Source organism: Abramis brama (genome assembly GCF_963993115.1).
Source record: "Abramis brama genome assembly, chromosome: 21".
Lineage (NCBI taxonomy): Eukaryota > Metazoa > Chordata > Actinopteri > Cypriniformes > Leuciscidae > Abramis > Abramis brama.
This window is the reverse complement of record NC_139983.1, coordinates 25,376,181-25,520,359: the sequence shown is the minus strand read 5'-3', so window position 1 is coordinate 25,520,359 and position 144,179 is coordinate 25,376,181. Positions and strand designations below refer to the sequence as shown.

The 144,179-nt window shown below is 36.8% G+C and overlaps 9 protein-coding genes and 1 long non-coding RNA gene across 13 annotated transcripts in view; 3 read left to right on the top strand and 7 right to left on the bottom strand.

Annotated features, from left to right (window-relative positions):
- Positions 1-39,783: 39,783 nt before the first annotated feature.
- LOC311072627 lies at positions 39,784-62,295 on the bottom strand. The gene is made up of 3 exons (XR_014604029.1): positions 62,100-62,295; positions 51,089-51,194; positions 39,784-39,813 (listed from the first exon to the last, which is right to left on the bottom strand). It is a non-coding gene; the product is annotated as an uncharacterized lncRNA (long non-coding RNA).
- Positions 42,644-73,399, top strand: tmem121aa (transmembrane protein 121Aa). Its single transcript, XM_084097767.1, has 2 exons — positions 42,644-42,880; positions 70,959-73,399. Exon 2 carries the CDS (start codon positions 71,426-71,428, stop codon positions 72,374-72,376), a length of 951 nt encoding a protein of 316 aa, XP_083953893.1. The 5' UTR covers positions 42,644-42,880; positions 70,959-71,425; the 3' UTR covers positions 72,377-73,399.
- A 1,899-nt stretch (positions 73,400-75,298) lies between these two features.
- Positions 75,299-77,313, bottom strand: pth2 (parathyroid hormone 2). The gene is made up of 3 exons (XM_084097554.1): positions 77,063-77,313; positions 76,349-76,458; positions 75,299-75,803 (listed from the first exon to the last, which is right to left on the bottom strand). Exons 1-3 carry the CDS (start codon positions 77,183-77,185, stop codon positions 75,437-75,439), a joined length of 600 nt encoding a protein of 199 aa, XP_083953680.1. The 5' UTR covers positions 77,186-77,313; the 3' UTR covers positions 75,299-75,436.
- A 4,066-nt stretch (positions 77,314-81,379) lies between these two features.
- On the bottom strand, positions 81,380-96,599 carry rin3 (Ras and Rab interactor 3). Its single transcript, XM_084097553.1, has 10 exons — positions 96,301-96,599; positions 93,141-93,798; positions 92,393-92,507; positions 91,501-91,573; positions 91,300-91,391; positions 88,214-89,644; positions 86,964-87,272; positions 83,471-83,602; positions 82,668-82,831; positions 81,380-82,583 (listed from the first exon to the last, which is right to left on the bottom strand). Exons 2-10 carry the CDS (start codon positions 93,735-93,737, stop codon positions 82,257-82,259), a joined length of 3,240 nt encoding a protein of 1,079 aa, XP_083953679.1. The 5' UTR covers positions 93,738-93,798; positions 96,301-96,599; the 3' UTR covers positions 81,380-82,256.
- A 5,179-nt stretch (positions 96,600-101,778) lies between these two features.
- Positions 101,779-106,324, bottom strand: LOC311072621 (synaptosomal-associated protein 23-like). Its single transcript, XM_084097771.1, has 8 exons — positions 106,312-106,324; positions 105,613-105,686; positions 105,228-105,269; positions 105,014-105,062; positions 103,967-104,084; positions 102,524-102,676; positions 102,258-102,402; positions 101,779-101,950 (listed from the first exon to the last, which is right to left on the bottom strand). Exons 2-8 carry the CDS (start codon positions 105,667-105,669, stop codon positions 101,879-101,881), a joined length of 636 nt encoding a protein of 211 aa, XP_083953897.1. The 5' UTR covers positions 105,670-105,686; positions 106,312-106,324; the 3' UTR covers positions 101,779-101,878.
- A 2,462-nt stretch (positions 106,325-108,786) lies between these two features.
- On the bottom strand, positions 108,787-119,023 carry snap23.1 (synaptosome associated protein 23.1). 3 transcript variants are annotated; one of them, XM_084097769.1, is made up of 8 exons: positions 118,854-119,023; positions 115,964-116,078; positions 113,408-113,449; positions 113,226-113,274; positions 112,998-113,115; positions 112,706-112,879; positions 109,789-109,933; positions 108,787-109,540 (listed from the first exon to the last, which is right to left on the bottom strand). In XM_084097769.1, exons 2-8 carry the CDS (start codon positions 116,018-116,020, stop codon positions 109,481-109,483), a joined length of 645 nt encoding a protein of 214 aa, XP_083953895.1. In that variant the 5' UTR covers positions 116,021-116,078; positions 118,854-119,023; the 3' UTR covers positions 108,787-109,480. The 3 variants fall into 3 exon arrangements, with proteins under 3 accessions (XP_083953895.1, XP_083953896.1, XP_083953894.1); XM_084097770.1 differs by having other exon boundaries at positions 118,580-118,985; XM_084097768.1 differs by having other exon boundaries at positions 118,663-118,977.
- A 453-nt stretch (positions 119,024-119,476) lies between these two features.
- Positions 119,477-124,035, top strand: ccdc28a (coiled-coil domain containing 28A). Of its 2 annotated transcripts, none has more exons than XM_084097773.1 (6): positions 119,477-119,633; positions 120,242-120,404; positions 120,512-120,675; positions 120,756-120,910; positions 122,761-122,783; positions 123,341-124,035. In XM_084097773.1, the coding sequence occupies exons 2-6, from the start codon at positions 120,259-120,261 to the stop codon at positions 123,393-123,395; spliced, it is 543 nt and encodes a 180-aa protein (XP_083953899.1). In that variant the 5' UTR covers positions 119,477-119,633; positions 120,242-120,258; the 3' UTR covers positions 123,396-124,035. The 2 variants fall into 2 exon arrangements, with proteins under 2 accessions (XP_083953899.1, XP_083953900.1); XM_084097774.1 differs by having other exon boundaries at positions 119,507-119,700.
- A 128-nt stretch (positions 124,036-124,163) lies between these two features.
- Positions 124,164-133,244, top strand: ect2l (epithelial cell transforming 2 like). Its single transcript, XM_084097776.1, has 21 exons — positions 124,164-124,583; positions 124,879-124,991; positions 125,088-125,250; positions 125,430-125,682; positions 125,846-125,949; positions 126,229-126,347; positions 126,479-126,563; positions 126,639-126,807; positions 127,445-127,573; positions 127,701-127,793; positions 128,596-128,772; positions 128,860-128,963; positions 129,065-129,163; positions 129,235-129,440; positions 129,850-129,997; positions 130,922-130,995; positions 131,081-131,237; positions 132,219-132,284; positions 132,472-132,560; positions 132,782-132,954; positions 133,106-133,244. The coding sequence occupies exons 1-21, from the start codon at positions 124,413-124,415 to the stop codon at positions 133,234-133,236; spliced, it is 2,823 nt and encodes a 940-aa protein (XP_083953902.1). The 5' UTR covers positions 124,164-124,412; the 3' UTR covers positions 133,237-133,244.
- A 1,959-nt stretch (positions 133,245-135,203) lies between these two features.
- Positions 135,204-140,622, bottom strand: LOC311072618 (Golgi resident protein GCP60; the record flags this gene model as incomplete). The annotated part of the gene is made up of 8 exons (XM_084097766.1): positions 140,251-140,622; positions 139,817-139,958; positions 139,369-139,509; positions 139,112-139,270; positions 138,631-138,793; positions 138,365-138,530; positions 135,500-135,772; positions 135,204-135,418 (listed from the first exon to the last, which is right to left on the bottom strand). The coding sequence occupies exons 1-8, from the start codon at positions 140,462-140,464 to the stop codon at positions 135,204-135,206; spliced, it is 1,473 nt and encodes a 490-aa protein (XP_083953892.1). The 5' UTR covers positions 140,465-140,622.
- Positions 140,623-141,853: 1,231 nt separating this feature from the next.
- The window catches only part of xdh (xanthine dehydrogenase), a 20,221-nt gene continuing 17,895 nt past the window's right edge, over positions 141,854-144,179 (bottom strand). The window contains exons 35-36 of the mRNA XM_084097733.1: positions 143,994-144,161; positions 141,854-143,288 (exon numbers count right to left, since the gene is read on the bottom strand). Of these exons, the coding sequence (XP_083953859.1) occupies positions 143,238-143,288; positions 143,994-144,161 (219 nt within the window). The 3' untranslated portion in view covers positions 141,854-143,237. The remainder of the gene's footprint in view (positions 143,289-143,993; positions 144,162-144,179) is intronic.

Below are 144,179 nucleotides of genomic sequence, written 5' to 3'. Positions count from 1 at the left end.
TCAAAGTCTATCTTTCTGAAACTGGCTCCTGCTCAGATTTTCTGTTATTGACATTTTTGGTTACACTTTACTCTGATAGTCCCATTTAGACATTCTGTTGACTATAAGTAAAGTTGCATTTACATGTCAACTAACTATTAGTTAGTATCAGTTGAGTATTAGTAGAGAGGTATTGTTAAGGTTAACAGAAAAATGGGTTATGATTAGTAAAATAAGTTGGCATGTACTTCCAAAGCTAATTATAGTCAACAGAATGTCTAGAAGGGACCATCAAAATAAAGTGTTAATAATTTTTTTAAAGGTGCACTACAGAACAAGAACCTCTTTCTAGTCTGTGGTTAAAATGGTTAATTCCAGTCGAGTTTGGTGTTAACATGTAGTGAAGCTAAAAACAACTTACTTTAATAAGCATAGCACACAAATATTGTGTGGAAAAGGTCTATTTTTAATCAGGTTAAACTATTTTTAGAGCTTATTTTGTGAAATCTCCTTTCCCCTTGATTCCCCTGATACTTGTGAACGGGGATCGTTTTGACAACGTTGTTGTCTATACATGAAACATGCAAAGGAAAAACTTAATATAAGTTTTAATAAAAAAAACTTAATTAAACTTAAACTCAATTAAATATACTCAATCTTACGGTGAAATTACAGACTTCAAAGAACTGACTGGCAAAGTTACTACAGTTTCAAGAAACAGTCATGACTAGCTATTTAATTTCTCCAGCGATGCATCATACTTTAGTAGTTAAGCAGCGAGTTACGTCATTGTACGGGAAATGCAACTTTGATTGTGGCAAACTACCAATGCTTTCACCTATAATGCCTTAAAATGCTATCTACGATATGTAGGCATCACACAAGTTTTTTTGGAACAGAGTAAAATGTGAAAGCCAGCATACTTTGTTAATTCCAGATGATTTTACATGCACACGTCCCTGTTCATTACGCAGGACTGGGATATGATCCAAATCAACTCTCAGCTGATGTTTTGTGCTTGGAGAGTATTATTCCAGTAAAACAGTATGGCAGCCTCAACTACGGCATTTTCCAGCAGATTTTGCACGAATGCATTAACAATATACTTAAGAAAGAAACTGAACTGAAAAATGCAAAACACACACACACACACAAAAAAAGGTTTTTTTTAACCCCCCTAAAAAAAAAAAACAGCAGGAAAACAATGTCCCAAAAACAATGCTCGAGAGGAGCATGCTAAACACCTCACCTCACGTTTCTAGATGAATGAAATCTTTGCACATATTACAGCAAAGACAAGGCAAGAATTCCTGGCTAATATGATCTCAGCCCTGAGCTTCTTTATTAGCAGAGTGGAAATCTCAATGGAGCAGGTCATGAAGGTCTTGGAAGCTACACCCGAGAGACCACATATTCTGATAACATCTGTGCCTCACTCCTCAGTGTTTTTTGAGAGGTTGATCCAGTCCTCCAAATGCTTATAGACACATGGAAGGCAAACACTTAAACCCCAATCCCCAAGAAGCAGTGCCTAAAGGTCCAGATGAACCATGACTCTGATCTCCAGTATGTTAACCGTTTCAAATACAGAAGAGTTTGGCCTTCTTCTGCAGGCATTTTTAGAAGAAGAAAAAGGACACAATAATAAAAAAGAGAAAACAGAGACAATTATATCTCAAAAACTGTAAAAAGGAATTAATGGACGAGTGTAGCAGAGTGTGTTTCCACAACCCATTACCACCTGCTTCTGTCATCACACTTCAATGCAAGTGCAAATTCTGTCACTTCTAATTAAGGCTGTTAAATTAACATGTTAATTAAAAAAAAATAATAATTAAGAAATGAATGCATTTAATCATGGCCCCTGAATGTTTCTACCATCAGAGCAATTCAAGCTTGTACCAGTCTTGACATGTGATTTTTGTTTCTTCTGCAATTCATTCAGTTTAATTAAACTGCTTGTTAATTACATTAATCGCATGAATAAATAATCATGTAATAAATATGATTGCGTTTTAAAGTTGATTGACATCTACATTTAATGTAATTGTTGTCATGAGTTATTACATGATTAAACTTTGAAATGTGTAATTTCTTCTCTTTAAGTCTGACTGAATCTGTCTTGAAGTTTGGCAAAATCTGGGGAATTCTGTGTAGTGGAATGGTAAAATATAGTAAGGTAGTAAAATATATATATTTTTAAAACATACAAAGTATTATGCATCACATGTAGGTTGTGTAGTAACTAACAAAGGAACATCAATATAAATGTATTTAATGACACACTCACACGATCAGCGGTAAGTCCAACATACACAACAAAACATTAATAAGAAAGGACAGCAAAATGAAGGAGAACACAGGGTATAAATACACAGGGACTAATGAGTTAACTAATGAACTAACAGGTGAACTAAATGACTAATCAATCAGACACACCGGGAAACTGGGTTACACGGAAAAAAACAATGAAACAACATAACTTTGAAATTATATAGAACTTTGTAAATGACAAACAATTCTGCAGAAATATGATTTGGGCTTGTAATGTTTCTTCTTCTGAGTTTCTAGATAAAATTATGTCATAAATATAAATAATTCATTTTTATATACAATCAAAAGCAAGTGTTATTTTGGTATAGCTAAAAACATTCCTTATTCTTCCTAAATGTATCGGCATCTAACCTCTTTTTTTTTTCTAGGAAAAATATCTGAATTTGCCCTCCACCATGTATTTGCTCCAAAAACAAATACAACTCCAGAGCCTGCAATCTGCCAAAAAAGAGGACATGTTGAGACCCTGGGGGAAAGAAGTGTATTTTTTATTCAGAAATGGGGTAAATATTTACAGTTTAATAGGCTATCCACACTTCCCTCCCATCAGCCAAACTCTTTCATAAGTGCTGACGTCCTGCATATTTATCAGAGCAGGAATCTACCATGCAACTCATTGGGAACTCTGCTGATATTCAGCATTTTTCTGCCTCCTCTTTAACAGAGTAGAGGTTCCAGCTCTATTCATTTGTTTTTTTGTGTGTTTTTTTTAATACTTATGACGAGTGCTCAGTGACATGATATTTTCCTCCTGAAAAAGTCCAGTGTGATGGTGGTTGGACACTAATCAAATGGTAGGTGGCCTTTTCTGTAGGCCATCTATTGTATTCCTGTAATGCTGAAAGAGAGAGGGCTCAGCTCTTGGGATCATAGAGGTCACTAGTGGACAACTATTCAAAAAGCCATTTTCTTGCTTATAGGTTTACTCATCCTATGCACTGCCAACATGGCAAGCCGTTGTGTGTGGAATTTTATTTTCTGCCAAGCTGATCCGGAATATCCATCAATTCCTTCTGTCCTAGGAGACTCTTGCAGCTCAAAAAAAAAAATTGTATTGATTTTAGATTAGAGGAAATTCTGATTAATCATCTTTCTGCTAAATTGGACATTATGCATCACTAGCTATATTTTGGCAAAAGTTCATACTATTACTGTGAATTTTGCTCTTCAGCTGCAGTAACTTTTTGGATGAAAATAAATGTATTTTTGTTATTAGAATGTAATTTGTGGTTACGTCAAGAAGTTATCTAATTACATAATTTATTTACATCAAAAAGTTATCTAATATCTGTGTGTTACTTGTAATGTGTTACTTTACTCGTTACATATTTTTTTTTATCTGATTACATAATGCGTGCGTTACTTGTAATGCAGGAATCATGTCCTGATATCAAAGACATGCGAAGTGCAACTTATATGAAGTTATTTTCCGTCTGCTGGTCGAAAGGGAACAAACTTAATTGCGTTTACAATAATTAAAGCTGTATTATATTTTTGTATATATTTGATAGTTTTCACATGATTTTATATCATTTCATTCATTGGTTTGTTAAATACATGCAGTATTACTGTTTTATTACTACATTATGTTTAATTGTGCATCTCCTCAAAAACTCGTACAAATATCTTGTTCAAATCTTGTATTTCATGCCCTAAGAGCAATAAAATCACATAGGAAAAAAAGCCTGACTGAGGTTGTCATAATTCATGCATGAAAGGGTTTATTAAAGGAGCTCACAAACAGCCTATTTGGACCATTCATTTCTATCCTTGATCCAAGTCACTGAGAATAAGAGGAACCTAAAAATTTGGTCAAATACTACAACCAGGAGTGAAAATCACACCATACTATAATCCTGTGGAAATATAGTTTACTAAAAAAGTAAGCAAGGCTTTTTGCTATGCCAGGTTAGTTCAGCCAAAAGCATCACCAGGCAAATCTTCTTAAACATATACATCAGCTCAGAGGCTCTAAACGTGCTAAATAAAACGGATAGCATTGTTTTTTTCTTCAGCACATGACTTCAGCAGAAAATCACAAGGGAAAGATAGCTCTGTGCTTCCAGTGTTTTTTATGTTGTTGTTTTTTTGCGCGTACCTTCACTTAACATATGCGCCGTGACAGATGATGTCAGTTAATGAAGCATTGTGGAATCAAAGAGCTCGATTCAATTGATTTCACTGCAGGAAGCTCTAAAGAAAACACAACACCTTACCCATGAAAAATGACACCAGTTGCTGTGCCTGATTGAAATGAGGAATGCAAATTGAAACTTCATGCATGCAAGATGTGTGTAATTAGCATAACTAAATACACAGAAATTGCTGGAAGAAGCCTGATTTTGAACAGAAATAAGTTTCTCTTCAAATCAAAAAAAAAAAAAAAAAAAAAAAAAAAAACTTTGCAAATGCTAACTGGATTTTTCTCAGAACGTCCTGTGTTCAGCCCTTTTTAGCCCATATAGCATCTGCTGAAAGAAATATGTATTCTAGATACGAAAAGTTTAAAGGTGCACTCACAATATAAATAATCCAGTCATATCAGTAGCCTAAAGGGGGGTCACACGGTTTAATGATGTGCAGCATAATAGATTAGAATAGAAAATTGAATAGTTAATTACAATAGTAATTTTTTTGCTAGAAATGACATCAAAAGTGGAAAACATTGGTCAAAAATTTACGTTTACACACAAACTGACCACCAACCGCAACTTTCAACAATCTTTATTTTTTAGCACAACTGTCACAGAATGGAACGCACAGGATTGTGGGATATCAAAGGCAGCGAAGGATACATCTATGCTGCCTTCAAAGATCGGATCATCAGATGACGGTATCTTAGGAGACAGGAAGTCAAGCTAATTTTGGATTCGGACCTGCCTTGATGCCTTCCTTCCTTGGAATGCGTCTCATTGGTCGCCCTTTTGCGACCAGTCGAATATTATTTGTGTTTGCAATCCATTATATTTCCATTATGTGATGTATTTTTTGCAACAGAATATTCAACGAGAAAAAATGAAGGAAGGGAATTTATCTATTGAATTGGATTTGATTGGATCATGAAAGTGGGTGTGGCATAATTGAGTAATTTGATTCCTAAAACTAGCTATTTGGCTATTGGTTAACATTTTCCAACAGCCAAAATGGCCTATTTTGTATTCTTCTCTTCTTCTCTCTTTTTTTTTTTTTTTTCACCAATGAATGAATCATTCACAGTAAGACCAGGAACGTGCTTTAGGAAAGTAAATAGGATCAATTCTGGTTTCATGTTGACATTGATGTCAAAGGTCTATATAAAAGTGAGCCAAAAAAAGTGAGCCTCCCCCTCCCCCTCATATAATATTTAAACCTGTATCATGAGGTTTGCTGGCCAGTGGATGTGTGGTGGTTGGGGGTGACAGAAATGTTAAGCACACACTTAAGATGCAGAGTCATGTTGCGAGAGCTTTCGGAGTTCAGGTGTGAAGTGAAGTAAAAAAAATAGGGCTTTCTGACTGACGGGTCCCTGGTGATCCCAGCTCTGTCGCAGCGTAGGTGAAATCGCCGCGAGTGTGACGGAAAGATCAAGGGTGATGATGATTAAAAACAAATGATTCTGCTGCGGCACTGCACATCACTAAACCAATGGTATGATTCACCAAAGCAATGTCAATGTAATTTCACCTCCACGACCGCAATTGAACTGAGAAACTTTGAGCCTTATGTGAAAAAAGTTCCCATTCTGGATTTAACAACATGGTTACAGAATTGATGGCCACACATCATAAAGCGTTTCTAGACGTATGAAAGACAAGTGTGGCTAATTGGAAAGCTGCCAGGTGCAATTTAGCAGACGTCTTTAAAGACTTTAAAGTGACGGTGATGTCATGTGCATGTGTATTACGTGTTCAGTCTAAAGACGCGTAGTGTTAAGTGTAAAGTGAGGCGTGTAAAGCGACATCGCCAACTACTGGCCTGGCATGCATAATACTGTGTTTTTAATAGTTTTTGCAGATCCGCGTTTTGACAACGTTGTCGTCTGTGTGTGAAAAATGCTGAGGAAAAACATTTCCGTTTTTAGTACATTGTTGTCATGTAAATGTACCCTGAGGTGTTAAAACTAGAGCTTAATTTAATCAAATGAATTGAATGATAAGCTGAGTAATTAATGTTATTAAATGGCTATCTAGATTGCTTTACTCTGCTAAAATATTTCTAAATAATCTGGGTAATTCTGTGTAACTGACCCTTCGTCACACACACACACACACACACACACACACACACACACACACATATATATATATATATATATATATATGAATTTTTGCTGAGAAAATCTCCTAAATTACAATAATTTAAGAGATGCTGTTAGTGTGCAGATGTCACGATTCCCTGTGTTTAGTGTTCTTGGACTTTTATTTTAAGTCTTGCTGTGCTTGTGTTCAGTTCCTATGGTCTAGTTTCTGTTTACCTTAAGTTTCTATAGCTACCCTTGTTAGTCACCATGACAACTTATCACCTTCATCTGTTCCTTGTTAGCCTCCTGTTACCCAATGTATTTATACCCCCGTTTCAGTCCTAGTTTGTCTGATGTTGTCTTTACACCTGTTGTAAAGCTGTCATGTTTCCTGTGTTCCCTTTGTCATCATGTTTGGATTACTGACATCGGCTCCTGGTTTGAATTATCTTTGATGTGTTCTTGGAATAAAGACCGTTTGGTAAAGATCCTCACCTCTCTTCATCCCTCCTACACCCATGAAAGCAATGAAAATTAAATAGCGGCTTTAGAAGATACTTTATAGATTATTTTATGTCCATATCATATTGCTGAATTTGAATTGAGGTGACGAACAGGATCCAGAATTGCCATTTGAATTTGAATATAAGGTAGTAGAATTCAATTCTGTCATAATTTACTCACTCTCATGTTGTTCCAAACCTGTATGATTTTCTTTCATCTGTTAAACACAAAAGAAAAAAAATTAAATATAAATATATATACACTACCAAAATACACTACCAAAATTGCTTCCAGAACAACCAAAAGATCGAAGAGGACACTCAAAGAAGATTCCAAGACTCTGACTATCAGAGAGTAGTGACATTGGGCAGCGCTGTCGAGATCTAAGCACTTCTCTGTCAGCCCAAAGGTGACTTTTGTAGGTCTCTTGAACGTGGCCTGGCACGAAACCCAAAGCCCGCCTAGCCTCGGGCAGCCCCTGAACAGTGCGATGGGACATGTGCTGAATACATCATGAAGGTCCTAATGACTGTAGAGAAGACTCCATTACCTGGGAGTCTGTGGGGGATAATTACCAGACACACTAGCTCCCATCATTACCCTTGCTGCTTTAATACTTCACACGTCTGTTCTTCCCCATATTAGAATTCTCTTTGGCTCCACTAGCCCTGACCATATGCATTTACCCTCTAAGGCAATGTCCGAGCCATCAGCGGCGCTCATTTAGAGTGTTAGATGACGCTTCATGCTGCTACTATGAGAATAGTTTTAATGACTCGGGTGTAGGAAGTCGTTCCCTCTTTTACCAAGCAAAAGCCCCACCTTCATTCTTAGCCTGCAGTTCTGCCCCCCCTGGATAGTGGACTAATTGATGTTTGTTTTTCCGTCTTTGGAACTGTGACAGAAGGACAAATGATCTTATTATTATGTAAATTGCCCTGCTATCTCATCCCAGTAAAAGCAATGGCCTAAGCTTGAAGCAAAGAGAGTGCCTGCAGTCGTTGCTCGATCAAGCTGCTCCGACTCAGCCAAGTCACGCATGTCGAGAAACCCTCGCCGAGAGCTCACTGCGGGAGTCCGCCAGGCTCAGCAAACACGGTATGTACGCACACACAGTCTCGCAATCCATCTAATTCACGAGCAGCAGAGTGGAGTGAGTCAGAAAGCGTACGTGAAGTAAACACGGGCATCTACCGGCATTTGTACCATGACGGAAATGAACGAGCTACTTTGACACTCCAATTAGGCGCGGGATGGTGCACGGGTAAGTCTGACTAGATGAGTAACAGGGGAAGTGTGACCGTAATCAATTCCCTTATTGAAGATAATGTGAATAATTAACTGCTTAGAAAGCACCCAGAGCTCCCAGAGGATCCAAACATTGGAGCCTGGCTTCAACTGAGATGAAAACGAATATGTGACTGGAAAAGCCGCGCTAATAAAACTTACAGGCAGATTTCAAAGGCTAGTAACTTGCATGCATCGTCTCGGCTGCCGCTCTTCCATTCGTAAAAGGTTCCCTCTGAAGCTTCTTTTGTCTTGCTGTGTTGTCTACAAGTGGGCCATGAGACATAAAATAATTCCTGTGCATTCGTTGGTGTGTTGCACGTGTCCAATTAGAGCTAGTGCTGACCGGCTCCCCGTTTGATTGCGACACTCAATAAATTGGTCCCTAATTCATATGGCAAATACAGCAGAAACAGACAAACTAAGGAATGTTTAGCTGCAGTAGTTCTCTTTTTGAATGTCAGCTTTTTCTGCTAAATTACTTTACAATACTTTTGCATTTCACAACACTTTTGAAGTGAAATATTTTTAGTGTGTGGTGCTAGAAGTATTCAGAAACATATGAACAAGAATCTGGCAATTTTTTAAGTTGGCTGTACATATTGTGGAAGTTCAGAATCGTCCGGTGAGTAGCACTAATAGGTCAGTGCTCTATTGCGTTTGAAAATAATATGCCACCTACAATAAATCCTATACTCTAAACCTGTCCAATAGTCTGAACACATGCAAACCTGAGACAAAAACACATTTGTGACTTGTTTTTCACAGGATCGATAGCCGAACAAATGCAATGCTGTACCAAGTGAGGCGAGCTATACAAAGCAAGAGTGAGGCAAACATTATAATGTATTATATAAATCATGCACTATGGTAAAAGTTTTTGTGGTAATAAACATTGTAGCCTATTGTGTAATCTGCCCCCGTAGTCACATTTTCTGTGAAATGTTGTTGGTGTTTTACTGCCACTACTGTTCATTTCAGCTGGAAACTGCAGTTACATGATCTGTTTTTGATATTAGTTGATTTTAGTTGACTGCATGATTTGTATTATCTTAGAACTGTACATTTTTGACATATGGACATTACTTTGACACAGTGACCTCTCATAACAGATTACTCTAAATTGTGAAACATGCATTTTTTTTCTGTAAAGCTGCTCTGAAGCGATATGTATTGTGAAAAGAGCCATACAATTAAATGTAAATTGAATTGAATATTGAATATTGATTAGTTTTGCAAACATTTAGGTAGAGGCACGTATTTCCAATGAGCCTGGGTTGCATATAGCCTATATTAAATAATAGCCAAAGGGAAAACTAATCACAACAGACTATTATCCTATAGTGCAGCAAGAACTGGTTATCTTTGTTTTTTGTACAGTATTTGGTTCTGACAGAAAGTAACCTAGTATTTTATTGTAAGAAATTACAGTAAAATCCTGCCAGTTGTTAGTGTGCCTGCAGTTGCATTTCTGATTCTGCCTTGCTTGTGTGAATGTGAATATTTTACTGTTAACACGTGTATATTTTGTGTGTGCGTGCTGTGAAATAGGCCACAGATAAGTAGTCTTAACCCACTTAAAAATGAACTCAAAATACTGTAATTAAAGAGGCTAACTAGTACACAGTGCTCCAGGATACTTCAGACTGGTTCATTACAGCTAGATCCCTTTCAAATTACTGTTATGCTTTCGCTGGGTTTAGAAAAAAACAATGGAAATCTCACTGAATACATAAATAGAACACAAAACATACTGCACATATTTTTTAGAACACTCTGGCTTTATGTATTTTTTATTTATTTACCTTCTGTGAAACACAAAACTATTAAAAAACTGCTGTTTACTATCTTCTAAAGCGAGCTTTGAGTAAATAACAGATCAGACTGTTGAACAGACCATAGCTCTTCTGGAGAAATATGCCTGTTCCATGAATGAATTGTCTTTTTGAGTCGAATCTTCTCAATTAATCTTTTGATCCAGTTCATTAAACTGGTCTGAGTGATTGTAGTTCTCAAGTTCAACTCACTGACTGGCTGCAAGCCCACTAGAGGGGAAGACTGACTTAAATTAGACTATTTCTTACCCAAATCTATCGTTTGACTTCAGAAGACTTGAAATAAAGCGCACAAGTTGTATGGATTCTTTATAATAGCTTCATGGTACTTTTGCTTTCTTTTTGAAGCGTAAAACCTTCAGTAACCATTAACTGTGAATTGTTTGAAAAGTGCCACTAAATCTCCTTTTGTTTTGCAGAAGAAAGAAAGTCATACAACTTTGGAATGACACGAGGCTGAGTAAATGATTAAATAATTTTTATATTGGGTTGAACCGTCCCTTTAAATGGGAACATGTCCCCTTTTTTTTCTTTTTACATTTGCAGCAGAACAAATGCCTACTGTTGCATGCAGTTTCTCAAGGGATGATGGGCCTGGAAGCCATAATTACTTATTTATTCGCAAATGTAAACCACCAAGGAGTTTGTCAGTCATTACTGCGGTTTTCATCATTGTGTCCGAGGGTAATCTCATATTACACCACAATTCCTCAGAAGGACACAATCTTTCTATGAGTTTAATTGCTAATTAAAAACTACCATCTGAAGTGAATTGCTCCATTACCAAGAAATTGTATTTTTTTCCGATAAAAGGGGCAGTAAGTCTTCAGACAAGAAAAAAGGCTGGATAGTTGTAGATTTTAAATGTTTCTTAAAACCAATTTTAAAGTTGTATTGCAGGACATGCATCGCCGTAATGAAGAAGATTTATGTAATTTATTAAAATATATATAAATATATAAAAACTTGGGTTAAAAGAAGACTTTATTGGTCAATTTCCACATCAAAACTATAAAATTAGTTATGCATCCCAAACCGAGCACTTTGAGAGAGTCTTTTGGGAGATAAATAACATACATTCATCTGAAGCTGCGGTATCATATCTCAACAGCTCAGAGCTAACTTTCATGAGAATACTGGTCCTTGTCTCTATTAATGAAGGGCTAACTTTGCATATATTCCTCTTACAAGATGAAACATCGCATGAATATTCAGTTGCTCTATTTTACAGTGTACTATAAAATGTACGGGGAGAGATGTAGGTTTGGTGAACTTAAAGTAAACACTGTGCCAAAATCCAGCTGGCATATGAGCATGTAGATGTATAGACTATCATTACTAATGCATACTTGTGTTCCAAGTAAAACACTTGGATAAAATGAGATTTCAGTATGCTATGTTAAATATTTCAGAAGCCCCCTTTTCTGTCCAGAAATCAATTTAAGGGACAATCTAATGCATGGCAACAGCTTCATCATATTATTATTATTTTTTTTATGTTTATGATTTTGTCATGGAACTGGAGATGCATCACCTGTTTTGAGGCCTGGGAATAAATTTAAAATAAATATATTGTGTATAAATGTTTAGACCCTTTTATTCTCATGCTTCAACCCCCATGTTAATCTGAAACCTTTTTACTTTTCAATATTTTCTTCTATTTTGCACCATCCATATTTCATTCCCTTTTAACAAGACGCTGATGAAAAGCATCCCTTTAGCATGATGCTATATGTCACTGATAAATATCACTAAATTCATTTTAACTCAATTCAGCAAAACATTAATGTGGGATGTATATTTCAGTAAAATGAGTTTAGTTCAGGGTCTGAATCCTCTTGCAAAGCACTGTATAAATCAGAGGCATTTGAAGAGCTCATTTAGAACAGGCACACTAACGAGAAGTCACAAATACAAATATTTATTTCACTATAACATACAAGTCGTTTCTTTAGTGCAATTACATGACATGTTTGTGCGCAGGGGTTGGACAGAGCTATCAGACTCCAGTAAATGAGGCTCATTTAATACCCTTTGGCATCTCCTCTGCATCCATATTAAATGGAATGTAAGTAGTCAGGCGAACAGCGTGCGTTCTGTGTGGCAGGCCGGGTTTACAAAAATCAATAGAGCTCATCTAGCATTAGCTGGACTATAAAAGGTCAGTTTTAAAGAGCATGGATGAAAGTGGGTTAACAGCATGAGCAGCACTCATGAGGCTCTGGGCGTGGCTAACAAAGGGGAGGAGCCACTTGAGGGAATAAATTATGATTGAGTTGAGGAGATATGAGACTTAGTTCAGAAAGCAAGGAACAGCACACCAGCACACTACTTTTTATGTAGTATAGTATGCATACATTGTACAATATGCAAATGTGTGCATGGAAAATCCGGATGACCTACTGCATTTGCTAAAATAGAAATAATGTCAATTATTTAAAAAAGAAAAAAAAAAGAGAGAGAGAAGAATATTGTAACCCATAATGCAATGTGCTTGAATTGACCTTCCTTTTCCTATGGGATGACAAATTAACCTGAAACCATTACAAACATGATTTTCTGTGTCAATTTATTAATTTAATAAGTAGTTGATCAGACTGCCAAATGTTAAAGGGTTAGTTCACCCAAAAATGAACATTCTTTCATTAATTACGTAAGACTTTTGTTCATCTTTGGAACACAAATGAAGATCTTTTTGATGAAATCTGAGAGCTTTCTGTCCCTCCATTGACAGCTACGCAACTGATACTTTGACGTTTCAAAAAGTTCATAAAGTGATCGTAAAACTAATCCATATGAATTAAGCGGTTTAGTCCAAATTATAAAGACTCTATCGCTTTATATGATTGTAACAATTGAGAAATTACAAAATGCCGGACAGTCTGGTTGAAGAGCGACCAGACCCTGAGAGGACAAAGGACCTCTCTGGAAATTACCATTTGAACTAGCCCTCGTGCACTATCGAGACTCACCTCCGAGTCATCCTAATCTACATTTCATTCCCCCTTCTCTCACCCCCTCTCTCTCATGCTCAGATCACCTGAATTCACCCAAGAAAATGTATAGTTTAATGTGAATGATTATCACAGAGTATTTTTCATGTTTGGTATCATTTAAAATGTCTCAGTGCGACTGGTACAAATGTCTCATTTCCAAATAAGTCAAACAAAAGGTAATAAGGTTTTTAAGAGTTTAGGGATAACTGGCACACAAAGGAAGGTGGTCTCTTGACAAATGGTCTCCTACCCCCCTAAAAGGTGTAACTTCTGAATGCAAATTTCCATTGTTAAAAGATGTTTCCAAGTGAAAGAGGTCCTGACTATATAATGAAATGCAGCAGGGGATTCGAGGCCTTTCTGTACCTCAGATTAGCCATGTATTTCTTAATGTTGGGTTGCATCTCTTCTCTTTATTCCAGAGCATTTGATGTTTTGTATCGATTATCTTTGAATGTATTAAATTGGCATGATACATTTACCTGACATAATAAATTGTTACATTTGATTATTCTAACTGATAACTATTTTCATTAAAGAGTTAAAAGGAATAGTCAAACATTCGCTCACAATCAATGATCCACAGATATCATTAAAACCTTTTCATTTATGGAGTCAGATGAAATAACGAGAGAATACATATTCAAATGTATTGCATTTAATCAAAAAATACTTTGCCTTGAGAAAAGACAGTAACACGTTAAGACCTTCCGCGCTGGTTGGATGCCTCCATTGGGCCGATCGAGCATTCATCATCTGTTGTGGTGAACAGAAGCTCAAGTATGTTCGCTTGACGTGCGAGAACCAATGAGGTTCATTCTCGTGTTACGCAGCACGTTTAGAGTCCGCAAGAGGTTTGTTTTCACACGTCAAGCAGGTTTGTTTCAGCTTCTGTTTATGTTCACTGGTCATTGTTCATATGTGAATACAAGACTAAATTCAATCTGTTCATCATATAAGAGTCTTCAGAAAATTTGGAATAAACCGCTCAATTCATTAGTTTTGAGATCTCTTTTTGAAGCATCAAAGTTTCGGTTGCATATCTGTCAGGGAGGGGTTTGTTTGTTTGGGTTGATTTACAATATCAACAGTGTTTCTCAGAAATTGCGTACTACACCTTTAAGACAGTATCTTAAACTTAAGCCTAGTCCAAGACTAAAATGCATATTTGAGCTGTCTTAACTGATCGCAACTTGCACTGACATATCTTAAAATATGAAAAAAGAAAAAGTAAGGCCTAATCCTGGCATAATCTCTAAAGCCTGTCTGTGAATTGACTAGAACGTTACTACAACTGTTTTCAACAATGATAATACTAAGAAATGTTTCTTGAGCATCAAATCAGTATATTAGAATGATTTCTGAAGAATCATGCATTACACTGAAGACTGGAGAAATGGCTGCTGTAAATTCAGTTTTGCCATCACAGGAATAAATTACATTTTAAAAGATATTAAAATAGAAAACACTTGTTTTAAATTATAATAGTATTTAACAATGTACATTTTTTAGAATATTTTTGATCAAATAAATGCACCCTTGGTGAGCATAAGAGACTTTGTACAGACCCCATACTTTTCAACAGTATTTAATTAAAATATGTAAATAATATAATAATCTCTTTTAAAACTCATGTAATGTGAAGAGATAATGTGGCAACACTGTAGCATACAAAAGTTGTTTGAAATGTTTATTGTTGCATAATCTGTTTATCTTTCTATTAAAAATAAATAAAAATAATAACCTGTATACTATATATTCAGTAAACTTAACCCATGAGCCCATATGATGGATCATTAAAGAATTGCCAAGCAACAGTCTCACTTTATTTTATAACCTACCTAAGGAACCCCATGATAACCTGTAATTGACCCAATATGATAATAAAATGCTTTTTTTTTTCAATATATCAACACATTGAAAAATAAGCCATGCGAGCGTGGTAACACCACTAATGAACATCAATTAAAGTATGGCTGAATAAATTGAATGCAAGTTGGAGCCAAAACCATCTGCTATAGATACAGTAATACTGTATCCAGAATGCCAAGAAAAACCCCAAGGGATCTGTTCAGTGGCAATGACTTACATTAGCATGATCCATTTCTGTACTTAGGTGTCCTCTGCAGTGCAATGACCACCAGCAGATGCAATCATATGTGCATAATGCATTGGTTTGATATTTTATTTGAGTCTTCAAGAGCTACAGATTCTCAAAGCAATCTGAAGACGCTTCTGGGTCATTCCGAGAAGTACTGTACTGTATATTTGAATTTCCCCAAACAGGGCTTATTTTACAACCATTATTTCCGGCCTTCTAATTTCAGTGTTAATTTACTCTTGCTCATGTGATTTTACTCATGTGATTTTAAAGATTGAATAAAATATCAAACTCTGATTTTAATCATTAATCATTTAAGTCACAGTAGATTTATTTGTATCACAATATCACAGTTTAATGAAATGGTTGAAGAATATGTTCACATGTTTGCCCAAAGCCATTTTTAGATTGAAAACGTTTTTACAAAATATTCAACATATTTCTTAAGGTTTAGATTTACATGTATGCATTTGGCAGGCGCTTTTATAACCTTCGTTGCATTCAAGGTATCTTTTTTACCAGTTCTACAAACACACACACACACACACACACACACCTGTCCCACACATTTTTTAAAACAAAGTTACGCCACTGACGGAAACAAGCTTAACTAACCAGTAAGTAATATCAAATTTAGGACTAAGATAGTTCCTGGTAGCCTAATCAATAGTTACGGAATGAGATTATCCTCATTATCAACTATGACAAAATTATAAATAATTACCAATTAATTTCTAATCACAACATTATTGTGTGTCTGAGACGTAATCAGTCATCTTTTTTACTCTGAATATAGTCATAAAATTGTTGCATAAAAAGTTGCATAGTCACTGTGCAGGAAATACTATTTATCTGGACCATTATTTTGAAGAAACATATTTTTCACTTAAAAAGAATGGTCCAGGTCACTAGTAGTGACTTGAATATTGTCTTTTTTACTCAGAACATAGTCATAAAATGCATCATAATTACTCAGGTGTAACTCAGTCACTCTGCAGGAACTCCTAGTCATCTAGACCATTATTTTTAAGTGAAAAATATTTTTTTAGTTTAAAATAATGGTCCAGATCATTAGTAGTTCTTGAAGAAACACTTGAGTAATTAGTGATGTATTTTATGACCACATTGAGAGAGAAAAAAGAAATTGCTCTCATCTCAGACAGGTTAATGTTGTAATTAGTAAATAATGAAAACGAAAGCATAATCCTTAATTACATCATCCCACAGGAAGTGACATCATCATGGTGGGAGAACAACAGCACAAATGTTAACTATTATTCATAAAAATGGATTTGATTCATTCTGTGATGTTTTTGTGGTATTAGTTGCCTTGCCTGACTCTGAAACTTTAAATCCAGTTTGGTAAAATTACAGACGCATTTCCAAATATGGCTTAAAATAATTAAAAGCTGGCACTCTCTTTTATTTCCATCTTGTTAGCTTCCATTCTCTCAGGCATTCTTTAATTTCCTTTTCTACTGTGTAAATAACAACTCATAATTAAAGTATTATGTACCTGAACTCAACCAGAGCATATTTCTGAATGTCTCCCATTCCCCTTTATAAATACATTCACTTTTAAACGTTACAGAGTTGAAATGGTTCTGCTATCACTCACTGCAACCAACAAGTCGATCACTGGAGCAAAAAAGCAGGACGGAGAGAGACGCTTTTGCATTTAAACCACGGCAGCTTCAAGCACTGATTAAAAATTGTTCAAACCGTGCATAATGAGTGTCTGGAGAAGACAAAGAGAAAGACAGCTAAAACAGTGCGAGCGACAGACAGAGATAGAGAGAGAGAGGCGGAGAGAACAAGACAAAACGGCAACAAGCGACACTTCACGAGAACCCTAACCATCAGTCATGTTTCATGATGTCACAGAACAGAGTACATAATGTGCATAATTATAATCAGGTCTGACAGGCCCACACACGAGCGAGTTTCAGGGGAGTTTTATTTAGCAGCCTCCGGTTCTTCAGCTGCTCTCTGATCTATCATTATTCATCTCCCAGGATTTACTGAACTGATATAAATCTCGTCAGCTTTTATGAGTACGTTCACAATATCCCAACAAAGTGCTTACTTAACTGTGTGGTTTATCTCAAATTAGCTGTGGTGAGCAGATTGAATAGACTGAGAGTACTTGAATTAGAGCAATTTGAAGACTGCATAATTCATTTATAATTGATTGCAGATTGATGGAAATTCCACAATACAGAAGAAATTTAATCAGCTCTTCAGTTTGGAGTGGATAGGGTTATTACTGCTATAGTATCTGCTAATATTAGTAAGCCAACTTTTCTGTACTTTTTGAGGTAAATAGAGAAACCCATGGTTTGGCTTCCTCATTAAAGGTATACGTAGTTCCCAAAAATGACATAATTTACTTCCCCTCATGTCGTTCCAAACTGACTGACTTCTGTAGAACACAAAAGAAGATTAATTGTTGTTTTAGTTCCCATTGACTTTCACTGTGGGCAAAAACAGTTGAAACATTATACAGAATTTTCGTTTTTGGGTGAACTATCACTTTACATGCTGGACGTCATGTTCCTTTTTACTTCAAAGACCAATTTTTATGCATTATATATGACATTCATTTCAGATCAGTTAAAGGAGATGATCTTTAGAAAAGAAATCTACCGTCTTGTTGGAACAGGAATTCTTATAACAATTTGACAGGTATGCAGGACATGAAAGATATTTGGAAAAAACATAAAAGAACAATGAACTCGAACTGAATGGCTAGTGCACTTAATGTCTCACAAGAATGAGTGGAAAAGAAAACTTAATTTGTCCATGGTACGTTAGATATTAATGCATGAATGAATGAATGAATGTGTCTCAAAATTCCCCATTGTATGTTGCAATCACAGCACAATGACTGCCTCACTTATCTGTGCAGGCCATTCACATATTTAAGGTCTAATTTATTAGAATATGTAGATGTGTTTATACTGCCTGTGTCTGATAGTTATAAGCATTAACCACAGCTGTGCTAAATGCTCTGCCCTGTGGTTTCTTTTCGTATTATCTCCTGCTTTGCAGGAGAGAAATGACAGCAAGCCCAACTTTGACTTTGGATAAGTGTGGACTGAATGCAGATTTGTTAAGAAGACTAAAGTGATTTTTTTATAATGCAAAATGCTGTGTATTTGATACTAACACAATTATGATATCAGCATCAAACTTACAATTCTAAACTAAATTTAGCTATACAAACAATTGAAGACTATTCAGCTAAATATGTATCATTTTAAAGTACACTCAAAAAAATAACTCTTTGAATGAACATAAAAAAATCATGGAAATGATTTCCACATGATTAACTTGCTTTATTTCAGCATTATGCAATTCTGTTATTCCAATTTAATGTACTTACGTTGGGTCAACTTAATTTATTAAGGTTGATTCAACTTATTTACTATGGTTGGACACAGCTTAATTTAATAGTGTCAGTCCAACTAATTTACTTAATTTGCATTCAACTTGTTATTGTTATTTTCATTCACCCATTCATATTTTATTTATTTTAGTGACACATAATTAAATGAATAGACTATAGCTAGCTATTTGCTAGCAGTAGCACATATTAGCATCTTAAATGCTAAGATTTACATGCTCTTTCAACCAAAGCAGTTAAAAATAACCAAATCAGTCCACAGCCAAACAAAATGCTCCACACTTCTCCACAATGGTAACCCACTGTATTTTAAATGGTTCTAATAATTCCAACGTAATTGAACATTAAACACAATTACACACTATCAAGTCTTCCCCTTTTCTCATTTTCTCAAAAAAACATAAAATAACACTTAATTTTAACATTTATTCTCTCTTAATTCAACCATATGCAAAGCATGCTGGGAACTAACAAGCACTGCCCAGTTTCAGTTAATGCAACACAAATCATTCATGTAATCCAACACAAACGGATTAAGTAAACTTAAATTTTACATATTAAGCAGATTGAACACAATCAAATTAAGTTCGGGCAAAATGGCAGTTGGCGTCGCACTATACTGCCACCCTCTGGATGTAAGAATTTTTTTACTTAACATAAATGGTTTGTGTTTAGACAACACGTTAGGATTTTGTACTGTTAAGTTGAGACATAATTACGTGGACCTTAATAGAAAAAAAACAAACACAATTATTATAAGTAAACTAAATATAAATATATTATGTAAAGTGTACAACCTTCCTAGTTCATTTTTTTGAGTGTATTCTTTGCAAGACTTTTGAGTCTAACAATCTGTTTTATGGTTAATTTTATCAATGGAACAAATCATCTGAATAAAGCGATTTACAAAAATGACTCAAACTTTCCAACAATTCTTATATTCTATGGAAAGTGTGCTTCAGATTGTGTCTCAGAGTAATTCAATTGGTTGACTATATAGCTTCAGAAAAAGTTAACACTAATAGATTTGATATCTTTTGGCTATTGTTGTTTTTGTTGGTTGATATGTTTTGTATGATGCCACCATTAGTGTTTTCTGTGAAGAAACTTGGACCCTTGAATTCATGTAATTTCATGCAAGTGTGGATATTTAACAAAAGTTTTGAGGAGAATCAATTGCATCAATGGCTGAGACTGATTATTTCCCTTATGCCATAATATATTTGGTAATACTTTATTCAGTATCAATAGACATTCTACTGACAACAGACATTCTACTGACTATAAGAAACTTTGCAACAACATGTCAACTTGTTCTACTAACCAGAACCCTAACCTAACAGTCCACTACAGTCTACTAATACTTTAATGAGAGTTAGTTGATATGTAGTTGCAGTTAGGCTAGAGGCTAGAATGTCTAAAGTGGACCATCAAAATAAAGTGTAATCATATATTTTTATTTATACATTTGGCAAATCTTTATCTAAAGCAGTGAACATTGCTCATTAATCCCATGGCCTTAGTGTTGCTCGCGGCATACATAGCGGAACAACCAGTGATCCACTAAATGCATGAATGTTAATGTATAGTATTTAAGATGATTTTTTCTAAATAACTTTGAGCTAATTCTAATTAAATAAGAATTTAATCTCATATCTGAAATCACTTGCATATACTTCACTTTAATGTTTAGACTCAGTAATTAAAAAGACCACATTAGTTGAATGCTAAGTGTTAAATGAGCGCAGCTAAGACATGCAATTCCTAATCCACATTACTACAGCCAAATAAGGATGTTTACTTTTTATTTTTAACCCTTAAATGCATTAATGAGTCACCAATCATGATTGCATATTCGGGTCTTAGCAACCTGGATATCTAACACGGATGGATCTCTACCTGACTCGATAATATAAAAATTATTTTGTTTTTCTTGTATATTTTTTATAATGAATTGATTGAGGAAAACTAAGAAGGTTGATGTCTAACTTTAAAAAATGAATGAGGAGGAGGGTAGTGAATGAAATGAAGGTATGCAATTAAGGGTTAAGGCAGATTTACTTGAATCAACCCATTAGTTTTCACATTGAATGTTCAGTGAGGTCCAGGCCAAAAGAGCAACATGAGGAGCATAACAATTACTTAGAAAGAAAGAAAATATAGTGAGGGTATGTAAGAGGTAAAGGCTTGTCTAGTGTGTGCGTGCGTGTGTGTGTGTGTGTGTGTGTGTGTGTGTGTGTGTGTGTGTATCTACATGTCATGCACACTCTACCCCTCAGGATATATGACTGCTGCAGAGTCATGTGATGAGAAATATACTCCTGCACAAAAGGCTGCAAACGCTCACCTGGGAGCAAACAATAAATAACCTCTAACAGATATGGACAACATGCCAGAGAATTTACTGCGTTTATAGTCTCATTTGTCGAGGCCGGACTCTCGGCAGGCGACATTAACAAGATTTTGGTAACAGTTAGGGCCTGGACCTCTGCACTTCCCTTGGGGGGAGAGTTTAGTGTCCACATTTATTTAACAGCTCTGAGTCTGACTTCTCTCTGCACTACTCAACCTCAGACGAGGATATATACAGTATACTGTGTGTGTGCCTGTGTAGATGTGATCTGGTAAACACATGCCTGTGCAATGTATAGCTACTGTCTTGTTCTGTCGGCAGAATTTAGATAACAAGTCTGGATTGGTTGCAAGCTGTGAAACAATGTCACCATGGCAAATTGCACAGTGAGTGCAAGGACCTTCACGCTGTGCTTTTGAAATTACACAGATGTTTTCCCTGTCAAAAAAAGATTATGATTCATCGCATGAAAGCTGATTAACTAACCAGTGCTGCCTATGCTATTTTAATCTTACCTACTTCCCATTTGTAGGCAGGAGAATTAATAGAGAATTACAGTTATTGACAATCAGCACGTACAGCTGAGTGTTGTAGAAGCGGCAAAGATAAGGGACAGTAGCATCTGGCTATGTTTACACTGACAGTCGTTCATTTAAGTACATATACTACTTTAAGTACATACAGGGAAATGTATATAAAAAAAGAAATAAAATAAAAAAGACTTGAGAGCCATGGTTGACTCCTAACATAGAACATTTAGAGGCCAAATAATTGTTTTCTTTGACTAAGAATCATACACAAATCATTTGATATAGATGGTTGTTCAGTTATGGGGTTTAGTTAATGTAATGTGAGTGTAGTGATCATATCTGTATTTGTGCTATATAAAGAACATTATTTTGTGTATGAATATTTCGGGCTGTTTGAAAAATCAAAAGTGAAATAATGCGTGATTATGGTTCATACATGTTTCCTACATGTCACTTGTCTGTTTTACTCCCAAAGTCCTTATTACAATCAATTCACCATTACAACTGGACTTCAATATGCTAATAATAATAATATTTTTGGTGAAATATTCAATTGATTTTAAATACCGTTTATTACAAATTTAATGTAACTCTAATTTCAAGGATTCTAGTTCTGAAGATGATCCGTGGTTCAGTGAAGGAGTCAGTTATTATGAGCAATCAATCACTAACTGAGAGAGTCTAATACAAATGGCTAATTTAAGAGAGAATGTGAATCTGTTTTATGAATCGTTTCACGTTTGTTTTACGCACACGTTTTCATATCTGACAAAATGGTGAATTGACCTGCCCAAAGTTCTGATTTCAACACTCCGGTCCATTAGGGGGCAGTAATGCACCTATAGGCTGGTTTGCTGACCACCAATAAACCCAAGAAGACCTACCCAATGTTGCCCCAACTACATTTTAAATTATTGTCCCATGCATTATATATGTATACATGTTTGTATTGTACATTCATTATTTTGTATGAAAGCTTATTTCCGCCACTGAATAAAAACTAGAAAAGGTAATTGTGACTTTTTATCACGCAATTCTGGCTTTTTTTCCTCTGAAATGTGTGATATAAAGTTGCAATTGCGAGAAATAAAGTCAGAATTGAGAGATATAAACTCGCATTTCTGAGAAAAGATGTCAGAATTGTGAGATATAAATTCTCACCGTTTTTTTCGCACAATAAATTCACACAATTGCACCTTTTTTCTTGCAATTCCGACTTTTTTCTCAGAATTGCTTGATATAAACTCGCAATTGCGTTTTATAAAGTCAAAATTGCGATATATGAACTGGCAATTCTAAGATTTCCAAATCTGAATATCAAGTTCTGAGAAAAAAGTCAGAATTGCCAGATGTAAACTCGCAGAATTCGCAGTTACCTTTTTATTTTAAATTCAGTGGCGGAAACAAGCTTCCACAATTTTGCCCGGTTCTGGAGCCATGACAGAAAGTATGTATGAAGTAGAGATTCAGAAAGTTGGTAGGTAAAGCAATGAAAACTTTTTTTTTTTTTTTTGTGAAATTAGGGTGCCGACTGACATCTGTCTTTTGTGGTGTAAATCCCTTATTTAAATATATGTGGCCTACTAAATTTCTTTGCTTAATAGCTGTGGTGTCTCCCAGCTGCTCCCCTCTGATAATGGCTTTTAAATGATAAATGGCAGTCCATTTGAGTAGGTGGGCTGGGTTTCTTTCTTTCATTGTTGATGGTTGGTGACAGAATGATTGAATAATAAATGCCCATTCTTCACCACCCATCAATGTGGGAATGACAATCATGTTTTATGTTGCTCACAGAAAAACCACATCTTCCACATATTTCACATGTGATTTTAACATGTTTTTGCACATTAAATTTCCCATGTGCAAAATCACATGTACTGTAAATGTAGTCAAAATGTGAAATTTATGTGGGGTTTTTTTCGGGACCACACCAATGGTTCTGAATCTCTTAAAGGCCTTTATATTGGTAAAATGTTCAAAGCAAAGTCAGTTTTTTTCACTGTATAATCCTTCATTGTTCTACTGTATACTAGGTTCCTCAGAGATACAGTATAATGAGGAGAGCAAGCCGTCCTGATTCAGAAGAATAACTGGGACAGGTGTCTGGGCCTTGTCCCAAATGGCACACTTGATGTGGACTTTATTTGCACATGTGTGTGTAGACTACAAATTGGTACAGTGTTTTGTTTTGCCTGCATCAGTCAATAGTTGCAGATGAGAGTGAAAAGAGTATTTACTTGGAAAAACAAGGTTATCGCTGAAATATAGATAGACACAACCAGCGGTGCCAGATGGTTCTAATAGAGTTTGAGAGCTCAGAGGATGTTGTTTTGTTTTGCTTTGTTTTCCAAACCTTTGGGGTTGATAGGAAATCAGCATTGAGGTGATAAGTGAGGTTACGGGAGTGTTTTGTTTGAATCAAGTTGTGTTGTACCAGGAAAAAAGCTATTTCACTCGACCACCGTAGCCAAAGTAAGTTAATCAAGTCTGATGGTTCAAGTGAACCAGATCAAAATGTAAAATCAGGTTTTGTTTCTTTAGAATCTCTATGACTGGAAAAACTAAAAGAAAGTAAAACTGAAAATATTTAAATGGCCCTGCCTAACAGTTTAAGATGTTTTTATCTCAAGCTCTTCACTGACACTATTGTTTCCTTGGTAAACAAGTACACTTACTTTTTAAATTATTGTTGTATAAATTTTTTTACACCATTTGTTGTAGGACTGTCATTTGTGAAAAATAAATAAATAAAATGAAATCACAAAAATACAATTTTCAACACCTGAAACACCTTTTTCCCTATTTATTTAGATGATCATAGTTTTAAACAATCCTATTTTTACAATGGATTTTCATATTGTAAGATTGAAAGTCTAGGTCAGGGAAAAGGGTAAAACCACAAAGCATAAGGCATTTGAAAAGTGGCACAAATAAATGTAAAAAATGGTAAAAAGTTTCCAATACAATTTTACCATGACCTTTAGATGTCAAAAAGAATTCTAGTTTTTAGACAAGGGCCTTTAAGCCAATAGTGTGCGTAGGTATGAATGCCCTCTTAAATTAAGAACTCACCTCCATCCATAATGGAATTTTAATAGAAATATCAGGCAAGGTTGTCTGATTCACAGCTCAGTTAATAGTATAGTAGGGCTGCCATGCATCACATTCAGCCCCAGTGTCCCCCAGCACAGCTGCTGATCATGTGACCACAGTGTGGCAAGTGATGGGCAGCACACACAGTCTATTTGTTTGTTTGCCGTGAATTCCAATTTCCTGCATGAAATCACACCCAGGTTGCCCTTTAGTACTACAGCAGCTAATCGATCACATGAAATGCAGACAAGGGCCCACCCTTAGAGCACATTTCACTTACACTGACACACACACACTTGCTCATACCGGTACGCTTGCATATGGCCGCTCCAACATTCACCTTTTGTGGTGCTGAGGCAAGCCAGACACACTGGAGGCTCATTACGTTAATTACCCAGCATGCCTCGTTAATCCAATGCACCAGTTCAAGACTTTCTGCAAGGGATTTCACGTACCATACGCTTGCACTAAAAGAGAGGGCAAAAGACATACAGACAGATGCTGGTCATGATGTCTTTTTACAGATTGTGTCAACTAGCGTCTTTGGTAACACTTTACAATAAGATTAATTAACATTAGTTAATGTATTAACTGACATGAACTAACAATGAGCTATACAATTACAGTATTTTTTTAATCTTTGTTCATGTTAGTTAATTAAAATACAGCCGTTCATTGTTTGTTCATGTTAGTTCACAGTGCATTAACTAATGTTAACAAATACAACCTTTAATTTTAATAACATATTAACTAAGATTAATAAATGCTGAAGAAGTATTGTTTATTCTTAGTTCATGTTAACTAAGGTAGTTAACTAATGAACCTTATTGTAACGTGTTACTGTGTCTTTTTATCAAAGGTCTCTCTGATAAATTAATAAATCCTTGGCAGATCTCATATCTATTTTAGCAACACACGTTTAAAATAATAATTTGCTATAGCTACCATATGGATTTAGAAGATTTGTAATAGTACACAAGTCTTATGGACTATATGCATGCACTATAGTCCATAGAATTGTTGTGAATAAGATGTTTTCAGTCTGTTATAATTCATTATAATGTTTTGGGAGATTATTATTTTTTGCTTGGTCACATTGCAAGGACAAAACAATGTAACTGGTTGCATTAAATGACAATGTTTTAGGTATACGTAACTTTTGTCCCTTCAGCAGTTAAAAAACAAAACTGCATGCATTTTGCAGAAGAACATTGTTTTGGTTGTGCTTCAGCTCTGTGTGACTGTGTGGATGAATATAGTTATTTCTCAACAAAAAAAGAAAAAAAAAGAAAGAGAGATTATCTGCTCACAAAACACTCACTATAGGATTAAGAGATATAGCCGGTTTAAATTGTAGACATTACTGTAGCTTTACCCATTAATAGACACAATACTTCCTTGAAAATAAATTCCAGCACAACCCTCTTTTTGCAAGCAGACTCTCGTTTTTTTTTCAACGGGTGATTTCTCCGAGGTTCAAGATTAAGCTGCTCCATGTCAACCTTTCTCGCTCGTTGTGACAACTAACCTATGCCACTCCCAAACCATGTATGCATCAAAGTAACCGGAGCAACTTTTCTCTGTTTATGGATATGATGAGTCAGGCGAGTGAGGTATGTATGCATTTTCCCACGAAAACCATCCCGTCAGGTAAAATATAAACACTTATAATAGGCTTACCATAGTAAATCAGGGTTATACTGTACCAATTTTATAAATTTTGAACAAAAAAAGTTACATAGTGTACCTTTAGACAAAGCTGAAGCCTCTGCCATGTTATATGCACTCCTGAGATGGTCTTTTTTGAGTGTTCGTATTCAATAAAAAATTCTTGTAAACCGCCCTGAAAATAACCAAGTGTCACCCAGAGGCTGACAGGAACTATAAGCGAGTGGTACATATTTGATGCAGCAGCACCCACATCATTTCAGCTGCACTCATACACTCTCCGTTCACACACCGCTGGATTTGACAGAAACAGCAAAGACCGCTGATGCTGCATGGCGTTTTGTCATTTACATAAAGTTAACACTGACCTGCTGACTAGTCTGCAACTTTTATGGATGACTAATCGACTAGTAAAAATGTGTGGTTGTGCAAGCTCTAGTGGATTTCTTTTATTGTGCACAGTGAAAATCATTTTCTTAAGTATTTTTCTTGATTTTAAGTAAACAAACTTAAAATTCCAGTTATAAAAAAATGATAAAGTCAATTTATTTTAAGGATGTTTTAACATTTTTCATAGAAAACAATAGTAATGATTTTATTCTATTTCACATTTAATTTAATTTATTTATTTAGCCTATTTATTTATTTATTGTTGCAGATTGTCATTGTCTCCATTTGCTTTCATTATTTGAAAAAGATCAGTCAGGACAATCTGCAAAATGAATTTAAATACTTCAATGTGAAAATCGTTTATGGACTGAAATGAGGGTGAGTAAATGATGACAAATTTAAATGCTATCCCTTTAAATGTTTTGTAATTGTGTAATAAAAACCAACGTGAAAGAGAAAAATTGCTTTACGATATTATTATTGATACACTTGATGAAATGTGTCTAATGTTGTGCACCTCTTTCTTACAGAGGCAATTCACTGAATTGTGCCATGAAAAATGCTGTTTTGTAAGTGTTTTGGCAGCTGGTCCCTTCATGGTGGTTGTGATCAGCCTGAGCAAATGACCTAACCCTCCATGGGACCAGAGCGATGACAGAGCAGTTTGTAGGGCAACCAGTGACAGCTGGATGCGCCCCAGCAAGGCAAACACACCTCTGAGCGCATACATCTTTCTCAGGGCCAGAGCGCTGACGGGAACAGCATTGCAGTACAAGCTCAGCTGCTTCACCTGCCATTTCCAGCACACAGCGGGACACGACAATGGGGTGTCACAGTACTGCAGGAGAGAGGAAGTGATGTTAGACATGACATCAATGAAAGCACTGTTTAAAGCTGCAGTCCGTAACTTTTTTGGGTTAAAAATGGTCCAAAATAAATTTTTGAGCACGTACATAACCAGCCAGTGCTCAAAACTATCTGCTTGCCTTAGCTCGATTCAAAACGGTAAGCTTGTAATAATGTTTTTAATTCCAGCGGTACTGGTGAAACAGGATCTCCTGTTATAAAAGTTTTATTGAAAAACAAACCAAAAATATTTATTGAGAAATCAGTTTGTGTGATTATTTGCATTTTGTTTTAAATATCAGTAGCCCTGTCTCCATTTACTTTAATTAAATACAGGTTTAGAATTATCAGAGTGAGTAATGTATCAGCATTTGCATCATTACCTGATTTGCATAGTTCATTTATTTAACTGGGGAAAAAATATAATATAATAAAAAATATTGCAGAAAGCATGTGCAACTTGATGAATTACCATCTTTAGTTTCAGTTTAATGCAGGAATATGAGTATCACAAACAAAAATGCAGCAAGGGAGAGTTACTGAAAATTCATACCATGGACACAGAATTAAGTAAATTTAGGAAAACAAATGTTTATTTTCTAAAATGATTCTAGTGAAGCAACTAAATTTACCCTCTCATATATCCATAATTGCGCCAGTGGTAATACATAGTGTAGGTAATACAAGATAATACATAGTGCTTGAAATTGATTTATCCCATCCACCTGTAAAAAAATAATAAAAGAGCATCATAATCAGGTATGGTTTCCATGGAGAAGCAGTGTTCTCTTTGTTAACGGTAGCTTTTGCTCTCAAGATGAATAAGACATGACCCTGCTTACTTGCAGCCTTGCTGTAATTGGATATCAGCTGTCTAATTGGTGAATGCTTAGGCTTCACTCTCACTAATTACAAATACTAATAGGCTCTCCAGCACTGCCCAATCCTCTTGTCCATGTCACTGACAAACCGCACACCAAACAGAAAAATATGTTTGCATCATCTCACCACAGTGTCTCTTCTTTACCACAGCTGCCTCTTTCAGGCTCATGATGGATTCTGTTTTCCGCAAGAAATGGCACTGAAATACATTTTGGTGCAGAGGAAGAAACATGGTAGCAGTTTAGACAAAAAAAAATGCTGGTTTTATTCAGCCACTCAAAGAATCCAGCAAAGATGCACCTGGAGAAATTGTTCTGGGTGGTTTTATTACTTTATGGCCGTTTATGATATTCTGGTTCCTATAGATATGTCTCAGGTCACTCTTTGGAATTTCTATGCTTGTTTGTGGTCCGCATGGTGAAAATGTATCACTTAGAAAAGTTATAGTCTCCTAGAAAAGTCTCCTCAACAAGCTACACGATTTGAGTTATCAAACATACAAGTGTAATATTTGAGGAATGAGGATAGGCATTGATTCAAATCCCTAACCTCAATGAGCAATAGTAAAAGTGATGGTTGCCTTAGCAAATACCGCTAAAAAGTGATGCAACTAAATGCTGATATCCCTTCGATATGAATATGAAAAAGGACTGCAATTTCAGTCTGAGCTGAGCTGAAGCCTTTCAGGGGAAAATACAGTAGCAAGTACTCAATAATTCAGTCCGGTCGGTATAGTAAGTATCCATATGTTGCTGCAACTCTCCAAGGGCAGGCTCATGATTTCTGCACTTAAACCGTGTCTTATGTGTGGGAAAATGGCGACGTAATTGGAGCTACAGAGATCCCTGTTTAACGTGGCTGAGATGATGCCACTACAATTAATAAGCCGCACAGGTTCCAGTTCAGCCTACGGGAAGAAGATAAGAGCTGATAATAACAACCCATCTGTTCTCTAATAGCCAGCACATTGTGAAGATTTCAGATCGGTGGCGTACTTTAAGAGACTTTCTGACACACACACACACACACACACACACAAGCTCTATCCAGAGGGAAGACTATAGATGCTGGCTACATCTGCATCCAGTGGCTCCATGTTATAAGGAGTTGCCATGGTAACTTATGATCCTTTTCCTCAGAATCGTATATGAAAGGGACATTTATGACTCCAAACCACATGTGTTTGTGCTGACTCTCTCGGAAAAAAAACCCTTCTGAGACAAGTAAAACAAACCACATTACACCAGCACCCAATACCTTCAAATGAGTGAGTGGTGTAAACCACGGAAGGCAAAATGCCATCAGCTCAAACTCCTCTCGCACGCAATCCATCACCTCTCAGAAAAGCCAGGGAGCAACCTTTTCCTCCCAAATGAAAATGTCAGAAAGGCTATGTGCAGAATGGAATACTAGCTCACTATTTCTCAGTACTGCACAGTATGCAAGCACTGTAAACTGCCTCTTTAAAAACAGTAGGTGTTATTCCATTCTTAACATTTGTTGAAGTTGAAATATACTATTGTTCATGTCTTCAGCGTGCTTTTAAACCTTTAACAATTCAATATTACCTCGTTATTTTGCTGGGAAAAAATAGAATTAATAAATAATATTGATAATTAATAATATTTAGAAATAGTATCTAATATTTGTAATATATTTTGTAATATTTTGTTTGTGATATTTTGTAATGTTTTATTTATTTATTGTGTGTGTGTGTGTGTGTCTACTTAACTATATTTTGGGTACAAATCTGTACCCAGAAGTGACCAAAACCTGACAAAATCTCCAAAAAACTCCCTTTAGGGACGTCATCAGATTTGTAAATCTGGTATAAATATTAAGTAAATAAAGGTTTTTTGAAAATGTAAAAATGCAGAAAGTTTTGTGTGATGGGTAGGCTTAGGGGTAGGGTTAGTGTAGGGGGATAGAATATACAGTACAGTTTGTACACTATAAAAACCATTACTTCTATGGAATGTCCCCCAAAAAACGTAGTAGGCAATTCAAAGGTATTTTCTAGAAAAAATGTATACACACTGTACTGCAATAGTATGCTACTACGCTATTCAATATGTTTAGGCAGCGGCTTACACTAAGTGAAAATAGCAGTATTTTCCTCTTGTAAATAGTAGTTAGATGCTATTTATACTTAGTTGCATCTAATGGTTGTTAGATGCTATTTATACTTAGTGCAAATAGTGGCAGATGCTTGTATTGTAGTATATAATAAAACAGTATGCAATAATAACAACATATTAAGTGTATATGATTTATTTATTAAAATCATAAATTGATTCTGGTTTATTGGGACATTACTTGTACTTGACATTACCTCCCCTACACATATACTCCTAACCCTACCCGTTAAACACTTTATTCCCACTATTAAATACTGTACCTGTTAGACACTTTATTTCCACTTTTCTAATATTTGATTCATTTTTATTTAAAATAAAAGGTACTCCTAGGCTAGCTGATATGCGAGAAGAATGAGTTTGGTAGAAGGCGGATTCGAACCCAGGTAAGTCACGTCAAAAACTATGACCACCCGCCTTACCCTCCATACCCTCCATACCCTCCATACCCTCCATACCCTCCATACCACTGATTCTGTTGTCAACAGTAGTACTTTTGTCATTTTGAATGGCTCAGTCAGATAATGGTGAGCAGAGTTAGTGTAAACAGCCTCTGCCAACAAGGTGGGCTATTTGCACTTGGTGTAAATAGACACTCCAATATGGGGCAATGTTTATGGTTAAAGCATAACTGTCGCCAAAATGCAACCTAGGGTCTTTTTGTGAATCTACCCGAGGCAAATTTTCGTCCAAAAGCATAATTAGAATGGAAATGCCACTTTTAAGTTTGACCGTATTTTCATTTTCGGTCAAATTGCCTTTTGAATGGGAGTGCTTGGGGCACTACTATGATAGCATCAAAAAGCGCTATTTTTAAAACACTAAGAAGGCTCGACACAACATGAAACTTTGCTCGAAGTATCACCAGGGGCTCTACACATGAACTCCAGCATTGAGAACATTGTTTGTGTACACAGAGTTTACTGAAAAAGAAATATTTTGAGCAACTCACTGTAGCTGTGTCCGCCGGCATTTTGTCAGTCAAAAATAACCGATCTCCGAATGCAACGTAACAGGGAGGAGAGTAAAGATGGAAAGCTCCTAAAGCTTAGTTTCATATAAATTCACGGATAATTTGTTGTTTTGTCATTAGTGAAAATCAATATTGACCTTGTATTTGAAAAAGGATCCTCATATAAGAAGCAAAACTAAAATTCATTTCATTCTGAAGAGTCAGTTCATTCGCATTCGGAGATCGACTACTTTTGACTGTCAAAATGCCGGCAGACACAGCTACAGTGAGTTGTTCAAAAGCTTTCTTTTTAGTAAACTCTGTGTAACTTACACAAACAATGTTCTCAATGCTGGAATTCATGTGTAGAGCCCCTGATGATACTTCGAGCAAAGTTTCATGTTGTGTCGAGCCTTCTTAGTGTTTTAAAAATAGTTATTTTTGATGCTATCATAGTAGTGCCCCTAGCACTCACATTCAAAAGGCAATTTGACCGAAAATGAAAATACGGTCAAACTTAAAATTGGTGTTTCCATTCTAATTATGCTTTTAAACAAAAGTTTGCCTCAGGTAGATTAACAAAAAGACCCTAGGTTGCATTTTGGTGACAGTTATCCTTTAATGTGAAGAAAACTCAGTTGGATGCCATTCAAACCACACTGTTCTGCTATTGTAGTCGTTTTGCGCAGATCCTGTGCCAAGAAGCCATTGTCTCCTGCCAGGTCATTAGCACATTTAATTAACAGAGAGAGCAGAGGAGAAAAAGAGCTGGAACTGTGGACAAAGATAATTCCTCAACATCTATTTGCTTTATTCCATATGCTGCACATGGTAATAAGATTAAAGGGGGCTGGGTTCCAAAAATATGGCCTAATTTAATGAGCCTATAGCTAGAACAGCGGCAGATTGAACGCTCAGAGTATCTCTTCGTTTTCCTCATTAATCAACTTTACCAGGAGCGTAGCGACCATAATAACTTATTACTACATTTCGCTTCCCTTTTCTGGGTGATAATCCTTATATTTTGAGTTTTGTTTTACATGTCTGTGGCACACAGAAAAAATTACGTCGACTTTTTTTTTTTAAGTTGCCATGCCAAGTTAAAAGTCATTTTAACAACCCTTATTATGGCTAGCACCTACTTACATGTTTTTCAGCAAATCATTTAAGACTACTTGGTGCATGTTACATAACAAAATTATTATTCAGAAAGAAAATTATCATTCATAAAAAAGGTTTATGATGTGTCATAACCCGCACACACACTTTTCCTATGAATTTTAGTATTGCATTTGAGAACCTGCCATTCACCTCTTCTCCTCATCATTTCGATTGGTTAGATCTAAGAACATTTTCATTGCTTTGTTCTGAACATTCTCTCATCATTCAGTCACCCTTATGTTGCTCCAAACCTGTATGACTCACTTTATTCTGTGGAACACAAAAGGAGAAATACTGTGGAAAATATGATGGGCTTCTCCATACAATTATAATGCATTATAATGAACATCTTTCAACTTTTAAAAAAATGGCACAAATGCACCATAAGGAGCTAGGATATGTTTTTGCGAGACGCATGGCAGTGGAATGAAAAAGCTGGTGGAATGAAAAAACGCACAGTCTCGAGAGACAGTTAACAGAAGTTGAACTTTTGTTAACTTGTGCGCTGCAGTTTGTGAACACTGTGTCATGTGCACGACACTGTAAAAGATGCTAGCGCAATGGTCAAAGACATTCGTCTTACATAGAAAAACAACAGGAAAGCACTGCAGTGGGATTGCAAAAATGTGTTCTGTGAGAGTTGAACTAGATCAGCCCTACCTTTAATGTTCCACAGAATAAAGAACGGCATAAGGGTGAGTAAATGATGACAGGATTTCATTTCATGGGTAAGCTGTTTCTTTAAGACAAAATGTCTGATCCTAAATGAGCACCAATGGAAATATTTTTCTTGGGATAATACTTGGTGGGCCCACCAATCTGCTTACAGATGAACGATATACATTCACATTAATTTGTACTGCACGCATCTGTCAACTCAAGGGGCTTGGTTACAATCAAAGCGGGAGGAAGCTTGCAGAGATGCTGAGTGTTAAATGCAGAGGCAGCAGCTGCGTGATATCTGAAGTGTGAGCCGGACAAACCCTGAAGAGGCGTAAGCCGCCGCTCGGCGTCTGCAAGATTGGTTCCTTCCCTCATTACAGTTGGGAGTGACAGGTCCTCAAGAGGAAGCATGCCTCAGCATTTCTGTCCAATTATATCAGCCTCCCTTTAATATGACCCATTCACCATTACATCCATCAGATGTTCTCATTTATCAATTAGCTCTCTTTAGGGGCACATCGTTGACTATGACTGCAGGGGTAATCAGCCTGACTGATTCTCAGTGAAGGAGCCTGTCCAGATCGGGCAGATAGTGTTTTGCAGTGTGTGCATATCGCTTCAGAAACATCTGTCCGGTCTGTCAGGGACTTGCCGATGCTGTCTTCCTTGTGCACTGCATTTCTGCATCGCCATCCTACTGTCTTTGCTTTAATCTCCCCCATCTCAAATTATATCTGTGTTTCAGGCAAAGACAGTGAGAGCGTAATGAGTGACAGCACAAAGGCAACGCTCTCGCTGCTTCTGCAAGCCAGGCGCCCTGGAAAACTGATCCCCAAACCTCACATTTTGTGAGAACACACATATAGCTGAATAACAACGAGCATCAGTGATGGAGTGATGACCTCAAGCCAGCAGTAGAGATAAACAAACAAACTCTCAGCAGATGCTGAAAACTCCCACCATCCACCTCCTGCATACTTCCAAATAACGGTGCGGTATTTACCTTCAAAATACATTTATATGTAGATTTTGATGCACGGTACAGTAATGACTTGACCTGATCGTGCTACGAGGGTCACGACAGTGCAGTGCGGCCGTGATGGCGGTGACTCTGTGTGGCCGGCCGTGCAAAACTGTATGGTCAGCACTTTTGCAGGTCCATAAATCTGTCGTGCTCTTCCCTTCCTCAGGGCTGGGGAAGCTCCTCCAGCAAGAGGTGTTCTCCAGAGCAGACGCCATCTAACTAGTGCCGAGATCCCATTTATCACCCGGAGCCCTCGTCCCATCCCCCTACTAGTGAGGAAGAGCACAGAGGGAAGGACTGTAATGTCTTTTACTATGTGCACCATCTTTGTTCGAGGTATCCTAGAGCGTCTTTGTGTATGACAGCATTTGTATGTTCACAAACTGAGACATTAGCGCTTCTGTGATAGCGATTATTCTTCACCAGCCTCAGTTTGACCTTTATACCACCCACTTACTCGCACCTACGCACAAAGGCAAAGCAGAACCATCGCTCTGATTGCATTGTGGAACGCTGATATTTTTGTACCTAAATCTGTTGTTTTAAAAACAAATTATTCAGTCGACCAGAGATATTTTAGCACTTTAAAGGGATAGTAGAAGTTGGATGTACTTCCCATGGAACAGAAAAACAAGTTATTTAGAATGTTTATAAGTTAAATTTAAGTTATAATGTCCAAGTTGCTCTTCTGCATACAACAAATGATATTGAGGTGAAAAAAAGCCATCCAGAACAGAACCAACATAAGGTGTTGCAGATATCATCAATGTTCCTAACAACAATTATTTATTGTAACAGCATAATAAAAAATAATAAAACATTTATCTGATTTGATGAGGAACATCAGAAGGCCAGGTCCTGACTGGACGACAAGAGGAGCTGGGGATGGAGGAGGGTAATTTACTTCTGAGCAACGCAATAAAGCTGCTGATAATACTGAATGGACCTTATAGGGATGCTGTGATAGGCATCATATCCCTATAGGTAGACGTGGATCAGCTGAGAGTCAGCTGATGCGAACTTGACCTGCCAGAACTAACGCTGCGCTTGATTTCTCTTCTCACAGTCTCTCCAAAGTTTGACTTAAAGGACGTCCTTTTCAAAAAAGACTGCCTCTGTCTTGTGTTTACAGCTTGAGCTGATGAATCACTATGATAGCTGCTGTCAATACCAGTAAAATCTGCATCAGTCTTAAGGCCACTATCAACAGCACATCTTGATTTTTCTGAAAATGTGTCTTATCAGAGGACTACAGTCCTGTACAGACTATAGTGATTAAAGTGATGTGTAATTTTTCAATGTTTAAGTACTCTCTTCTATCCCAGTTTAACATGCAAAAACAATTTAAGTAGTTTCTAAGTTTTCTTCCCTTAAAAAGTGCAAACACTATGCTGCTATCAAAACATAGCAAGTTTGTTTGAGTATCCCAATAGAATATCATTCTCACCGGAACGCTACAGGGGAGCGGCAACCCTTTTGGGCTCCGACCCTGAGGAGCGCGTACGCCAACAGCGAGCTGGCTTCCTGTAGCTGAGGGAAAAGATTCTGAGGCAATGGCACTTAGCGTCGCCCTATAGTGCGGGGGAGCCCGCCTCTATTTCGGGCGCTTGAATGCCATTGACTCGCCCGCAAGATTTTATAAGGCTTCAGTAGATTCGTAGAAGGAGGGATAACCCCCCGCAGCGCCACCTAACGGTGACGTAGTGTCGAGAGACCGACTCGAAAGGGAACCTGTTTGAAATCAGTAATTTGTTGCAGTCGAAGTAGACATATTCTGTTGTGTATATTTCTGTAATTATGTCTTTTTTTTTAGGTGACTCCTGCACTGGACTGTATCTGCAGCCTCTTTGCAAACATCCTTAACCATCCAGGTACCTCAACATCAGATGAGTAGGCTGTGTGTGGATGTTTTTATCCTCCCTTTCATCACTAACAAGCCTATCACTTCCACATTTAAATGTGTGTGTTTGTTTTTGCTTCTGCCATAAGAGTGAGACAGTGAGAGAGATGGAATTTGAACACTCATAGATTATTTATTATTTGCTTTAAGTGATAATGACAGTATTTTGAGGGAGTGAAATTTGCGTTGTATGAACTATCTGTATTAATTCGGCTACATATATTTTGTGTTGATCTGAAAACCAACAGCATTATACTGTATCTACAGACACTAATGGACTCTTTTTGGAAGAAGGATACTGCTGAGTGGCCTCTTCAAATCAGAATTGCAAAACAGCCCTCTGTACACAGAATACAGGCCGACGAGAGAGACAATTACTGCATTCCAGCAGAGTGGCTGAGTGAAACCAGAACTTATCACACAATGATGGCAGAACCAATATCAGGAGTGATGTGTGCATCCATGAGAAAAGAGAAAGGCAATTAGATCATTTAAAAGGACAATGTTTTTTTCTGCTACTGTTTCTCCTCTCACAGTCGAAGAATAGGCCCCATTTACACTGCATGGTTCAAGTGACCCAATTCCGATTTTTTTCCTCTCATGTGTCACAGATCGGATATGACCGGCGAACGTGTAAGCAGGAAAAAAACACATGGATTCCGATATTCTCAGATCGGTTTCGGGCCTAACTCATATGTGGAAATAAATCTGATATGAATCAGATACATGCATTTGCGTCTGCCATGTAAGCAGACAAATCAGATATTCCCCAGTAAATGTGAGTCGTACCACGTCATTAAAAAAGGGACGTCAACTCAGGAGGACACCAAATGAAAAATAGTGCGGAAAGCAAAACATAATCATTTTGTCTGCATCTGCATCCATTGCATATCGCGCTGTTTACTTCCTTTTCTGGGTCAGAACGTCTACATTGGGGCTGCGTTCCAGTCCAAAATTGTCATGCCCTTCACTCGTTAACTTCCCTCCGTCTCGTTCACTCGGATGTACGTCATTGCTTAAGTTGCACGAGTGCCCACTACTGGCGGAAACTGCGGCGGGCTGAATTGGAACGTCCTAAGCCCTTGATCACTTGGAATCAGCTATGGAGTTTATTTATTATTTACATTTTTTCCCCTTTAAGAATTTGTTTAATGCAGCATCCAAATGTATATAGGTGTGTTTGGGTTGTTTTAAATGAAAAAATATATAATTAATATATCATAGAGTTGCTTGTTGTGGTGGTGATAAGACGAGATATGTGGTGACGTCACAATCGTACTGCATTGTGGGACATATAGGTGCCTGAAGTGTACATATGAAGTAGTCAAAATCGAAGGAACGAGGGTCTGTCCCCTCGTCCACTTCACGAAGTGGAATGCACTTCAAAATGGCGGCAGGGATTCCCCCGAGGGGAAGTGCTTAGGGAAGTTCGCAAGTGCTTGTCTAAAAGTGGACTGGAACGCAGCCTGGGTTGTTTCGGCAGTGTATAAGTGTAAATGCAAATATTGGATATGGGTCACTTTTAAAAGATGATGTAAGCGGGTCATCAAAAAAAAGGATATAGTCAGCAAATTGGAATTGGGCATCAGTGTAAATGCAGCCTAAGGGTCCCTAATGTGAAATACCACTTTAGCCTGGACATCAGTTTTGAGGGAATGGTGAAAATATTTATATTTCACAGTGAAATTCTTTGGAGAGAACCACGTGAAGTGTGTTGTGAGTCATGAGTGTGTCAATTTATGCACATAAAATGCTCCACGCAATTGTAAATTCAGTCATTCGGGCAGTGTTCATAATGTAAAAGTCACTTTCGTGACATTCAGAGATTCTGTCAAACCTCGGAAAGCTTTGAATGTGATTGAATGATGCAAAATGACCGCAACAAAATGTATCAACTTATGTTTCGGTTTGTTGTTCCTGTTTTGTGTTCAGAGCAATACAAACAATGTCTTATCTTCTTATGTTATAAAATATTTACAGTAAGCAATATCACACAAGCAACACTGCTGTTGTTCTGGATATCAGTGCTAGTTTCAGATCAACAGTACCTTTGCAAGTATGATATTGCCATTAAACAAGAAGTAAATAACTAATATTAAAGGGATAGTTCACCCAAAAATGAAAATTCTGTCATCATTTACTCACCCTCAAATTGTTCCAACCCTGTATAAATGTCTTTGTTCTGCTGAAGACAAAGGAAGATATTTTAAAGAATGTTGGAAACCAAACAGATCTTGGGCCCCATTGACTACCATAGTAGGGGGGGGGGGGGGCAGCAGAACAAAGACATTTATACAGGGTTGGAACCATTTGAGAGGGAGTAAACAATGACAGAATTTTCATTTTTGGGTGAACTATCCCTTTAAGTAAAATATTAGACACAAAATTTGCACTTTGCTCTAGATCTCAACAAAAACAGATCTAAACGAAGCCAAAGTGGATTCAATGATCTACCAGCAACACACAGTAGTGTTTATTTTTCTAACAGAATCACAGTGTTGAATGAATCAGTTGTGTGAATGATCCAATGTCTCACTAATAATAACAGTTAAATAATTTGGAACCACATAATAGATATGATACACACAAAAAGATATGGTACAAATAAGAATCTTACGCTAATATGTGATTCTGAATTCAGTCAGTCAATTGTTTTGTACCTAAATAAATCAGTGTTGTTTGAATTAATAATTCAGTCAGCTGTATTGATATAACCTCCCCTCCATTGGACAGACTAAACATTTTATGGTGCTTTTGTCAATTTTGAAAAGAAAAAAAACAGAACAGAAAATAGAGATATTCATTTAATTTTAACACCTTTCTCTATGCATAGAAAGCAAACAAATAAACATTTTACAGTGAAGCCAAAAATTATACAATCCTATTGTCTATTTGTGAACCTAGTCTGAGATGCAGAGAGGGCCTGAGCTAGTCTTTGATATGGTAAAGAGTGTTGCGTGTCCCTCAGCTCCATGCATGAAAGAGAAGCATCAGAAGGGACCTGAAAGGTGTAGAAATCATTTACTGTTGTGCTTTTTTAATTTGCTGGACATATGCACACAGGCCAGCACAAGCATTCCAACTCATACTTCCTTCATTAACAATCTCCTTGTCATATATTTTGATCCACACACACACAGACAGAACAAATAAAGCAGAAAACATCAAAAGCCATCAGCGATTTGATCTATGTGTGAATTCACAGCCTTTACACAAAGCCTTTTAGCATTCTGTTAGTGAGGGAGAAAGAATTGCTCACAGGACAGCAGCTTAAGGGCCATTACTTGTTCATTAGACAAAGAATAAACCAGAACTCCGCTATCTATATTTTAAAATGAAAGATGTGTAGGAAGTAAATCTGCATTTAGAAGTAAATCTCTATTCTATCTCCAAGCAGGTTTTCAGAAAGGACTGTTTTCCTTCATTGCTTTTCAATGCCTTTCGGCCTCGAGTTTCTATACGCAAGGCAAAAGAATATATCACTCTTCACAGCAAGAATGCACGAGAGGGAATACAAGTTTACACACCTTTGAAATGAATCACTCAGATGCTGAGCTGAAAAAAAAAAACAGATTGAGAATGTGACAGAGTGAATTGAAATGATTTATTCTTGAACTTAAGTGCGATACACACTGATTGTTCATATGTGACCCTGGATCACAAAACCAGTCACAAGTCGCACGGGTATATTTGTGGCAATGGCCAACAATGCATTGTATGGGTCAAAATTATCGATTTTTCTTTTATGCCAAAAATCATTAGGATATTAAGTAAAGATCATGTTCCATGAAGATATTTAGTAAATTTCCTACCGTAAATAGATAAAACATTTATTTTTGTGAGTGAATGCAGCACAATCACGAACATAAATGGACAACTTTAAAGGCGATTTTCTCAATGTTTCGATTTTTGCATCCTCAGATTCCAGATTTTCAAATAGTTGTATCTCGGCCAAATATTGACCCATTTGACTGGTTTTGTGGTCCAGGGTCACATATGTACAATTTGATATATTCTAAGCAACAGTGAGCCATTTAAATTCCTATATTAATAGAGCCATTGTTTCACCCTGCAGCAGCCAGAACTATCAAGGCCACCGATTTTAGTAGCAAATGAAGATGTTAACGCCCACGTGAACTTCTCAACACACTGCTAATTAGTTTGGCCGAGCTGTAGAGGGCTAATGAGAGGTGGTGCGCGAGCCACACGGTGTCAGACTGCTACAGGGATAGCGAGCGAAGGGGAAGCCGAGCGTGTGAAATCGGAGTGATGTTTAATTAAAACTACATGTCCTAAATGCTGCCAGCCCAACAACAGTCCAACAGTCTCCCAATAAACGCCTGTCCATCAGAATGGCGCCTAATGAGGTTAGGTGGTTCGATATTGAATTAAACTTGGGGTAGAAAGACAACTCTTTTTCTTTTGTTCTTGATTTCTCTTTCTCTTCTGTCTTTTTCTTAGTTGTTAAAAGCTTTATGCACTCTTCTCTTCAGCAGAATCTCAAAACGAATGCATTTTTTTCCTATTATATGAGGAGGCCTTCAAGTCACTGTATTGTGTATTCTCGCATTTATGGATGCTTCTATATGCATGCCCTGCATGCATCACGTTTACATTCATGTAGTTGGTGTGAAGGTTCATTACAGCGGGTTTTGTTGCAAATGTGCTAGTGTCATGATTCTTCTCTATATCTTGTGGAGATTCTCTAGGAAAACCTTAGAGTGGAATTTCTTTGTCTCTTGGGTTACTTCCTTTCCAAGCCTTTCTTTCTGTCCATGTGTGCCAAAACATGATGCATTATTCATTTATTTCTTAACACAGATCCAATTAGTTGTGTTTGAAAAATTCATAAGGCAAAGAAAATTGTGTGCAATGATACTCCAAGAAAGGAACTTTCTGAGTATTGTATCTTTCTATCGAATGTCTTGGGGGAAATGTTATATTTCAGATGCAGGCAGAACCTGAGCATTGAGCAAAGTTGCCAGGTAACTGTATTATCATGGCTGACTCACACATGATGTATGTATATGAAATAATAATCTCGCAAGATGTTTAAAGGCATAAAATCATCTTTTGGTGTAATTGATGCCCTGCAGCTATGCCTAATTTCCAGAGAAACTGAGCCAAAATAAGCAAACTAATGATCTTGAAATAGTTATGTTTAAGGCACACACTGTAAAATAAAAATTATGCAGTACTTCTGAAAATCTCTTGAATATTTCATAACTATTTAACAGTTTTTTTGTTATTAAATGTTTTTGACTATTTTAGTTAATTTAAAAATGATAAAAATCTGCTCCTTTTGTTGTGAAGAGTATAATCATTCTGATTAATTATTGAGTAAATCCAACATGAATGAGCTGTTATTAATAAAGCATTTCTGTTATGTCTAATCATGCATTTTGCTTTCAAACTAAGATCAAGGTTATTAGTCCCATTTGCCTTCTTCCCAGCATGCTCTGGGTCATTTGTAATTGCAGTTGCATTGTTTGACCATTTGCCGTTTACTTTATACTGTTGGTGTTATTGTTGTTGATTGTGTTGTCACATTTAGTAGTTTGTTGTTTTGTAATCTCAGAATGCATTTGTTCTTCTTAAAATTATCAATTATTAGATTGTTTGTTGTGTGTCTAGTGTCTTGTGGCATGTTAAGGTATTTCATGAGTGTATATTGCCTCATATGATGAGTGTTCATGTGATGTTGTCGGTAGTTAAATACAAAGTTCTGTCATGAAACTCTAGATGGTGCAGGCTGATTGCAATCACATCATTATTTGTAGGGCACAGCTGATTGGTTCATGCCATATCAGTAGCCAATTAGCTTGCTACTCAACCTTCAAATACTTGGTCAGCATTTGCTGTGGCTGTTGCAGTGCGCTTTCAGAAACCCTCCACCTTCCCTAGCTCCACCTGTATAGATCTGCTATGGGCAGTGCTCGAAGTGGGCCAGTACACACTGATATCTGTATTTTAATCTGTAGCGTCTTGCATACTTCTCACATGTAAGCTTAACTAATGCCTAGATAAATAATAATTACAGATAAAAGATAATTACAATAATCACATTACTCCCCATGACAATTCCAATTAATTCAGATATAAATGTTATATATGATCTGTTCGGTTTTTGAAAATAACTAATTCGAAGTTCCGTTCAAAACGTTGCATTTTATTAATTTTGAGTAGATATACTGTATGATTTTTAAAGTGCACACAATATTGGTGGGGGTTTCATTTAGCTGTTGCATTGTCCAATAAAGGGTGAAGGCATTAGACTGACGGTCTCCCAACATAAGCAAATTGCCAATAAATTATGTTCTCTGCTGGGAGGGTGAGGGAAGAGACTGAATCACTGATTCAAGAGAGGGAGAGGGAGCGAGCAAGAGAGAGTGAGAGAGTACCGTGGATCGGACTGACGAGCACCGGCCCGCACGCGCGTGTCTATTTCCTCCCTCAGTGGTGTGGTGCACACGCGTTTCACTAGTTTTGACAAGGGGTTGCATTCTTTTGGAGGCGACATCTCTTGTTTTCCATCAGCGCGCGCTTGATGCGGATTAAATCACTCTAGAAACATCAATCTCGTCTCAGAGTGGATCAGGACCTTGGACAGCGGATGCCAGAGGTACAGTCTTCTGAACGGTCTGTTCGGATGAGGGAGGGTTTCCTGTCAAAATCATGAATTACCCGTTGTGCAATGAGCTGTGGCGAGCACATAAGGCGCGTTGTGCTTCCTAAATTAATATCAACTTAATTGAACTGACTGCATGAAGGACAATTAGTTAATGGCTGGCTGAGTACATGTGTGGATAAAAAAGTATTGTGATTTATGTCGGTGCTTCTAATAGGTTCGAGTTTTAGAGCAGTTTCTGTGGCTAAAGTATCCGTTCAAGAATTATTGAGACAGCTAGCACTTTTAGCTAACTAATGGGATTGTGAGATTGCAAAACTATCGGCTAATGATTGTTAAATGAAAGAAGAAAGCAAAATTCGAGGCTTTGACAGATGATAGTCACTGTTGTCTAATAACGTAGAAGGTTTTTATTTTTATTTTTATTGTAGATTGAGTAGTTTGGGGTGTGAATCTCGTTAATAGTCAAGTCACATTTATTTATATAGGCTTTATATAATGCAGATTGTTTCACAATCATTACAGATTGTAGGAGAAACGATTCAAACTGTTTTTCCTCTCATTTTGAATCCAATTCACCTAAAGGATTTGTTCATTGACTCTTTTTGGAGGTTAAGTCGTTATGCTAAGTGAGCATTAGGCTACTGTGAAATAATTGAATGTTCACTCGAATCGTTTAACAACTCAGAATTGCCTTTTAGCCTATTAAGTTTTATTTTACGTTATTACAATAATCAACAAATTTACACTGTAAAATGTGGTAACCTGCAATTGTTACGTTAAAGAGCTATCTTACCCATAAATTGAGTTTTGTTGGTGTAACTTAATATATTTATGTTGATTCAGTAATGTTAATTTTTTTATTTTATTTGAATAAAACCGATTAATTTAGATGTACATGAAGCACATTTTTAGGTTACCATTTTTTTCAGTGTATACTGTAAGACTTTAAAAAGAGTTTAAACACACTGTATACCAACAAATGACAAAATATTTTTTTCGTCCTTTTATACCTGCTGGGCATGATTTTAATCAATCTATAACAGAGTCTATAAAATTAAGTAGCCTACTATTATGCCATTTTTAATATGCTCATCAGTCATTTTTAGACTAACTCTTCATCGTTCTTATAACTGACTCATGTCGAACCGAACATGTTCCTCGTTCAGTAGATCCTTGTTCACAAATGCGATGCCTCGTTCATTACGTTCGGTCACGAACGAGACACCACTATAAATGCCGTTTCGAGTCAGTTTTTGGAAGAAGAAAAAAAAAAACGATAACGAGAACGATTCGTTAAAAAAATCATTCATAAACGTTCCATGAGGAAACCCATGCACTGGCTCGAAATACCATTCTCGACTCTCCACACTACATATATTTCTCTAAGTCTTTCAAACTATGGTCTTGAGGTTTGCTTCTGTTTTCATTGACTGAATATCATTCTAGCACCTCGAAGGGTTTAAAGGGGTTTTACAAACGACTCCTCTACCCGTTTCCACTTACAATGCTGTCTCGAACGAAGCCCGCGGGCATTTTCACGCGCTCTGCAGTGTGTTCTGTGGGAAGCCGAGAGGCGCCTCACGTGACACATAAACAACCTGAGGGATCCTCAAACCCTTTCACCTCTTGACCATGCATGCACTTTTATCGGCAGCCTTGCTTACAAGGTGTTTTTTTCAAAGTCAGTTTATTTATAGGCACATATCTTAGTTATAACTTAGGCTGTGCTAAAACGCTATTGAACATAGCCTATTGGCCAGGAAACACACAGGTAGCATAGGCTACAATCAAACCGTTGTTTTGGCCAACAAATATTTATAAATGTTTTGAACTACACATTGAAATAAACATACATTACAAAAGCATTAACATTTGTGTAACTGGAATTTTGATTCAAAACCTATTACTGCAATATTGTGACTACTCCCCCATCCCATAACTGCTCCTATAATTCCCTTATGAATGTTTGCATTTTGAGGTCTCCTTTTCCTTCTTCTCGCCTGGTTGGTCGAGGTTTGTTGATTATACATCATTTCCTTCTGACCACAGTTTCATTATTCAGTGTTGAAATCTTTGAGAGTAAGAAATATGTCATCTGAGTAATATTTTGAGTGCTTGAGTATCTGTGTTAGTTTATATTGATACTTTGCACGTGACGTCAGTTGTACTGGCTGGCGGGCAAGAACGTCATTCTCTAGCAACGAAAACCAGTTAACTAATCAAGGATCTTGCCAGGACGTTGCCAGTTTTAATATACAAAAGTTGGTGTTTTGAGGTGTACACGACATGTCAGATAGTTGTTGTGCGATTGGATGCACTAACCGCGTTTGTTGCCCGCCAGATATCACGTGACTGCAAAGTATCTATAGTCAGTAAGCCCAAACAAATTAGTTGCTTGAGTGATTTAGAGACATTTATGTGGGAAAGAAATAACTTTTATAAAAAAGTCAAAATCAAAACGATGACATTATTTCTAGCACAGTTCATGTAAAATTGCATTCACAGCCCATTTTATTTCTGTAATATTTTGGAGATTTAGCTGGAAATTCAACAAGAAAAAACAGTATTGTGGGATGGGATGTTTTTTTTTTTCCCCATCAGAAATTGATTGGATTTTGAAAATTGCCTGTTATATAGCCTACCTGATCAGAGCCAGGTGATTGAACGAGCAAGGCTGGAAAGTTATTACATTTTGAAAAAAGATTAAAGGTAAACATAATATTTCTTTGAAATAATGTGCAAATATGAATTGCTCTCAATTAGACCAGAAAAGACAGAGTACACAGGGTCATTTTCATGATGACTTTAATTTACCTCTCCCATTGATCTGATTATGGCACACAAAATTGCCAAGGCTTTGCTGCAGGCAAATCAGTACTTTATCTCACTTCCTGTGCATAAAAACTGAATTGGGTTTTCAGAGTGTCACACCCCCCTCAACTATACTGTCTGTCCATTATCAGGACATAAGTATGACCAGTACATTCTCACCCCGGCTACGGAAGTTCCACCTGCAGGTTTCCAATCTCTCTCGGGGTTTCATAAGTGTGACATGACCGCCTCCATTTGCAGGCAGACAGGCATAGCTGCCTCCCTGCCATTCCAAACCCCCCACTGGCTAATTACTGATACAATGTCAGCATGGACAGCTGGCAAGGCCATTTTGTGAAGTGAAGCATTTGACTGGGGTTAGCTGGATGGAGTCCTTTCCACCGAGTTTTGCATCAGTGGGAGTCCTGGATGCCCACATCAAACACTGCAGCAGTGCCCATGAGATAACATGCTGCATGCACATACACAGCCCTTCAGCACTGTGGAATGATGGTTAAGATGGACTGGTTGTGCTCATTAGAGATAGTTGGATTACTCTAGTGTGTGTGTGGTGTAATATGGTGGGAGGACTTTTAAGGGGTAGCTTTCATTCTAGATTGTTCATATGTGATCACATTTGCCTCCAGTGCACTGTTAGCTATATCAGAATCAGAATTGAGTTCATCTGCCATGTAAACAACTTCTTAGAAAGAAGGCGACTTGGTGAGTTGCTCCCTAGGTAACAGTAAACCTACATAATTCCAATGAACTCTGTTTAAATATGCAGTGCTGAAGTACAGGAGAGGAATGTTTAATATTCTGCAGTTATGTTCAGAATTCATTGGTGAAGTGCATACCGTTTAAGTTAGATAAGCACAAATTTGCGCGATTTCAAAGAGAAGGCTTTAGCCTAGTCTCAGACTTAAATGCATGTTAGAGGTGTTTTAACTGAAAGTAACTTGCACTGACATATCTTAAAATATGTCATTGCCCTTGTTTCGTTTCAAGATGCACACCAGTAATGTTTTTGTGCTAAGGCACGTTTAAAATGTAACTACGGCTTAATCCTGGCTTAATCTAAGCCCTGTCTGTGAAACTGGGACATACAGTCTAAATAACATACATTGGCAAATGTAAAAGTAAAAGTATGTGGAACTTTATATATCATCATCATAGTATATTTGTTACTTTGTGATGTGAGGGATGTTGCAATACCCAGTCAGTCATTTAAATCAAGCATTGTTAAAGGGGTGGTATAATGCCCCTTTTTACTAAATGTAAAGTAAGTCTCTGATGTCCCCAGAGTGTGTATGTGAAGTTTTACCTCAAAATACCCCATAGATATTTTTTATAGCATGTTAAAAAATTGTCCCTTTTTTAAGGGTGAGCAAAAACGCGTCGTTTTGTGTGTGTCCCTTTAAATGCAAATGAGCTGCTGCTCCCGGCACAGAGGGTGGAGCTTCAACTGCTCGTGTCCTTAGCAGCTCCGATGACCTCACCAGACACTAAAATGTCAGAAACTGTTCTTTCTTTTATGTTTAAACCGAAGTTGGACAAAGATGGAGAGACCCAAGAAGAAGTGACAACGTAGAATGCAATAGGACATTTCTGAATGGTTAGTTGATGAAGTTATGTAGCTGATGTGGAGTTAACTATATTCAATTCATTGAAATCGCTAGTGTGGGAACTGTTGTAACATGCCTACAGAGTGAGATGCTATTGCATTTGTTTTACGTACTGTATTGCAATAAACGTGAAAAGACGGATGTGACAGCTTGAGCCGTCTCCCAAATGTGCTCTACTACAACAACTCTTCCTCTTCTCATGGACTCACCCAGTGTTACCAGATTGGGACGGTGATTTCCAGTCCAAAAGCTCACCAAAACCCGCCCACTCCAAGACAGCCAAAAAACAGCCAAAAAACAGCCAAAATTTTACAGCCAAAATAATGTGATATACTTTTATTGCCATGTCATTCAAGGTTGATTAGCACAATTTTTATCTCCTTAAAACAAAATAACGATGATAAAATAAAAAAAATAAATACATTTCCCAGGAAAACAGATCAAAACAGGGCAATAATTAAGGAGAATTAGAAAATATGACTAAAATGTCCAGGTGGACACTGTCAAAACGGCAATCAAGAAATTAACCGATGACTTTAACCCTCGGATATACACATTGCAGAACATAACGCAGAATTTAGCAGTTAAAACTGATTCATCATTGATTCAAACCTTTTTCAGCAGCTGTCAGGGACGAGTAGAGTGCAGTCTGGACGGTGTAAAACAGGGTTCACCAATCTCGGTCCTGGAGGGCCGCTGTCCTGCAGAGTTTAGCTCCAACCCCAATTAAACACACCTGAACCAGCTAATCAAGGTCTCACTAGGCATACTAGAAACTTTCAAACAGGTGTGTTGGAGCTGGTTGGAGCTAAACTCTGCAGAACAGCGGCCCTCCAGGACCGAGATTGGTGAACCCTGGTGTAAAAGTTGCAGATGTCTGGTTAGGCCAGTGTGCAGGGGCGTCGGACTGGGGATAAAACCAGTACTGATTACCAGGGCCCCAAAGGGAGAGAGGGCCCTTGAAAAGTCTGGAATATATTTTATGTTACCTAGATATTTTCATTTCCTAATTAAATTTCATAATGAATGTCAGATGAAATGTAAAATTAGTGTATTGGCTGAATAACTTTGTTGATTGACTGACTGGTCCCACCCCTTGCTAATGCGCCAAATGGTTTAGTCCATCTGCACGCATTTTGTTTATGTTAGTTAGTTCAGCATCTGGAGGAGCGCAAACTTCTGCTGTAGAAATGTCTTTCTCAAAGCAAGGCAAATCAGGCCTCCCAAAATGAAAGGAACGACATTAGAAGGAAAGAAAACAAAATGAGGGGAAACAATTGGTAACTGACTTATTTTCAAAGAAAGGTGAGCACAATCTAGAACACGAAATCTGTAGTGCTAAACTGCTTGAATATCTCCACGATCGTTAGTGCTAAAAATCAACTGAGACAACCCACTGAAAGAGCAGAACATACACTTTCAGATGATAATTTGGTTATACATGTAATCTGAGGTAAAGGCTAAATAAATAAACTGTACACTAACAATGCTGTTTGCACAACACACCATTATAATAGCTTAAATTGAAACCTGTTTAATTTTAAATTAATAGGCTATAATATCTAAAATTAGCAATAATTAGCAATTATATAGCCTACGTTGAGTGTTATATACAAAAAAAATTGTAATATCATTTAGCTTAAACTTAGTAACCACAGTAAAGTAGGCTAGAGAATGTTGAAAGGAGGTTTGAAATGTGTGTGCACACATGACAAATTATCAGGCTACTCTAAGCATTTACAGTTAATAGTTATTACGCTATAAATATCTAGGTCTACAGATTCATGTGTGCAGAGGCCATATTATTATTATTATTTATTTTTTTGAGGAACATGGGGGCCCATCAGGACTGCCTATGCATAGGGCCCGGGATCTTGTGTTACGCCCCTGCCAGTGTGCACATGACCATGGACAGGAGTCGTCCCATATTCTATTTCAATTCAAGTCATTCAACTGTGCTCTCCTCTCAGAGTTATATTCACCATCGAGTCATCTCCCACCACATGTGTAATCCACGTTTTTAGAGTTACTCTTTACTGTAGATACAACTTACTGTATATTTATGCCACTTTGGCGATCACTTGAATATACAGCTACAAGTTATCGCGCTAAATCGCGTCTGCCTGCTGATCACTGATTGGCTAAAAGTGCGTGCTCGTTGGCGACGTCAACACCAACACCAGCTGACTCTGCATGGGCGTGTGTGTTTAGTAATGTCATGATGACTGATTTTATGGACTACATACACACTTTAGTTTTGTTTTTTTAACCAATTAGATTTTAAAATGTAGATGTTTGAAAACCACCGAACGGACCCAAACCATGTTTTACTCGCACAATCAAATTCGAAACCGCCCAATCTGGCAACACTTGACTCACCCCCTTTGTTGTGTGTTCCTGGGGGGCGGGGTTTATGTAAATTTTAGGGTTTGTGATGTCACAAACTCGTGAAGCTTATTGTAGTCCCTATCAGTCATTTGTTGTAGTCCTTAAAAAGCGATTTCTGTAAAAGAAAATATCTCCCTTTACTTTGAACTTTGAGCGTTGTAACTTTGCAGATGTTGTATACATAAAATGCTAGTAATAATATAAACCTAAAAGGGATAGTAAAATTAATTTAGGGATAACCCTCACGTTTTTCCAAGCCTTTAGGATTTGGTTAATCTTCTAAACAAATTAAAATATTTCTTATGAAACTTGAGAGGTTTCTGTCCCTCAATTGAAAGTCCAGGTAACCCAAACTTAAAGGGATAGTTCACCCAAAAATGAAAATTCTGTCATTATTTAATCACCCTTATGTTGTCCCAAACCTGTATGAGTTTCTTTCTTCTGTTGAACACAAAAGATGATATTATGAAGAATGTTGGTTATCATTCCCCAGTTATTGTAATAACTATAATAAGTGCATAGTATGTACATGGGGAACAGGACAGTAAAATAAAGTGCTACCGAAATAACTTTTAGATAAAAGACAAAATGTGTGAGAGTTTGAAAAGTATGTTTTAAGTGAGTCTACTTTCTAAAAGTCCTCACGGCCAAAAGTGCCCATAGTTGGGGGAAAGAAATGTCTATGTAAAGTGGTTTGGGCTGAATTAACTGCAGATATGAAATACTTAGGGTTAGGGATTTAGAAAAATCCCACAACAAAATGTCTAAGAATATCAATACTGTGCTGCTTTACAAGCGCCGTAATCAATAGCATTAGTCTGAACCCAAAAAAATCTACTGTGCCCAATTTTAGCAGAGTAATTCATTGTCCCAACTGAACATTAGTTCCCATGACAACCTAGTCATCTATTAGTTCTCTGGCATCATGACAATGGTACAGTAGCCAACATACTTTCACATGACAAATGTTCCAAAGCAAATGGAGTTCTTTTCAGTGTGTGAGATGTCATTTTAGAGCTGAAAAGCTCATAGCGACTCGGCTTGCATCTGCCTTTGTGTGTCGTGTGCTGTGTGTGATGAACGTATTCTGCTGCGACGGATATATTAGTCAGGTTTGGTCCCCTTCCCTGATGCTGGATGACAGTTCGTAACACATTCTACCTTAGAAATATCTCACAATGAAACCAACTTGGGAATCCACGTGGCTTGAAAGACTCCTTCCAGACTGACTTTTTTCTACTATAAAAATTCACCATGACACCATGTCTTGCCTTACTACGCACTATGGGTCTGCCTTTCAGAGTCACCTAAAATATAGCTATTATAGTTTTACACTTGAATGGAGTGTGACTGTGTGGTGTTTCTGTTGATGTACCTGGACAGGAGAGTGCAGCCCTTCTATAACAGCAGCATAAAGGCAGAGACCGTGGAGCCTCAGAGCAGCAACCGCTTAAGAGCGCGTGGGGCCTGAATTGAATCACCTTTCAGAGAGGGAAAGATAAAGTGAGTCAGAGAGAGACAGAGAGAGGCTGCAAAGATAACATCTATGTGCCACAATGTGTGATTGCACTGGTTACTGCCTCTTTTGTAGCAGATTTGGAGCTTTGTCGTTCCATTTGTTGTCTCTCAGTGTAGCAAGCATGAAAATGGTAAAACTTGTGTGGTCGTGAGCCTGTTTCTAAGCTTGCTGAGATGCATTTAATTCTTTGCAAATGGTTTGCAATTTTTGCGCGCTAAAATTATGATTCTAATATATTTATATACTCTATTATTTTGTGTATCGGGGACCAACATATCAACATAGGAGGAGAACAAATGCAATATAAAATATATAAATATAAAAAATATATAAATTATAATTATTTACTAACCCTTTTTTTCTGTGGACCACAATCAGAGAGTTTACATAGCTGCCAACTTTTGATTTGACTTTTGCCAAGATTTCAAGGGGGGGGGGGGTTGTGTAAAAAATGTATTGCATCACAATAAGTGTATTGTGATTGTCAAAACATTTTAGTAACTAAACTGAATTTTATTAGGTTTAGTGACAACATGTTACAATGTTTACATGGTTCAATTTCTGGTAAGCTACGCTTTTTTATTATTTCAATTCAATTCAGTTATTGTGATTTGATTTAATATTGACTCATTTGGATAAATATTAGGTAGGCTACACAAGATAGGCATTCATTTTTCTCAAGAAAAAAACAACTCACCTAATGCTGTAAACATACAGAGAGCCCTATCAGCTGGCAGTATTATTTAAGGTTAAAAAATAACACAAATTAAATATAATGCGTTTTTTTTTATTATAATAACAACTTTATTTAATGATATAAGTAAAAATATAATAAATATGCAATATAGTACACATATTTAGCCAAATACTCTCTATAGCTCTTTTTTTCTAGCCAACTAACGTGCTATAGCCTATATTATGGTCATTAAATGGCTTTCCTGAGGTAAATGTTATGTGACATGATTGTTCTCCAGCTGTTTTATTGACCCCTTTGTTTGATTGATTGGTCGATATTATGTATGAGGAATATACATTACGGTAAGTTGTACTGTATCTTTCAACAGTGTTCATTCGTGTTTAACGTTATTTACTATCAGCTAGAGATGATCGGTTCACGTGCCGCCAGGGATCTGTCGCGTCACATTTACAAGCGCCAAAACGGTATTTATGGTCTGAATTTCGTAATAAAAGTGACAGAATCTGAGAGCTGAGATTTTTTTTATATCACAAGTAACCTGCTCTGTCTAGTCTGTCGGTCTCCGTGTCCTATTTGCTTCGCGATTTTTCTGTGCGTGAGAAAATGGATGTGTGGCGTGAGAGCGTGTGAAGAGTGTCAATTGCGTGTGTCTCACGGTGAATGCGTGAGAGTTGGCAGCTATGAGTTTATATTAAGATATTCCATACAGTTAAATTAAATGGTGACCACAGCAGTCAAGCAAGCATTTTAGTGAATAATAATTTCAATTTCATTCTGTTTCTCACACAAAGCTATCATATTGCTTCAGAAGACTTGGATTACTTTTATGATGCTTTTTCGTCTTTTTTTTTTTTGGAGCTTGACAAACCCTGGTCCTCTTACATTTCCATTGGAAAAGAGCAGCATGAACATTTTTCCAAACATCTCCTTTTGTGGTCTATATACTGAAAAAAGAAAGTCATACAATTATAGATTGACTTGAGGTTGAGAAAATTATGAAAAAACTTTCTATTTTTGGGTGAACTACCCTTTAAATATTTGCTTAGATTCATCAGGCTTCTGATAATTAATCTGTATTGCAGTATAATTCCATACACATAACTTCCCCCAATGTGGTTTAATAAAATATGATGCACCTAAAACATTAATTCTGTATCCTTAGCCACCTGCTTAGGTAAATATCATGAACATAATTAAAACACTTTTTATTAGACCCTTCGGCAAGAAATGTAAATGTGACCCATAATGCAGTAGAAACCTAAGTTTTGTGCTTGAGGTGAAGTAAATGACAGATTGATTTTGGATTTTAAAGGTACACTATGTAACTTTTGGCGCTGTAGTGGTTAAAAAACAAATCTGCATGCATTTTGCAGAAGAACATTGTTTTGGTTGTGTTTCGGCTCTGCATGACTGTTCGGATAAATATGGTTATACTACTGATCATAAAACATTTACTACTAGGTTAAGAGAAATAACCAGTTTAGATGGAAACCTTACTGTAGCTTTACCCATTAATAGACACAATACTTCCTTGATAATAAATTCCCTAAAACAACCATAATGAAATGACTCTTCAAAATAGAGAATGCTTCACAATGAACTCTGTTAGAGAGCTATATGGCAATTTATCTGTTCAATAAAATACCTTACTCACCTGTTGAGTAATAAAAATGCTGTCTCCGCATCGCTTTTACAATATTTCGAATCCCTCAGTTCTCGCAATCTCCGAAAAGCTCAGCCAACGTTGATTCTAATCTTATTACGAGCTCTATCGCGTTCTCTTTTTGCAAGCAGGTGATTCCCTGGAGTTTCAAGATTTAGCGTGTTCTTTGTCAACCTTTCTCGCTCGTTGCGACAACTATAGCACTCCCATATCCGTCAAAGTAGCTGTAGCAATTTTTCTCTATTTACGGATATAACGAGACGCAATTTTAGTCTAAAATATAAACACTTATAATGTGCATACCATAGTGAATTAGGGTAAGATGAAAACACGTTTGGTTTAGTTAAATTTGAACAAAAAAAAAGTAACAGTGCACATTTAATAGCGGTACTAAAAGGTCACATTTATTTTCCTCAGTCACTGTGGGCTGTATCGGTTTCTAGTCTTTCAGCTTTACACAATCCTAGTCCCCCGTCTCTCTTTAACGTGTCAAAGCTGATGTGCTGCAAACACCTTGGGTTGCTCAAAGCTCCAGCTCTTATGTGAACAGAGTAGAGGAGGCACAAGAGTGGAAGAGAAGAGATACTCTCTTCTCCTTCTTAGTACAGCACTGGGGACAGTTGTGTCACGCTGAGATAAAGAATCTCATGGACGTGAGAAGACTCCCAATGCCCGGCTTGCCAAAGTTCTGCAGTTTAAAGCCTCCCTGTCATCTCTAACCAGAAAGACATAAATAGTCAGCGCTAGAGCTTTCTGGGTCTCGCCTCATGCCTTTGCCTGATTTTGTGGCTGAGATTCCCATGGGAATGACTGAGACAGTAGAACAATGCAGCTGAGAAATTAAAAGATAAATCCTGCCAGTGAGACTGGGTCTGCATTCTAATATCTAATATCTATTCTAATATCTCAGAATGAAGTTGTCAGGAAGATTCTCGACTGAATGTGATCTTAGAACTTGATTCACTATTATGGACAAGGTAAAGCTTTTAAAAGAATAGTTTATGGTAAAATGAAAATCCTGTCATCATTTACTCATCTTGATGTTGTTGTATGCATGACTTTCTTTTTTTGTGGAATACATTTTATTACAGACTTTTACACATTTTATTATTTATTTCAAATGAAAATGAATGTCGAGCTCCAAAATATGACAAAACACACACACACACACACACACACACACACACACACACACACACACACACACACACACACACACACACACACACACACACACACACACATATATTAATTTGTAATATCACATTTACTGCTATATTGTCTTCATTTTTATGCATGAAACTATATAGCTTTCTTTATATTTTACAAGGGGATAATTATATTTGGTGGTGGTTGGCATCAAAAAGTTTGAAAACTCCTGGTTTAGAAGACTTTAAAAAAGCTGAAAACAGATTTTGAATGTGAGAAAGATACTGATTAGACAAGGGCTGACCTGAGAATACTTTGTAACAAGGAAGTGATGTTAGGATTAATTGGAGTGTCAAGAAGAACAATCTGCAAAGGAAAGATGTTAAAGGAAAAGTATCAGAGAGAGGAGTGAGATAAGAACAAAAAGAAGTGTTCTGAAAATCTGAGAATTAAATAAAGTTTTACAGTACATCCTTCACTGTGAAAGTGGTCTGCTCTATATGTGTCATCTACCTTAGAATAAGAATCTGAACCAAAGTCTTAACACCAAAGAGAGCCCAACACCTATATATGCTTTCTTTGAAATCCCTTCTTTTTTTTCACAGAGTAGTGCACAGCATGAAGGCAGCTTATTAAGTGAGGTGCTTGTGATAGGTGTTTCCACTTCCAGTGAAATGAAATGGCAGCATTCGAAGAGACAAATCAATATGTTAAGGGGCAAATGCTAAGTTGAGAAGAAAAACAGCAGTTTTTTGACAAAAGCTCTCCATGGACTTGAAAACTGTCACTGGAAGCCGTTATTTTGCAGGGCTGCATTCAGACTTGATAGATTTTCATGTAGGAAGTGTCAAGTACTTTGCGAATAATTGTTGCAATAAGGGAATTTGAATTTTCAGTTTTTCTACAAAAAAAAAAAACTACTGTCAAAACTTTGTTTTGGTATTAAATGTCTTTGTCTGATTTTGCTTTAAGAAAGTGCCTTTGTGATTTAGTTAATTAACCATGTCTTGTGATTTTGATGCCCAGATTCTTGTCTACATACATATTCAGTGTAGAAATTTAGTGCTGCACTATAAATGCTTTTAGTGCTTGCTATAGTTGCTAAGTAATGTGGTTGCTAAAGTCATAAAAGTCTAAAATCTCTATGATATTCTGTTAGATATGAATCAAGTCTAGGGCTGGGTGTAGTGATTTAGGCTTAAAATGGGCACCATGAATGTAAGGATTTGGTCTATATGGGCACCAAATTAATATTTTGAGTTTTAATCACGTCACTTAAAGGGATTGTTCATCCAAAAATTCTGTCATTAATTACTCACCCTCATGTCGTTCCAAACCCGCAAGACTTTCGATTATCTAATGGATTAAGTTGATTGTGGCTATGGAAGAGTTACGTTATCTTATGGAAAGATAAACTATTGTGTCTCTGAAACTAATAAGGTGAAGAATCTTATTATGCATCAAACAAATAAACGAAAGATTATTTGTTACTAACTAGAATCAGCTCTAACTAGAATGACCCCTAATGTAAATTAGAAAATCATATACTGATAATATACAACAATGCCAAGGTCTCTGGAAAGAGGTTTGGTTAAGTGATATTTACGTTCCACATGGTCAAGTGAACAGTCCGATGGCGGTGATGTTTTCCTCTGGTTGTAACAATGCATTGGGGAAATGAGCTAGAGGGCCCTATTTTAACGATATGAAACGCAAGTATCAAGCGCGAAACGCAAGTAACTTTGTGGGTGGGTCTTGGGCACTGTTGCTATTATACCGTAACCGGCGGGATAAATGACTCTTGCGCCCGACGCAAATCTAAAATGGGTTGGTCTGAAGTAGCTTCATTATTCATAGGTGTGGTTTGGGCGTAACGTGAAATAAACCAATCAGAGCGACATCTCACATTCCCTTTAAGAGCAGGCGCGCTTGTTGCATGGCGGATTGCTATTATAACAGCGGATTTCAGGAGCGGTTCACAGCCGAGGGGACCGACGTTCTCGTCAGGGCCGTAAAACACAGAGAAGTGACATTGTATGGGGATGGGAGAAACCCACCCAAATTAGCTTCGGTTAAACAGGCGTATAATAATTTGGGTAAATGTGTAAGCTAAATTTATACCTATTTTTTCACATCTTCATGGACACAACAATGATTTCCCTTGTATGTTAATATTTTTCCTTGTAATGATGTATGGTTTTCTAAAAATGAGAACTGTGTGTAGATGAGTTAAGCAAAGTGTATGGTTGTGCACACGCTACATTGATTACGGCCAAGCATGCGCCCCTAAAATAGCATATGAATAACATGCGCAACTCGCCACTGACTTTAGACTAGGTTTTTCCTGGTCAGTGGCGGAATTGTTTTCTAAACCTGCAAAATAGCACCAGGGAACGTTTGCGCCGGAACACGCCTCCTCTTTTTGCTGAACCGCCCCCGGGAGCGCAAGTTCATTTCCTAATTTACTGACGTGCGTCTGTGGAGGGAAAAGTCCGCTGTGCGCGGGTGCAAAATAGGAATGATACATGCGTCGGTGTACAAAGTCAGTTGCGCTGGGTGCAAGATAGGGCCCAGAATCTGTTTCAACAGCCATGAACACAAATGCTCTGTGGGATGCTGATTTCCTGAAGCACTTAAAAGGGTTCTAAAGTTCCTTAACAATCTGGAACATGCAGACGAATGTACTTTGAAGTTAAGGTTTGCTCTCCTGAGCTTAACCTTGTTGCAAATGTGTCTGTATGTCTTCTGCCTCTGGGCCACTCAACATTTTGTCAATTTGATTTTGTCTCTCTGGCATTGAGACTCAGTACGTGCTGTATTGTTACTTTCTCACCTTTGCAGGTGCATCTATTACAGTCTCTCCAGATGGGAGACTCTGAAAGTCTGAATGGTATATCTGCAATTGTCTCACCGGATTAATTTGTTGATGAAGATGTTGCACTACAAATAGCTGTCACTGAGAACACTTATTTCCCTTAATAAGACTGAAATGAATGTGTGTAGTTTAATTTTTCCGAACATAGTTATGAATGGATTGGATAGCTTATTGTGGCCTTTGTTTCAGCCACTGCTCTTGCATCCAAAAAGTCCTAAAGAATTTTTATGGTGGTTGGCTTAAACGGTAGGGATTAGTCTCATGATGGGTGCAGGGCAGAAACTGCCTGTGGACCAATGGGAAGTCCTGTCCTTCCCGTGATTGAGGTGTCTGTGAGTTGTCCTTGCATCCTTATCTGATGGTGTTGGACATTTGTTTGTGGTAGTCCACCAAAGTCCAATCGAAATGTAGCAAATGTTTCTCCACTGTTGCAGCAAGGGAATGTGCTTGTATCGATTAGAAAACAATTCATTTTTATTTGATTGTGATTCATTATAGCTTCAAATTGAAAAAAATGACAAAAAAATCTCTCTCCTAAATAATGCTGTTAATTATATTGCAGTGTATTCTCTGAACTATACTCGTCTTTCTGAACTATTCATAAAATAGCCACAGGAGTTTGGAGAGATATTAAGACTTTTGTTAAGCAAGTATTAATCTAATCAACAGTAACAGCACAGCCATTTATAATGTAACAAAAGATTTATGTTTCAATTAAATCATTTTCATCTGAACTTTCAATTCATCATAGAAGAAAAAATGGTTTAATTTGTTTTCTTCAGCACCAAATCAGCATATTATAATGATTTCTGATGGATCATGTGACACTGAAGCTTTACCATCACAGGAATAAATAGATTAATATTACAATTGTAATAATATTTAACAATATTACTGTTTTACTGTATTTTTGATCAAATAAATGCAGTCTTGGTGAGCATAAGAGACTTCTTTAAAAAACATATTTTAAACAGTACTGTACATTTGAGGGACATTTGTAAGTATTGGTAATTTAGTGACAACAATATTAATGTTTGCTTACTTTCTGTGTGACATGAATGAGTATAGTATCATTAAGTATCCACATGCTGGTTGTTGCCTTCTGTGCTACACAAGGTTGTAGAGTCTGGTTTCTTTGCGTACTTTGCACAATCCCTCTGGTCCTGCTGAGAGTGTATATGCTGATGCAGTCTTTAGATCCGTCTTATATCACAGTGTGTATACCTTCCCATTCTTCCTCGCTCCAGCAGATGCTGCAAGGTCAACCATCTTCAGGCGCCATGGGGACTGTCAGACAGCTTTGGTTGGCATCCGGGGAGGTCTTACTTTGATTATTTAGGCAGATGACGAGCGGCGTTCGGTGTTTAAATCGCGGAAAAGGATTCAACTTGGCATCACGTCTGCTGTTTCTAGGCTGTTGAGAGAGCTTTGAACATGCAACAGTAGTAAGCAGCACCCCTTAGAGTCCCTCTCACAGAACCAGTCATCACAGATCCTGTTACTGCACACTTCATAGGGATGGAGCTGCTCTGAGTGCAGCCACAGAGACAAGAGGAAGGGAGACAAGTGGAAGTAAGGCATTTAAAGGACAGAATGAACGAGGTCACGGCAAAAAGAGAGAGGCAGAAGTAGTGCTTGAGGCACATCCCAGACAGACGTAATGCACTCTCTTTTACTCTCCTCTGTGTTCCAGTGTGCAAAATATTGAAAGCTCTAGGCACTGTGCCAAGTCGGAAACTCGTGCCACAGATCTGAGAACAGCTGCGTTCTTTTTAAAAAATTGTATGTATCCGGCTTTTGGTGACAGTTGGCTTTCTTTCTCTCTTTCATAAGTGTCTTTTCTCTGGCCATGTGCACTATTACTGTACATGCATGCTTGGTCTGGTTCTTTACATACACAGTAATTTAGCTGATTCATTTAAACTTTGCAGTGTATACATGCCGGAGGTGTTTTCTCTGAGATTGCAGAATGCCTTCTCAAAACAATATGAGAAAATAATCACCAGTATATAACAGGATGAGATCTTATGAGCACTGTTAAACTAAAGTTGCAATTTTCTGCCATTATCTTCATACCAGCAGACTGAGGATTGTTGACTAATGGTCCAAAAATACGGTGACTATAAATAATAGGCCAGTGGTAAGAATTAAAACTTAATATGCTTTTACTGTATCATTGTAGTTACTACTACTGAGGCAAAGTATAAAATGTTTAGGTATATAGCACTTTAAAACAACATGACCAAAGTGCTTCACATTAGACGTAGTGCAAAAAAATAGCCATACAATAACAGGATATAATAAAAAAGGTAAAACAACAAGCAGTAAGCCTGAGAAAAAAAAGTATTAAGAGATTATTCAAATGTAGATGTTGTGAGGGAAATGGGTAAAGTATTACAAAGCCTTGGTGCCAGTATTGAAAAGGATTTAAGGTTTTTAACCATGACTATGGAACAGTTAGTAACAACTGAGAGGAGGATCTAAGAGTTCTTAGAGAAGAACAAAGACAAAAAAGGGAAAGTCCACTCAGCTTTAAATGCAAATACTAAAATCTTAAAATCAATTCTGTATTTTACTGGTAACCAATGAACACACTGCACTGATGATGGCAATAGGGTTTTGTCGGATCAGTGTGTTACCCCTGTCGACGACTGTTGGAGCTTGATTTTGCCGATTCAACATGTTGAATCAGCTTTTGTCTGGTCGTGGATTGTCTTAGAAGTGATTTACTGTAATCTGGTGATTGTTCATGTTGGTTGGCGTCAGTTGGTGCAGAGTGAATTGGCCTTGACGTGTTACAAAAATCAAGCCTATAACTAAATGTAAGGATAACAGTCTCTAAATCATGGTGTCGTCTGGTCATTTCGACCTGGAGAGGTTTTTCTTTTTCCAGAAAATGCTAATTAAATGTTGCGTTGGACTAAAACTTACTGACTTTGCTTACAGATAACGACTTCCCAAAATGTATTGTTCTCTGGTCAAAAATGACTTTTAAATGGCCTTTTAAATTGCTTGTAAATCTCTTGTCATGCTATGTTTTTGCCAGTGTTGGATTTCAGTCTTTTTATCAGCTTATTTTCTTTCAATTATTTGTTTTAGAGCTGATTGATTGTCGGCCTCATTGATCTGAGCTAATGCACCTCAGATTTGTTAAGGTGAATTTTTCACTCAAAAACTAAGGTGCATACAATGTAATGTTGATAAAAATCCCATTCATTTCATGCATCAGTATGTGTATTTATTGTTTGTAATTTCACTACTGTAACTGTAACAACATAAAATATTACTGAGGTCGGAACCACCTCCTCCCTGAACGGCCAAATCTGCCGAAGTAATTACAATCATTTGGGAAAACTGTACTAAGGTCTGAGTGGATAGAGAAGGGGATGGCGGCAAAATCCACAGCCAGATACTTTTGCCTCCATTGGTAAAAAAAAAAGAAGCTAAAATACATTGCAGAAGAGTCTAGCCTCCCTTGGTATATCAACTAATCAATGTAGAGATGTAAATTACATGATATTAGTTTGAACTTCTGCTGATAATGTACCAATACCTTAATTATGGAGAGTAGAGATATTGAATATTTGATCACCAACAAATTTACCAAGCTACCATTCGAACACCAGCAACAAATTAAAAAATGAAGACCCCATGCCGAAATTGGACATATAGGCGACAGCAATCTGCTTCAATAAACAGCCGAAATATGCTCTTTTAACAAGGATATTTAAAGGCACAATATGTATTTTTTTTGCTTTAAAAATATAAAAAAATCACTATATCTATGTTATATATTTTTTAAAGTTGTGTATTTACATTATCCCGACAGTTCCAATTAACTTCTAAATCCAGAGAAATTAATATTTTAATTCGAAGACACGGACCGTGTCTTTATTTCCGTTATGTCGCAGTCAATGGCGTCATATCCGCGTTGTCCCTGGTTTCCGCTCGTGCTGCCATGGTAACCAGAGCTATGAACCAGAGCCCTCTGATAGTAACCAAGACGACAGACGTGGACCACTGTAGTTCGCAATGTCTGTCTGTACGCTGTTGTTGTTTCGTTCAAACATTATGGACCATGGCAAGCAGACTTTGGATAAAAAAGGAGAACTAAAACGAGAATCAATATCAGCGCGGTGTTTTCGAGATGCCGAGAGCTCCCATAGACAGTATATAAACGAGAGCTCCACGTCCGAGACTTCGACCGCTCCTACATGTACTTTATTAAACAGGTGAGCACATTTACATAAAACTAATCAATGTTATATAGTTCAACTATGATAAAATGTCAGAATATGATCTGTATGTTATTCTAATGTTGATCTAGCTTAACGTTACTGCTAACGTTAGTCTCATACAGACAAACTAACACATAAGTTACATTTCAACACATTCAAATGCAGTTTAGTGTGCTAGTGTAATGTTAGACCAAGTGAAACAGCGCTGCGTTACCTCACAAGTTTAATTTGTCTAATAAACTGACCTGTGAGTAGTGATTCTGCGTGTAGTTTGGTAGAATGAAATGTCCATATTCCTTTTATATCCGCGGGACTCGCGTCGCGTGTGGAGCTGATAGCTGTCTCTTAGCAATCCCGAACTGCTTCATATCACAGTCATGATAAAAACATCGATGTATTCAGTCATCCATAAACATTATTAGATCGGTCGGCTTGACATTGACGACAAGATCCATAATTCTTAGCAAATGTTGCGTCATCAAACTACGCCTTTGTTATTGTAAATAGGTTAGCGACCCCTAGTGGAGAAAAAATCCCATACTGTACGTTTAAAAGGACAGAAGGTCCCAAAAAGTGAAAAGAAATGACCCCCAAAAAGCCATTTTAAAGCAGTTAAGGGAAGAAAAAAAATCTAGTGTGCCTCCTCTATTTTGAAAACCCACAGGTCACCACTGCTTTGATGTAATTTTATTTTGATAGATAGTATGCACAAACATTACAGTGTTGGTAGCTTATAGTGCAAATGCTGTTTCATACTGCTAAAAACCGTGTAAACATCAAATGGAAGATGAACTGACGTTTCACTAAAATAGCCAAACCCACAGAGGGGACTTTGCCTCCTCTTTGTCTTAAAGGATGGGTCTTGGCCTGTCTCTGAGCAGAAACAAGATAGCGTTATGAGTCTGTGTTGCTGAGCTCAGACTGCTCTTGCTGATATAGCTCCACAGGGAGTTTTTGCTCATTGCGGCTGCCAGGCTGGATGAACATGTTGATATGATTACTGGAGAAGCCTTCAGGCCGTCAAGCTCTCTATCTGATTCTGCTGAGCTCTGTTTCCTCCCCTCCGGTCCTGTCTGTTCCTGACTGACCTACTCACAGAGTCCATTCACAGTGCCAATGATACATACACAGTCACATGGGAAAAAAATGACAGTGGAAACCAATGTCAAGAACGTGCCTGGGACATATTTCATCCTCAAAATCAGACATTTATTTTACTTTAAAAAAAAGTTAAGCCAGTTAATTTTTTAATTTTTTTACAATTTGGCATTATTTTCATAACATTTAGACAGGGTTTTCTATGGAAGCTTGTTTCCGGTACGGAATATAAAATAAAAAAGGCAAGAACTGTGACTTTTTATCTCACAATTCTACTTTTTTCTCAGAATTGCGTGATGTAAACTTGCAATTCTGACTTTGTAACATGCAAGTGCGAGTATGTATCACACAATTCTGACTTTAACATGCAATTGTGAGTTGTAAAGTCACAATTCTGATATAAACTCGCAATACAAGACATTGGACTTTATAACTCAGTTGTGAGTTTATATCTCGCAATTCTGAGAAAATATGTCAGAATTGCAAGAAATAAACTCGCAATTGCAAGAAATAAACTCGCAATTGCAAGAAATAAACTCGCAATTGCAATAAAAAAAAAAAAAATCCGAATTGCAATTTTATATCTCGCAATTTTCACTTTATTTCTCACAATTGCGAGTTTATATCCCGCAATCCGGACTTTATAATTTGCAATTGCGAGTTTATATCTCAGAAATAGAGGGGAAAAAAAATGTATATTGTTGACTGATAAGAGACACAGCAGATAAAATGTCAGTGTAATTGAAAATAAATATATTCAGAATAATAATTTACACAATTTAAATTTCACAGAACAAAAAAAGTCTTTACATGAAAATAGTCATATATATAGCGTATATAACTGTGCCATTGCTGATGTTATTAGGGCTCTTGGACAACATTCACAGCTGTTAATTGACTGAACAAAACTAAATTAAATAAAAAAACAACTATATATTGAACTATATTAAAAAATCAATAGTAGCCTACAGCATACAGATGCAAAATTGGGGAGGGAATAAATTTGGGAGAGAAATGCACATAATTGTCTCAAAAATAATGTTAGAAAATTTAAATAAAAAGCAAAAATAATAATAGGCTTTATTTTCTTATTGCAAAAATATCTTACAGTTTTGTTTTGAAGTGAAATGTGACCAGGATTTGTTTTTTTTTTGGTAAGATTTTCCCAACTAGAGCAGAATGCATGCTCATTCATTACCTTACAAAGCCCCTCTCAGATTTTCAGACACTCGCCGTTTTAATTAAGTGAATGAGGGGGAGGAATGCAGTGGAAAGAGGGAGAGAGGTCAATCAATGAGTAGGAGAGTTGAAAGAGAGTATGAAACAGCTCTGGAGAGGACTCCAAAGAGATGGAGGAGGATGAGAGACCTGGCTCATGAGGGTTGGGAGATGAAGGACCAGATAAAGGTGGGCAGAGAGGCGAAGAGATACAAGGACAACCTCATTTTGTATATGGCAGAAGTCACATTCTCATGAAATCTATAAGAATTAACTGTTGATTCTTTTTTTTTAAAGAAATACTGAGTGTTAAATCAATTTCTGTTAGAATAATTGATGGTTGAATCACTTTCTATGAGAATAACTGACCTTTGAATTGATTCATATAATGATTAGCCGAATCTCTTTTTATACTCGCAGTGAAGATGCGTCATATTCACAGAAAACACATGCGCTGGTAATGTTCAGACAGCAGTCTGTGTTTATGTTTTACAATACCAGGCCATATATCCATTCTGTGTTTCCACAGAAAAGGCTTTAAAACTATATGGTTTGTCTGATCTAAGAGTATTTTGATGTAATAACACCAAGATGAAAAGAGGGAAAGAGCACGAAATCCTCTACTTCAAGCTGAAGCACAGAGGGTCTTGTTTTTTAGTTTTCATTATACTGAGCAGAAATAAGTGTCACACTCATTATTGTTTTCTTTTATTGGGGGTCTGGCGTATCGGTCTGATGGATGCCTGTTACCACAGCAACAAAGCAACCTATAAGCATGTGTGTGTGTATATATATATATATATATATATATATAAGCCTTTTCTGTGGAAACACAGAATGGATATATGGCCTGGTATTGCAAAACATAAACACAGACTGCTGTCTGAACGTTACCAGCGCATGATCTGTGTTATATGTGTATATATATATATATATATATATATATATATATATATATATATACACATGCTTATACTGACGGTTTTTGCAGGAAGACAGACAAAGGCAGATGAATAAAGTTCCAAACGACTCAAGGTTTTATAATAATTCCAAAGAGGCAGGCAGCAGCAAACACTTTAAACATAACAGAAGAGAGTGACTGTGAAGGTACAGCTATAAAGCAAACACAGTTTAGTCAAACACAACTGAAACAGAACTCATAATGACGGTGACCATAGTAACTAGTGGTGGGAAAACAACAAAGGAAGGCATGAACTGAAGAGTTCACAAACTAAAAGTCCTTGAACTGAACTGAACATAATGGTGACACACACATTGTACAAACGCATACATACATGTATATTCAGCCCCTCACTAATTCCTGAGCTTCCAGTGTGTGTGACAGAGCCACAGGCTTCTGGCTTTTAAATAAACTATTTTGTTTTTCTATTTGTTAAGTATGCATGAGAAATTAAACATTTAACATAATTTAGAAACTTTCTCTCGAAAATATATTTCGGGAAAGTTTGCTGTGTGCTCATTGAAAATTAATAAAGTGTCTCCGGTGCCGCGCGATGCGGAATGCAAATCACCCCGTGTTTAAACTGTTTAGTAAACTTTGTCCATACTTTCTCTAAGCTTGTTTGGAAGTCACGAGATCTGTGTCAGCCAGGAAAAACAGAGGTGTACATAACCAGAGAAGGTGCCAGACAGCTCAGTTTAAAATGTGATGCGCCTGCCATAATGTTTTATTTTATATTTAATTTAATTGTATTATATATTTAATTATGTATTATTATACTGTATATATATTTATTAACTTTCATATATTAACGTGTCTCAGATGCTTCACCAAAAATTCCTTTGAAGAAATAAACATTTTGTACTACAAAATGTAAATAGCATATCTCATATCATTTGAATTTAGAAGAATTGATAAGAACTATTTGAGTTCATATTGAAATCTCTGCAGACTTATCTCGATGCATTTGGTAAAGGTGTTGAGATCAAGTGGAGATGTGATATCACTGGGGTCTTTTTCTCAGAAGAAACATCTGAGAAGGAGGACTATTGTGCATCCTTTATTCCCATTGCTGTCTAGGAGAAACGACTGAGATATTATAGAGGTCTCATTTGTTATTTATACCAGTTGCAGCTGCAATGCAGTAACTTCATGTACAATTTATGTTCTGTGCAACTGTGTTGCATTTTGAAGCCAATAGCAAACTTAGAGCACTGCCTGTAATGCTTTGCCTTATTGGCTCCTGTGAGTGTCTAGGGTTTGTCTGCTTCACAGGGGGGGAATATTCCTCATATGTGTATTGATTGGCCTGATGAGCTCTCTACTACTCCAGACACTTATTTGCTCCCATGTGTTTTGCCACTTTAATTAAACTCTTGATTTAATGCTCTCACTCCATTTCTCTCTTCACTTAACAGTACAGTACATTGGGGGAGGAATGTGTGTGCATGTGTGTCTGTAGTTTCAGAACCAGCTATGGAAAAGCAAGATCTTCTACAAAAAGCCCTGAACTACTGTAGCCTACCATGAGATGACATTAAATAGTTGTTATGCTTGTGTTTAGAAAACCTATGGAGGACAGTTTTCCACCTCTTCATATCCACAACTTGACTTTATATCTTATTTTACTTTATATTTCACAATTGTGACTGTTTCTCATAATTATGACTTTGATTCTTTCTCACAGATGAAACTTTTTTTCTTGTAACTGCAACTTTAGATCTCCTAATTCGACTTTATATTTCACAGCTTTAGTTATCTCAAAATGACCTTTTTTACTATTAGGCAGAAACAGACTTCCATAGAAACCAAATCTTATAAAGGATAAAAACTCAATTAAACCAAACTAAATAGAAAAGTATTTAAAACACTGGCTTAAATTACAACATAATGGAACAAAATTGGATTATTATCTGCCTCTAAATTTACAATAAAAGAGACACGATAGGCCTACTTAACACTATAGAAAAGTCATGAAAATATGGATTGACTATTTGGACATAGACTTGCCATACAGATACCTGGCTTTAAAAATTGAATACAGTGTTGATACATCTCTCAAAGTAGTCAGAAACAGATTTACACACTTTCTCTATAAACCAGGCCCGGGGTGGGGAATCGGGGGAATCGGGAGAGTTCCCGGTGGGCCGCTTCACTTTTGGGCCGGTCGAGGATTTTTTCTTTTTTTCCCCCACATTTGTCACGTTAAGCCCAATTTATACTTCTGCGTCGAACTCACGCCGTAGCTACGTCGTAGGCTGTGTGTAGCGCGCGTACCCTTCGGCGTACCCTGATCACGTACCAATCACAGCGCTTGCGTCCGCGTAGAGTTGACGCGTTGTTACATTTTTGGAGAGGTGCACGTCAGGGTACGCCGAAGGGTACGCGCGCTACACACAGCCTACGACGTAGCTACGGCGTAAGTTCAACGCAGAAGTATAAATTGGGCTTTAGGCTACACACGTTCCGCATTCTGACACCGCAGCGCGCAGCCTCTGCATGGGTTGTACCATGAGAGGGAGTTCTCCCCTCACCTCCCATAGAGTTGGTTGGGTCCATAGCCCGTCTTTTCCAAAACGTTTTCTCAGGTAGGCTAGTACCGCGGCACCGCCGGCGCCTACCGATAGCTGGGCCGGCCCTACCGTAACGGTACGCGTCAGGGAGGATGGATGGGAGGAAGAGGCCAGGAGGGGCTTAAAAAAGCCAGGTTGAAAAAAAGAAAGGCATTGGAGGAGGATGCTGCCAAATGTGCCAAGCTTACAGATTTATTTTCAAGAGGACAAACACAAGTGGCAACAGGTAAAGAGAGATAGGTCTAGTAATGATTAGCAATTAGCAACGTAATTATTCGGCTAATAGCCTACTGTTGTAGCATTGTCAACCTATTCACAAGCAAAATATAACATTTAATTAAAATATTAGCCTTTTTGTATCACCCAATACATGGCGATTCATAGACTTTGCAAATATTATGCAATTTAATATTGATGATAACAAAACTCAAGCTATGAAAAAATTTGCACTGTTGATCACACTAGTCTACTTTAATTTTTCACCAGGAAATTTGTTTTGAAAAACTTTTATTTTGTACAAAATGGCACATAGTCACACTTGTGGTGTTCCCGGTCAAAAATGATCAGCCTACAAAAATAGCTTATAAATCTCTCATTATACTATATTATCACCCAATATTGTATTCAATATTTTTGTCAACTTGTTTTCTTTCAATTAGGACTGGTTTTATATTTCTATTTGCATCTGATTAATCATAGGCCTCATTTATCTGAGAGTAGGTATCACGTTTTTTTTTATTAAAAAAGCATTATTTTTGAATATTTTTGAATACAAATAAATCTGTTACTAAATAAACATTAGTTCAATATGCATCTTTGTGGAAGAGTGGGATACATTGCAAATGCTTTCTTTCTTTTTTTCTTTCTTTCTGCTTTTGTTAATTTATCAACCTATCCTTGTGGAATAGTGGAATAGTTTTTGTTAACTTCTCAGCTTAAGTGAATTATTATTTAACCTTTTCATTATTTGTTGAACCATGGTATTAATACAAACTACACAATAGTAAGAGCTGAACTGTTGCTTCATTTATCCAGTTTGGAAAAAGTGGTCATTTGGAATTCCACCATGGAAAATGTGGGCCGGTCTTGGGCCTGAAACTACCGGGTTGAAAAGTGGCCCCACTCCGGCCCTGTTACAAACCATCACGAAGATTTCTATTCGAAAATAAATATACCATGTGAAAGTGCAGAAAATATTGCAAGGTATGTGAGATCTGTCATAAAATAAGAAGGACAACCCAACAAATACCAAATATCTGGAAACAAATAAAATATAGAATGTCATATTCAAAGAAGCTTAACATTGATACCTTTTTCATATGTGTGAGTACATGTACCGTAATATTATTTGAGCCATCCTTCTTTATTATTCAAGATTCTTTTGAGACAGGGCTGGAAATAATGAGGTGGAGAGTGGGAACTATTCTCAGGGTTCACCAGTCCAGAGTGGTCACAACAGTTATACTCTAGGATTGATGTAGTATCTGGCAATTAATTCAGAGTATTTTTATGTCAAAATACATCATTAAAACATTAATCCAGAAATCATGCTTTGTGTGATTTATTTAAAGTCTCAGTCTGTGGTTCTCTGCACCCTCTCCAAAATAAATAGTTCAATCTTCCGCTCAGCTGCGTGTTCTGAAACTGAACAGATGAGAGTTCAGAAGGTCAAAGAGTCACGTTGTCAGAAAAGAAAATCTGTGCACTAGAATAGAAAAGAAAGGAAGTAGAAGGAGGCCGAAAGCAGTGTTAAGCACAATGCATAACAAATTTTTGTTCTGAGGAATTTAAAAGAGCAGTCATATTAAAAGAACAGACCAATTAAGTTACTGCAGATGTCATCGGAAAAAAAAAAAATTCTACTTTGTTCTATTTTAATATTGGTGGGATCAGAAAACGAAACTTGATTTAAACTGTCACTCAATTATGTGTAACAAGGCAATTTTTCTGAGCATGTGCACTTGGCCATCACGTCGCTTTACATAATGTTGCAGAAGAGGTATTGATCCATAGCACAATTTACACTCAGTGTATCCAGAATTCCTATCTAAAGCTAAATGCATTCAAGATGCAAGATAAATGTAGGTAAAAATTACAACAGCAGATACACAATTGAAGATATACTGCCACATGCACTCTATATTTTATTCTGTGGATCCATGTATTTCTCTCAGTGTATGGATTTATTGTGCATGATTTTTATCTCTTTGAGATAGAAATCAATCACTTGAGAAGACGCATGAGCAAATAGTCTGTTTGCTTCCATATATATCAAACATGAGCGGCATTGACGTGAACTAACTAGCAATAGGGGATTGTGAAGGACCGCTGTGTAAGTAGTGTGCAAAACAAATGTCGCTGTGATTGGAATTTCATACAAAAGACACTAGATCAACACTAATCCCTTGTTTAAATATATGTGTTGTTCCCTAATATTCCATCTGAAGAGGAAATCTTGTCGCAGTAACATCCAGATGTGACCGTGAGTTGGGTCTTAATAAGAACACAGTGCATACAGAAACTTGCAAAGAATCAGTTGAAATTTTTTGGGGGATTATTGTCATTCACATCAGGCCACCTCACACCAAGATATCAGAGTGAGTGCACACCCTCTGCCTGTTGCACATCCAATAACATCTCGCTTTCCAGAAATCCGAGGGTTCCCTGCTGTGTTAGACTCATCATCACTTATTATCACTCTCTCAATAGAAACCGTTGCTATGGAAGCTGGTGACTCAGAGCTCATAGGAATATTAGGGAATGATATTCTAGAAGCTGACACTGTCATACCTAAATATGGATAATGCAGCATAGCGAGACCGAGCTTATAGAACTCATACAAAAAGAAGGAATTTTCAATTAAAAGTATTCAAAAGTGTTAAATCACGGTAAGAACTTGAGGAATGAGGTCAGATGTTAAGGAAAAAAATACATTGAAATCATAATTCAGGCTATATTGCGTCCGCCAACCCGCTCTATGTACTGTAAGTGACTTACTTTTACACACAAACACATTCCTTTTTGGATTTAAACATGACAAATTCAGTGCCCTTCAAAACAGCTAAATCCTTTTCAACATAAAAGGCTTTAGAGAAATGTGAAACAAACCCAAGGACTCATGGGATGGTTAGTTACACCTGATTGTACTAAATTACCACAGTGACCCCTAGTGTTTTGTTTTAAAGCTTCATCAGTTGGAACAAGGTCAAAAACATCCTCTGAAGTGAACACATTTTTCTTTCTTTATTTAATAGATGCTTTAAGCCGGCAGAGGAGAAAGAGACCTGTGACCTCCCCTTCCGTCTTCACGACTGACGATACTCCTGTGCACCCTTGGCCCCGATGCAGGAGTAAGTGACGACAACGACAAGAGAACGGCACAGTGTCCAGCAATGCTGTTTATATGGGTCAGCTGACACACACAAGCAGGCCCATGTCGGTAGGAAATCGACACAATCTGCCTCAGCAGTGGATACACATACAGATTTATACAATACGGTCACACTGAATCAAAGAGATATTGACATACTAAATTAGTGTGGAGGCCATGTAAGCCACAAAAATGCGGTAAAGAGTGGTCTTTGGACTGTGTGGAGCTTTGCAAAACGGGCTCCTCAGTCACCAGCATCGATGGACAACAGTTTGCACACCATGAACTAACCTTGCTACTTTTTGAAGGATACGATTTGTTCGTTTTTTACTTCGATTAACAGATAGCACCATGGTTCTGCCGCCACCCGACAAGCGGCATGTGTGTTTAACCACCATTGTGATCATGACCAGCATGGCCTTCATGGATGCCTACCTTGTGGAGCAGAACCAGGGCCCACGCAAAATCGGCGTCTGCATCATCGTCCTGGTCGGAGATATTTGCTTTCTTATAGTGCTGCGTTATGTGGCGGTGTGGGTGGGTGCTGAGGTAAGGACTGCGAAGCGTGGCTACGCCATGATCCTCTGGTTCCTTTACATCTTCGTTCTGGAAATCAAGCTCTACTTCGTCTTCCAGAACTACAAGGCTGACCGTAAAAGTCTGGAGACGGTAGCTAGGAAAGCATTGACTTTGTTGCTATCGGTTTGCGTACCCGGACTGTACCTTGTCCTGGTCGCACTCGACAGCATGGAGTACGTAAGAACCTTCCGGAAGAAGGAGGACATGCGGGGTCGACTCTTCTGGGTGGCTCTTGACCTTCTGGATGTCCTGGACATCCAGGCTAACCTTTGGGAGCCACAGCGGACAGGTCTGCCAATCTGGGCTGAGGGTCTGATGTTCTTCTACTGCTACATCCTGCTGCTCATCCTGCCTTGCGTTTCTCTGAGCGAGATCAGCGTGCAGGGCGAGCACGTGTCGCCTCAGAAGATGATGCTCTACCCGGTCCTCAGCTTAGTGACCATCAACATAGTCACCATCCTCATCCGAGGTGTCAACATGGTTTTGTTCCAAGACAGCCGAGTCTCGACCATCTTCATCGGGAAGAATGTCGTTGCCATCGCCACTAAGGCCTGCACCTTCCTGGAGTACCGACGACAAGTTAAGGAGTTTCCCCCGCAAGATCCTGCTGGGATTGCAATGGAGATACAGCACAACTCTGTGCCACACAATCAAACTTTACCAAACGCCACGACCACCCTTCCAGAGGAGCCCTCACCGGCCCGTGAGGTCATTGACACGTGACCAGAGCTGACCAAATTGTCTAGACTTTAGTGTTAGGGGGAAAGAAGAAAATCTTAGTTAGTTCAAACCAGGAAAAGATGAAGCATCTTTCTTCTGGTCCTTTTACTACTGAGCAAGAAGGTCAGCCCTAAGTTTACTATTTTAAAGAATATTTTGTAAAGTGCTACTCATCTAGGCTAAGTGTTCAAATGCCATTGATGCTCAAAAGCACAAATGGCAGCTCACAAGATCTTGATTTTAACCAGATTTTGTAATTTCAAGCAGCTGTTTTGTGATGTTAGATATGGGCTGTTTTTAAAGAGATTTGAGTGGTGGTGGCTCACCTTGCTCCACATATGGAATCTGCACTGATTTCTGTAGAATCTGAATGCTTGTTATTTTCAAAGTTGTTCAAAGTTGCCCTGCCCCTTGTGTGTTCATTTATAAAATATTTTGGCTAGTTTGAAAATCCTTTAAGCAGTCAGTCAAAATCCAGTACTCTCAGCTCACCATGTTTAAATCAATTTCACACAATTCTGCAGATTTTCCCTCGGAAATCTGAGCATAAAATCTGAGGAAATTCCCATCTGGGCTTGCTGATGAGTGAAAAATGAGAAACGAAACGTACCAGTTTCAGAAGTTAAGTCCACTCGTCTTACCACAATCTGTAAACAGATCTGAGGCAAGACGTGAACTTCAAATTATGTTTTCAAGATGTGATTTGAAGATGAAAATTATTTTTTGTGTGTGTTAAAATGTGAGCATGTTTTAAAGCAAAACAACTCTCACGGAATTATTTTCCTGGGTATTCAAATGGAACATTTTCAGCCTTTATAAGTTTTGTATGTGTGGGTGGATAGAATGGAAGAGAGGACGGAAGAGAGTTCATTAGAAAAAACAGAAAATATTGGATGATAATACATGAATTAATATACAATTCAGTCATGTTTTTAAAGAGGATCATTGTATTATTATTATCTTGTTTCTTTTTTCTTTTAGCTGTGACATTTTAAATGTTGCAAAGTGTAATAAAACCTCCATAATCTTGAAACTGTGGTGTGTTTGACATTGACAGCTGAAATATGTAGATCCAGCTAACATTGATCTTCAGCACAAACACAAAACACAGTCTTTACTCCCACACCCAGCCAACACTTGTGCCAGAACCGCTGAGAAACAGCAGGACTGGGTGATTCTACATGAGCTTTGAGACGCAGTTCCACTTGGTGAGAATGGGGTGCAGAAAGCAATTTGGCTACTGCTGATTGGCTCTGGCTGCCATGTAGGCCAGCTGTAGGGAGTGATAAATTACAGTTCCTGTGATCCTCAGCCCTCTCATCCATCTCACCGTTATAGAGTTCCTATAGGCTTCCTCACCACGAGGCCTGAGCAGCAGGAAGATTTCCTATAGCACAGTTCTCAGTCCTAACAGAGATGCCATTTCTAGGAGTGTTCCATAAGAGCAATAAATTGCACTTCTGAACTGACACCTAGATATCTTTGACAACTGGAGATAAATGGTCAACTGTGTGAGTAAATCACTTTCTGCTGAAATGTATTACTCCCAACAAACAGCCTATAAATTACTTCTTGGACTTCTTGAATACATAACCATCCATACAGGATTCATGAGAAGATATTAACAACCCCTCCAGGCACTATTTGCAAGACTTGACCTTTGTAAAGCCATTTTGAAAGGTAAAGGGAAAAAACATTATAAAATTCTAACAAATAACCTGAAGCAGCGATTCAGCTGTCGCAGTGTCTGCCGTCAGAGATTTCCTCATACTTAAAGCCTCTCCAATCAGTTGATTAATCGCCTGCTAGCTCGAGGCTAATGAGGTCATGAGGGTGTATTTAACCATGGCCCTATTTAATTTTCTGCTGTCAGAACATTAAAAATTCCATTTTAAGCACATCATAATTCGGCTTGGCGATAAATTACTAATATTATCATGGGAGGTCTTATCTCCTCTGACACACAGCTCAATTTACCAGCTTGGTTCACTTCATGGTACCTTTATAGTGCCTCAAAAATCTATTTATCTAGATAATGTAATCTTCTGTCAAACATGTAGGCAACCTGTTACCAGTGTGTTTTCTAACACACTTTTCCTATTCAATTTTTTATACAGCCCTAACAATTTGGTCGATACATTGATCTTTCTAGTTGCAATTAGAAAGCTTTATGTTTAAGCATATGTCATTTTATCGCATAACATTTAATCAATAAAATCAAATAACATATGTGAGCTGCGATATTGGATTCATGCAACAATAAATTTTACTGAATAAGTCAAAATGTTTAACAAAAAAAGCTGTTACTGAGGTCAATATGATTCTCTTACTGAACAACTTGTCATTTTACAGTTATGTCTGTTTTCAGTTATGTTAAATGAACCAGAAACCGTTACACTTATTTATACCTATAAATGTTATTTGTGAGATTTGCATCAATCTATTCACTAATTTATTGTAAATTTGACAGCTTATAAATAAAGTTTGCTGGTATTTTACAATAAATTAACTGAAACCAATAAACTGAACAACTTTCACCGTTTCGGGGTAAAGCAAAGTGCCTATATGAAATCTATTATGGCAGCTTATATTATGTGAATCCCATTAAATTGCTCAGACAGTCATGCAGATTGTTTTCAGGTGTTTATTCAAATCAAGATCAGACCAACAAACACATCATGCATTTTCCTTATTCAAAGATCATCTAAAAAGAAAGAAAAGAAAGCACCTTTATCTACATTCAGATTTTTAACATGGATAGATCACCCAAAAATAAGTTCTCATCATTTACTTACCATCATGTCATTCCAACCCCGTATGATTTACTTTTTTGTTGAGGAAAAAAAGCAGCAGAAGCATTGTACTATATATCTCCTTTTGTGTTCCATGCAGAAAAATAATATGGGATTAAAATGAGTATATGATGAGAGCATTTTTGGTTGAACTAACCCTTTAACTCGGTTACATTATCTCATGTAGTGATGATCAAATGCTTTTTTCTCCCACATAAAACACAAAGATTTTCTAAATATTTTATATATTTACAATTACATAACATAATAACTACTTTGAATTAACTACTAAGAGTTTCTGCATATAGGAATTGAGCCATTTCTGTCTTTCCATTGCTGTCAAAAGCTTGCTCTTTTCTCTAAATGCAGCGTCATCCGCCACCACTATGTTTCTCTTCTGCTGGTGACCCACCCGTGAAGGCCAGTTGCCCAGCCAGCCCTTCACCAGCTCCTCCTCCATCTGTGACTGGCTGAGCGGAAGCCAATCACCCCCCACCAGCTGTTCTGTCCCAGCCTTAGCTGCTCCAAAATCTGGGGCGCTCAGCATCTGAATGCTCCAATCACGGAGCGAGATGGAGGGGTAAAGCACTTCCCATTGTTCACCTTTGGGATCCTCTTGACCAATAGCAGGCAAGTTGCTGTTTAGAAGAGAGAGAGATGTGTCAGAAATTTGTCCAGCGAGCAATAGGAAGCTCGCTAGACAAGCATGAAATGATAACTCTAAATGGACAATGAAACATGATTTATAATTGTGTTACAGAGCAGCTGTTTTTTTGTTTGTTTTTTACACCTATAATTAGGGCTGCAATTTCTAGAACTCTATTAAATGTAGCCGGTTTATAAGTGCTATCCAAAAAAAAAATTTTAAGGTTAACCAGAACTTTTCTATGAATTTTTTTTTTCTATGTTAGGAGAAAGACTTCCATGTGAAATTTTAATTCTCTAGCTCAAATGGAGTTGTGTGTTTGATGTGTTGAATTTTGCTAATTTAACCACTAGTAAATAACCACACATCTAATTTATCCCATAATTAATTAAAATGATATTCAAAACAAACTATTAATGCATGCAGAATTTGGTGAGTTTTCACCTAAGGGATACAAGGCTACAGCTGTTCAAATTGAGGTATAACAACAACAACGATGATAATAATAAATCTCCTATTTTTGAGAAACAGTTATACCTTTGGAGAGGTCGAAGTTGAGGCTGGGGAAACGCAGATGTCATCAGAGTCACACTCATGAGGACTAAGAACAACAGGGCAGGACGAGGAGGCAAGGATAAAGCCACCATCTACAGATAAATATGTTGACCAAGACATAATATTAGAAAAAAAATTCTGTACAGATAAGAGAGGGAGAGGATATGCATGCGCAACATTTAAAATGTAGATATTGAATGTAATTTACGAGGGATGCTGACTATTGCCAGAAGATAGTTCTGACTAGAGGCAACTTTGAAATTAAACTCATATATCAGCCAATCAGAAGTATATTTCAGATGTCTACATACATTATTTATTCACTCACATTATACAGCAGCACTTCAGAACAGACCAAAAAGGTACATATTAATAGCTGCATTTTTATATTTTTAAATACAAGACAGTTTTAACTTATCTTCTGCTTTGCAATATATTTCAAAATGATAAAATCTGAATGAATAAAAAATTTCCACCTAGAGGAAAAACCTGTTCCGTTACAAAATCTTTTAAAAAATCAATATAGATGTACTTTTTTAAAAATTTAGTAAAATAGTAATACATTATTTTTAAATCAACATGCATATTGTTTAATAATAGACAGTATTTTAATATATATATATTTATGTATTCATGTATACTTGAAAATATTATGATTTGCAATTATAGTCAAATTAATTTTTATGTTTTTGGTACCTTCGTGGAGTAGTTCTTCCTCTTGGCTGTGTGTTGCTGTGGTGAAGTTTGTTGTCTCCAGTGTGTGGAGTCAAAAATCCAATCAGTCTTGTGTGACTCCAAGCTGGTTTGCAAATCTTCCATGCAATGTCTCAAAGAGGTTTGTGATTGTCCAATATTTCTGTCTAATGCTCTAGGTAGGTAATTAATTGTTGAGAAGTTGCCGATGGTCCCTCTTTATGCTTTATCAACTTCTCTGGTTGTAGCTCTACCTCCAAACTCTATTGTGCATTGTCAAGTGTCAGTGTGAATATATACAGGATTTGGTTGTGTGGGATTATATATACCTCTCTTTTTGTCAGAAGTTGTAGGGGGAAACAGAAAAGATAAAAAGGCATGTGTCATTCTCCTTGTTGAAAAGGAAACCGAGCTGAAACAGAGAAGGCCACACCCCTGAATGTCCTGTTTGGATGGAGCCTTAAAATAGAGGAAAGAATCAGAGGAGAAAAGACAACTGTTTGGACGTCAGAACACCTTAATGATGTCTCAAAAAAGGAAAAAGATAAATCTGGAAAGTGCCACATGATCATGATCAAAACTAGTTGTTCCAGCGTTTCCATACTATGGCATATAATAACCTTGACTCAAGCGCGTGACCTACCTGTCACTGGGCGTAACCTATAGGATCACGAGTTACAAGATAAGGGTCGATAATGAGGATCCCGAACCAAATTTGAAGTGACGTGCTTGCTGTCCTCATGTAGCCCACGCACACGTTTGGATTCTAGGCCAAGCAAAACGTCACTCTCATTAAATTTGAAAGGTCTTGTCAAACACACTGAATCCCCCACAAGACAATTTGTCGCATTTTACGCAACCACGGGTAGGTTTTTGCTTCAGAAACACTCGACACAATCTGACAACTGCTAAAACAGTCATGTGCAGACAACACTGTGTTTCATACATAAGGAGCATCTTCTTTTCTAATGAAAATGATTGCATATTTCATTGTTATTCAATGTAAACATTCATCAGACCGTGGAAAAACACACATTCAACTTATAGGTGACATCCGGCGAAAGAAAACACTCATTTTCATTCAGCACAGGGAGGCTTGTTACGGAAGCTGACTTTAGCTAGGTCTCATTTAAAATAATGGGCAGCGGTTGTGAGTGCAAGGTTCAAACAAGCAGGTCCTGACAGTCATTATAGAGCACGACAACAGCGACGTGGACCGGTCGCGTCGGACATGAGTGGAGGGACAAGAATGAAAGCATCAGGGCGTGAGGAAGATGAGGTCAGGGGATTCAGCGGCGAGAGGCTGAAGAAATGATCTGAAGCGTTTAGTAAACTCTGGCCTCAATGTTGGTTGTAATCCATAGATCTGCAAGTTTTAACCGCCACCGTCAACCGCGAGTGTGAGTCATGAGCTCTTTTTACACAAGCAAGCACTCTCTCTTCTCTCTTATTCCTCACCTCCTTGTCTTTCATATCCTCATACAAACCTCTGGATTTTTCATGCTCACAAACTGTGAAAAATCTCAGAGTAAACTTTACTTAAAGGCCATCTGTTCATACAAATGAAGAGAGATTTTTTGGAGTGTTTATTATTGTTAAAGTAAATTCTAAACTCTATCGGACATAATTAGCACTAATTTTATCATCAGGCTAATTTTAATAAACACTGTTGTCACAAGATACACTGTAGCTATCTACCAAAACATTAATATCTACTTGTTCTGAACATATCTGAATACAAATAAATATTCTGTACTTTGGGGAATGTGACGGGTGGAACATTTTAAAAATGGCTCATGCTTTTCCTATTATCAAGGTTATGATAACATTAGCATTCCTATCATTAGCATTCTACAGCCAACACAGAAAGATGTTTTTGTGATCCACAAGCAGGTGCTAGCAGCAGCCATGTTAACAAGCCAAACCTTGACCTCCCTGAGACAATAATATGGTCTACTGTTCTTTTTAAAAGTCTGTACTGTCTATTATGTACAGTAATGTGATGTTATCCAAGCAAATCCCTTCATTAAGCACCCATTAAAAGGAAGTCAGCCAGACATGTTATGGTCATTTCAGGGAAGTAATGTGCCATTAATGATCATGTGATTGTGGGTGGCACATTTGTAGGATTCATCCAAGAAAGCTGATGTCATTTTTTTTTTTTTTTTTTTTTTTTTTTAAAAACACACAAAACAACACATTCTCAATGTGAAAGGTTATCCCATTTCTTTGGGAATTTAAGTCTCAGTGATTTCAGGACCCGAAGCTGGGCAATATTGTGGCATCATTGATTCATAGGCTACTGCTAATCATTTCTCAATTCACCTATTTATACTACGGCCTAAAAGTATGTACTCTTTTTGTGAAGAAAAACTAGATACTTTTGAGTGTGTAGCAAAAGAGTACACAAGCTTTGTGACATTTCATCACGTCATACAATTGCGTCTTTATCGGTTGCTAACTCTTTAGCATCCTGTCACAGTAAACTGGCCTGTCAATCATCTTGTCACAGTTAAAATCCTCCACATTTCATTTCATTTCATTTCCTACCGTCTCAGAGAGAATGCAGTAGCACGTTGATCTGCAGTCGCGGGTCTTTCATGCGGAGAACTCTCCTCATTTTAATGAATTATGACGCATTTGAAAGTTTTGCCCAAACGGATCTTTATAAAAGTCCACATTGTTATTGCAGATGACATATAACATCTGTTATATTTATAATTCTGATAACGTTAAATAAATATTTTTTTCTATCAGGTTAAACTTTGATTAGTCACTGACTCAACCCTTTATCTAAACCACCGTCGGTCGCGCATATCCGCGCGTTTTGTAGTTTTTTAACACTTTTTACTCGTTTTTGTAGTTCCTCCTCCAAAGCAATGGGATGTGGGCACGAATCCACACACCGGAAATAGTAGGGAACATCCGGGGACTTTTGACATGTACTCTTTTCAACATACAATGCTTTGGGACACACTTATTTTCACATATCTATTTAGGATGGATAGTATGGATATTGTGATGCAGGGTATGACCAAAGAGTATAGAAGCAAAAAATATAGGCTACTTACACTGTTACACACCTCGGGTCGTTAGCGACCCTATACTATTTCTACAAAAAAGGAATGAGAAAACAGTAATTCTTTATTATTTTGACTTGTTATATCGTTTATAATGAATGGATTGAGGAATACTAAAAAGGTTGATGTCTAACTTTAAAAAATGAATGAGGGGGAGGGTGGTGAATGATGTCCCGGGTCACTGTGTTTTAGTGTTAATTTTGAGAATTTCTATATGGTATAAGAAAAAAACATGTATTTTTAAAAACACAATTAACACATTAAACAATATCTAAACAGACCTGTTTCTTTGTAACTGTTTGTGAAATTTACTAGCAATTTATGAGTGCATTTTTTACACCATTTTTTAGTGTAGATTTTTGTGTTTAGTACACCATCAAATGGTTTCATGGGTTTTATGGAATGACACTGTATTCAGGCAAAGATTACAGTGATGCGTTAATGAAACTGTCACATCTGGAAGAGAAGAACAGCATGACATCACACATTTGCATCATACACCTCTGCAATCATCTCATGTGTATAACAGTCAGCATCAATGTCTCATTTTTACCCCGCTGCATTCCTATATCATTGATATGCGATAAACATAGCTGAGCTCATCTGCCTCCAGAGAGGCTCCACCACACAGAATTCCAATGTTTGATAAAACCGCAAATATCCTTCCCACACGTGTCACCCTGGAGCTAAATCTTTGGTGCCGTCTTAAATATGACAGGTATTCATACACCCCCTCCTATTTTTGTTCATGCACAAACAAGAATGTTGCTATTGTTGAATCTCTCACTGACTAATATGTGAGGGTTTCCTTAAAAAACTGTCTGTGGGCAGTATTGTTTTGGATCACATTTAAATTATCAGGGTAGCAACTTGATTGGTTACTGTAGTTTTGAAGTCCTTTAAATTCACTCTTACACAACAGATTCAGCTACATAATCTGATTTGACTGTAAAATAGTTGAAAACCATATGCCTGTTACCGCACAATGGGGCACATAAATTGAAATTTATATTAATGAGTGTGTTAAAAATATAAAAAAATCTTTTATAATATTGGTGTTGTTTAGCTTTGTGTTGCGTTTCTATGAACACCGAAAACCACTGCAATGCACAGCCTCTCATAGCTTGTTGCTAATTTATATATTTAGATCATATTATATACAGTGCAGATGATGAGACATACGAGGAAAGTGTTTTATCTGAAGGGGAACCCTAAAGTTGCTCTTAACACACACTGTAAGTAATGTAAAAAGTGTTTATTATCAGTATACATTTTTAATATAACAAACATCGTGTTGTGATCATTGAAACGCTCACATAATGTGTGATACATATGCATTCATGCTGCTTAGAATAATTTGCCACAAAGTCAGAGCTTATGTCTAAACTATTGTATATGTTGTGAGATATAAAATGCAACAACAAAGAACCAAATATGAAGAAAATATAACACAGAAAGCATATCTGTATGGCAAATTACTGAGTACATAATATGAAAGCAATGCAGGTGCATAACCAGTTCAAGGTCTGTAAAGATGCATTGCTTTAAGAAACGTATAAATGAAGAAATCAGCACCGAAACAGGGTATGAGTCACAATCTGCTAAGCCCTGAGATGTAAAAGGATTTGCGTTGTTGGAAAGTTTAAAGTTTCATTTATAAATCATGAAACTTTCAAGGACTGTATAACGCTTGGGAAAATCAGATCTGCTGAAGGCTAAAAAAGGTGAAGGATGAATCTGATGTGTGTGCGCTGCTATTCTTGAGTCTCAGAAAATGAATGTTTTTATGATGCGAGCTCTTCATGTGAGGCTCACCGAGCTCAAAAAATGAGATCTTTTCAAAACAGTTTTCGGATTCCAGACCTGGACCTTTCCAGCTAGCGTTTTAAAGCAAATGCCACTCACCCTGTAAGCCAGTCTTTGAACTCATGTAATTTCCCTCTGCAAATAGCACATTCTGCTATGTGGTTAAGCATTGTATTTTCAGCTTACATTCTTGTGCATCGCTTACATTCTTTTGAATATTAAAGTTATCCATTCAAGCAACTCAAACCCTCTGATAAAGATTCACGTTTTACTGACACATCATGTGCACACGTGCACACAAACGCATTAGTTCATATCAAACTCTCTTCTGGTGCTGGTGTAGTTGGCGTCTGGTCCACAGACTCTTGTTCTGGCCAGCGACCATGGCGGTAGACGAAATAATAATCTATGCGTGGCTCACTGTGGTGCAAGGTGGATTTGATCGTGAGAGGAAACTCTTCAGGGGCCAAATGCTTGAAATGGCCCTCAACCAGCACGCTTAGGCAATAGGACTCAGGATCCAATACCTCAAACTTGTCCGCACACTGATTGCACAGGTCCTGAGCGGTAGTGTTGGGACGCACTCCCAGGGTCTTGGTGTTGGAGCCAGCCTCCAGAAAGGACACGTTAATGAAGTCCTGACAGGAAAGAAATTTGAGAAAAATTAATACTCACGTTGACTGACCAATGGTTTTCCTTTGCCATTTTGGTTGCCATAATACCTGTACAGAGGAGCGTGACGCTCTAGCTTTGTTTAGGGTGCGGCGACGCTCCCAACGATGAATGGAGTCCTGGATCTCCAAACTTAACTGTCTGGTCACAGCTTGTTTATCAAAATTTTTGATGTGCTCCAGAGCTCCATAAGTGGTGGTGAGATAATATGAACCTAGAAGAATATAGATATATAATGGTGATATAGCAGTAACTTTGACATGCTAGCTGACATTCAGTGTTACTTTGTTTGTGACCAAAGCAAATGATTAAAAAAAATTGCTACATTTCAATGCATTTTATTAGTAGATTTTATTGTTTTACTCTCATCTTGTAATCTTAAAATATGAAAATTAATCAAATTATTACATTGTAAAAGCATTGACAATCTAAACAAAAGAGTGAACAAATATAAACAATAAGACCATGTGTAAAGAAAGAAAGAAAATAAAGATAAATATCACCCGTGGACAAAATATTTGTTACATTTATTATTTCTAATCAAGCTGAGTGTCAAATTAGGAAAAAAGTGTGAAAATATTGTTTCATATTTTGTATTTAAACCCCATTAAATGCTATCTGTCACATTTTCCTCAGCAAGCAAATGAATATGCCTCTCCAAAAATGCTTAAAATGTCATTTCCACCACGGAATGCATTTAAACTCGATGCACTTAAGATGTGGTGGAAAAGTTCTTGATTTTCAAAAAGAAGATGGGCATAATTCTTCTTTGAAGTATGCAATCAATCCATTATGCACATGATCACATCTACGGGTTTTTGTACGTTCACTGTGTGTGTGTGTGTGTCCTCACCCTCTCCGAGCTGCAAAGCCGGATCCATTAGCTCCATCATATACTCTACATCCAGCAGTAGAGCGCTGATGTTACAGCGAGCCAAGACGTACATCAGCACAGGCAGGAAGTCATCAGCCCCATGAGCCTTTCCTGTTACATACCAATCAGGAAATAATCAAAAACAGTCATTAATAAAATATAAAAAACATTTAAATCATTCATATCACATTAATAATACAACAAGCTCACTTTAAGAACAAGTTATTTCTAAATATCTCACAGTATGTGGCAATCCGTTGCTTTGAGAATGTGGATAATGCTACCACATTGTTAAGGGGCAGATCAATGTGTTGGCTGGACACTAACAGGGAACACTTTCTCATTCCTGAACGCATTCATTGCAACACTACACAGATTCCTGTTTGGTCATTTGCGCTCCCTGTATTTTATTTGTATATAGAACAAGAAATATATGCACCCTTGACTGCGTCTGGAGTGCCGCCAATACATTACAATCCAGAATATGCTGAGAGAGCTGTGCTGTACACTAAAAGCGTCGCAAGACTGACATTATTCTGTATGAGCAGTATGGCCAAATCATTTTAACACTTCAGGCTTTTAATGCTTAAATTGTGACATTTGAATATGTGCAATATGTTCTTGGATCAACATCTTTGTTAGTCCTGGAACAATATTCCAATCAACCAATCAGATTTAAGGGACAAGTTTACAGTTTATGTTAAGTTTAGGCTTTCAACCAAGGTTAGGTGCTTCTACATCAGTGTTAATCACCTATAATTTCCCTCTGATTTTATGGATAACTTATGGGTAGGGTTAGGTTTAGGGGTAGGGATATGGTTAGGATTCAATTTTCGGAGAGGAATGTGGTTCCAGGATCAACAAAATATGTTTAACTAACTTGGCAAAATCAGGACGTCCATTTTAGACACAATCAAACTTTATCCCCCCATATCCTTAAGGTTGTTCTCCATATTTAGTAATTTGGCAATGTTTTTCACTCACAATTGTTTCGAAAGCAAATAGGTCTCATCAAGCTATATTAACAACAGACATTATTTTGCTCAGAAATGAAAACCATTATTCTTAAAACATCAAAAATTCCCAAATACTGAATGGCTATATTATCAGTTTGCATTACCTGTTCACGTTGAAATTATTAAATGTTTTTATGATAATACAAAGGCTAGCACACAACAATGTAACTTGACTGCAGAGTGCATTCGGCTTTCAAAGAATGATTCATTGTGAGTTCATCTGTTCCGATCTTCATTTCAAAACAGTGCTTTGCATTTAAATGAAGTAGCAATGCGATTTCAAAACAAAATTGCAATGCAATGTGTTGAATTTTAATCTTGATCATTTAGAGGCGACGTCCTGATTTATATGCAAGTAAATTGTCTCATTAGATGTAAATTGTATTACTTCAGTATTACATTCCCACAGGAAACCCAGTCCTTTTATTATGGATCTAAAAATAGCACCTGCTGTGTGAAACAGTAAGGTTCATTTAAGATAATAAAATCAACTAAATGAGTGTACTAGAAACCACAGAATCAAAAGTTCTATCTTTTCTAACTTAGTAGGGTTAAACCAATTGGAATTATCTGTAGTTCAATTAATTTGACTTGAATTAAGTTTAATTAGTAGATAAAAAATAAAAAATAAAGATTTAATGAAACAATGCGAAATGTCATTGTTGATTACACTGATAATGTAATGTGCCTGAGCAAAATATGTTGTTTTGGACTTCAGAAAAGGGTTGTTGATGCCGATGAGACTAGAAAGTGTTGCCAAACCATTGCTTAAGATTGTGGTTTGGAAGTTGTAATAGAGGAAATGGATTTCATTTGTGACTGTTCTTTGAGATGGATATTTCTTTGAATAACACTTGAATAATAGCTCAGGATCTGCAAGCAAAGCTCATCTGGGCTAATCTCAGTGCTCATGAATACCTATTAAAGAAAGCACTGAAACAAGAATGGTGTGTATGAAAGGATAAAAAAGATCAGTGGTTCTCAACTGGTGTGTTGCAACCCAAAGATGAGTCGTGACTCTGTTCTGATAGCAAGGAGAAAAATAGAAATGATCATGCAAAATTGTGAGTTGTTAGGATACTAAAATAAATAGGCTTATCCATTTGTAAAATAGAGAATATGTGAACTCTGTTATTTTTGCACAAATTCAGCTGTCACTTGATGCAGCCAGTTTAGACTGATGGAAATATGGATGGGTTGCATGACACGCCCTCATGTTTGAAAGCTATGAACAGAACTATGCAAGGTTATTACGTAAAAGAAAATATGACCAAGACTACATCAATTATGGCTTCATTGGAAACAATGTCATGGTTTGTGCCGACCACATTGTGTTTTGTGCTGTGAATTATTGGCTGCTGAAAACTATTAAAATTACATTTTTATTCACATTTAAGATTTAATTTTTAATTAAATAATAAAAAATATTCAATTAAAGTGTATTTAATGTATTAATAAGTGTATTAATATAACATTAAATTGACAATTTGGTAAATACATTATTATAGCATTTTGTTAAGAGTTCATGATACTATTAATACATTTCAGTTGTTGAATATTGTTTGGCTTTTTATTTTATTTTCATTTTTATTTGGCCAGTGTAAAATCTGGATCATGAAGCACAACCAAATGAAAACAACTAAACCATAGTTTTAGGGGGGGAAAGAACATCTTAAGCATAGATAACTCAAGCTGCAGTTCAGCTCAAATTTTGGTTCAAATTCACATAGTACTATAGCATGGCAAGCTGTAACACTTCATGAAAGTGAAGCGCTTTGTTTACAGAACTTAAAAAAAAGAGGGGGCGGTCTTTAAGAACAGGTCAGTGGTTTATCAAGTCTTACTTTCAGTTGTTCTGCATGTAGATGCAGAATAATACAAACAGACAAGAGCTTCGAGAATTGATATTATGATAAATACTATGCATGTCCAGCACTCTTTTTTGCAGGTGTAGCACTTCCATATTTAGAGGCACTATGGCAGCTTTGATATAATCTGGACTAAATTTAGGGTGAGGAGGAAAAGGCGGAGTTTGAGCTGTAGAGAAACACTGGTTACGTGATTTCCGTATGATTTCTCTGCTCAAAGGTTGTGCTCTTTTCTCCTTATTCTCTAGAACTGATGAGTAATCTGAGCTGTGTTTCCCCAAGCCCTGACAGGTGATAATATAATATAATATAATATAATATAATATAATATAATATAATATAATATAATATAATATAATATAATATAATATAATATAATATAGAAAAAAATAAATTATGAAATATGAAATCGAACTAAAAGGGATCTACTAAGGGTGTATCTGAACTCTAGAGAATGTTTATAGAGGATGTTAGAAGGCAGATATATTATTATTGACATGGTATATGTTTATAAACATGAATACCAGGCATCATATAAGTATAGGATCAACTATATCTCTAATTCACAACATTTCAAATCAAACCCACCTGGAGAGCCCACAGACATCGATTCGTAGATCATTTTGCAGGTCTTGAGGAGCAGGTCGATCTTCTTCTGAGGTGAATATTCTTGGTGTAGGTTACTGAGCTTTGTTTGAATTTTGTCCATGATGGCATTTTCAGGAACACTTGTAATGATCCCCAGGTCTGTGGTGGTGGTCCCCTGAACCACTAGCTGGTTCTCTTTCAATTTCTTCAGATTTCCTGCACGGGAGTGGATATCCTTTAGTCCATTATACACAGCCTCCCGTAAGGGTTTCAGGACACTTTTGCATAATGCCGCTTCAATAATGATCTCTGAAGAGGGGGAAAACAGATACACACATAAACACATAAGGAAAATTACATACCATCTCCAAGATAAGCTTTATTCATTTATATATTCTTTATACATTATTTATATGTGTCTGACTTTTAATCATAGAAATCTATGAGGATATGGCTTCAAATATTATATGCCTATTTCACTGTGAAAGTCTTCATGAGACATTAATACATTTTTAATACTCTGGTGCTACAGAGAAGGAAAAGCAAGCAAACATATCTTGTGTCTCAGTGCAAGAGCGTTCATTTTCCTCACGGGAAAATATGAAACTTTCTTAATAATGCACCCACAATCACTAGTTAGAAACTTGATGATTTAATGCTGCTTTAAAAATGCAAGAAGATTCCTGGGCTTTCTCTTTGAGCAGTGAATTGATAATAAAAGTTATTGTGGTTTACTGTGGACTTTTTTTTTTATATGGACTGAGAAGCACAATAGAGAAAGCTCAGCCTTTATAGACGGTCTATTAAGTTTAACGTAAGGTTGGTGGCACAATCTTCAGGTGCTTTGCTAAGATGATTCTAGGCTTAAAAAGTAATTACATAAACAATAGATGAGTTCTGTTTGCACATTTTGGATTCTTGCTAATTTTAGGATGATAAAATGCTGGATGGAATACAGCAAGATGTGAATAAAACTTCCCAAAATGCGCATAAAAAACATATGCTTGCTTGAGTTTTTATTTGTTATTTGTTAAAAATTATTATTATTATTGTATTATATTATTATTATTATTATATAATTATTATTGCTTTTGAATAATTGTTCATCTCAGAAGTGTTCATAAATTCAATTTGCTTGGATGGAAACATACTGACATCAGAAGCTGCACATCTGAACATTTTCACAACTAATTGTTTAGATACTAAAAAGCAGAAGTTCTCAAAGTAAATATAAAGCAGTGGTCAATTACCCAGTTTCTCCTCAGAGTATGCGATTGCTTCCTGTAAATTTTGCAGCTCTGCACTCTGGATCAAGTAGCTTTTCAGTTGGGTTATCATCTGCCGGATCTCTTGGAGCATCTCTGTGCTGGAGGTGTGTTTCCGCATGGTGTCCAAAGTGAAAGCTCGATAATCCTTAACAAGGTTCCCAAAGTACGTGTTTCCATCCCGGGACATTTCGACAATGCGTTTCTGACACTTGCGGTCCGCATTCATGAAGCCTGTGAGGACATTGGAGAGGTTCGCCATGGACACCATTGATAGTCGTTGCTTGGCACGGTCTAGCATAATTGTTGATGTCCTCTTCATCACAGCACCTGTTGCCACAGTATCCGCCTCCTCCTCCGTGCTACTGGTTGAGTAGGAGTCATGGTCTGCTGGAGCTCCACCTTCAGGAGAGTATAGAGAAACATCTGAGACTTTGGGATGACCGGTGTTGATGCAGAGCGAACGGCTGACAAGACTGGGGCTGCTGGAGTTCAAAGGAACAATGGAAGTGTGCTCTTGGGGAATTGGCGTAAGTGGGTTTCCAAAGCTTTGGGAGACTTGTCCCGTCAGATTCTGAGACAATCTTTTCTTCCTGGGAGGTGCCACTGGAGCATTGGGCCGCTTCGGTTTAGGTGCTACCTCTCGAGTCACCATTGGAGCTCCATTAGTTACCTTAGACTCTTCTTCTGGCACCTCCTGAAGTTGCTGAGTATCTGGGTCCATGGGCATGTCCTTTTCTTCTATATTGTCATCTAGGCAAATGAGAGATGCTACAGGTACTTGTGGAATATCTTCTTTTGCTTCTGTGGTGGTGCTGGTGTGAACTTCCTTCTGCGTTGGTTCCTCTGAAGCTTGCTTTTCAGATAACCTCCTTCGGATAGGAATTGGAGGAACTCGATGTGAAGCTGTATTAGAAAGTTGCTTTCCTTCTTTGCCCTGAGCTGGTTGTAAGACAGCTGGCTTGTCACACTCAGTGCTTGGGACAGGAGTTCCCTGTCTCTCTTGTTCTCTGTCTACACGCTCACAGTCACTTCCTTCCCCTTTTTTGACTGAAGGGGGAGGAGAACTAAGAACTGGCTTAAACTCCCCTTTTGAAGGCTTGACTAATGCATAGTTTAGAGAGCACTCAGGTGCACTGGGGGGACGAGGGCGTAGGGGTGGCGGCCTTTTGAATTTGGGAGGAGCCTGGACTGGTGCGTTGAGACTCTGGGTCCTCAGAACAGGGGTAGAGGAGGTGGGCATCAAGCTGTTGCTGCATTCCTCAATGAAAATTGGGTTGACATACCAAAGCCGGTCACTGCCAATGGAAAGCTGGATTTCACAGGAACTGCTTTGTCCCTGTCGATCCAAAGCACCACAGCTACCAGCAACGTTTTCCACTTCCTCATGACTATTCAGAGCTGAGTTCCAGAACTCTGTGTTAGTATGAGAAATATGAATGTTATCATTATTTAACTTTTACAAGACAATTTCCACATGCTAAAGTATTATATGCTATAGCATCAATTGCTATTTACACTTGTTTCCCATGAGCTGTCACCATTTCATAATTGAGATTCATATCACTTTAGGGTGCGATGACAAAAGGTAAAAAATAAGTACAAATGTGCACTACCAAATAGTTTTAATACCACTAACTACCATTAGGCGATTTAGCCATTAGCTTGTACAGTAAGCATTGTGACAATATTGTCATTTAAAAAATATTTACATATATTTTATATACACTTTAATTTCTATATTTCTTATTTATTGATCTCGTTTTATATTGTATACTTTGTATATTTGTTCCTTTTTGATGTGCATGTTGCTTATCTCCACGTTTTGTATTTTATTCCTTTACACCTTTGTTCACATTTCTTTTTCCCCATTCATTTTAATGTATGTTTATAATGTTCTTTGGAATGTTCATGTTATATTTGTTTTTGTTCCTTTACATTTTCATCCCTTCAAATATTTTTGTTCCCCCATTCCTTTTTAATGCTTGTTTATAATGCTCTTTGGAATGTTTTATTTACCTTAATAAAAATGTCAGACTTTCTCATTGTTCTTTGTGTGTGTTTTTAAAATTATATTTGAATGTATTAAAATTGGGGGAAGGGGGGTTTAGTGTATACTGAGCAATATCTGCATAGCTGGCCTATAACCAATCAAATCACTGTGCGATAAGGCCTAGGGTGGGCTATGTTCTAAAAGTAACCAATCAAATCACTTTCCTGGGTTTTCAATGTGTCCTGTCCTCCAATAGTGGTCTGGGTAATGGGAGTGGTTTTAAAAGAAAAGGACCAATAGGGGGGAAGGCCAAAAGGTGCACAAAGGTGTGAAAATGTTCTCTTGAAAAAACCTTTGATGGGATTACTTGCCATGGCAACAAATGGCTGTAGCATGGAAGTATACGTCCACAACATACATCCGATTTGGTATCATTTCGGATGTATACGGATATATACAGACCCATGGAATTTGAGCTATCCGGCCAGTATACTTCTGGATTCTTCCGAATTTCAGCAGTGTATACAGGAGTATACTGGTCCGGATACACCTCTTTTCATGCAGTGAAAGCTGCACTATTCTTTTCCTAATTTAAAAAGTTTTACACAAAAATATATGAATAGAGCTTTCGAAAAATCACCTCAAAGGAGAATAAGAGTCATATCAGTACCCTAATAATTTTTTTTTTACAATAGCACCTGCAGTCCCACATAAAATATGTGCGCAGAAGTTCTGCAGATTTCTACAGAATTGGAACGCATCCCACACATACTCTGCCCCGTGCACATTCATTTCGAAATATTCCCTGGGGCGACGTATACATGCACACAATGAGACACTCAGTCAACTGCAGCATTTTCATAGTATTGCAACCACTCTCTGTTCTGCCCACCCCTCTCGTCTAGGGCAACATGTGAATCAGGGCTGCTACTGAATAAGAGCTCTGTTTAAAACATTTCACTATATTTACCACAGATTTACTCTAAAATCAGCACAGAAAGTATGCAGACAAAAAAATTGCTGAGTGCAACCTTAAATAAACTAAAATTATAGAAGATAAACTATGGTTACGTCTTACCTGAACCTAGAGAAGAGATCACCTCCATGTCCTCATATTTAGCTACCTTTTGAATTACCTGAGGCAACTTCAGAGGAAAAGGGAGGATGTCCCTGAGTAAAAAATATAAATGAAAAGTCTATTTTAGACATTTTTAAAGAATATTTTGCAAAAAGTTAAAGTAAAATGGACATTTGTGATTTTGTTTGTTGTTTATCTTACCGGCTAACACAGTAGAAAGCAATGAGTTTAAAAATGTTCTCAAACACCAGCACAGACCCTTCAAGGTACAACACTGCAGTGAATGAAAGAAACAGACATGTTAATGTTAGGCACATATCTGGTCCCTGATGTTAGCTAATACTTCGATTTAGTGGTGGCACTAGTTCTTTGTTTGTGTGACTAATTGCCTACTGACATAGTAGAAACACTAAAATAGAATCTAACTCACTGTGTAATATCTGTAAGGGTGGGAAGTGGGATAATAATGAATGATGATGTGTAAATAAACATGTCCTGACCGCCCCACGCTAACAGAGTTTTTATTTCAGCCAAAAAAAGAGAAGATGAAAACAATAGACTTTTCAGCTTTGTAACCACTGGACAAATAAGACTGCTTTGTAAAAATGTGAAAATGACCACATATGCACTTAAGCACACACACAGACACACACACACACACACACACACACACACACACACACACACACACACACACACAAGGAAATGAAGCTATAAGAGGCCAGTGCAGGACATCCTGTAGTTACTACTGCAATGCAGGGCTGGGAACAGGAAACCTGTGGCCCGCAACCCTTACCGTCAAAACACATTTGATACCCTTAAGGACCTGTTTATGTCTGTGTATGCACTCAAACATCTATGCGAATGTCTTCAGGTATGTATCCATGTTTGTTTGTTAGGGTTAGGGTCTGTATGCAAATGTGTTTGTGTGTGGGTTTGTCTATGGCATAAAGGCATTCTGCGCTCAACACTAAATCAAAATAAATAAAAAACATTGGTTTTGTCCATATTTGACCCAAACATAGGTTGAAACAACCCAGCATTTTAGAGTGAAGTTGAATGAACAGGCATTTCTCAATGCTAAAGAACTCACAGGACTTTTCTTCCTTTATAGGCAGTTCCTTGACATGGGGCTCCCCCAGCTGGTCAGGAAGACGTACTGCCAGTACCATCGTTTGTTGACTTGAATCCCTCCTGACTAAAAAGATCTGCAAAATCAAACCAATGACACAATCAGTTCGGCAGTACTAGAGCTTTTAAGGACCACATTTTTGCATTTAAAAACCCAAGACGCAGTGCAGGGGAATAGTAAAACAGTACAGTATGCTACGAAACGCAGAGCTATCGAGAAGCACTTTTATGAGAAAAGGTGTATGGCAAAAAAAATAAAAAATTAGATAAAAGATGTTGCCGAACAGCAGGACTGAACGCTATTGTTTCTAAAATGAAAAACTTTATATAAATTAAATAAAACTGTAAAAAATAAATAATTAAATACTTAATGATCGTCATAGCTAAAGTTGCGTTATATGGCGTGAACGCAGCATGATTGTTTTTCCTGATTGGTCTACTTGGAGGCTAGTATATGCTTTGTATATGTTTTGTGTTTTAAGTTTGAATTTGTTTGTATTTGATGCAACATTTTAAGAACAAGATGCTCTCTTGTAAGATACTGTAAAAGCAGCCAGGCGCAGCACAATGGTCACACACTTAGCTATTTGAAAAAGGTATTTAACTTTCTTTCTTTTCTTTTTTTCTTTTTTTTTAACTTAAAATAAATAAAGTGCAGTAGAACAAAACAATGCATTTTATGTGAATCATTTCCTGTGTTTTCCTCTCACCCCAGGAAACTCCTTGCTCAGTATATACATGGCTCTGTCCTGCTTCATTCCCAGTTGAAGCCACACTGGACACGTCTTAATCAGTTTCTCCAGGATGCTGATACTAGGAACAGGTTTATTGGACTTGCTCACTGGAGATGTGGGGACTGATGGTTTTGGGACTACTGGTGGAGGTGGTCTGGGTTGAGGTGGAGATGAGGGCCTAATGGCAGGAGGTGGAGGTGGTCTAGGCATGGCTGAGGAGCAGCTCTTAGGAAGAGCAGAGGGAAGTTGTGCTGGGAGGGGTGGCTTTGAGGCCTGGGGAGACATGGGTTTGTGGGGAGGAGGTAAGGATGGTTTGGAGTTAAGCTGAGGTGAGGAAGGTTGTACACATGCAACTGGGTGTGAAGTAGGGAGCGGAAGGGAGGCGGTGTCAGTGGAAGGGTTGTCAGATATATCAACCAATGGGAAGGCTGAAGAAGTCAAGGAAGAAGAAAGAGGACTAGGAGGAAGAGGAGTGGTTTGTGAATGGAAAGATGCCTGAATAGGTGAAGATAGGGGTGGGGAAGAGGGTTTGGAGAGGCTTGGAGGTGCTGTGGAAGGGCCAGGAGAAAGCATAGTGCATACTGCAGGACACACAGAACTTTGAGAAGAAATCGATGAATGTTTTTAGATCACCCTGCAGAAACAAAAAAAGATTATGGACATTCAAACATTCAAAAATCTCAGTATAACAAAACTGCAACAAACTCGAGAACAAGATAACCACTGTATCATACAGTAGAAGGAAAAACAGAAGTCTTTTTTAATTTTTTGTCCCTTGAAAACATGAGGTCAGTTCAGAATGTCATATGATCGTAATTAATGTGCCAACATGGCTAAGTTGTGCAACAGGGAATGTGTCAGCATTTTCACGTGAGGATGAAATAAGCCTTGTGCATCATAGCAGCCGTTTTGTTCTCTGTTCTAGCTAAGCTGCTGTCTCCCATTCTTCCTGTTTCTTGGCTACCAGGATGTTTCCCTCCTCCAGTTCCTGCAAAAATCTCTCCTTTGGCATTGCTGTACTGTAATATCATATATGACATATGTTTCGGGGGAACTTTACAGCTTGTATGTAACTCATTTTCCATTGCAGACAGCAAGCCATATCAATATTTATTGCTTGCAAACTGAACATGAGAACTCATGAATTCACTAAACACTGCTGTATTTGTCAGGAAGTATTTGATTTCTTTAGCCTTTGGTAACACTTTCTTTACAGTGTCCTTGTTACACGTTACATGTAGTTACTGTACACTCAAAAAAATAATTCATTGGATGAACATGATTTAATCATGCCACCTATATTCCATCTAAACAAACCAAGTTAAGTCAACCAACCTTTATCATGTTATTTGAACACAAAATAGATGTGTTGGTTAAACATGATATTAATATTTCCATTTAACTCATTTGCATCTTTTTTGAGTTACATGTTCATTCTTACTCAAAAAAATAACTCTTTGAATGAACATAAAACAATCATGGAAATGATTTCCACATGATTAACTTGCTTTATTTCAGCATTATGCAATTCTGTTATTCCAATTTAATGTACTTACGTTGGGTCAACTTAATTTATTAAGGTTGATTCAACTTATTTACTATGGTTGGACACAGCTTAATTTAATAGTGTCAGCCCAACTAATTTACTTACTTTGCATTCAACTTATGTGTTTGTTATTTTCATTCACCCATTCATATTTTATTTATTTTAGTGACACATAATTAAATGAATAGACTATAGCTAGCTATTTGCTAGCAGTAGCACATATTAGCATCTTAAATGCTAAGATTTACATGCTCCTTCAGCCAAAGCAGTTAAAAGTAAACAAATCAGTCCACAGCCAAACAAAATGCTCCACACTTCTCCACAATGGTAACCCACTGTATTTTAAATGGTTCTAATAATTCCAACGTAATTGAACATTAAACACAATTGCACACTATCAAGTCTTCCCCTTTTCTCATTTTCTCAAAAAAACATAAAATAACACTTAATTTTAACATTTATTCTCTCTTAATTCAACCATATGCAAAGCATGCTGGGAACTAACAAGCACTGCCCAGTTTCAGTTAATGCAACACAAATCATTCATGTAATCCAACACACACGGATTAAGTAAACTTAAATTTTACATATTAAGCAGATTGAACACAATCAAATTAAGTTAGGGCAAAATGGCAGTTGGCGTCGCACTATACTGCCACCCTAAGAATTTTTTTACTTAACATAAATGGTTTGTGTTTAGACAACACGTTAGGATTTTGTACTGTTAAGTTGAGACATAATTACGTGGACCTTAATAGAAAAAAACATTTCAAGTCAACAAACACAATTATTATAAGTAAACTAAATATAAATATATTATGTAAAGTGTACAACCTTCCTAGTTCATTTTTTTGAGTGAGTAATAACTATAAATTAGGGATAATTACATGCAACTAAACCTAAAGCAACCCAATAGTAACTACATTTAGATAATTATTGTTATTCAGTACTTAAATGTATAATTACACTGTAACACGGACACCTTGAAATAAAGTGTAACCTGGCCTTTTCATCACTGCCCAATTATTGCAAAACACAATAAAAAGATAATATCCATTAAATAAAACAAGAGACATTGGGTTTAGAGACAATACCCAAGACATAGAGACAAGCAACATGGGTGTTTGTGCAATTCCTCAACATTTACCTGGCTGAAATGCACACACGTTGTTGGCAATCTATATTTTATATTAGTAACCATTTAAAACACTTCAAATATGTAAAAGCATTACATATTTTAAGTGTATTTGAAAAAGATACAGATCTGGACCTGGGAGACATATCCACATCTCTCCCACATATTCAGGTTAGTGACCTTTCAAAATGAGGTTTTCTTAAGCGTTTACATTTGGATCCATGATATTCACAATAGATGAAGTGTTTGGAAATTCACAAATATTGATTCATCTTTTAAATAAGTATAAAAGTGAAGACTTCAAGTTGTTCCGGCTTTCCAGTGGTTTTCATTCCTCCTCAAGTCTTTCCAAAAAGTCAGCATAATTTCAGGACTTAACAAATACCTTTTCTGCTCAGTGAGAGCAAATAGCAAAAAAACGCTAAGACAGCTGCGGTGTATCTGGCAATACTTACTCTCAGGATGCTCCGTGTTCTGAGTCCCAACAGCTGTTTTCATCATTCAGTCTTAAAACTCAACATTCTTCCTTTGGCGTCACAAATAATCCCTCACAGAATGACCAAATATGCAGTAAAAGATGTCCTCCATATTCTTGCTTAGCTCTTTCACTTTGTGTTTTTCTCTTTGGTGCGCTTTCCGAATTATGTATTCCTTTTGTGAATGAGGGTGGCCGAAATCATTAAAATGCAGAAAAAACAAAAAGAAGAAACAGAAAAATTCACGTCCCCTTTTTTTTTTTTTTTTTTAACTTCCTGTCAGCAAAGTAGTCAGGAAGGGGCTGTCCAGGGTGGTCAGCCAACCCCTTTCCACCCCCCTACAGTCTCACACACACAGTTGAGCTAAATAAACCTCAAACATTAACACACTACACTCTGCTTCCCGTCGTCTCCGTCTCGCTTTCATAGTGAACGCAGCATAAACAATGTCCGCAGATGTGTTTACCCCAAAAACAGAGCTATGAGGAGTGAACTTCCCTCCCTCCTCCCCCATAGAGTCTGAAAGTGTCTGAAGTTAAACAACTCCAGATGCTCAGGAACCCCAAAAGTAGTTCCATAAGGTCTGCAGTCCAACATATGGTTAGTTTTACCATTGGGAGCGAATGGCATCCCATCCACCCCACCCTCCTCGATGCTCCTAATCGTTGGATCCATAATATTTGCAAAGAGCGTCCTCAAAGCAAATTGATGGAGAACATCTACACTGCACCACCTGTTCAAGAGCCATCAGGAGGGGGAACATATTTGTGATGCTGCCAAGTATAATGCACTTTTAAACGATTTGTTTTCCGTTCGCATTAGCAGGCAGTTGATTGTAATTTCAAAAGCTCTGAAAACTTTCAAGAGTGTGAAGCATTTGCAGGTTAATGCATCAAGATCATACTATGAAAATATAAGTTCTGACCAGCAAATTGTGTCCTATGAAAAAAAGTGAATTTTAAATGAACTGTTGAAGTCTGATGTTTTGCATGACAAATCAATTTGTATAGTCATCTAGGTTTGTTTGTAAGAGCTTTACAAACCCGTGAGCTTGACAGCAGATGCTTCCTGTTAGTGAGGTGTGACTTCCACAAGTGAGTGAACTCAAAGAAGAAAAGACACTATCGTCCCTGACCCAAACAACCTAAGTGTCAGGCTTGTAGATGAGATCTTCCCTATCTTACTCTCTTGTGAAATATCTGTATCATTGTGGTAACTGACTGATTGTCACTTGATAACTATGTTTAGAGTTGTTATTTAAGACTCATAATGAGTTGTGCAAACAAGCAAAAGTTGGATTTTTTGGCTGCAAGTTAAAATGGCGACGCTGTTCTGGGTTCAGCTCAAGTGATGACTTCTGTGGAATCTTGGAAGGGGTGGGGCTGGGGGGTTGATGTGACTCACTCCTCACATCCAGGAGACTCAGTCACTGTTTCCACTCGGCTCTCACAGCTGCTGCCAGTTCAGCAGAAACACTGCATGAAACTTCCCAAATCACTGTAGATCTGCATTCAGAGGAATAACACAGCTTCACACGGCTACAGGAATTTCTAAATTCAGTAGTCCAGCAACATTTGTTTGCCCAATACAGTATACATACGAACACTGGAAATAGTATTAAGTCCTATATCCTTGAATTTGATTGGCCGAGCGGCATCTTGATGTAACGGTTCAACAGCACTGGCTTTGTGTTTTGCATGTTCCAGTCAGGGTGTCAGTCTGTGCATTAATGGTGGTGATTTATCGTTTACTCTTTCTATGGGTTATATCATTACACCAATAGATGGCAACAAAATGGTTGTCTTAATGAGTCATTAAATAATTTATTTAATCAATTTGTTAAACAATTCGGATTAATTCAGAAATTACTTTTAAGTAGCCTACCACCAGATATTTTCGTTTTTGGCCCTATCCCAAATGGCAGACTTGCAGCCTTAAGGCCCGATATACTTCAAGCGAAATCGAAGAACGAACTGATGTGACGTCATTTCGAACAAAATCAGGCCGAACAAAGTTCGTTTTGGGAGTTCGAAACAACTTGCCAAAGTGAACATTTCGCTTTGTACATTGGTCCATGGCGATTACGTAGGTGTGAGCGGAGGCTCCGTCTTCTTTCACGAGAAAATCTTTTCTGGTTAATTTGGCCTGTTCAGTCGGTAGAGGTTAGACATCCATCGGATGTTCGATAACAGTATATCACTGCTCGTGTATTTCGAAGTTTGTTTTACCCATAAATGAAGAACGAAAAAGAACATCTCCATGAGTATATCGTGGCCTTACATAAACCAGGGGTATTCAATTAATTATATCAAATTATAACACTGTTTATTATGAAATGCTCTTAATATGCTGATTAATAAAGTAAAATGTATGGGGGGCGGGGGGGGGGGGGGGTAACTTGTTGACAAGATAACTTGTCACAAACCTGGTTTAGTTAAACGGTCGGAATCATCTTTATGACAGATAAAAAATAATTGTATTTGTTGCATTCTCGTTTTCTGCATCATTTTAGCAAAAGTATCTATTTTGCTGCCCACCGTGTTTCTGCTACTGTTATTAAAATAACCATGCCATCTGCAGCTCGTGTGGCGCTTTACGTATTTGCGAGAGTGAGAGAAGCAACGCATACACAGTGTTAAGGGCTTGAAGTGTATTTAGCTCTAGATAAAAATATATCAGAGGATGTAGCGCAAAAATATGATTAGGCTACAGTAAACGACCCTGAGCACTTATGGTGTGAACCACTCTGTTGTCTTGACGCGCTGCTCACTTTAAACTGTAGAAACGGTAAAATGGCACAACTGGTCCGGATGGAACCAAGCGGTCCGCCATTTTAATACCACGGATAAACAATAGAAGTATTGAAATAAGGGGGTTCAAATAAGACAAGCTTTAAAAATTAATAGCATGCACTATATCTTAAAGGGGTCATTGGATGTAAAATTCACTTATATATGGTTTGGATATAAATGTGTCTTTGCAGTGTGTGGACACAACCACCATATAATGAAGAAAAAAAATCCATTCACTCCTTTTTTTTTATCTTCAAAAAGCCTAAACACTCTCAATAATCAAGCCTTTGGATTTTCTGAGCAATATGATGTCATGCTCCGGCACCCACAACCACTAGGACTGTCCCGTATTAGCATATTTCCGCCCTCAGCCAGTGGTTGCCAAGGCAGCACTTTATGTGTCTCATGGAAGAGATGGGTGTTGCTCATTATCATTTAAAGAGACATGCACCGAAACGGGTCTCTGTGAACAAAGCTGTTTTTGCGGAGGTAAAAAGGATGTTGTTTTACACAACCACTGAGGAATTTTAACCAAAGTATGTTACAAACTTTACATAAAGAATCATACCAACTTGTGGAAAATGGGCATCCGATGACGACCCTTTAAATAGGTGGTTCTCAACCTGTTTGACTCCCCCCATTGTCTAATATGATATTCAAAGACCTCCAAATATATTTCTGGTACTTCTGCTGCTCATTTTCAAGAAAAAAAGAAGAAAATATTTCATCTATAGAAAATAAGAGTAGCAATAGATTAAAATAATTGAAAACAATAATTATAGAAAAATAATTAAATAACTGAATGTTCCTCAGGATTTACACTTTTTATTACCAATAAAATTACACCACTTTTAGTTATAGTTATGATTTTTACTCGCAAATAGCATACAAATGACTTTTCCAGTTTTGGTTTTGCATTAAAAATGACAGTTGTTGAGTGCATAAATTAATGCTTTAAACAAACTAAAAATCCAATCCAAAAATGGGCCCCGGCCTCCTGGTTGACTTAAAAGGAGAGAGACATTTGACATTACTTCATACATATTGTTAAGAGAGTGATCACAGTTACCATGTCATTGAATTGCTTTACCACTATAGGAATTGTTTTACTATAAACAAGTAGTGCTGTAAACCGAATACTATACCTGTCAAAAAATCATCCGCGACTTCTTTTATAAAAACACTTCTTTTTGTGGTAAGCTCCATATATGCGTTATGTACTCCATATATACATGCATACTCCGACCGCTACATATTGCCTTTTTTGCATACCCTCAAGGTTCCCCCTGGGGGAGGGGCTCTAATACTGAACTCACTACTGTGTAATTTTTGACAGCAAAAATGTAAATAAGTAAATGGTAAATGGCAAAGTAAATGGCAATTTTGTGTCTAAGAACTTCAGTATTAACATCTTTTTTATACCATTGTATACAAAATATCAAAGTTGTGTTGTTGGTCTGAATTTCACTTCATGCGAGAATGCAGTCTAAATGTACTTCTGCAAAGTGAAAAGTGTTTGTATTAGTTGCCAGTCACAGGTATCCCTGAAAACAAAGAAAAAGAGTCCAAAAGAGCTTAAGCATGTGTTGGCCTGCTTGATATATGCCTAACTGTCAAGACAGAAACGAGCTCTGCTGCACTTAGCCACAGAAAGCAATGTGGTAGGCCCAATAACACCACTACAGAACATAAATAACTAGAAAAAACAACAAAAAAACTCATGTAATGAAGAAAAGCAATCAATAAGAATAGGTGTTAGAACTCATGGATGAGTCAGAGTGTAATCAGTTCTAAGAAAATTCTCCTACATAACATAAGTAAACTATGCTTTTTGAGGCCTCCATTTTAGGAAGCACTTTTTGTGGTTAGATTTCAAAATAGTCTAACAGCAACCTCTGCTGGTCATTTCGACACAAAGTCCAGAGGACATACAGTACAAAGTACAACATAAAGGGATTATGAAATATCTTGCAGCCACATCTCTTCTCTTCTCTGATGACGTGTTTACTGGAGCAAGGGTGGGACAGCCTGTCACTCACATGACATCACAGCAATAGCATACCACGACCAACCAATGATCCACTCAATTCATTAGGCCAAAATTAATTCCCGCCCTACATTTTTTTCTTGTTTAAGAAGCCTTTTCACTCGGATATACGACATAATAGGGAAGAAAAGACAATTGCAACTTAAATTTTATGTTGACTTGAATCACACTTTCCAAAGGCTCAATCATCTTAAAGCCTTATTATGCAAATTATTTAATGACACAGCTTGTGTCCAGCTATTTACAAACACCAAGATTACAATAAAAAGACACAAATGGAAGTGAAATGGAAATGTAAGTAGCAGCAGATCTTTTCTTTCGTATTGTGATGTACATCAGAGTGAAACAGATTTTCGGATAAGAAATTTTTTTTTTAGTGCAGGGCTTGATTCGATCCATTTGGTTGTTGACTGGATTTTGAGTTTTGTCCATTGCACACAAAACTGGAGGTAGTTGAACGGAAGCTTGTAGGGCAGGAGTTTAAACTGACTAAATGATTGGAGAAGTCCTGCAGAAGTCACTACAGAGAAGTCTGTCTTTTCACCAGAAGATTGAGTTATTTAGATTAAAAGTTACAAGGTCAAAAAAAAAAAAAAAAAAAAAAAATGCACATATGCAAAGAATAATTGTTCACAATAAATCTAAAACATGCATTTAGAAAATCAATAGGATATTTTTATTTTTTTTGTCATGCCGACTTAAACTTGTGGTGGTCCTGTCAGGATTTCCCTTTTTGGTGTTTCCTGGCATGTTCTTTTGCAACATTAACATCATCTATATTTTCTTCAACCTGGCAAAAAAGGCAATAAAGGAGTCAGTTCATATATATATATATATACACATCATTACTGTGCCAAGTAAAAAAGTAAAATACACAGATCATTTCGTCGTTCAATATTTTCCTCCACTGAGCTCTCAAACCTTTCTGAGTTCTAAATCTTACAATTTTTAATTATATTTGTTAACTTAATTAACATACATATACGTGTAGAAGTTGTCACTAGAGTGTATATTGCCAGCTAGATCTAAATCTCTAGCGCCACAAATGCACTATTATCCCACTGAATCACCTCTGGATTTAATAATAGTAACTTTACCTCATTTTTGATTGCCGTTATATCTTGGTTCTGTTTGCTGATCTTGTCGTCCATTCCCAGTGCCATGCTCTTTATAATAACAATGTAGTCGCCCACCTTCTTCAGATTATCTTCCATCTCAACTTCTCGTTGATCATTTGTTATTCTAACAGAACAAAAAATCACTTGAATTTTCAAGGTAAGACCATTACATCTATTAGATAAACATGTGTCTAAATATAAATTAACAGCTTGTGCCATATGGCAATGCATAACACAAATCTCACCTTTTGATGTAAGGGCCGGAGGGGGCTGCTGACCCAGCAGAAACAGCCTGCCCATTGCGGATGGCACTCTGTTGGCTGGATACCACATTCCACTTGCTTTCTTTTGGTTCCTTACCCTGCTTATATCTCCTGCCACTCTTGAAGGACTTCACTCTGAAAGAGCAGCCATTCAGATCCAAAGAAATAGATCAAATACAAGCACTGAGGTGAAAACCACAAACTAAAAGTGGCAATTTAGTTGATAATTATATCTGCTGAAAAGGTAAGCTTAGACCAGCATAGTGCTGGTTTAATGCTGATCTAGGTAGTGGAGCAGTATAGCTAGGCAATTCACCAACAAAATGTAGTTGATTAAAGGAACACGCCGACTTTTTGGGACTTTAGCTTATTCACGTATCCCCCAGAGTTAGATAAGTCCATACATACCCTTTTCATCTCCGTGCGTGCAGTAACTCTGTCTGACGCACCCACCGCTAGCCTAGCTTAGCACAAAGCAAAGACTGGAGGTAAATGGCTCCAGCTAGCATTCTGCTCCCAATAAGTGACAAAATATGCTAAGCTAGGCTAGCGGTGGGTGCGTCAGACAGAGATACGGCACGCACGGAGATGAAAAGGGTATGTATGGACTTATCTAACTCTGGGGGATATGGTGAATAAGCTAAAGTCCCAAAAAGTCGGCGTGTTCCTTTAAGCAGTTGGACCAGCATGGTCTTTCCTGGTTGACGGTTAAGCTAGTTAAGAACCTGGCGGGGATATCAGTAGACCAGAATCTCACTTTGGGGACTATCATCCAAAACACAACATTTGTTGTTCTTTTCAGCATCTTACATGAAATCCTTTGTTTCTGAATAATACACTTGAAGAAAGAAGTAGCCAAGTTTTTGAATTTCTAAAAAAAAGCTTTTGTAGAGCTTGACACAGCTAGAATGCATTTAATGTATAAATGTTTTTAAAATTTCATTATAAAAAAGCCCATTGAGTTATAAGACTTGATTAATTTACATGACTTTTCCAGTTCTAGAAATCACACTTCACAAAAGGTACACTATGTAACTTTTTTTGTTCAAAAATTATAAATTGAGCAAGTACATCATGAATCCATCTTCCAACCCATGTTTTTGTCTTATGAATAACTACGGTACGCCTATAATAAGTGTTTATATTCAGACTGTAGCCCGGTACCTGCGTCAAAAGACACATGCAATTTTGTTTCTTAAACTCCTAGAGCACCAGAAGTTACATAGTGTACCTTTAATTTATGCTTTATCACTTAAAGTAATTTTAAGTCATCTTTAAGTCACCAGGCCCTGGCCCACTAAGAATTCCAATATTATTCCACAGTGTCTTACTTCTTAATTGTGTTGTAGTCCGACAAGAAATGTAGTCTAACTAATTTAAATTTAAAACTCATTGTCACATAATAAGGTAGATGCTCTAACCAACCTGTTCCATGGCCACACAAACAGGCCGCAGCATTTGGACAGTTCGTTCAGGTGTTTTCGAGCCTGTTTCATGTCCTGCTCGATCTGGCCCACTTCCTGTTTCACATTCCTTAGTTTTTCTGATATAGAGAGAAAGAGAATAAAGGTGTGATAGTCACCAGTCTGTTGTCCATTGTCAATAGTGATGCATGAAGTATGGCTCACACAGAGGTCACTTTCCAACCAATCAACTTTCTGTTGGTCACCGCAGAAAATTTGCATGATTAACCTGATCCCAGTGCAGAATGGGGATTTTTTTTTTTTTTACCTACATACGGAATTTCCGATGATTGGATTTTGAAAGTGAAAATTTGCCAACCAATGGCGAATGGGATTGCACCTTAAAGGCAGCGTAGGTGATTTGTTCCAGAAACATTTTTAACATTCACATCCTAAATGCAATCAATAAGTTAAGTGGTCTTAATGCATTTATATGAAAATATATCGTCTGTGGAAGGTGTAGGACCATAAAAAGTTTGTCCAATCATTACTATGTCCTACCTGCTCTTCTTAGTTAATATGTTAGAGATGGAAACCCGTGATGTTATACTTTGATCAGTTTGTGACTTCAATTTATACGTTTAAATGGCAACACTATCAACGGCGAAATGAATATGCAGCAGTCAAGTGGTACAGCTCAGTGTTTACGTTCATTATTATTGTAATGTTATGTGCTTTGAGACATGCGCTAGTTTAACGCCGTCTCTCATGACGCTTTTGTTTGCTCCCTGCTGTACGCGTTCATGTGTTTTGAAGGAGGCGTGGCTTTGGAGATGCTCTGAAGGGAGGGTGGGATCTTATGCTTTCAAAGCTAGCTTGCTATTGCTAGCCTCTCAGAAAATTGCCTACCTTACCTTTAAGAGGCATTTCATGGCTAATTACTATAAAGTATACTCTAAATGCCATCCATAATAATATTCAGAAATGATTTAATGTGTGAAAAGGCCTCCAGATTTTGAGATATTGAAGTAGACATCAGGAATCAGGTGCACTGAGATAACAGACTCACCTCCCTGCTCATCCAGCATAGTTATTGTTTTGGCCCCGATGGTCATAGTCTGCAAATACACACATGCTTCAAGTCAAGTTCAACTTAAAGCAATGAGCAAATTGCAATTGTTCTGAGCATTTTTACATTTCAAATAGCAGCATATGTTATTTGGGACAAGCTTTTAAGGAGCATCCATGTGATTGGTTTAACTGGTTGAAATAAGACAACTTACCTCCTCTGTCATTTGTAAAATTCGTCTACAACTATCAGCTGACTGACAAACAAATACAAAGAAACTTAGTCAAACATTACTGTAGTATAATGATAAATCTATTATGCTAAACAAATTTTATTAATACTTCTGATAAACTGTGGTTGTTCAAAACGAGCTTCGTTCTCAATAAACCACATTTGACCTGGAAAATGACAAGCACTATACAAGTGAGAAGAAAAGAGAAAGAAAGATGGAGCAAAGAAGGAATTTTATCTCTGGTTTAGAGAAATAGAATGCTGCTTTCATACGTGCTGGGAATTTTACAGGAACAGAAACAGCATCTAATAAAAGAACAAGAGGACCTAAAAGAAGATAACAATATTTTATGATATCACAAACCTACCTCATCTGTTACACGGTTGGCTTTATTTGTGATCTCATCCACTGACATGTCTGCCATACTGCTGAATTGGGATTCTGCTGGCACAAAAACTTTACATACACTTTGGGAAAAGTAGCCTATACAGTAAATCAAAGTTAAGATGATACATTTGCTTATAAACAAAGATTGCCACAAATGAAGCTTTCCATGGAAATACAACTAAATTTCACGTGATTGTATGTGACAATATTAAACAAAGAGAACCATTTCAAATATTTGTACTTTTGGGGGGAATTTTTGCCCCACCTTGTTAGACTTATGGGTGTTCCAAGTCAAAAATGGCCGGCTTTCAAAAAACTGTTTATAAATCTGTTGTTATACTATATTATTGCCAAATATTGGATTCAATCTTTTTATCAACTTTTCTTTCAATTAGCACAGGTTTTGTATTTCTTTTTAGAAATGATTGATCGTAGGCATAAATAATCTGAGACTGAGTTTATGGACCTCAGTTTAAGACCTTAAAAAACTGAGGCGCATAAACTCAGATCAATTAGGTAAAGGATTTTCACCACAGCACAAGGGTAAGTCAAACTAAATAAGCTATCAAGCACAGCAGAATTTTAACAAAAGAGTAAGTTAAAGTGAGAGCTGTCTACAAAGTATATTTTTGTGCCTCTTTTAGTTAATGTACAGGTGTATATGTATCTGAGAACTTACTCAAGACGCTCCAGAGTTCTGATGATGAGTGGTGAGTTATGATGCAGTTGTAGGCTATATGTCGTATAAGTTTCCTCTTTGCACCACAAAAAAATTCCGCAGAGAGTTATGGGTGTACCTATACAAAAACCAGCCAATTGCCATTCAAAACCCGATTTCACGGCGAAAAAAACTGTTCTTGGCAACACTGAAACGGGGACAGCGGCATTTAGATAATGAGGGCATTTAGCAAGAATATTACTACTTGGAAGTTTACAGTAACAGGGTTAAGATCACCTACATTACAGACAGTTAACCATGTGATCGCTGATTACTATTTAATTGCTGTCAATTGGTTTAAACATTAAATCATGTTCTCTGCGTTAACATGAATTATCTTGAACCTGCTGAAATATCCCTATAAATATATTTACTTACCAACTGCATTCTGAATAAATATATTTCTGATATATATTTTAGAATTGCTTGATTTAAAGTCGCAATTGCGTTATAAAGTCAGAAGCAGAATTGAATCAGAAGCAGAATTGCAACTGACTTTTTTTCCTCAGAATTGCGATTTTGTATCTCGCAGTTGCAGGTTTACTTTAAGCAATTCTGATTTATAACTCACAATTGAGTTTATATGTAAAAAAAAGTGTAAAATTTTATCTTTAGACAAAACTTTATCAGCAGACTTTGTTTTTATGTTATATCCAATGTACATTTTTCAGTTTTTCAGACTCTCAGGGAACAGAGAACGCATCAGAGCTGGCTGATAACTTGATGGTTCCTTCAGGCTCCACAGCATATGTAAACCCTCCTGGACAGCAGACACAGAAAGTCTCTAAGGGAGTTGAAACAGAGGCACTGTCCTAGTTCTTGAGACCTCAAATGATTCAAATAACTGGGCTACTATGTAATCCTCTTGAGGAAAACCAGAGAACAATCAGTCCAAGTAAAAGTATCCATGAAAAAGATGAAAGCTAGAATTAATATAAAACAGTAGGCTAACTGAGATCAGATGAAACGTTCAGGCATTTTGATGAACCAACTAGGGGCCATTGAGTTACATATATGAAATGATTAGATAATTTCATATACAGGTATTGTACCTACCTTTAGTACTAACTGTGGGCAACCATTTTAAACAGGAAGTGAGTTGGCAATGGGGAAGGGGAAGTTTTTTGACCTACATGGAAAGATTCCCCTTAACTTTATGATTTTCGTCTATCCAATAAATATAGTTTCCAATAAATAACATTTTTCTCTACTCCTTCAATTTAAAGTGCAAGGCTCGTCGCCTTCATTTGTCAATTGCGCTGTGTGTGTGTTGGGGTCAGAATTATTGGCACCCTTGGTAAATATGATCAAACAATGCATTGCTTATCTTTTCGATCTTTCATTAAAAAAAAAAAAAAAAACCCCACAAAAATCTAATCCGTCACTGAACTAAAACAAAAAAAGTTATAGTATATGTGTGGAGTATATTCCTTTTCATATTTACAATTTAGCACACCAGGGTGACTAGGAACATGAAATTATTCGGCCATGAATTCTTGTTTCAAAGGAGCATATGAGGAAACACAAAGGTCAAATTCCCTTAATCATCACGATGGGTAAATCCAAAGAATATAGTTCTGATGTGCAGCAAAAGATTGAAAATAGAAAGTGGCTGTAAGAAAACAGCTAAAGTACACAATCAAGATGGGTTTGGTGCATGCAGGGATAAATATTCTGCAGGATCTTTAATGTTGCTGGCCTATTTTTCTGCTGGAGGTCCTGGACTTCTTGTTCAGATACATGGCATAATGGATTCTTATCAAACACCAACAGATAAAAAAAAATCAAAACCTGACTGCCTCTGCTAGAAATCTTATAGTGGGCCATTGTTGGATCTTCCACCAGGACAGATCCAAAGCAAACATCAAAATCAACACAAAATGGGTCACTGAGCAAGAACTGAAGGTCCCTCCTATTTTCTGATCAAATAAAGACAGCCTTGGTGAGAATAAGAGACTTCGGTCAAACTTTATTTTAGGGTCCAATTCTCACTATTAACTAACTATTAACTATGACTTTTGCCTCAATAAACTCCTGATTACAGATTATTTAATAGTTAGTAAGGTAGTTGTTACGTTTAGGTATTGGGTAGGATTAAGGGATGTATGGTCATGCAGAATATGGCATTATTATGTGCTTTAAGTACTAATAAACAGCCAATATCCTAGTAATATGCATGCTAATAAGCGACTAGTTAATAGTTATAATTGGACCCTAAACTAAAGTGTTACAGAGATTTCTTTAAAAAAAAAACACACACACACACACACACACACACACACACACACACACACACACACACACACATAACAAGCTATACATTGTGGAAATAAGCACTTCAAACCTTCACCTTAAAAGCATAAAGTAATGTGGCAGCACCTGCTGCTGTCAAGTCAGGTCTGAATATTTTTTTAAAAAGGGGAAAAAAAACCAAGGAAGGATTATACTGGCTTTATTAGAAATAATATAGACTTAGTGAAATGTCCTATTCCTAAAGCATGGTAAATTAAAAAATGACACTACCATAATTTTTACCCAAAACATTGAACAGGACTAACTGTATTCACAAGGCCTATTAATGTCTTAAGATAATTAAATATGAGTATAATCAGTATCCGAATCAGAAAAAAAAGACATACAAACCAAACATCTAATTAGCCCAAACATACATAAACGGCTATAAGGGCAGCATAAAAGTACATTAAAGGTTCTGTCATAAGTCTTTGGCCCCTCATTCAGATTAGTGAAACAATTAGCCATGTTGACTCAAGTCCAGAGAGAGGGACGGACAAAACCCATCACCATCCCGAGAGATTAGACTCCATCCATCACAGACTGACAGGACAGCAGTGAGCAAAGCCGCAAAAACAACTGCCCTCTGTGCGTCCAGCATATTTGTCCCACATATTAAGGGTGAAGACTAGATTGTACAGGAGGCTCTAATATGTTTGTGTGTGCACGTGTCAACCTATTTACAATTGAATGAAGACTGCAATAAAAGGCACAGATGGCATTGGAAAAAATAAACTCACTTGCTGCAATTCATTGCTGTGAAGCAGAAAGTTTGTGTGTAAGTGTGTGGTAAGATCAAACAATCAGGCTCCTGAAAGATGCTGGAAGTGTCCATTCTCTACAGAAGTTTGTTGGCTCGCTGGTTGGCTTCATCAATGCGAGCTTTATTCATATCAGCCTGGGCAACACAATTAATAATATATTTATAAATATATAAAATGAAATATAAAATTATACAATCATATTATATAATAAATAAATACATATAAAAAAAATAAATAAATAAATAAATAAATAAATAAATATAAATATAAATATAAATATATATATATATATATATATATATATATATATATATATATATATATATATATATATATATATTATGAACTCCCATCATTTAGGAGTTCAATAGTGTGGCTTTACCTTATCAGTTATGCGGTCAATGGTCTTGTTCTGTTTTTCGATCTCATTGCCCATGTCCAAGGCCAGATTCTTGAGATTCCCGATGATGCCGCCCACCTGCTCCAGATTCTCCTCCATCTCATCTTCTCGTGCATCATTCGTTACTCTTTTGGGAATGATAACGCATACAGTACATCTTATTATACACAGAATAATACAAAAAATGACTAATCTAAATTAATAATCAGGAGAATTAATCAGCTGTAAAAATCTTAAAATAAAAAAAAGACCACATACATGTGGAGCCAAACTTCAGATGCACCAGCCACCCAAAATATATTTAATGCGGCATTGAAGAAAGACATTGTAGCTTATTCTAGGTCAAGCGCTGCCTGCTTAGACAGGAAGGCAACAAATGACCATTGTTCATTTGTTAGCAACATTTAAGGGTAGGTAAATTTGAAACCGACGCTTCCACAATAACACACTAGCATGCAACAAAATGGAAGCTTATTCAAATGATGGCACAACAGTTTAGCTCTACAAAAATGAAGGTATTAGGAGAAAATGTGTCTTTAATGTTGGAATTTTTAATCAGACCAAATGTCATAAGGACTGACTATTTCAAGGACATAAAGCAGGCACATGACAAAAAAAAAGCAACAGTATTAACAGTATTAAATACTGTTTTTTTTTGTTGTTTGTTTTTTACAGTGGGGGGCCACTGTAAAAAAAAAAAAAAAAAAACAGTATTTAATAATAATCATAATAATATAATACAATATGTTACAATAAAAGCATTAATAGAATTGTTATTATTAATATTGTTAATAATTGGTATTATCATTATTTTATTATATTTTATTTTAAATCAAATCAAATCAAATCAAGTATATTTGTATAGCGCTTTTCACAATACAGATTGTATCAAAGCAGCTTCACAGCATTAAATTAAAATAAAATAATACAACAAGGTTTTTTTCTAGTGGAATTTATTGATTGATAGAATAAAATTAAATATCCCCAAAATATCCCCAACTGAGCAAGCCAAAGGCAACAGTGGCAAGGAACCGAAAAAAACTCCATCAAGTGGCCTAATGGTGTCCTAAAACTCCATCAGGTGACCTAATGGAGAAAAAAAAAACCTTGGGAGAACCCAGGCTCAGTCGGGGCCAGTTCTCCTCTGGCATTTATGAACTAGAGGCCGGATTGTAGTTTGAACTGTAAGATTAACAATATTATATGAATGCCTGGCCGAAAAGATGCATCTTTAATCTAGTTTTAAACTGGGAGAGCGAGTCCGAGCAACGAACAGTATCAGGAAGACTATTCCAGAGTTTCGGAGCCAAATGTGAAAATGCTCTCCCTCCTTTGGTTGATCTGGATATCCTAGGTATGACCAAAAGCCTCGAATTTATTGATCTTAAAGAGCGCGATGGATTATAGGGTGATAGAAGATCCGTTAAATAGACTGGAGCTAAGCCGTTTAGGGCTTTATAAGTCAGTAGCAATACCTTATAATTAATACGGAACTTTATAGGTAACCAATGTAGTGATGATAAAATCGGTGTTATATGATCATATTTTCTTGATCTAGTTAGAACTCTAGCGGCTGCATTTTGGACCAACTGTAGCTTGTTTATTGAGGATGCAGGACAACCAGCTAATAAAGCATTACAGTAATCTAGTCTCGAGGTCATGAATGCATGAACTAACTTTTCTGCATCAGAAACTGATAGCATGTTACGTAGCTTAGCAATGTTTCTAAGGTGGAAAAAGGCTGTTCTTGTAACATACGAAATATGATTTTCAAAAGACAGGTTACAATCGAGTATAACACCCAGGTCTTTTACTGTAGAGGATAAAGTAACAGGACATCCTACGATGTTAAAGTTGTATTGTGAGAGGTTCTGTGGGCGTTTTTTTGAACCGATAAGTATTACCTCTGTCTTGTCTGGATTTAATAAAAGAAAATTATGCGTCATCCAATCTTTTATATCTTTAACACACTCTGTCAATTTGGATAATTTAGCGTTTTCATCCGGCCGTGATGAAATATATATTTGAGTGTCATCAGCATAACAATGGAAACTAATTCCATGTTTCCTTATAATATTTCCAAGTGGCATCATATATATTGAGAATAATAGAGGGCCCAACACAGATCCCTGCGGCACTCCATAGTTTACTGGAGTTATGATCGATTTTTCTCCATTCAAATAGACAAAATGGTAGTGGTCAGATAAGTATGATCTAAACCAGCTTAATGCTTGTCCTTGAACACCAGTATAATTTTGTAGTCGATCTAAGAGTATTGTGTGATCTATAGTATCGAACGCAGCACTTAGATCAAGTAAAACTAATATTGAGATACAGCCTTGGTCAGAAGCTAAAAGTAAATCATTTGTGATTTTAACGAGCGCGGTTTCAGTGCTATGATGCGGCCTGAATCCTGACTGAAACTTTTCATAGATATCATTTTCTTGCAAGAAAGAGCCCAGTTGAGCGGACACAGAACAGTAAAGTAATTTTACAGAACAGTAAAATTACAATGCTAACATGGTTATGCTTGTCCTAATTTGTTTGCATTCAAAAGTTAAACCATTATTTTACTTTAGCGGAAAACAGCAGGGAGACCTTAACGCTTCTCTTTGTTGACAACAACAGATTTCTAAACGATTCTCATTACGAATTTGGGAAGATGGTTGGCACAGGTTGCATTCCCAAATGCAAATTATAAGTGTCTCAAACACTCAGCACTTGCAAAGTAGCATTTACTCTTTTATTTACGAAATTCACATGGGTCATACTTTTCAAGTGGGAAATTATGGAAAAATCACATCCCTGATATAGCCCAACATATGTTCTTGTTTACTTTCTATTAGCCAAGTCTGACACTGGATCAATGTCCATCATTCTCAGTGTATTTTGCCCTCACCTCTTGACGTAGGGTCCAGAAGCACCTGCTGATCCACCTGAAACAGCCTGCCCATTGCGAACGGCGGGCGGTTGGCTGGATACCACACCGCCCTCTTTTCCATGCACGCTGGTGTCGTCACCGCCTGTGCCCCAAGTCCGCTTATATCTCCCATCATGCTCAATGGAAGTCACTCTGAAAGAGAGGTTTTAATACTCTCATTTACCCCAGAAAGATGCATGATGAAATATAATACAACGTAATGCATAATATTTTAAATCCAGCAGTTGGAAGTTGAGTTATAATAGCGAACCTGTCACATGGGCACACACACAGGCCACAGCATTTGGACAGATCAGTCAGGTTCTTCTCAGCCTGCCTCATGTCCTGATTGATCTGATCCATTCCTTGATCAACTCGCCTCAGTTGCTCTGATCAAGACACAATAGAGCAGATTTCAATCAATAAACAATGTCTTAATTAGTCAGCATCTCCTAAATGAAGTTTTAACAGATTGGGATGGAATGGTGCAGTCACTCACCTCCCTGCTCATCCAGCATGGTCATTGTTTTGACCCCCGTCTCCCGGCTCTGAAAATATATGCATGCTTATATCAGGTTATATATAACTCTAATGAGCAAATACAGGTAGTTCTAAGCATTATGTACTTCAGGTAACAGCAAACATGCTTCTGAAGCCTTCAGGTTTCACTGGAGCTCTTACCTCCTCCGCCATCTGTAGCATCCGCCTAGTGCTTTCAAGTGACTGAAAGAAAAAGAAACACATATTCAAAAGGTAATCAAATCACTATTGTAATAAGAAAACAGCAGATATTCTATATTTCAGGTCTGCATGCAAACATCAAATAAAACAAAGCACAATGAATAAATGTAAATTTAACACTTTCAGCTCATGTGTAGACCTTTTACCTTTATGAGTTGACTTTAATTCGAACACGCTGATAAATTCAGAAATATGTATGAAGAAATGTGAAAATCCTAGATAATGCTATGAAGCCATGCAAAGAACACACTACATACTGTACACAGGAACACAATAGAGAGGCATACATACAACATTTCCAGCTTGGCAATTAAAGAAATTGTATCTTCACTTTTTTTTTTTATATTTGACAACATTATACACTGATGAGCCAAAACATTATTACCAGTCACAGCCAGGTGAAACAAATATCGTTGATTATCTCCTAACAAGGCCACATATTTAAGATCTGGGTAGATTAGACGGTGAGCAAACAATCAATTCTCATAATCAACATGCTGGATGCAGGAGAAATGGACAGGAATAAAGATCTGACTGTCTTTGACAATGACAATATTGTTATGGCAAGGCGACTGGTTCAGAGTATCTCTGAAATGGCAAGGCTTGTGGGTTCCTCCTGGTCAGCAGTGGTGAGAATTTACCAACACTTCAGCGACAGGGTGTTGGCCACCCAAGGCTCATCAATGCACGAGTTAATGAAGGCTATCCCGTCTTTTCCGAGTCAACAGAAAGTCTACTGTGGCACAAGTCACACAAAATTTTTGAAAATGATTATGGGCGAAATGCGTCACAACACACAGTGCATCATATTCTGCTGCGTATGGGGCTGCATAGTCACAGACCAATCAGAGTGCCTATGATGACCTCTGTCCATCATTGAAAGTGCTTACAATGGGAACGCAAGTGTCAGAACTGGACCTTGGAGCAGTGGAAGGTGGTCCCCTGGTCTGATGAGTCCCGTTTTCTTTTACACAAGTGGACGGCCGTGGACTTGTGAGCCATTTACCTGGGGAAGTGATGGCAGCAAGATGCACTGGAGGGAGTGTGATGCTCTGGGCAATGTTGTTCTGCAGGGAAACACTGAGTCTGGCCATTCATGTGGAAGTAAATTTGACACGTGCCACCAACCTAAACATTGTTGCAGACCAGGTACACCCCTTCATGACAACGGTGTTCTCTGTAGCCTCTTTCAGCAGGAGAATGCACACTGCACACATTGTTCAGGAATGGTTTGAGGAACGTGGTGAAGAGTTCAAGGTGTTACCCTGGCCTCCAAACTCCCCAGATCTCAGGCCAATTGAGCATCTGTGGGATGTGCTGGACCAACAAGTTCGATCCATCTCCACCTTGCAACCTACAGGACTTGAAGGATCTGTTGCTAACGTCTTGGTGCCAGATATACCACAGGACACCTTAGGACACCTTCAGGGGTCTTATAAAAGTCCATGCCTCGGTGGGGCGGCACTGTTTTGGCAGCACGCAGAGGACCAATAGCATATAGGCAGGTTATCATAATGTTTTGGCTCATTTGTGTATTTATCAATATTTATGCATTTGCTTTAAACCTAATTAAAAGTTAGATTTTTTGCCCAACCAAATAGCCATTCATTTATGTTTAATGCTAGAACTAAAACAGTAAAAAAAAAAAAAAAATAAATAAATAATAATAATAAATAAATAAATAAATATATTATATATATATATATATATATATATATATATATATATATATATATATATATATATATATATATATATATATATTCTATTGATATGTATACTTACATAAACAATATTTTAATAATCATTTATTATTAATAATATTTCAATTACTTCTCTCTCTCTCACACACAAACTATAGCAATATATAACTAATATTTAGTAATAGTATTAGTAAATATTCAATATATCACCCTAAATTCAGCCATCATTAATCTACTTCTGACCTGGGAAATTACATTCTGAGGGTACTTAAACACTAACGGTAAAATCACAGTTAAAAAAACAAAAACAAACTGATGTTAGAATAGAAAGGTGGGTGGGGAATGTTTTGTGTAGTTTACCCCCAGTCACCCATGCTGAGCATGAGCACAGAGGCCGCTTCATGCTATTAGTCTTTATTACAGCACACAGGCTCATGTGAGTCCCTTCAGAGGCAGCAAGAAGGAGAAAGAGAGAAAGAAACAAAGTTGTGGATAAAGAAAGAAAGAAGTGCGTTATAGTTATCGAAGATTTACTAGCAAAGAGAGTCACTTATTTGCAAATTCAATTAAAAGACATTAAGATTTTTTTTTTTACAACTGTTAGTGCAAGAAATGTATTATAAGGTTGTGAAATAGAGCAGTATAACAGTGAGTAAGAGAAAACTTTGTTTGCTGTCACAAACCATGAGTCTGTACGTATACAGGAACTTGAAAACATTGCATCTAATAACAAAGAAATTAATCCTTTCATCCTGTTACAGTATATCGCTACCGTAACAGATGATCAGCATACCTCATCTGTAACTTGGTTGGCTCTCATTGTGATGTCCTCCACTGACATGTCTGCCATCTTGCTGGTGTCCAAGTTTGGTGCCCCTCCGGTGGCCTTAAGCTCTACGCTCTGGGGTCTGAAGGTCAGAAACGAGAGGTCAAGGTTCAGAGGCTATTTTCATACACAAACACAAACAAAGATGCCCAAAGAAAAAGCTTTCCCATGGAAATCTACCACCTGGAATTTGAATTTGAAGGAATTCTATCATCATAATTCAGCCTCATGTTGCTCAAATTATTTAATTTTTTTGGGTGAAACTCCATAAAGTAGTCCATTCAACTCATTGGCTATTTTTACAAGTCTCTGAAAGTCTTACAAATCAAAATGTCAGTTTTAACTTTTGTATTACATAGAATTATGCAACATGAGGCTAAGTAGATGACAAAATATTGGGTGAAAACTGAAAAGTTCAAATATCTATAATGCAAATAAAGAAAAGCATGAAAGTGATTAACAATGTTGTGTGTTGTCAAATGTTTTAAAATGAATAGTAAAGTTAATAAAATATTATCTTGTATAAGGTTACAATTCAGAGAACACCATGACACAAACAATACAGACACAACACATTTTTTCAATGCCCATTACACGCCTTAATGTTAAAAGTGAAAATGCGTATGATGTCTGTGCTGTTGAAAACACTGTTAACAATGGTGTGAGATGGGTGTGAGAGAGATACAAGAGACGCGTGATGTTGTTCTATGAAGATTTTGTGACCAATGTGGTCAACATAAGACCACATGTGTTTCATTGCAAAGAACCCTAAAGCTTAAACAAAAGAGCAAAAATACACATAAAACATTAATGAATAAACAGACACTAAGGTCAATTATCAACTAGCATAAAACTGTCACAGCTTACAGTAAAAATCTCACATGCACTGTAGTAAAACTAAACTGCAGTAAAAAGATGAAAAAAGTGCTTATAGGCCTAAGTGTTTATGGTGTGAAAGAGTGTGTAATAGGCCTGTCTTTGTACACAGGAAACGTATTTCTTATGTATTTCCTTCGTTTCTGCAGCTTTTTCCTGTTTCAAATGCCAGCAATGTAGAGGAAAAATCCACAAGAACTAACTTTAAAGAAAAGTTCACACTATATATCAATATATCATCTAACCCTAGATCCAGACATCACAAATCCACTTCTGATCTGGGAAATTACATTCTGAACATGTTCACTAACAGGTAACACAAAAAGAGACAGAATTAAAGCCTCAGTCACCATTCACTTTTGTTATACATAAAATAAAATAAAAAAGACGCAATGAAAGTTGACAGTGACTGAGGCAAATTCTGCTTCACATCTCCTTTTGTGAAAGTCATTCAGGTTTGGAACAACATGAGGGTGATTAAATGTTGAAAGAATTCTAATTTTCTCTTTCAATTCACTTCTCTGAGTGTTAACGGGACAGTTTACCCAAAAATTAAAATTGTCATAATTTACTCTCCCTCGTGTTGTTCCAAACCTGTATGAGGTTCTTTCTTCTGTTGAACACAAAATATATTTTTAAGAATGTATGTTAGCAAACAGTCTGACTTCCATAGTATTTCTTTTTTCCATACTATGGAATTCAATGAGGTCCATCCACTGTTTAGTTACCATATTGTTTAAAATATCTTATTTTGTGTTCAGCAGAAAAAAAAAAAAAAACTTAAACAGGGTTGGAACAACTTGAAGGCGAGTAAGTGACAGAATTTGAATTTTTGGGTGAACTATCCCTTAAAGGGATACTCCACTTTAAAATGAAAATTCTGTCATCATATACTCACCCTCATGTTGTTTCAATCCTTTATGAATTTATTTATTCTGCTGAACAGAAAGGAAGATATTTAGAAGAATATCAGTAACCAGACAGTTTCTGGTCTCATTGACATCCATAGTATATTTTTTTCCTACTATGTAAGTCAATGAGACCAGAAATTGTCTGGTTACTGACATTCTTCTAAATATCTTCCTTTCTGTTCAGCAGAAGAAATAAATTCATACAGGTTTGAAACAACATGAGGGTGAGTATATGATGACAGAATTTTCATTTTAAAGTGGAGTATCCCTTTAACATGCTTATCCAAGGTTCTTTTCAAAACAGTTAAACAAGTGATTTTAAGGGGGCTAACATGACCCAGAGAGTCATAGGCTACTCACTCTCCTCCATTGAACAGTCCAGCCATGAGAAACACCTCCTTAGGAATTGTACATTTCCAGTTTGTCAACAAAAACCGGTTTCTCGAGGGAAGGTCATTACATCATGTCTCTTACACTATTTTCACTGTATTCTGTTATCAGATACACTAATCATCATCTGGACTTGCATTAAGATCAAATTCGGACTAAACTACAACATGCTTCCTCTATATATGATGCTTGGGATCTGACAAATCCTCTACTACACCAACATTCAGGAAACCATACACAGAAACCATTCAAGAAAATAACAGAGAGAGAGTATAACACAGCGATGTTTAATGCTGATGATTCCAAGATGTACCTTTTACACCCAACTCCAGAAGGACAGAGCACAATTTTGTCAGGTAACGTTAAATAAATGACCGCGTTAAGAAAGTTAGTAAGTTAACGTTACTTTGAAAGTGGAGAAAGTCCTTGTGATCTTCCCAATGATCCAGGATCCCAACACCACTATTTACGGTCAGGTTTTATACTTACGGTTTACTCATGATGTTTCACGATGTTCTTTATCGCTAACTTACTGGTAAAGTGTGTTTGTTTATTTAAGGCAGTAGTTGGTCAGTTGGTCTCGTACTCAGTTCCGCTTTGGGGAAGTAGAAACGCTTTATCATCCTCTTTTTTTAAATACTGGACGGAACCTGGAGCACAACGTTTCACTCGCTACTTACTGAGGTTGATTCCAGGACAGGAGAAGGATAAGACTGAGGATCGATCGGTCTAAGTGTTTAGAAAGTGTTTATTTCCCGTGCTGGTCCAAACTCTTTCCGAAATTCCTTCAGACAGATTCTGACAGTGGTGCGCATGTGCGGTCATATGACAGGTGACTTAGTGCGCATGCGTCAAATAGAAGCGAGTATAAATAGAAAAGGTAATTATTAATAACAACAGAAAAGATGCTGAGTGGGGTGAAGCGTTTAATAGAGGTAGTTAACATTTTGAAAGATCATGTAATAAATAGAAGAAGAAAAAAAAACAGTTTTGGCCATTATTATTATTATTATTATTATTATTATTATTTAGTTTATGTGCAATAAAAATGTGTTCCTGGACGAAAGGTGGCTACTTTCGGTACACCATTAGAGTCATTATTTAATTTTTTTTAAACAATGAAAAAGACCACTGTAGCACTAGTACATTCTTAAAGCGTCTCTCTGTTCCTGGTTTCTTATACAATATTTGAATAGACTCAGGCAGTCATCCATTTAGTATTGGAACAAAAATGTTTCTCTTGGTCAAATTTGACTTTGTTTTTGAGTAACAGTTGTTTAGTTGAATTACAGGACAGTGCGTGTTGATATCACCGTGATGACGTGTATATCCCGGAAGTGCCTTAATGTAAACTTGCAGCCAGGTCAGCTGTACCAACTTTAGAGCCGTCTAATCTCATTGAGAATGTCTTTCAGATGGGATAATATTTCTTTCTAAAAAGTGGAGTCTTCCTTTATGCGGTAAAATCATACGTATATGTTGTCGAATAATATTTTGCATGCGCTACTACAGTGGTTCCGTGATTAGGTATGTTGTACACGACTAACCGCCACACCTTGACTCGGTCGCATATTATTTACATGTTACGTGTTATTGTAAAACAGGATTAGACGCGCTTGCTAATGCGCGTGATAACACGGTTTAATATCATCGGACAATGTTTATGTTATGTTTCTTTACCAGTGTGAAATATTTTGTCGCCTGTTCAACATTCTATTATAATCGCGGATTAGTTGTTCTCAACCAACCTGGGTCGAGACGCACTAGGGGGCCTCAGCAAACTTTATGTAACATTTGAATTATAAGAATCTGACTTAATTACTAAGCTATATACTGGGAAAAAATATGTACAACAACATTTCTGTACAGCTGTTGTTTTATAGCAAAACAGTTTATGAAATTTCTGATGTCAGGAAACTAATTGTGGTTCATTGTGTTAATCTATTGACACTCCCCGTTTCTAGTAATTAAATGTTTGCAAGTATATTGGCATACATGGGGGGCCTTTGACCTGAAACCACTTAATTTTTCAGGCTCTTTTGCTCATGTCTTTTACTTTATTCTGTAGATAATTTGGATGACACAATGGAGGAAAAGAATAAGAAACGTAAAAGCCCAAAACCGTCTTCCAACCAGCCGCCTCCCCCAGTCACTGCTCGAAAAACAACATCCAGCAGATCGTTCGGTGTTGGTGGTATGGTCACACACAGTCAGAGGTCAAAGTATCGCAGGTGAGCATCATCTGTCATCATTAAAACTGCGTAAGGTATTAACATTTTCATATTTCTGTCGTCATATTTTGCCATTATTATTTATTCATTTTGTTTTGGGGTGTTAGGGGAGTGAGAGACAAACCAAGGCCTCAAAGTCAGTCGGGTAAGAGCAGCCAGTCGGGCCACATCCAGCACTCGTTTCTCACAGACGTGTCTGATGTTCAGGAGATGGAGAAGGGTCTGCTCAGCCTTCTCAATGACTTCCACTCTGGAAAATTGCAAGCCTTTGGTAAGCTCTTACAGTACGGTAAAAAATAAATTACAGCGTGTTTACAGTTTTGATTGAAGTCTAAATCTTCTCTGAATCAGGCAACGAGTGCTCAATCGATCAGATGGAGCATGTGCGGGAAATGCAGGAAACACTGGCTCGCCTGCACTTTGACCTTTATGGAGAAGTGGATGAGCTGCCAGAAGACCAGAGGAAGTCTGCTTATGACACTAACATGGATAAACTGTTATCAAATGTAAGCAACATTAGATATTTGGTCCCATTTTATGTTAAGTGTCTTTAACTATACTATGTACTAACATTTCAATTAATCAAATGATACAATGCACTTACATTGTACTTGTATTTCAAGTAGTGTTGTCACGATACCAAAATTATTGTTTCGATACCGATACCAAGTCAAGTATTGCGATTTCGATATTTTTTCGATACTTTTCCTGAAAAGGGAGAAACACTCTCAAATATCATTGCTGTGCTTTATTTTAAAACCGGGACAACATTCTAATCATATAACACACTAATAAATGAACATATGAACAGCAGATATATTAAACATTTGAACAAAATATGAAATATCAAAATATAAAAAATAAATTAGAGCAATGACATTCAAGGTAAAAAAAAATATAAATTTAGCAGCATTATCTCATTATCATAAGAAACATAAGAGCTTTATCTTGATTCTGAACTTTGAATAAAAATATGAACAGCGATTATATTAAACAATGTTTAAAATTGGTATGATAAGCCTCATTGGTGATATATTGGACGTGGGGAGAGAGTTGTGGAAGGCCTATACTTCATGTTAAACATAAATATATAGCAGCAAAGACAACGTCGGCAGTGTTGACGGCAAAATAGGCTACAGAATAATTCGTTCTGTATTGAGAGGTGCAATATTTGAAAATCGATAATATTTTTTTAAATTACATTTTATATTGTATTTGTCAAAACTTCAAAATCAAAATCAAAATGTCATTGATTAATATGTATTCGTGTCAAAATGACATAGAAACATCTTTTCCTATTCTATTTTGCCTGGAAACGCTTCCAACACGCTTGCGTGTCGCGTGAAAAATAGGCGTCGGTTCTATTTCTAGCTCGAGCTGCGCCCAGACGCGTGTCACGCAGGCAGTTAACATGGGAGCCGAGATAAAAAACGGACACGACACGCAGCCAGTGTGTCGCCGGCCTTTACAAATCTGGAATTTGAAGTATCGATACTAATAAATTAAGGAATCGTGACGTTTTTAATTTCCGGTTTTCTTTTGAAGTATCGGTGCACCGTGCAACAGAGCAAGGTAGGCAACGTACTTCCATATGTCATCTTTTTCTACGTGTCGTGGACCACTTGTGCTCGCACATGCAGCCATCTCGCTGTAGTGTTTTGTAACATGACACTGACAGCGGCAGGTTCTTTGCTGCGTGCGTCAGGAAAAAAACACAGACGTCCATAAGGAGGCGGTTTTTTTTTTTTAAAGTATCGATACTGATAAATTTAGGTATCGTGACGTTTTTAATTTCCGAGTATCGCGATACTTTTGAAGTATCGGTACATCGTGCAACACTAATTTCAAGAATGCATGCATGCATGCAATCAACATTGAACTGGCCTGAGCTGAATAATGAGGTGGTTTACAGCAGAATTGAACTCATTTCATAATTGATTTACACAGTTATTAAACTGAACTAAATCTCAAGCTGAAAAATTACTTCAGAAAATGATTTCTGTAGAGGTGCTTAACAGCAGAATTTAAATTCGTCTCATATTTGAAGTTTGCATCATTGAATGCTTTGAAACAATCTATATTGCATAAAGCACTAGATAAATAAAGGTGACTTGATTTGACTTTTAGCCACCCTTAAAACTAACTGTACCCTGAAACCTGTCCCTAACCTTACCCGTAACCCACCTCAATGAGCAAAACAATGTATCTAACTTTTTTTTATGTAAGTACATAGTGGTTAAAAGACACCTAATATAAAGTGTGACCAAATATTTAGTCATAAACCAGAAATCTGTTAGTTCTTTCATGCATTTGTCTAGTCAGTCTAATGAAGTTCACTTTTTGTTTCCCCCTTCAGCTGGAAGAGTTGAGCTCCTCAATGTATCCTTTCATGGTTTCACCAATTATGTTGATGAATCAACTGGATGATATTGTAGTGTTTAGTTAAAGGGATATTTCATCACTCACCCTCAAGTTGTTCCAAACCTGTATGAGTTTTTTTCTTTTGCTGAACACAAAAGAAAATATTTTTAAGAATACGGGTAACTATATGTTAAAAGTGGGTAAGCCATATGGGTAAACTTCCATAGTATGAAAAATAAAATTCTGTGAAAGTCAGTGGTGCCCCACAACTGTTTGGTTACAAACATTCTCCAAAATATCTTCCTTTGTGTTCAGCAAAAGAAAGAAACTCATACAGTTTTGGAACAACTTGAGGGTGAGTAAATGATGACAGAATTTTCATTTTTGGGTGAATATCCCTATAAGATTGATCAGGTAACTTTATTATTGAAATTCGTCTGCATACGCATTGTGTAGTACAACAGCAACATGCTACATCCTTAAAATCAAATAGTTCTTTTAAAGGTTTTTCTAACACATGCAATTTCTTTTATGCCTTAAAAACTGAGTTTGAAATCTTAACTATAATTCCTTAGACAAAAGCTTAACATTGCTGACAGTCAAGATGTCCCCAGAACTTCCAGCATATGAACTACAAAGGCTTTACCATGCAGAATACTGTGTGTATATTTAGCACAACACTGCTATGGAGAAACACCAGTATTACAGTCATATCGGTGACACTGTGGTCTTAAACGTGTAGAATTGGTCAGCTTGGGTTGTTTGCACTCTATAGATGTGATATCACAGAACAAATCCAAACAGTTGTGATGAACTGCCCACTTGTCTTTCTCATCGGATCATTTCACATGTTACCACAAGAAATATATGTGCATAAGATGATGTTCGATTACATTATGACATCTAATCTTATGTCTTAAATGTTGCCTTGGAGTTGTACAATAGCAGCACCTTTGCATTATCACTAATTCACTTTAACAAGGATCTGATTGGCTCAGTTTGTATTTATTTATGCCCGTCTTAAAGTGATTAATAGAAAGATAATGGCAGGTTATTTTCATGTCAGTTGATGTCAGTTTCCTGAGACTACTAAGACTGCAGAATAAAATTAAAATTGCATTGTATATTTTTGGTTATAGACTATATAGTTCTATTTACATATTTTATTTTGATTTAAAACATTGGAAATGTAAAGTGTAACCTACTGGCTGATTGTTAATTAAACTTTTTATTCATGCTTCTATCAATAAAGTTCAAGTTTTAATGTCAAGTTTTATGACCCACATATGAATTACGTATATAACAATATGTTTATGTAAAAATAAAATAAAATATATGTTGAAATAACTGTCTGCGACCGTGAATCGAGGAGCTGCTGAAAGAAACACGATTCGTGTGAAGGAATTTCGCAGAGCTTCATTTGTTATGTGGTCTCTAGGGAAACGAGCTGGGAATGGCGCTGGTTCCTGGATGTTCACTAGAGGTTTGTTTAGAACTAATCTCCAATCGATAATAAGCGGATATTCTCGCAGAATTTATAATAATTAGCGCATCTGAAAATAAAATAAATACGTCTCCGTCTGCTATTTTATTTACAAACCGGGAAAGTGATAGTTTTGGACTATTTTAACTAATGTAACTGTAAGAATGACGTCTGTGGAATATAGAACCTATTATAAGTCAAAAAACCGCGGGAATCCGGATTTTCTGAATCCCTGGCAGATGAATGGAAGTGACTACAGACATCCCCAGTCCGACGGCACAGAAACCAGATTCAGTTCATGGACGCCTGTAACAAATAAAGCATGTAACCAACAGGTCAGTGAAAAAAAATGGTAACACTTTACTTTTAGTGTCATTGTTAAATATGTTACATGCATTTACTATAGTAATAACTATAAATTATGCTTAATTACATGTAACTAACTCCAAATCAAAACCCTAATCCCCTATAGTAAGTAGGCTACATTACTCAAACTCAGTAGGCTACTTAAATGTATAAATTATAGTGTAACAAAGACACCTTAAAATAAAGTGTAACCAATTATATATATTTTACTTTTACATTACTTTAAGATGAGACAACATTTAATCTAACTAAATAATTGTGCAGCTTTTTCAGGAAAGAACAACTCTCATCCTCCATTGGTTTGACCTGTGGACAGACCGTCAAAGAAAAGAATTTATTTGTCGTCTGCTGAGGAGATGCTCCAAAACTCAGCTCAAGTAAATTCTCAGTGCACAATATCTGATATCTCACCACGCACAGGAATTCCACTTTCTCATACAAATTACGATGACTTTGTTTGGTTATGATTTTAGGTTCACCAGTGAATGTTTGGCAGAATCAGTCCCCATCACCCGAATGGACTTCACGGCAGTGCTGCCTCGCTTTCTGTCTCTCTACATCATGTCCTTCCTCAGTCCTCGAGACATCTGCGCCGCAGCACAGGTGTGCTGGCACTGGAGATTCCTGGCAGAGCAGGTAAGAAATGAACCGGTACAAACGTGCATTTCATTTATTAGACACCGAGCTTCTATCACGTTTCTCTCTTCCCTCAAACATTGTTACTGAAAATCTTCTTGAAATTCAATTTCAGAATGCTGCCAGAAATGTCAAAGACATGTTTACTCACTCACAGTGTAATCTCTATGTGATTCTAGGACTGCCTGTGGTCTCCGAAGTGCATCCGTCTGGGATGGTTTCTTCCCTACAGCCCGTCAGATCATGAGTACGGAGCGTGGAAAAGACATTATGTGGCCTGCACTGCCAGTTTAGACATCCTGACTGCACGGGAAGCAGCAGATATCTATGGTACCTTGAATGAGAGTTTGACAGCACCAGAGGAGCAAGAGGATAGATGGAGAGAGCACAAGATAAGACAAACTATCAGAGAGAAGATAGCAGAGCATAAAAGTAAGTACCAGGGATTCCAGCATTGCTTCTAAATGCCCTCATGAAATTATCTGATTGAGGTTAAAGAGGTTTATGTAAAGGAAATGATCTGAGGCTAATAATGTCATACTTTCAATAATGGCAGATGTTCTGGTCCTCATATTCCCTTCTCCTGTCTCCACAGAGGCTGCATTGAAGATCAGGAGAGCATGGTTAAACACGAGTAAATTGGGCACATCATCTATACATAAGCCACTGAGTCTTACTGCTGCTCTTGTTCAGCTTGGGGTGAGACACTGATATAATTATAGCGAAAAAGATTTTATCAACAAGCATGTCATCCAAATAATAATACAAATAATAATAAAATAAATATTTAATTGGTGTGTGTATATAGTTGACAACCCTGGTTTAAAGTGATGAAACTAATTGACAAAAAAATTAAATCACTGATAATTTTGATCATGATTATGTTAATTCTATCTTCATCTTAGATGCGTTTATGTAACACAATATTAGGCACAGAAATATACACATTATGGTCATTTCTCATGTTTTTTTCCATAGGAAAAGTGTCGATTGGAAAATTCACTCTGTAGTGTGGAAATAAGAGAACCGTGGCTTGATTTGAGGATGAATAATACTCTTGAGAGCACATGTGCCACCAGTGTAGTGAAAACTATGAGGTCAGTAATAGGATTTAATAGATGGAAATCTCTGCATTATGTTTTTTTTCACGCATCATGTTTAGTACCCTTTTTTATTTGTCAAACAACAATAATGGAAAACTATTCCTGAAAATGCTGTTACCTTACAGTTCACTGTTCTGCAAACCAGTCAAGTCTTCCTACTGTCCTCTTCCTCATTTCCTGCTTGTGTCATCCAAAGTTCCTGGATATGAAGTAAGACGTTCAGTTACGTCTCTGAATGATAGACAGTTGTTTATGAACTGAAGGATCTCAACTTCATATTTCTAGCTGCTTCTGGCCGCGGTGCAAGTGTCTGTGGTGGTTTTGCCGTATGACTCACAAGGAATGACCTTGGAGGCTTTGCTCTCTCTGGCGGAAAGGGTGATCCAAGGCAGGATGATGCAAAGTCTCGGCATTCTGGTGGCAGGGAGCACAGATGAGTTGACTCTCACAGATGGTAATTTCCCTGATTAATTCAACATAATTTCATTAACATGGAATATTTGCCTGCTGGAATAGATTTTCCAGAACATTCTCTAACTTAATGATGGCAGATTTTTTTTTTATAACCTTAAAACAAAGAGCTACTGTCAAATTCATGCCAAATATTTAAATTGCTCCAATGAACTGTAAAGACACAAAAATGTAGCTGTAAATGATGAACAAGTTATCACAAGTCAAGTCACCTTTATATATATAGCGCTTTTTACAATACAGATTGTTTCAAAGCAGCTTTAAAGAGAAAACAGGAAAATAATGCAACAAAGTTTGTTTCTAGAAGAAAATAGCGTCACAGTCCAGCTTAAGTAAGTTCAGTGATGGTTCATTTTTGTTGTAAAAAAAAGTTAATTAAATATTTCATTTATATAGCCGCTCTGGAGAAAACCGCGATGTCATCGTCCAGCTCAGTTCAGTTCTCATATAATGGTGTCAATGCAGGCAGATCAATAATATTGTTGAATATTAAATTTAATGTCCCCAACTAAGCAAGCCAAAGGCGAAAAAAGGCGACAAAACAACATTATGTTTTGTCATAACACAACAAAACACCCTGCATAACATAGCATTATATATATATTGTGTTTTATCCCCAGGACTGAGCATTACTGAGAAGACAGTGCTGAAGCCGTGTGTGAGGGAGTTCTGGGAGAAACTGTGTGGCTGGGTGGTTCCTGCTTCAGATGGAGGGAGTCTGAACATCTTTGTTCCGCTGGCAGCTTCTGGTAAAGTTTGTCTGTTTTGTCCCAGTTCAGTACTGGCTTCACACAGGTTGTAGCCATTGAGATGTCATTCCATGTGACATTTACTGTATATGTTTTATTCAGATGTTGTTCTGTATTACTCGTTCAGTTGCAGGGATGGATCTGATGAGGAAGTTGTCTGTTTTGACTGGTCTGAATGTCAGAGCTCCCACGGGAATCTGCACAGGCTCCTACCAGCACAGTGAGTTTCACATATGTCTTTAGAGTGGGTTCATTTGTGATCTACTGTATTATACTTTCAGTCGAAAGTTTGGACACATTATTATTTACTATTGCCACATCCCAACAGTACAGTCATAAAACCTATGAAACAACAAATTGAAGTACAATTATGTTGTGACCAAAAATGTTTAAATCAAGACTAAGACCTTTAGAGATTAAAGCTCTACAAGCTCTGTTCAGTCAACCAACTTCATGAGGTGCATCCTGGGATACTTTTTAATCAATATTGAAGGTGTTCCCTGGTATAATGTGTACTTGTTAGCTGCTTTTAAGTCTTTATTCAGCCCAACTGAATTACATTACATTCATGTTAATTAATCTTAAAATCATGTTTCATTAAATAATAAATTAATATTCATTATTAATAAAAAATATTATATAAATTATGTAAAATAATAACAAAATGCTGTTTCATTTTAGATTTTTTTTCTGCATGTTAAGATTATGAAATATATAAATTATTATTTACAAATATATATTTAATTATAGCATTGTTTATTATTCTATTATATGTATACTATATATATATATATATATATAAATAATATAGATTTTAATACCAATACTATTACTAATAATAATAACAATAATAATTATTATATTATTTTATTAAATTAATTACAATTATTTATTTTTTAATTTTATATATTTTTTCTTGTTTATTTTTACTTAAAAAATCAAATAAAAAGATAACGAGAAACATGAATTCAGTCAAGTATCATCATAGTGTTTTAAAGAAGCGGTCTCAATATTTCTGTTAGTTCTCAGTGAGTGGTCCGGGTCTGGTGAGTTTCCTCCATTGGTGTATCTGCATGAGACCCTCCTCCTGAGCTGGTGCAGACAGGCTGAATGGATAGAAGAAGCCTGTAAGGAACTACGGAAACAGCTGGGGCCACAGCTGCACTTTATATGTCAAGAGATCAGAGGCCGCATCCTGGGTAAGTCAAAAAATTAAAACACAGTTACGTCATTTACTTCCTGTGTGTGTATTCAAACCGTTTTCTTTGTTTGCGTGGCTATTACAGGTCTATTCCTCTGGGATCATATAAAGATGCCTGTCATTTCCCTTAAATCCGAGGTCATGCAGTGTTTGGTTCGTGGGCTCGTGGCTCTGATGAACGAGACTCCAGTAAGCAAAAAAAACAACAACATTCTGTTCCAGTAAATCTCAGTTTATTTCGCTGCATTATATTGAATTCACTGATTTACTGTTTTACTGTCATGCTGTAGGATGATCCCTTAGACTTCTTGGGACACTTTCTACTAAGGTCATCAGTCAACAGTGGTGTGAAGAACATCGATCCATTCCCCAGTCCAGAATCTCCAAAGGTTAGTGCTAATCTTTCTATAATTCAGATCATTTGGTTTACCAAATGCCTTAAAAATGTGTCTTTTTTTAGGGTTTGTTAAGTGATGCAGATGGACGCAGTGCTGTGTGCAAAGAGCTTTTGAATAGTGAGAAAACATACGTGAGGCATCTTCAAGCGGTGGCCACAGTGTTCTACACACCTCTCAGAGCTGCACTGGACTCCAATCGAGCCATCATCAGCTCAGTCAATCTCATCACCCTCTTCTGCCCTCTGCTGGACATTTTGGAGGCAAACAAGTAAAATACAGTCCATTCTTCCTCGCAGAACCTGATTTCACCAAGTGCAACGTGTTCCTGGATCAACATCTTTGTTAGTCCTGGAACAATATTCCAATCAACCAATCAGATTTAAGGGACAATACAGTTTATGTCAAGTTTAGGCTTACAACCAAGGTTAGGTGCTTCTACATCAGTGTTATTCACTTATCATTTCCCTCTGATTTTAGTGATAACTTATGGGTAGGGTTAGGTTTAGGGGTAGGGATATGGATAGGATTACATTTTCAGACAGGAATGTTGTTTCAGGATCAACAAAATACAGGAACGCGTCTAACTCGGCAAAATCTGGACGTGCTGTTTCCACATACATTTCTCTTTCTCTTTCTGTTACTCTCTCATTCTCTGGCCTTCACAAATGGTCTTGCAGTGTTTTTCTGAAGGAGCTTACTGAGAGGTGGGAGGAGTGGGCTCCACTGCAGTGTGTGGGGGATGTTTGTGTCAAGTTCTGCACCAAGTTAAGAGTCTACACTAACTTTTTCAACAACTATTCTACCATTCTGAGAACTATAGACAAGGTATGTTAATGTTGAATATTCTCTTTATACATAAAAACAACCTAATAAATTTATACAATGACTTGAATAAATGCATTTTGATAGATTTTTTAATAAAGTGGGGGGGGGGGGTATAAATATATGTATAAATATTTGAAAACTTTTCTGCCAAATCAGAGTCATGTGGTACGAGCAATGTACGGAAACAAAACAGGAAATGACATCATAGAGATCCCTGCAGACCCTCATGACTAAGTGTCAACGTTGATAGGTCTCTTACATACTTTTTAGGGCTGTGAAACGATTAATCGTGATTAATCGCATCCAAAATAAAAGTTTGTGTTCACATAATATATGTGTGTGTACTGTGCATAATTATTTTGTATATATAAATACACACACATGCATGTATATATTTAAGAAATATTTGCTTAAATATACTGTATATATATTATATATAATTTGCTTTATAAATAAATATAAATATCTTATATATAAATAACAATTTTTCTTAAATATTTACATGCATGTGTGTGTATTTATATATACAAAATAATTATGCACAGTACATATATTATGTGAACACAAACTTTTATTTTAGATGAGATTAATCATTTCACAGCCCTAATACTTTTACATTGTTACAAAAATATATTTAAAATAAATGATATTCTTTTGACCTTTCTATTCATCAAAGAATCCTGAAAAAATTATTAGGCAGCATATAATATTAGGCAGATATTTTCAACATTTGATAATAATAAGAAATATCTCTTGAGCATCAAATCAGCATATTAGAATGATTTCAGTGAATGATCATGTGACACTGAAGACTGGATTAATCCTGCTGAAAATTCAGCTTTGCTACCACAGGAATAAATTAAATTTTAAAACATAAAAATAAACAGTTAATAACTGTTCTGTAATATTGTATATGTTTTGTAGTGTCGTGAGATGCTTCCTGCATTCCGCACCTTTCTGAAGAGACACGACCGGACCGTTGCTACCAGAATGCTGAGGTACAGTAGAGTTACAGATCTGGTAGTTTTCTGGCAAAAAAAGTTGTACAAGAGCGACTTAGCAACACTCCTATTGTATGTCCAGTCTCCAGGAGCTGTTTCTCACGCCATCCGCACGCGTGGAGGAGTATGTGACTTTGCTTCAGGCATTAAAGCTACACACACCGCCTGAGCATCCAGACTACACACAGTTATCATCTGCCCTCAACTCGCTGATGACTTACAGAGACTTCGTACACAAGGTGTGATTAAAAAAAAAGTGCTCATTGAATAAATATGAACATGTATGTTTTCACCTCAAAGAGGATCTATTATGCTTGTTTACATTAGCAACTTTCTTTAGTGTGTAATATTGCTGTTTGAGTATAAAAAAGGTTTACAAAGTTACAAAACACAAAGTCTACTCAAAAGGGAGTTAATCTCTATATCAGTAAGCACTGTTTCGGAACTCCCTGAAACGCCTCGTTTGTAGTCTTGAGTTTTCTTTTATGTATAGCTGTCCATCATGGTGTTACAGCCCGTTTTTATTGTGTGTCTTATTGCAAACTTAATGGACATCAGCGTGATAACTATATAAAATGACAGAAACCATCTTCGGAAAAAAGATTATTTGAAGTATTGGATTTTTTCATTTGCCTTACATCCCATTTGATTACATAGAGAGTATATACTCCAGCGAGCCACCATAGGGCGATCGACATGTTGTGGCTTAAATTTTCAGGATGTGCGGCACACTTGAGTGTTACTGACAGACTGGGAAGAGAGGTGCCGCAACAATGTAAGATGTGTGAAAAATAATGTTGTTTTTTTTACATTGAAGCATGAAAACATATTCTAGTTGACCCCAAAAACAAAATCAAGACTTTGTAAAAGGGCATAATATGGCCTCTCTAATTTTTAATTGAGAAGAGTCAGAGTCAGACTGGTAACCCGAAGGTTGTGAGTTCGATTCTCAATACCGACAGGAAATGACTGAGGTCTGTGCCCTTCCTTGAGCAAGACACCTAACCCCCAATCGCTCCCCGGGCGCCACAGCAAAATGGCTGCCCACTGCTCCAGGTGTGTGTGTCCACGGTTCGCAGAGTGTACGTGTGTTCACTACTCACTGCTCCTAATGTGTGTGCACTAACCTGGATGGGTTAAATGCAGAGGACAAATTCCGAGTATGGGTATTGTGAGTAAAGTAACTTTTTTTAAAACAGTGCTTTGTTTTCCACTCCCAGTTGAAAAAGAGTCTGGATCGAGACTTGAGAATCATGGAGGCACAGAGCACAATTCAAAGCTGCCCAGTAAGTTGCACAGTCATTGCACCAGTCATTTACACACAGAGATCAGGTTCTCACAGGCCATTAAAGGTCACGAGGCAAGGTTTCTGTATTTAAAACAACAAAAGTCTGTGATAAGACAGCCATACACAATTGCAGTGCACTGTATGCTCATTCACACAGTATAACACTATTTTTGTACTTTATTTAGAATTTGTTGGAGGGGAGCAGATACTTGATAACCACACAGGATGTGGCATTACTGAGCTGCCTTAATGGAGACATTGCTTCCTCTCTCAGGTAGTCCCTGACCTGAGATCAAATGACAGAAACAAAAGCCTCTCTGTCTACTTGAAGCCAACTTCAACGTCTACTTTTTTTTTTTTTGTAAATGAATAGTAACAGCATAGTTTAAAATCAAACTCAATATATTGGAGTATAATCAACAAATAATTATTCTAATCAAGGGACCGGATTTACTCTACTGACCTGTGATGTATTTATTCTCATTTTTTTCTCAGGATGTATGAGCATGTGAGTGACCTGGGAATGTTTCTGTTCAATGATGCTCTCGTGCTCACAGAGAAGAGTGTCTCAAACGTGCCGTTTTGTCTGGCAAAGAACACGACTCACACCTTTCTCGCCTCTGTGGCTTTGCACTGTCTAAATCTCACGGAAATCACAGATACAAAGTGTATGTGCTATTATTAGTACTGTATTGCAGTGTTCAGGAGGTTAACACAGGAAGTTATAACACAACACACATATATATCACTTTAAATTATAATATTATATTATAACATATATTTAAATATACACTTTTAACTTCTTCATAATCTTTTCAGATGTCCGAAACGCTTTTCAGCTGGAGAGCCCAAAGCGGCAGTGGATCTGTGCTACAGATAGAGAAGAGGACAAGATCAGGCTGCTGTGTGCTTTACGCAGTGCTATGAGTGCTGCTATAACACGGAACTAAAGATGAACATCACATTTAAATGATGAAACTATGATGGACATATTTAATTCGTAATTCCTAACTTGCTATTTTTTCATTTGTTTTATTACCAAGCAAATTTAATTGGTATGATTACTACATCTGATTATGATTGATTACAGTATGAATTAATGCATAAATATAAAAATCTGTATTTTTATGCATACTGGATGTCCTTGACCTTGTGATTTTGAATGTTTAATTCTTACTTTATTGCTGGAACAATGCAGAAAAATGGGATAATCATACACAGGGCTAAATAATCATTTTCATTATAATTTAAAATATTCTTCATATTTTACATGCACACTTATGTCGGGTATAAAAGCATTTATTTCACAAAAAAATAGTGTTCTCACAGTGTTAAAGATTTTGATTGCATTGTGGGACTTCCCACATCAGTACACTTGCAGATACCATTAGGACAAATGTTATTATCCTATTTATACAAAAAAAAAAAAGACTATTAAAAAGACAAAAATCCCTCACCACGTGACATGGTTACACCTAGCTGCCACTTATAATTCTTGAAGAATTAAATGACAATTTTTAAAACAATTATCTGAACTGATAGTCCAAAGTATTTTAGAGTGTTTTTACCTCTTCATCTGTGTCTACACACAATATCTCTCCATCTTTGTAGTGTGCAATTTTTGTGTGCATAGTTGCATATGCTTCAGTATCATCAGGATAGACATGTATGCTTAAGACAAGCAAATACACAAAATATAATAATATGAACCCTTACTAGAAAGCCAAACAAAGTCGTTAGGAACTAGACATTCCAGAGTCTAGTTGTAGTAGTAGTAGTAGTCCTAGTTCTTGACTTGATTTTATGCACAAGTGCACATTGTGTGCAAACATATAGACAACAATCACTTAACTTTCAAGAGGTCAATAACATCCTAACCTCCAGTTTCAATTAACACACAAACGGAAAAGAATAATGTTTACGATTAGGCCTTAATATAAAAAGTACAAATTATTACATTATCTAATGCTTAATCTATTTAACAACCCACAAAACAATATAAAAAGAAAAACAATCCTACACACCAAAGAAATACAGTAGTGGCCAAAAGTGATTGGTTTGGGGATTTGTTTTTAATGACCCTACAAGTTTGATTAAACCATAAAAATTTCATTTCTCAATTTTATATTTTTATATATTTTAAATATGAGGGAAGAATAAAGCACTAATCTTGAGGCATTTATCTAACAAAATTATTTGTCAAAAAAAGGTGTTAATAGCTACATGGTTTATTTTACTATGCAAATAATGCATAGAATAACAAAAAGCTCACAGGAAAACATACACTGACTACAACATAATCAGTTATTAATATTTAGTTTGTTCTCTTGTTTTAGCATGCGTTTATAATTTCTTTGTATGACAGCCATGCCAAAAATTATGTCTGCAAAATTTGGCATGTTTAATTGCATTATCACAAAAAACACAAATGATTTAGAGCACAACTACGCAATATGCTTACAAAATCTTTAAGATTTTTTTTATAATTTGAATAAAAGGTGAAGATATCAATTTTCTTAGTCCAGACATCACTTTTGGCCACTACTGTATAAGGTGAAATATCACCTGTTTTAGGATTCATAAATGATTTTTCAAACTTTAAAGTGCTTGAATCACATCAATTAAAAAATATATGTATACACCACTCCTTCATTGATTCAACATAATAAACATAAGATTTTGGTTTTCTTGCATGGAAAAAATATAGAAAAATATTACTAAAGAACAGGACTTCCTTTTGATCATGACACCAAAAGCAGGATTCATGTATCTTTCAGTAGAAAAGAAAACGACATTTGAAGAAAACAACATATTTCTTATATTTCAACAGCACAATACTGTTGCCTCTGTTGAATCAAGACTCGCTCGATATTCTCAAAGGTAGAGATAGTGAATGCAGCACCTGGTCTGGGGATATTTATCTAGTGTAATAAACTCTGTAATAGACAACCTTTGGCCTCCAGAGGGAGTAGGAATTGTCAAATTTCAGAAGATGAACTCCCTCACCAGGATATTGGTGGCTGCCTGCATAAACTTCCTCGTGGCTGTCACGACGGGAAACAGGAACCACCTCATTTACCAGCGGACGTCTGCCTTGTTCTGTCAGTTTCTCTTTCTCAGCTTGTGCTGTGCCTTTAATTAGGATAGAATTGAATTAATCATAAATATGAAATAATATTTTTTTTAATGTGTCTATGAAATCCACCTTCTTACCTTCATTAGCGTCAGTAGTAGATTCTCCTTCATTTTTGCCGTCTGTTGGAATGGTCAAGTCCTTCCACTCAAAGTGCAGCCCAAAACCAATATCGTAGTGATCGGTGGCAAATTCCCAAAATAGGTGTGAGCCATTCTGATGAGTGGGCACCCGTACTGTCAACACCTCCCCTCGGCCCACCGTGATCACAGAGTCTTCATCGTGCAACACCTTTTCCTTAAACTCCTTAACCTGAGGCCGCGTCCACATAGAGGGAGCAATGATAGGTACTTCTGCATTCAAGAAAGAAAAATAAATGAATGTAAGAGGACAAGTAATGTGACGAGTATATGTGTGAATAAACGTAGTGTTTCCAACTTTAAAAAAACAAATTAGTAATATATATATATACAGTATATAGTACAGTTCAAAAATGCGGGGTCATTTTTTATGTATCTTACGATCACCAAGGCTGCATTTATTTAAACAACACACAGTAACAGTAATAAACAGTAATATTGTAATTTTTTTCTGTGATGGTAAAGTTGAATTTTCAGCATCATTACTCCAGGCTTCAGTGTCACCTGATCCTTCAGAAATCATTTTAATATGCTGATTTGCTGCTCAAGAAACATTTTTTATTATCAATGTTTAAAAACAGTTGTGCTTCTTAATGTGTCTTTGTAAACCGCAATATATTTTTTTCAGGATTATTTGATGAATAGAATAGCATTTATTTGAAACAGAGATCTTTACTCTCATACTCTCAAATATTAATTTCAGACAATCTTACTGAACCTAAACTAAAAGCAAATTGTTTTATTTTTATTTTACAAATATATTTTTATTATATTGTATTATTGTATGTAAAACAAATAATATATATATATATATATATATATATTAGGGGTGTGCAAAGCAGCCGGTATTTGTATCTGTATTTGTATTTGTTGAGGGGGGAAAAGTATTTGTATTTGTATTTGTATTCGAGTAAAATTAAAAATAGGTGTAAAAATCCAATTTTTTTTTTTGCGTTACACTTCTAATTTACGTTATAGTGTAAGTATTCTTTAATTATATCCATTATAATAATGGATATGCAATATTGGTTGATTTTTTTCCATAAATCCAGCAATGAACATGTAACAAGGAACGTCATTGAAAAGAAAATAACATAACAGCCATTACCAACGTTAACATTACTCTGTCAACAGCCTATTGTCTAAATTACCGAGCTAACAGAGCTACTAGTGTTGTCACGGTACCAAAATTTCAGTATTCGGTACCAATACCAGTGAAAATCCACGGTTCTCGGTACCAATTTCGGTACCAAAGCTTAATTTAGATTAAATTTACATATATTAAAGTGTATATCATGGTTACAAAGATGGAAACTGTAGTATTAAAAACACTTTACAATAAGATTCAATTTGTTAGATAACATTAGATAAAATGACCTAACAATAAACAATAGTTATATAGCCTACTGTCGCAATTATTCTCCTTGGGGTTAATTTAAAAATACATTTTTAAAATCAAAAGTTAACATTATTTATGTTAACATTATTTAATGCACAATGACTGAAGTGAACAAACACCAATCAAGTGTTTGTATTAAATAACATTCACAAACATTAATTAATGTTGTAAAAATATATTGTTCACTCAATGTGTTGATGTTAGATGCGCATTAAGTAATGTTAATGAATGGTATCTTATTGTAGTGTTACCAAACTATACAGGAGATAAAACGTGTTTTATTTGACTTGGCTGTACTTTTATTTAATCCAAAACTGCATTCATATTTAATTTTAAAAGGGCTTTTTAAACCTGCTAAGAGTTATCCAGCCAAGAATAAGCCTAGAACAGCTTTTCTGATGGACTGATATTAATGACATGATGACGGCTTTTTATTTCATTTCTCATCTCCATAAATATATCCAAAGCTAATGCAAGGACTAGAAATCAATTAATTCTTTGCTGATACTTCCTCGTCATCATGAAGAGCGCAGTTCGCACCGCGTCTGTCGTTGCTATGCAACCAACATAGGCGCGCCTGGAAAAACGAGCGCGCCGTTCGCTTCTATTATAAGCGCGCTTGCCGCGCGCCTACATTTGAAATCTGCACGCGCAAAAAACGCGCTATGTGAACGACCCCTTATGGCAACGTGACATTAGCCTAATCCAAAATATTTCCGTGTCATTTCCTCCTTTCTTATCAACAAGTGGATTTACAGCCGGAGGAAACGCATCTTTTTGATATAAAGTTTTTCTTGTTCCCGAATACAAATATTTTTTAAGTATTTGTTCGAAATAATTATTCGTAAAAAACACATTATTTGTGCCTTTCCGAATACCGTATTCGGGTTCGGCTCCACCCCTAATATATATATATATATATATATATATATATATAAAAGCTCATAAATATATTCATATTAATTTAGTAAAAGCATAAATAAAAACTATTTCATTATGTATTTGAAATATGAAAAAACTCTAATAATAATAATAATAATAATAATAATATGTTGTGCAGCATTAAATCAACATATTAGAATGTTTTCTGAAGGATCATGTGACACTGAAGACTGGAGTAATGATGCTGAAAATTTAGCTTTGCCATCACAATAATAAATTACATTAAATATATTAAAATAGAAAACAAACCATTTAAAATATTATTTATATTTCACAATATTATTGTTTTACTGTAACTTAACTTTTAATCAAATAAATGCAGCCTTGGTAGGCATAAGAGACTTTTTTCCAAACCATAATAAAATAAAAATAAAAATCCAACTTCAAATTGTGGTGTATAATTTTCTTAGCTGCAAATAGAAAATGAAAATAGACAAGAACTTGCATAGTTTGATAAAACATACCGCCTGTTTTCCTTTCTACACACAAATGGAAGGCTTTTGAGTCTGACTGTTGTTCGTGATTCTCTAATGAATTCGATTGGTTGTTGGGGTTGCAGGTGGGCACTGCTTCATTTAAGACAGGAGCAAGAAGAGCATTCGAGTCTTCCTGCTGCTTCTGCGAGGCCATCTGAAATCATAAAGAAGCAACCTAAGACCAGGATCCTGATGAGAAGTTTCCTTGAGTCAAGTCACAGACTTTCCGTAAATGTCTCCAGGTGTGTTTGTACCTGCTGCAGGTGGAGGGCCTGGTGGACGTATTGTTGGTAGTGCTGTTCCTGCAGCTGTCTGATGAGAAACTGCTGCTGGTCTGGGTTGTCTGGATGCTGCTGTTTGGCATATTCCTGAAACTGCACTACCGTCTGTGCATTCAGAACAGCCATGATCCGCTCTCTGTGCACACAGATGTTATATACTAGATTAGAAGTTATCAACACATTTTAAAGCAGCAGTCATCCCTACAGAAACAACAGAGAACTGAAACTCTCTCACTGATTCATTGGTTCAAAAACCTCTATTCATCAAAGAATCCCATTTCCACAAAAAAAAAAAAAAATGTAGCAGCACATCAGTATTCAACATTGATAATAATAAGAAGTGTTTCTTGAGCACCAAATCAGCATATTAGTAGATATTAGTAGCATATTTGATCAAATAAAATTGGTGAGAATAAGAGATTACTTTCAAAATCTATAGATTACCAGCACTCACTTTTGTTGCTCTATCTGTAACCTCTCTGCCTCTTCTTTTCTTCTCTGTTCCTCCTCTTTTATCCTCATCTCCTCTTCTTCTCTGCGTCGTGCTTCTTCTTCCAGCCGCCGTCGCTCCTGCTCTTCTCTCTCCAGTCTGAGACGTTCTTCCTCTTCTCTTCTAAACACACGCACATACAGAATAAAAAGGGCTTCCTACAATTCTTATTAGACTACATTATGAGAAGCTTCAGGCACTTTAACTAATACAGAACCTACTGTCTCTTTTCTTGTTCCTCTTTCTCAATCTTATGTGATGTCACATATGGTGCAAACAGAGCACAACAGGAGTTCAGAAGCTTCACAAAGTCCTCCATGGCGTCCTCTTTGGCCATGCTGCCAAGCCGTAGCCATTCTTTCCTGAGAAATTCAGTGATAAATGAAGCGTCTATAGACATTGTAGGGTTGTGCAATATGGCATTAAAGTCACCATGAAATCAAAATGGACAATTCTTGTTTTTTTATGGAATCTAACATATATATATACATATATATATATATATATATGTGTGTGTGTGTGTGTGTGTGTGTGTGAATATATATCATGCTACCAAATTTCATGGAATTTACTCCAAGGTACGAAGAATACCAGGGTAATGCCATTTTTATTGTACTGAGATAATTATACTGGCCTTATACAGTCATTACATATATAATCCTCTGTTACCTTCTGTCGTTTCCAAGCCAGTCAAAAAACCCAATTTCTGGACATGCTTCTGGGTTATAAGGGCCAAGAGTGATTTGCTTATGTAGTGCAACCAAACGGAGGTTTTCTTCATACGTTGGATTAAAGGCTTTCCCATTCATCTCTGTGTGGGACAAAACATGTAGAAATCATCATGAAATAATGACTCTTTGACAACAACTGGAAGATCCTGAATCACTATTATTATCAGTGGCATTCCAGTTTCTGAATGGGTGGAGTTATATTACAATGTATCTAGACGATGAGTCACAGTAAAGGGACTTTAATTCTGTTTTGCTACCAATAAAGAAACAGTACATGACTGCAGGTTATGACGGTACAGAATAAAGTTGTAAACATTTACTGGACAAACAGAAAAGGGAAAGTGAAAGTCTAGGCTAATTCATTATATGTACCTTTAAAGAATTTCAGCGCAAGTCCGAAGAGCTCCTGTAAAGTAAAACCCCAGTTTCTCTCCAAACTCCAAGTCTTCTGATTTTCTTCATTATCCTCACATGATTTATGGTCTTCCTCAGTGCCGGGCGCGTGAGTCTCGGTGTTAATACTACCGTTCTCGCAGTTTTTATCGGTCCTCTCGCTGCCATGTTCTTCTCTGTCAAACTCCATCATGTCAAACAAACTGTCACTACGAGCTGCTGCTGCTGCTGCTGTCACAGGTGGCCACGTAGCGCAGAAAACACTTCTCTTCCGTATATTCCCACCGGAAATCCCGGATATTTGTGTTAATTTCAGCTCATTGACACCGCGTTCACTTTTTAGTTACGTCTGTAACTGGGCAGATAAAACCCCAAATGTTCTCCGACGAATTTTCGCTTTGTTTTAAGGCTAAATTGTCACTTGGACACGAACATTACCTGAGCATACGTTAGCCGACCTGACGCAACTAGTAGTCAGCTAGTAAACTGAACCACATTTCACTTCAAAGTACTATGACTCTGAGATATTTAATTTATTTTTTATATAGTTTTCTGGTCACGCAGTTTTATATTAAGATATTATAGGCTAGATATTAACTGCAGATATTCTTAAGTATTTTGCACCGTTTTAATAGATTTCATATAGCTACATAAAACTATTTTTGCATAAATGTTTTAATGTTAATATTTATCTGAATTTGCTTTGTTATTGTAATTTGTTAAACAGTGTGAAGTTTTCTTCTGTAACTTACATGCATATGTGTATGGTTTGTAGCCCTTTTTTTATTGTTCTTTTTCCCCCCACTTTAATTTCACAGACTTTTTACCAGATTAAACTGAATCTCACCTGAGAAATCCATTAAGCATGTTTAAAGGGACATTTCATCCAAAAATGAAGAGTTTACTCACCCTCACGTTGTTCTAATCCTGTATGAATATCTTTCTTCTGCTGAACAGAAGATATTTTGAAGAATGTCTGTAACCAAATGGGCCCCATTCACTTAGTATGGGGAAAATAATACTATGGAAGTCAATGGTGCCCATCAACTGTTTGATTACCAACATTTTTCAAAATATCTTCTTTTGTGTTCAGCAGAAAAATTTAATTTATACAGGCTTGGAATGATGACAAAATTTTCATTTCTGGGTGAACTTAAATACATGCAAACAATTGTCCAGATGCCAGCAGACCTCACGAAAAACTGGAAAGCCCAGAATTTTAACAGAAACAAGCGTTTCCAGTCGGTTATGTTTTAACATGAAAAGACACAAGTGGATCTGGCAAGCTTTTGTCCTGTGATTTTGCCAACAACCATTCTCTTCCATGCAAATTGAGTGTTTAATCCTCTCCTTTACACTTACAGATTGAAGTCATTGCATCAGGCTTTCAAAAGCACCATATTCTGCCATCACAGACCTCCACAGATAATGGAGGGATTGGAATGAGGTTATAGGGAACACAAAGAATGTCCAGAATCTCTCAAGATTGTACTGAATACATGGTCACTCTCAGAGGAGAGAGCTTTTCACTGACAAACACCATTATACAAAACTTAATAAGGTATCAGCCTTAACAAGAACTGTATGTCAGAATAGGCTTTTATTTAATATTGTGAGGTGTTTTACATTTTTCAAATACATAAATCATTCATCAACAATCGTATTATGACTATTTATATATAGATATGGCAACAGTCTAACCTGTATCATACATAAAATTTACTATTTATATTGTAACAAACCATAATTGAGTTCAATTTTCATAAGTACATTCAAATTTTATATCATATTGGTATTTACCCAGCTAACAGGGAATTCTTAGAACTTTAGCTAACGTTTTGGCAAGGTTCTCTTAGTTCCTTCAGTAACATTAATAGAATGTTTGGTCTTTAATAATGTTCTCAAAACCTTAGCAGATAAACGTTATTTATTCGTTGTTCGTGGAGTCTTTTTTTCTGAAATGTTTTAGTTGGAAACCTTTTTAAATGCTTCCACTTATTTCATTAAGATTAAAAAAGAAAATTTTCATAATGTGTGAAGAACGTTCACATAACCAAGAAAAATCTTTTTAAATACATTTTAAAAACTGGTCATTTTTTTTTAAAGTTTTATTTCTGGGAACTTAATGGGAACATTAGCAAAACGTTCTTAGAACATATTTTTGTTAGATGGGTGGTATTAGTATTTAAAGTGGCACTAAGCACTTTTTTGTGCTGTACTGTACACTCACAGTTGAAGATACGGTAATACCAGTGTATTAGAAAAGCTGTTTGATTCTACATGAGAGTGGTTTCCATTTTCTATCATGTTGAGATCACATGACCAGACCACTCACTTTATCTTGTTATCCCACTATTCAATAACAACAACAAAATATATATATATTAATAATAATGGGTGACAAATGTGTATTTCTACAATGGGATTACATGAAAAAAATTATTAATGCACACTTTTAGTATATTCATATAATGCTAGCTAAGCTTCGCTTAGAGCACAGAGAAAAACACAAATGCCTTTTTTCACAGTATAATCTGCTCAGTACAAAATCCTCAATCGTTCCGTTTCTTTGGCAGTTATCGTTCATCACTCAATGTCTGTGTTCACTATTGTGCATTTTGAATGCTGAGAGCTTTTAAAGTCAACATAAGTTTACGTTTGCAACCCCTGTGTGAATGGGACTTGAAGTTATCCATCAGGAATTAAGTGGGATTGTGAAAAGTCGACCGAATGTGCAATGCTTAAATATTTATTTGGCAAATGGTTAACGTTATTCAATAGCCTATGCCAGCAGAAAAGGAAAGTTGTTTCAGGGGAACAGTAAGCTATAACAATTTGATTTGAAGATTACAAAAACAAACATTTTTGCATCGATGATTCATTCCACAAGACAAATAATGTGGATTATGATTGTACATAGGGTCCATTTTGATTTCATGTTGACTTTAAATTGAGTTTGCTGTGTCTTACACATGCACTGCCCATGGAGTAAAGGTGCCAGGATCCGCAGGAGGACACTAAAACAAACACACACACACACACACACACACACACACACACACACACGTATTTAATGGTCAACAACACTTCATTAGGCCCTATCAGAAGCATTTGATATGATATCAAACATTAAACCACATAAAATTTCATTTGAAATAAATTTTATATATACACTACTATTCAAAAGTTTGGTGTCCACAAGATTTAAGTGTTTGAAATAAGTCTCTTATGCTCATAAAATATTATTACAAATTAAAATAACTGTGTTGAATATATTTTAAAATGTGATTTATTCCTGTGATGGAAAATCAACATTTTCAGCATTACTCCAGTCTTCAGTGTCACATGATCCTTCAGAAATCATTCTAATATGCTGATCTGCTGCTCATTATCAACTTTGAAAACGGTTGCGCTTTTTGGGGAAACCGTGATACAGTTTTTTCAGTGTTCGTTGATGAATAGAAGGTTGAAAAGAACAGTATTTATTTGAGACAGAAATCTTTTGTAACAGTGTAAATGTCTGTACTGTCACTTTTGATCAATTAAATGCATCCTTTCTGAATACACATATTAATTTCTGTCAAAAAAAAAAAATCATACTGAGCCCAAACTTTTGAACAGTAGTGTCTGACTTGATTTGAGAAGGTCTGAAATGATCCTTGTTCAGATTTGATGCAATGTTTAATCTGCAGCTCTGTGAGCATTAAAAAGTTACTACATACCAGTTTAGTAAACTTGTCCTCACAGGCATTTCGTATCCGCTCAGGCGTGGCGGGGCTGTCCAGTCTGAAGGGTCCAGTCAGGCCAGACTCAGCCCTGGCAGCAGTGATGGCATCTTTAATGGCATAAAACACTGAGGCCGCCAGAAAAAGAGGAGGCTCGCCCACAGCCTGAGCACAAGCACACAG

Bases quoted from the DNA above. Each gene is read 5' to 3' on its own strand.
- tmem121aa (XM_084097767.1), top strand. From the start codon at position 71,426: ATGGTTCTGCCGCCACCCGACAAGCGGCATGTGTGTTTAACCACCATT.
- LOC311072621 (XM_084097771.1), bottom strand. From the start codon at position 105,669: ATGGCAGACATGTCAGTGGATGAGATCACAAATAAAGCCAACCGTGTA. The intron at 102,677-103,966 runs GTTGGTTAGAGC...CTGCTCTTTCAG, and splicing joins TTTGTGTGGCCATGGAACAG to AGTGAAGTCCTTCAAGAGTG. The intron at 102,403-102,523 runs GTGAGATTTGTG...TTGTTCTGTTAG, and splicing joins TCCGGCCCTTACATCAAAAG to AATAACAAATGATCAACGAG.
- pth2 (XM_084097554.1), bottom strand. From the start codon at position 77,185: ATGGAAGATTTGCAAACCAGCTTGGAGTCACACAAGACTGATTGGATT. The intron at 76,459-77,062 runs GTACCAAAAACA...ATTTATCTGTAG, and splicing joins GGAAGAACTACTCCACGAAG to ATGGTGGCTTTATCCTTGCC. The intron at 75,804-76,348 runs GTATAACTGTTT...TCTTCTAAACAG, and splicing joins CAACTTCGACCTCTCCAAAG to CAACTTGCCTGCTATTGGTC.
- ccdc28a (XM_084097773.1), top strand. From the start codon at position 120,259: ATGGAGGAAAAGAATAAGAAACGTAAAAGCCCAAAACCGTCTTCCAAC. The intron at 120,911-122,760 runs GTAAGCAACATT...TTCCCCCTTCAG, and splicing joins TGGATAAACTGTTATCAAAT to CTGGAAGAGTTGAGCTCCTC. The intron at 122,784-123,340 runs GTATCCTTTCAT...ATAATTCCTTAG, and splicing joins GAAGAGTTGAGCTCCTCAAT to ACAAAAGCTTAACATTGCTG.
- ect2l (XM_084097776.1), top strand. From the start codon at position 124,413: ATGACGTCTGTGGAATATAGAACCTATTATAAGTCAAAAAACCGCGGG. The intron at 126,348-126,478 runs GTCAGTAATAGG...GTTACCTTACAG, and splicing joins AGTGTAGTGAAAACTATGAG to TTCACTGTTCTGCAAACCAG. The intron at 132,561-132,781 runs GTAGTCCCTGAC...TTTTTTTCTCAG, and splicing joins GACATTGCTTCCTCTCTCAG to GATGTATGAGCATGTGAGTG.
- snap23.1 (XM_084097768.1), bottom strand. The intron at 113,275-113,407 runs GTAAGAGCTCCA...ATATATTTTCAG, and splicing joins TGCTACAGATGGCGGAGGAG to AGCCGGGAGACGGGGGTCAA. The intron at 112,880-112,997 runs GTTCGCTATTAT...CCTCTCTTTCAG, and splicing joins TGTGTGTGCCCATGTGACAG to AGTGACTTCCATTGAGCATG.
- rin3 (XM_084097553.1), bottom strand. From the start codon at position 93,737: ATGCTTTCTCCTGGCCCTTCCACAGCACCTCCAAGCCTCTCCAAACCC. The intron at 91,574-92,392 runs GTGAGTTCTTTA...CATTCACTGCAG, and splicing joins TATAAAGGAAGAAAAGTCCT to TGTTGTACCTTGAAGGGTCT. The intron at 82,584-82,667 runs GTATTATGGCAA...CTTTCCTGTCAG, and splicing joins CGTCACGCTCCTCTGTACAG to GACTTCATTAACGTGTCCTT.